At 43.9% G+C, this 144,179-nt stretch overlaps 1 protein-coding gene across 1 annotated transcript; it reads left to right on the top strand.

Annotated features, from left to right (window-relative positions):
- The first annotated feature begins 30,396 nt into the window (after window positions 1-30,396).
- LOC137677143 (E3 ubiquitin-protein ligase UHRF2-like) lies at window positions 30,397-113,388 on the top strand. The gene is made up of 15 exons (XM_068424349.1): window positions 30,397-30,441; window positions 33,273-33,532; window positions 58,167-58,385; window positions 68,426-68,535; window positions 75,977-76,163; window positions 79,282-79,405; window positions 79,759-79,866; window positions 83,936-84,040; window positions 99,400-99,506; window positions 102,061-102,223; window positions 107,029-107,166; window positions 107,991-108,114; window positions 108,499-108,659; window positions 110,917-111,015; window positions 112,328-113,388. The coding sequence occupies exons 1-15, from the start codon at window positions 30,397-30,399 to the stop codon at window positions 112,472-112,474; spliced, it is 2,097 nt and encodes a 698-aa protein (XP_068280450.1). The 3' UTR covers window positions 112,475-113,388.
- The last annotated feature ends 30,791 nt before the right edge of the window (window positions 113,389-144,179 follow it).

Below are 144,179 nucleotides of genomic sequence, written 5' to 3'. Positions count from 1 at the left end.
CAGAAAGCCAATTGTATCCTGGGCTGTATCAGAAGCAGCGTGCCCAGCAGGTCGAGGGAGGGGATTCTGCCCCTCTACTCCACTCTCGTGAGACCCCACCTGGAGTACTGCGTCCAGCTCTGGGGTCCCCAGCACAAGAAAGACATGGACCTGTTAGAGCAGGTCCAGAGGAGGGCCACGAAAATGATCAGATGGATGGAACACCTCTCCTATGAGGAAAGGCTGAGAGAGTTGGGGTTGTTCAGCCTGGAGAAGAGAAGGCTCCGAGGAGACCTTATTGCATCCTTCCAATACTTAAAGGGGGCTTCTAAGAAAGATGAAGAGAGACTTTTCACCAGGGCCTGTAGTGACAGGACAGGGGGCAGCGGTTTGAAACTGAAGGAGGGTAGATTTGGATTGGACATAAGGAAGAACTGCTTTACGATGAGGGTGGTGAGATACTGGAACAGGTTGCCCAGAGAAGTTGTGGATGCCCCATCATTGGAAGTGTTCAAGGTCAGGTTGGATAGGGCTTTGAGCAACCTGATCTAGTGAAAGATGTCCCTGCCCACGGCAGTGGGGGGGTTGGACTAGATGATCTTTAAAGGTCCCTTCCAACCCAAACCATTCTATGATTCTCTGTTGTTATTAGAATCTGGTTTTTTTCAAGAAATCCCAGCAGCAAGGAGAATGGGAGAACTAGGGGGAATCAATCGTGAATGCCAAATAGAAAACAATAGGACAAGAATCTATTTTTGACTGCACAATAGATCTAGAGATAAATGCTTTTTGATAGAGCAGCCTACATGTGAGTTGGAACATCTGTCATAAGTAGCATTGCTTGAGGATATAGCAGGTCTCCTGGAACTGTGAACACATTAAGAGAGAACATCTTAACCACTACAATTCATGTAAAGATGATAATTTCCCTCGTATAGTCAGCCCCTGAATTCCCTTTTATTTAATTTTCAGTTTGGTGAGAGTTGAGATAACTGTACTTCAGGAAATGGATCTGGTACAAATGTGTTTTAAAGCTTAACATTGCATATAGTGTTCCAGATATGGTTCATATTTATGTTTAAAGCTCCTAGAATTCTAAAATGTTCCCTTCAGCTACTGTACCCCAAGCCTTGATTCATCCAGTTTTGCCTTCGAATCATAGAATCATTTAGGTTGGAAAGGACCCTTAAGATCATCGAGTCCAACCGTTAACCTAACACTACTGATACCAGACGGTTTAGTAAAAGTAAGCCTCAAAGTAGGCCCTAAAAGGCCTACTCTGTGTAACCTTCAGACAGAATGAACTTTTCTTTCAGCAATTTTCCTTTCAGCTAAAATAACGGTACGTTCTGAAGCTAACGGCATGTTTTGAAGACAGGGTCTGCTTCTAGGACTGATAACACTTAGAGTTATAGTCATCACTGATTCTTGCTTGCGCTTAGTCTTAGAGAATCCAAGGTCTCTGTTAAGTTCCTCACTAATTGCAAAGAAGGGCCAGAGATAAGCAAGACTGTGAACAACATCTTTGTAGTGCCTTAAATGACTTGATTCACAGCTCTGGCGCCAGGAGTAGAGACAAATCCTGTAAGAATCAGAACAGGATCTTCTCCTTGGAGCCACCTGCATGTGTCAACAGAAAGGCCTCGACCACGCTTGCGCAGAAGCGGGGTCATACAGCGGACAGCATAACTATGGGGGGATTACGACCACTAGAGACCCCCAGAGCCCACCCAAGACCCCTTCCCCAATTTAGTACGCATGCGCAAAGACAATTACATAATGTATTAGCATGTGCATAAGGTTTCTTGGAATAGGTGGGCTTTACTCGGAATTGTATGAATATTCATTTTCCTATACTGTATATAACGAGTGTGCTTTTGTCCCTGGGTGTGCATGCTAGGAGGAGAGATCCCCCATGCACCCAGCGCTGCAATAAACCAATGTCGGCTTTCTAAACTATCATTTGGGTTAGAGAGTTTTCTTGGTTACTATTTTCCGGTAACACTGCCAAGTCCACCACTAAACCATGTCCCTAAGCACCACGTCCACACGTCTTTTAAGTACCTCCAGGGATGGTGACTCCATCACTTCCCTGGGCAGCCTGTTCTAATGCTTGACAACCCTTTTGGTGAAGACGTTTTTCCTAATATCCAATCTAAACCTCCCCTGGCACAACTTGAGCCCGTTTCCTCTCGTTACTTGGGAGAAGAGACTGACACCCACCTCGCTACAACCTCCTTTCAGGTAGTTGTAGAGAGCGATAAGGTCTCCCCTGAGCCTCCTTTTGTCCAGACTAAACAACCCCAGTTCCCTCAGCCGTTCCTCATAAGACTTGTTCTCCAGACCCTTCACCAGCTTCATTGCCCTTCTTTGGACTCGCTCCAGCACCTCAATGTCTTTCTTGTAGTGAGGGGCCCAAAACTGTATTCAAGGTGTGGCCTCATCGGTGCCAAGTACAGGGGGGACGATCACTTCCCTAGTCCTGCTGGCCACACTATTTCTGATACAAGCCGGGATGCCGTTGGCCTTCTTGGCCACCTGGGCACACTGCTGGCTCATATTCATCTGGCTGCCGACCAACACCCCCAGGCCCAGGTCCTTTTCCACCGGGCAGCTTTCCAGCCACTCTTCCCCAAGCCTGTCATGTTGCATGGGATTGTTGTGACCCAAGTGCAGGACCCAGCACTTAGCCTTGTTGAATCTCATACAGTTGGCTTCGGCCAATCCATCCAGCCTGTCCAGATCCCTCTGCAGAGCCTTCCTACCCTCAAGCAGATCAACACTCCCGCCCAACTTGGTGGCGTCTGCGGACTTACTGAGGGTGCACTCGATCCCCTCGTCCAGATCATTGATAAAGATATTAAAGAGAACTGGCCCCAATACTGAGCCCTGGGGAACACCACTTGTGACCGGCCGCCAACTGGATTTAACTCCATTCACCGCAACTCTTTGGGCCCGGCCATCCAGCCAGTTTTTTACCCAGCGAACAGTACGCCCGTCCAAGCCATGAGCAGCCAGTTTCTCCAGGAGAATGCTGCGGGAAACGGTGTCAAAGGCTTTACTAAAGTCCAGGTAAACAACATCCGCAGCCTTTCCCTCATCCACTAAGCGGGTCACCTTGTCATAGAAGGAGAACAGGTCAGTCGAGCAGGACCTGCCTTTCATAAACCCATCTTGACTGGGCCTGATCGCCTGGTTGTCCTGTATGTGCCATGTGATGGCACTCAAGATGATCTGCTCCATAACCTTCCCCGGCACCAAGGTCAGGTGCCCTTCAGTGTTGAAAGCATAAGCAAAAACTGTTTAGCCATTTAGCTTGTGGACACTTGTCATGGGCCAATATAGCCTACCTTTTGACATTTCCTAAAGCTGTGTGTGTTAGGGGTTGCTGAATCTGGTAGTCCAATGGAGGCGAGGCTGCCGCAGCTCCATACCCCCAGGTCCAACCAGTAGTGAGACTGAGCCTGTATTCCCAGTAGGCCTCACACATATACAACATACATACATGCACACATGGCTGGTCACACAGATCAACACAGGCAGAAATGCTCAGCATTCACACAAACCCAACCAACACCAATGGCCTCGTCCTGTTCCCCTCTCTGACTGATCAGGATGAAGGTCTGTTAGTAGGAAATATATACATATATGCCATGTGGATCCCTCCGGTAGCTGGGCTTAGACACTCAGTCTATGCAGTAGCTGGCCCCTGGATCCCTGGTCTCCCCAGTTGCTGGTACCTGGACATATGAGCCCCCGAGGCCCGTAGCCCTACTCCAGCTGCTAGTACAGACCTCCCTTAACACACACCAACACAGATATATGTGTTGTGGATCCCTCCAATAACTGGGCATAGACACTCAGTCTATCCAGTAGCTGCATCCTCGCTCTCCCCAGTTGCCTCACGCACAGACACCTGTATAAAGGGGTCTCTTAGTCAACCCCTAGACCCTACGGTCCCTCCAGTAGCCAACTCCTCCGGTTGTCTCATCCCCAGGGGCACACATGCATACCTGGCTCCCAAGCCACTTAACCCACTCGACAGCTAGTTAGGTGGTCACGCACCAACATGCGTGCCCTCACTCACTCCAGTTGCTGCCACCCCAGACACATGGGCCCTATGACCCATGGTCTGACTCTAGTTGCTAGCATTTAGGCCTCCATGCACACATGTACACACAGAATAGAGAGTTCCCTCATCCAGGAAAAGAGTTAAAACGGTTTTTAATGAGAAGACAGGACAGACTGTGCTGATCAGGTGCAGGGTATGGCCAGACAAGCATACTGACCGACCATCTGTTTACCTGTGACCAGCCCCTTTTATCCCTCTGTTTTCCCCTGCTTGTTTTTCCCCAAACCACCTAGATCCCTCCCTTCCCCTGGCTTTTCTTCCTCCCCTAAGCATCTCATAATAAGTCTTGTGTGATCCCAAAATGCTCTTCCCCTGCATCCCATAATGTGTCCCATATTCCCTAGGCAGTACCCCCCCACCCCCAGTCTGGGAGGTGATCCAGAGAGCCTCTCCCATTGACTCATCTTAGAATCATAGAGTCATTTTGGTTGGAAAAGACCCTTAAGATCATCAAGTCCAGCCGTCACCATCTCGACACCGTCTTGATGGGTGTCACTCCTGGACAATGACAATGGGGCCGAGGCTCTCCTGAGACAGCCCTGGGAGAAGCCGGGGCAGGGTGTCCCTTACTCTGACTGTGTTATTGGGGTTCCCCTGCCTGCCGTTGTGCCTCTGTGCTCCCTCCTGTGTGTGTGGAGATGAGCCTTTGATGGGCTGATGGCTCTCCTGCGATAGGCCTGGGCAGATTATTCTTCAGGTTCCCCCACCTGCCATTGTTCCTCTGGAGACGAGCTTTTTTTATCACATAACCTAACAGGATGCTCTTTTCTTCCAAGAATGACTGTTACATTCATAAAAGCTGGTTTAAAGTTTCCACTTAACTTTCTGAGTTGTAAAAGCCATTTGGAGGTATGTCCAAATACATAGCCTAGGTGACTAGACCTGTGGTGTTCAAACTGATGTTGGGATCATGCTCTGTTTATATACTATAGGTGGATACTGACAACTTTTTGATTTGGTTTTCTGGTGATATTCTTTACTGCAGCTCTGTTACTCTAGGACTCCTCTGAAGCACCCTTGAAAGGAACAGAAATATAGCTCTTGGCCAGGTAAATGCATTGGCCAAGTGCTATACTTCTGCACAAGACAGTTACTTGATGCAACTTTTGACTGGAGGAAAGCCTTCATTGAGCATGTTCAACAGGGAACTCTCCTGCTGTGTGCTCAAGGAATCAAAAATCCTGAACTCCTTAACTTCTGGAAAAGGTTAGATGGAAGTGGCAATCCCAGCAACCTTCTTGCACGGCAGGAAGGGCAAGTTCTGTACATAAATCATGAGACTGAGTATAGTAGAAATTCTAAAAGCTCCACTGAACTTCACTTATGTGGGCACCCAATGGGGAGTTCTAGGTTCATTTAATTTATTCAAAATAACGTTCTTTATGATGGGTTTAGTGTGGATAACTTATATAATGGACTCTTAACCAAAGTTTTCTTATTCAACTTGAAGCTATCTATCCTTATGTCTTTTCTGTTCAAGAACTCTGTTTTAGGGAGCATGTAAGGCCTGGGCAGATTAAGATTTGCCATCACTTATTCTTCTCAAGTTTAAAAAACAAACAAAAACCCCTCTACTACACTCTCTGTGTAGTTTCATCTTAATTGTTAGATGCAGGTATTATAGTAGAGTGTGAGAGAGCGTGTGTGTGCGTGTGGCGGTGGGGTTCAGAAGAAGATCAAAGGAGCTTCTCTGGGCTCCTGTTCCAGCATTTGAACACCCTCATGGTTAAAGCAAGCAAGCAAGCAAACAAACAAACAAACTCCTAATATCTAATCAGAATTTCCCATGTTCCAACATGTGTCCACTGCCTCCCATCCTACCACTGTGCACCTCTGAGAAGAGTCTGGCTCCGTTTTCTCTGTATCGTCTGGTCAGGTAGTTGCAGACAGAAATAACTTCTCCTGGCACCTTCTCTTCTGAAGGCTGAACGAACCCAGCTCTCAGCCTCTTGTTGCATATCATGTGCTCCAGCCCCCTGACCATCTTGGTGGCCCTCTGCTGGGCTTGCCCTTGATAATTTGAAACATTATGAGCTATTTTACTGTCACATTACCTCTGCTTTCCTTTGAAACGTTTAGAGGAGCTATACCCTTATTTTCACTGCAACAGAAGCTTATTATCAGTCTTCATAAGAAACAAGCCATTAACAATACCTAAACTTAGAGCAGTAGCAGTACGCGGTTCAGGATAATATTCAGTTACCATGGAAGTTTGCTTAAGTGAGTCATGAAAAAAAATGCTTCCAAGATTTCAGCCCAAACCACTGCTGCAAACTCATTGGTAAGAATACAGAACAAATTATCACCAAATAAATTAACCAGCATACATTCAGAAGAGAAAGAAAAATATTATGTGAAAGTATACAGCATAGATATTTACAGGAAAGAGACCCAATAGACTCCATCTTATTTCTTAGGAAAGAGAACCTTGAAATGAAGTTTATGGTCATGGCAAAAGGCGAGTGCCCTCCTTGCCCACCTCGCCTCCCCAGGTGCCTCTGAGAAATAGATATGAGGCCCTGGTGGAATACAGCCAGTCCAATGGGGATGTGGTGGACAGGCAACCTGTATCAGAGGTCTCACCACAGTCAGAAGAACCTGTCAGGTGTATAGCTACCTCCTCCACAAGGAAGAAGAGTTTTAGTTGTTGGAGACACTCCTAAAGGGAACTGAGGGCCCAATATGCAGAGCTGACCCCCATCACAGGGAGGTCTGCAGTCTGCCTGGAGCCCGAATCAGGGATATCACCAGGAAACTCCCCAACCTGGTGCGGTCGACAGACTACTACCCGCTGCCGATCTTCCAGACAGGTGGGGAGGAAGCTGCATCCCGTAGTCTGAGGGGGATGAAGAAAGACTTCAGGGCCTTAGGACGGTTGGTGAAAGAGTCTGGGGCGCAAGTGGTTTTCTCCTCCCTCCTCCCATTTTCGGGTGATGACATGGGATGGAATAGTAGGATTCTCTCCATAAATGCCTGGCTACGAGACTGGTGCTACAGACAGGGCTTTGGCTTCTTTGATAATGGCTGGTTCTATAAGACACCAGGCGTGACAGTAATACATGGGAAAGGCTTATGTCGTAGGGGCAAAAGGGTCCTGGGACAGGAATTAGCAGGGCTCATTCGGAGAGCTTTAAACTAGATTCGAAGGGGGATGGGGCTGTAGCTGGGCTTGCACCACTGGGGCAACGCTCTAGTGTTGAGGTAGACCAGGAGGCCTCCCATCCCCCTGGGGTGAAATCGGTGTGCTCAGCTCGCTCCCTGAAATGCCTGTACACCAATGCACGCAGCACGGGGAATAAGCAGGAGGAGTTAGAAATCCTTGTTCGGTCGGGGGGCTATGATCTAGTGGCAATTACAGAGACCTGGTGGACAACTCGCATGACTGGAATGTGGTCATGGATGCTTATGTCCTGTTCAGGAAAGACAGGCCACTAAGGAGAGGTGGTGGAGTTGCTCTTTATGTGAGTGAGCAGCTAGAATGTATTGAGTTCTGTCCAGGGCGGATCAGGAGCGAGTTGAGAGTTTGTGGGTGCGAATTAAGGGGCAGGCTGGCAGGGGTGATACTGTTGTGGGTGTCTATTACAGGCCACCGGATCAGGATGAGGAGGGTGATGAGGCCTTCTACAGGCAGCTGAGAGCAGTCTCACAATTACAGGCCCTGGTTGTCGTGGGGGATTTCGACTACCCTGATATTTGCTGGGAGGCCCTGGTTGTCGTGGGGGATTTCGACTACCCTGATATTTGCTGGGAGGCCCTGGTTGTCGTGGGGGACTTCAACTACCCTGATATTTGCTGGAAGGCCTACTCAGCCAGCCATCCTCAGTCCAGGAGGTTCCTCCAGTGCACTGATGATAACTTTCTGATGCAAATGGTGGATGAGCCAACTAGGAGAGGAGCGCTGCTGGATCTTGTTCTCACTAACAAGGAGGGTCTGGTTGAAGCGGTGAAGGTTGAGGGCAGCCTTGGTTGTAGTGACCATGAGATGGTGGAGTTCAGGATCTCATGTGGCAGGAACAGAATAGCTAGCAGAATCACAACCCTGGACTTCGTAGGGCCAACTTTGCCTTTTCAAGCAATTGCTAGGGGAAATCCCATGGGACAGGGTACGAGAAGGTAAGGGGGCCCAAGATAGTTGGTTAGCATTCAAGGACTGCTTCTTCCGAGCTCAAGACCAGAGCATCCCAACAGGTAGGAAGTCAAGGAAGGGTACAGGAGACCTGCATGGTTAAACAGGGAACTGCTGGGCAAACTCAAGGGGAGAAGAGGGTGTACAGATCATGGAAGGAGGGGCTGGCCACTTGGGAGGAATATAAGTCTGTTGTCAGAGGATGTAGGGAGGCAACTAGGAAAGCTAAGGCCTCCTTGGAATTAAACCTTGCAAGAGAGGTCAAAGGACAACAGAAAGGGCTTCTTCAAATACATTGCAGGTAAAACCAACACTAGAAGCAATGTAGGCCCTGATGAATGAGGTGGGGGCCCTGGAGACAGAGGATAAAAAGAAGGCGGAGTTACTGAATGCCTTCTTTGCCTCTGTCTATACTGCTGGAGGCTGTCCTGAGGAGCCCCGGACACCCTGAGGCCCCAGAGGAAGTCAGGATAGAGGAGGAATCTGTCTTGGTTGATGAGGGCTGGGTCAGGGACCGATTAAGCATCTGGACGTCCATAAATCCATGGGGCCCTGATGGGATGCACCCGCGGTGCTGAGGGAGCTGGCGGAAGTCATTGCTAGGGCCCACTCTCCAATCATCTTTGCTAAGTCGTGGGGAACGGGAGAGGTGCCTGAGGACTGGAGGAAAGCGAATGTCACTCCAGTCTTCAAAAAGGGCAAGAAGGAGGACCCGGGTAACTACAGACCGGTCAGCCTCACCTCCATCCCCGGAAAGGTAATGGAACAACTTGTTCTTGATGCTGTCTCTAGGCACATCAAGGATAGGGGGATCATTAGGGGCAGTCAACATGGCTTCACCAAGGGGAAGTCATGCTTAACCAACTTGATAGCCTTTTATGAGGACATAACCCGGTGGATAGATGACGGTAAAGCTGTGGATGTGGTCTATCTCGATTTCAGTAAAGCGTTTGACACAGTCTCCCACAGCATCCTCGCAGCCAAACTGAGGAAGTGTGGTCTGGATGATCGGGTAGTGAGGTGGACTGTGAACTGGCTGAAGGAAAGAAGCCAGAGAGTGGTGGTCAATGGGACAGAGTCCAGTTGGAGGCCTGTGTCTAGTGGAGTCCCTCAAGGGTCAGTACTGGGACAGTACTATTCAGTATATTCATTAATGACTTGGAGGAGGGAATAGAGTGCACTGTCAGCAAGTTCGCTGATGACACCAAACTGGGAGGGAGTGGGCTGACACAGCGGAAGGCTGCGCTGCCATTCGGAGAGACCTGGACAGGCTGGAGAGTTGGGCGGGGAGAAATTTAATGAAATATAACAAGGGCAAGTGTAGAGTCCTGCATCCGGGCAAGAACAACCCATGTATGAGTACAAGTTGGGGACAGACCTGGTGGAGAGCAGCGTAGGGGAAAGGCACCTGGGGGTCCTAGTGGACAGCAGGATGACCATGAGCCAGCAGTGTGCCCTTGTGGCCAAGAAGGCCAATGGCATCCTGGGCTGTATTAGAAGGGGTGTGGTTAGCAGGTCGAGAGAGGTTCTCCTCCCCCTCTACTCTGCCCTGGTGAGGCCGCATCTGGAATATTGTGTCCAGTTCTGGGCCCCTCAGTTCAAGAAGGACAGGGAACTGCTAGAGAGAGTCCAGCGCAGAGCCACGAAGATGATTAAGGGGGTGGAACATCTCCCTTATGAGGAGAGGCTGAGGGAACTTGGTCTCTTTAGCTTGGAGAAGAGGAGACTGAGGGGTGACCTCATTGATGTTTATAAATATGTAAAGGGCGAGTGTCACGAGGATGGAGCCAGGCTCTTCTCAGTGACATCCCTTGACAGGACAAGGGGCAACGGGTGCAAGCTGGAACACAGGAGGTTCCACTTAAATTTGAGGAAAAACTTCTTTACGGTGAGGGTGACTGAACACTGGAACAGGCTGCCCAGAGAGGTTGTGGAGTCTCCTTCTCTGGAGACATTCCAAACCCGCCTGGACGCGTTCCTGTGTGACATGATCTAGGTAATCCTGCTCCGGCAGGGGATTGGACTAGATGATCTTTCGAGGTCCCTTCCAATCCCTAACATTCTGTGATTCTGTGATTCTGTGAGGTGAGAAGGGCCTGAGGGGCAAGAGGAAAGACAATAAATACTGAAGTAGCTCATATTACTAACATGCAGAGAGCCATACAATAAAGAAATTAAAGAAACATCAATAAACTCTAAAAGATGTCAGCATAGAAAACAAAACTAAGGCAGGCAAGCAACATATAAGGTCATATATTGTAAAGGTGATGCCAGACTGCCATCTAATCTGAGGAAGGCCTTCCTTGCACAAAAGAAAAAAATAAGGTGCAAGCAAGAATAAAAAAAATATATAGCCCATCTCTACCACACAACGGAGTACAGTGCAGACACCCCAAGTTAGTGCTGGAAATAGAACAATATAGTTGTATTAGTGCAATGTAGTTTCCAGTAGAGTTAAGTAGCTCTGGCAGCGATGCTAATTAGCCAATGAACAATGCTACTGTAGTCCAGCTATACTTCTCCCAGAACCTTAGCTAATTTCAGATACCATGTCTTTATAATTATTCTTTGGCGCCCACATATATATGAGTGGGAACTAGTCCATTTGGAAAGTGCTACAGAGCAAAATACTTTGGAAGACTACTAAATATAGATATCAGTCTCAAACTTCAGCTAACGCTTGTTTATTTCTTCTTTTTAGAAATACTTTGAAGTACTTATTATCTTCCCAAGTTGCTTGATTACTACTGTCTGGGCTGGACAGGAATGAAAATATTCAAATCATGCAAGAAAAGGCAAATATTTTAACGTCCTTAGTTTTTGCTAAGGAAAAAATAGTTGATAAAAATATTTGCGCTAATATGCCTTAATTCACAGACACAGCAAGTGACAAGCAAAATTTCAAAGCATCTAAGAGCTTAATCCTTCATTGTCTAGACTAGGAGTCCAATGTATGCAATATTTTCCATGCAAGTTATTGGACTGATGTATAACCACCTAATGGAGGCACAGAAGGTACCGCCATTTCATTCAGCAATCATGATGATACGTATACCATCATGACTATCAGAAAAATTTCTTCATTGCCATACTACATATGTCAAAGCTGCTGATATTGTGTATTTTGTCAAGCAGTAAACTTGCTGTCAAAGCACACCTCAGAGTGTATCCCTGGAGGACCAATTCAGTAACAAAGACCAAAAGAGCCAGATAACTAGCTCCCTAATAGATAGACTAAAACAACAGCAAAATTGGTCAGACTAAACTTATCTGCTACAGGGGAGCACCTATTTAAGCACTAAGCAAGTTTGCAGAGCACAGCTAAAAGACTTGGCAGCTGGCACAGCAGGGGGCACAAAGGAGGCCCAGAAACTGCTCCAGAGAGAGTATAGGGACTGCTTAAAGCTGTGTGACAATGGCAGTGATGTGCCACAGAGCTCAGCCCCCCCAGCACTGGGTGGAGCAAGGACCCCCGGTATGGCAGAGAGCTTGACTCAGACACAGAGCCCTGGAGGGAGGATGCAGCTGCCCGGGTCTGGGGCTGCAGGGAGTGCCTGGGGCCTCTCCCTGGGATTGGGGGTGATGGTGGCATCACCTGTGAGAGGCATGCTCTGGTCGAGGCACTGAGTCAGCAGGTGAAGGAGCTATGGGAGGAGGGGAGCAGGCTGTGTAGCATCAAGGAGGATGAGCAGGAGATGGACAGGGTCTTCACAGAGACTCTATAGAGGCGAAAGCCTGAGCCACATGATGCAAGGAAGGAGGGAGGGCTAGCGGTTATGCCTGAATGAGAGCAGGATGGATGCGCCCAAGTGTATGCTGGGGGGGGGGGAGCTGGAAGCTTGTGACTTCTGGCAGCAGGAGAAAGGCTCCTTCTCTACCTGAAGATCTGAATTTACAGAACCAGTAGAGTACCTTGGTAGCCAAAGAGGAGAAACCAGCTCTGAGGGAGGCTTCAGAGCCAGCTGGGCCCGAACTGTTGTGGTAGGTTGACCTTGGCTGGCTGCCAGATGCCCACCCAGCCGCTCCCTCACTCCCCCTCTTCAACAGGACAGGGGGAGAAAATAAGATGAAAAAGCTTGTGGGTCGAGATAAAGACAGGGAGATCACTTACCAATTACCATCACGGGCAAAACAGACTCGACTTGGGGAAAAATTAAATTTAATTTTCTTGCCAATTAAAATAGTCTTTCTCCCACCCCACCCAGGCTCAACTTCACTCCTTCATTCCTGACTCCTCTACACCCACCTCCCCCCACCCCACCCCACCCCACCCCCTCCCCCGAGCGGTGCAGGGATATGGGGATTTGGGGGTTGCGGTCAGTTAATAACACTTTGTCTCTGCCACTCCTTCCTCCTCATGCTTTCCCCCTGCTCCAGCGTGGCTCCTCTCCACGGGCTGCAGGGAAATACCTGCTCCACTGTGGTCTCTTCCATGGGCTGCAGTGGAATATCTGCACCGGCACCTGGAGCACCTCCTCCCCCTCCTTCTCTGCCCTTGGTGTTCACAGGAATGTTTCCTCACTCCTCTCTCTGCCATGTGGCATTCTGCCCTTTCTTAAATATGCTTTCATAGAGGCGCCACCAGCTTCGCTGATTGGCTCAGCTCTGGCCTGCGGTGGGTCTGTTGCTGAGCCAGCTGGAACCGTCTGTGTCTGGCACAGGGCAGCCCCTGGTCTCTTCTCACAGAAGCCACCCCTGCAGTCCCACCCTTGGCTACCAAAACCTTGCCACGGTACACCCAATAGAACTGTGCATTAGCACCAAGAGGGAACATTGGGTGACTGCAGTTGGAGTCTCCCTTCTGCAGGGGACCCAGCTGCTGACCAGATGTAGGATCATAGAATAATTCAGGTTGTAAGGGACCTCAGAAGGGCCCTAGTCCAACATCCTGCTCAAAGCAGGGTCAACACTGAATTCAGACCAGGTTGCTCAGGGCTTTATCCAGTCAGGTCTTGAAAACATCCAAAGACAGAGATTGCACAACCCCTCTGGGCAACCTGCTCTACTGCTTGATTGACTTCATTGTGAAAAAGTTTTCTCCTTATATTCAGTCAGAGCCTCTCTTGTTTCAGCTTATGCCCATTGCCTCTCATTCTCCCATCATGCACCACTGCGAAGAGCCTGGTTCTGTCTTCTTGTAGGAAAGGATCTGTCATGGGAGGTTTGTCGCTTGCTGGAGGCCCAGATATAGGATACTACAGAGAGGCTGCCAAGGCTCATCCAGTCCTTTGACCTATTACCCCTTACTGCTCATTTGTGTGGATGCTGGTAACACTGCAAAAAAGAGACCTAGAGCAAATCACGAGTGACAACAGAGGTCTGGGAACAAGGGTGAAGCACATGGGAGCCCGTGTGTTCTTCTCAGTACTGCAGGTGAAGGGAAAAGGCTCCGGTAGGAGCAGATGCATCCTATAGGTTAACACCTGGCTGCACAGCTAGTGTCCATGGGATCCTAACTGATTGATGACTGCTGAGAAGGAACAAGAACCACCTGACAAAGTGGGGCATCTTTGCCAACTTGGGGAGGAGGACTTTGAACTAGGTCTGACAGGTCATGATGACCAAAGCCTGAAGAGAAATAAAGGAACAGGGGCATGGAGAAAGTACCCAGGGGACAGGTAGGCACTCACTTTCCCTGCGAAAGCAGCACAAGCGGGAGCCCATCTCAAGTGCCTGCACATAAATGCATGCAGCATGGAGCAGGGGGACACATGACAAAACCAAGATAAATAAATATTCTGGGCATGGTTACAGGGCTCTGTTCTCATTGGGATGACAGAGATGTGGGGGACAGGTCACATAAATGAAGTGCAGCCATGGATGGATGAAGCTCTTCAGAAAGGACAGGCTGGACAAGAGGCAGGGAAGGGTTGTGCTCTGTGCAAAGGAGTAGCTCAAACACACACAGCTTTGCCCTGGAGCAGGGGAGGAGCCAGTCAAGAGAATGTGGGTACAAATCAGACCAACACAGGTGATGCCTGGGTGTACTGGTTTTGGCTGGGATAGAGTTAAATTTCTTCATAGTAGCCTGTATGGGGCTGTGTTTTGGATTTGTGATGAAAACAGTGTTGATAACACAGGGATGTTCTAGTTATTGCTGAGCAGTGCTTACACATCATCAAGGCCTTTTCTGCCTCTCACACCACCCCACCAGCAAGGAGGCTGGGGGTGCACGAGAAGCTGGGAGGAGACACAGCTGGGACAGCTGACCCCAACTGACCAAAGGGATATTCCATGCCATATGACGTCACGCTCAGCAATAAAAGCTGGGGGGAGAAGGAGGAAGGAGGGGACATTCGGAGTTATGGGGTATATCTTCCCAAGTAACTGCTATGCGTGATGGAGCCCTGCTTTCCTGGAGATGGCTGAACATCTGCCTGTCGATGGGAAGTAGCGAGTGAATTCCTTATTTTGCTTTGCTTGCGTGCGCGGCTTTTGCTTTACCTATTAAACTGTCTTTATCTCAACCCACGAGTTTTCTCACTTTTATCCTTCCGATTCTCCCCCCATCCCACTGGGTGGGGAGTGAGCGAGCAGCTGTGTAGTGCTTAGTTGCCGGCCGGGGTTAAACCACGACACTGGGGAGATGTCTGCTATAGACCATCTGATCAAGAGGAAGTAGAGGAAGCCTTCTTTACACAACTGGAAAAAGCCCACACGATCACAGGCCCTGGTACTCGTGAGGGACTTTGACCACACCAATATCTGATGGAAAGACAACATGAAAGGACAAAAAATGATCCAGGAATTTTTTGGAGTGTGCTGAATACAAGCTCTTGATGGAGATAACAAGCCAACTAGGGGAAGATGTTGGACCTGTCACCCACAAACAAAGAACAGGTTGGGGACATAAAGGTCAATGGCACCCTTGGCAGCAGCCATGATGAGGATGAAGTTGAAGATCCTGAAAGAAGTGAGCAAGACACATAGCAAAATTACAACCCTGGACTTCAGGAGAGCAGATTTTGGCTTGTTAAAGGACCTGCTTGGCAGGATACTATGAGAGACTGTCCTAAAGGGCAAAGGGCTCAGGAGGGCTGGTTGATCCTCAAAAAGACAACCTCAAAGCACAAGAATAATCCACTCAGACATGCAGGAAGTCGAGCAAGCGTGGCAGAAGGCCAGCATAGATGAACAGGGGATTCCTGACTGAGCTCAAAGACAAAAAGGAAGTACATAGAAGGTGGGAGCAGGGAATGGCTACCCAGGAGGAACATGGAGATGCATGCAAGGATTTAGTTAGGAAAGCCAAAGCTTGGCTGGAGTTGGAACTAGCAAGAAATGTAAAGGACAACAAGAAGGGCTTCTACAAGTACACCATCAGCAAAAGAAAGGCTAAGGAAAACACGTGCCCACTGCTCACCGGAGCATGGAATCTAATAGCTAAGGATATCAAAAAGACTAAGGAACTCAGTGCCTTCCTTGCCTCAGTTTTTTACAGGTAAGGTTGGCCCTCAGGTCTCCCAGATCCCTGAGCCTAGTGGCAGACTCTGGGGCAGGGAAGTATTACTCACAGTAGAGGAAGACTGAGTTAGGGAGCACTTCAGCCAACTGGACATACACAAGTCCATGGAACCGGATGAGATGACCCTGAGGGTTCCCGATGACTGGAAAAAGGCAAACATCGCACCCATCTTCAAGAAGGAGAATCCAAGGAGATAAAGACTGGTCAAACTCACCTCAGAATCTGGGAAGGCTGGGGAGCAAATCCTCCTGGAAGCCATGTCCAGGCACACAAAGGAACTGGGCTTGCTCCAGTATGCCCATGTCTTTCTTGTACTGGGGAGACCAAAAGTGGACACTACTCCAGATAAGGTCTCACAAGTGCCAAGACAAGAGAGGGAATGGATCACTTCCCTGGAGCTGCTGGCTGCACTGTTACTAATACAGCTCAGGATGCTGTTGGCCTCCTTTGCTGCAAGGGCACACTGTTGGCTCATGTTCAACTTCTTGTCCACCAGGACCCCCAGGTCCTTTTCTGCAGAGCTGCTTCCTAGGCAGTCAGCCTCCAGCCTGTACTGTTGCATGGGGTTATTCCAGCCCAGGTGCAGGACTTGGCGTGTGTTTTTGTTGAACTTCATGAGGTCCCTGTCAGCCCATTTCTCCAGCCTGTCCAGGTCCCTCTGAAAGTCAGCCCTGCCCTCCAGCACAATGACTGCTCCCCGCAATTTGGTGTCATCTGCAAACTTGCCAAGAGTGCACTTTGTCCCCTCATCCAGGTTGTTAATGAAGACATTAAACAGTGTTGGTTCCAGTACTGATCCCTGAGGGACCCCAGTAGTTACTGGGCCCCAGCTGGACTTTGCACCACTGATCACAACTCTTTGAGCCCAGCAGTCCTGCCAATTTTCCACCCGCCTTATCGCCCACTTATCCAGCCCATATCATACCAATTTGGTGATAAGGAGACTGTGAGAGAGTGTGTCAAAAGCCTTTCTTCAGTCAAGGTACACAACATCCACTCCCCTCCCCTTGTCAACAGAACCAGTCACCACATCACAGAAAGCAATGGGGTTGGTAAGGCATGACTTGCCCTTGGTAAAGCCATTTTGGCTGCTCCCAATCACCTTCTTGTCCTTCATGTGTTTAGAAATGGCTTCTAAGAGGATTTGCTCCACAACCTTTCCAGGGCCTGTGGTGAGGCTGGCTGGCCTGTAGTTCCTTGGATCCTCCTTCCCGCCCTTCTTGAAGATGGGTGTGACGTCTGCCTTTTTACAGTCATGAGGAACCTCCTTCAATTGCCATGACCTTTCAAAGATGATAGAGAGCAGCCTCACAGTGACATTGGCCAGCTCCTTCAGCACCCTCAGATGCATGCCACCTGATCCCATGGGCTTGTGCATGTCCAAGTGGGTTAAGTGATCCCTAACTCTTTCTTCCTCTACTGTGGCTACTGCTTCTCTCCCCTAGACTCTGCTAGGATGCTCAGGGACCTGTGAGGCCTGAGGGCAGACCTTACCAGTGAAAAATGAGGCAAAAAAGGCATCGAGCACCTCAGCCTTTTCCCTCAGCCCCATTGAACAATGGGCTCATGCTCTCCTTAGTCTTCATTTTGCTACTGATGTACTTAGAGAAACCTTTCTTGTTGCCCTTCACCTCCCTTGCTAGGTTCAACTCCAGTTGAGCTTTGGCTTTCCTGACTGCATTTTTACTTGTGCACGCAGTGTCTTTATATCCTTCCCAAGTAGCATGCCCCTGCTTCTACCTCCTGTGTACTTCCTTTTTGTGTCTGAGCACGGTCAGGAGCTCCCTGTTCATCCATGCTGGCCGCCTGCTACACTTGCTCGACTTTCTGCACATTGCAAATGGACCGTTCTTGTGCTCTGAGGAGTTTGCCCTTGAAGATCAACCTTCTCTCCTGGGCGCCCTTGCCCTCCAGGGCAATTTCCCATGTGATCCTGCCAAGCTGGCCTCTGAATAGGCCAAAATCTGCTCTTCTGAAGTCCAGGGCTGTAATTCTGCTGTTTGTCTTGATCACGCCTCTCAGGATCTTAAACTCCACAGTCTCATGGTCGCTGCAGCCAAGGCTGCCCTCGACCTTCACACCATCAACTGGTTCTTCCTTGTTTGTGAGTAGCAGGTCCAACAGTGCATTTTCCCTAGTTGGTTCACTGATCACCCGCATCAAGAAATAGTCTTCTATATGCTCCAGAAGTCTCCTGGATTGCTTGCGCCCTGCTGTATCGTCCTTCCAGCAGATACTGGGGTGGTTAAAGTCCCGCATGAGTACCAGGGCCTGTGACTGTGAAGCTTTCTCCAGCTGCCTAAAGAAGGCTTCATCTACCTCTTCTTCTTGATCAGGAGGTCTGTAGCATACACCTCGTACAGCATCACCTGTGCCGATCTGTCTTCTAATCCTTACCTACAAGCTTTCAACTGCTTTGTCACCTGTCCTAAGGTAAAGCTCCATACACTCAAGCCGCTCCTTTGTGTAGAGCTCAACCCCTCCTCCTTGCCTGCCCACCCTATCTTTCCTGAAGAGCCTGTATCCCTCCATTGGAGCGCTCCAATCAGGAGAGCTATCCCACCACGTCTCCATAATCCCAATGAGGTCATAGCTCTGCAACTGTGTACAGACTTCTAATTCCTCCTGCTTGTTCCCCATGCTACACGCACTTCTGTTCAGGCATTTGAGATGGGCCCCAAGTTGTGCTGCTTTTACAGGACAAGTGTGAGAGCCTCCCTTGTCATGCTGTCCCCCAGATACATTTGCTGTGCCCCTTGTGACTTCACTTCTCTTCAGGTTATGGTAACCCTCCCCTGGCATACCTACTTTAAAGCCTGCCTCACTCAGTTAGCAAGCCTGTTTGCAAAAACACTCTTGTCCCACTTTGCCAGATGTATCCCATCCTTGCTCAGTAGCCCTTGCTCCTCAAAGAGGGTCCCATGGCCATAGGAGCCAAAGCCCTGCCTGTGACACCAGCCACACAGCCAAGTCTTGACCCACTGGATGAGTCCACTTCTACCTGAGCCTCTCCTCCTCACTGGCAGTATTGAGAATACCACCTGGGTCCCCATGCCCTTCACCCTCACCCCCCCGAGTTCTGTAGTCACTTGTGAACTACTCCAGGTTACCCCTGGCAGTAACATTGGTGCCCACATGGAAGTGCAGGAAGGGGTAATAGTCTGAGGGCCAGACAAGCCTTGGCAGTCCCTTTGCAACATCCCAGATCCTGGCCCCTGGCGAGCAAAAAGCCTCCCGAGATATCAGTTTGGGTCAGCAGATAGGTGCCTCTGTCCCCCATGGGAGGGGGTCTCCAATGACTGTCACTTTCCTTTTTCCCTTTGTGCAGACACAAGGTTTGGGCTCAACTGGCTCTGATGCATACTCTGAAGGGTCTTGTTTGTCCTCACCAGTGCTCAGGGCACTACACCCAGGGCAGTTGCAGGTCTGCAGGTGGAGCAGGAGCCTTCCTTCCATTTGCCAGAAGTCACAAGCTTCCAGCCTCCTCCATCTTGACAGCCCCCCTCAGCTACCTGTTTGACCATGGTCTCTAGCTGTCCCTCCTTCCTTGCTGTGTGTGGCTCAGGCTGCTGTCTCTGCAGAGTTTCTGCAAAGACCCTGTCAATCTCCTCATTGTCCTCCCTGATGGTTTGCAGCCTGCTCACCTCTTCCTGCATCTCCTTCACCTGGTGACTCAGCACCTCGACCAGAGCACATCTCTCACAGGAGATGCCACCACTGCCCCCAGTCCCACAGAGAGGCCCCAGGCATTCTCTGCAGCCCGAGACCTGGGAAGTGTCATCCTCCCACCCCGCCCCAACTCTGTTTGGGTCAAGGCCTCCAGCGTGCCAAGGGCATTATCACCAGTCAGTGCTGGGGAGTGTGCCCTGCTTCATGTTGAGACCATCACTGCACAATCTCCAAGCAGCCCCACACAGTCCTCAGCATAAGTGCCTGTCCCCTCTGCACCACAGCTGTGTTAATAACTGCTGCGACAACTACCATGTCACTATCTGCTGCTCTCTGTGAGCCAGATCCTCCCTAATCAGGAGTCAGCCCTTCTGCGTGCAAACTGAGAGCAGCCCCTGCAGCGTCCCAGGTGCCCTGCACCACGAACTGCCCCTGCTAGTGGCCGCACCTCTGTTTGCAGCGCTCTGGGCTGCTGCACTCCCTAAGGAGCAACTAAATAACAAAATCATTGCATGCTTTGTAGAGGCTAGGAATTTCTATGCATTTGGAAGATGTGCACCCTCAGTAAATTCGCGGACGACACCAAGTTGGGTGGGAGCGTTGATCTGCCTGATGGTAGGAAGGCTCTGCAGAGGGATCTGGACAGGTTAGATAGATGGGCTGAAACCAATGGCATGAAGTTCAACAAGGCCAAGTGCCGGGTCCTACGCTTTGGCCACAACAACCCCATACAGCGCTACAGGCTGGGGGAAGAGTGGTTGGAAAGCGGCCCGGTGGAAAAGGACCTGGGGGTATTGGTGGCCAGCCGGCTGAACATGAGCCAGCAGTGTGCCCAGGTGGCCAAGAAGGCCAACGGCATCCTGGCGTGTATCAGGAATAGCGTGGCCAGCAGGACTAGGGAAGCAATTGTCCCCCTGTACTCAGCACTGGTGAGGCCACACCTCGAGTACTGTGTCCAGTTCCGGGCCCCGCACTTCAAGAAAGACATTGAGGTGCTGGAGCGAGTCCAGAGGAGGGCAACGAAGCTGGTGAAGGGTCTGGAGGGTCTGAGCTATGAGGAGCGGCTGGGGGAACTGGGATTGTTTAGCCTGGAGAAGAGGAGGCTGAGGGGAGACCTTATCGCTCTCTACAACTACCTGAAGGGAGGTTGTAGTGAGGTGGGGGTTGGCCTCTTCTCCCAGGCAAGTAGCGATAGGACTAGAGGGCATAGCCTCAAGCTGCACCAGGGGAGGTTCAGGTTAGACATTAGGAAGCATTTCTTCTCAGAAAGGGTCATTAGACATTGGAATGGGCTGCCCAGGGAGGTGGTGGAGTCACCATCTCTGGAGGTGTTTAAGAAAAGACTGGATGTGGCACTCAGTGCCATGGTCTAGTTGGCACAGCGGTGTTAGGTCAAAGGTTGGACTTGATGATCCCAGAGGTCTCTTCCAACCTAGTTGATTCTGTGTGTGATTCTGTGTGAAGATGTCATCTTTCTCTTGTACTTGTAGATGCTCAGTATACTGAAAGAGTGATGACAGATGCACCAGGTGTAGCTGTTTATTGGTGGTGCATCAATCAAAAGACGTTAATGAGGCCCTAAGTTTTAGAAGCATGCTAATCAGGAAGAAAAAAATGGGAGTGAAATTTACTAAGGTAACTTGACTGTTTTCTAAATTACTGGAGTTAGAAGAGCTAGCGAAATGAAAAGATCTGTTATTCTTGCTCTAAGGCAAGTTACTCTTGCTTTAGTACATATTCTAATATCCCTTTAGAGAGTCATTATTGACTTATATGAAATACAGCTTGACTAATTATTTGCCTGTCAACTTCATAAATGTAGATTCTGAACTGACGACAAATGTTCTTAAATATATTATTTAAGATTATTTACCAAATGTATATCTTTTAGTTTAATATATTGCCTGGGCACCCTCATTTTGTGGGGGTCGTCTTTGAGCAAAGTTTTTCTCAACCTGCTATATAAACTGTTGTTGGATTGAATGTCCTATCAAGCTGATTGGGGGACTTGCTGTTCACCCATTCCCCAAAGCTTCGTTTCAGAGACAAATTGCAGTACTTATTTTGATGAAAATTGCCATTTTTTTAGGTTGAATACTTAATTTGTCTGAGGGATTATTTGTGACTCATTTCAGTAATGCTTTCATGATTTCTGGTGATGTAGGAGCTGACTACTGGAAAGAAGAACCTTTTTTATGAGTAATACTGTGTTCAGTAAGGATTTAAAGTGTCTATTGTATTAATTTCCTTTGAATGTGCACAGATTGTCCTTGTTTGTTCATATACAGACCTGGGGCTATATCCTGAATTTTCTATATCTGACATTCCTTTAGTACAACTTGGAAAGTTGGAACAGACCAGAAGGTGTTATCTTAATTGCAGAGGGAAGGGTATGCTGAAGAAAGTGGTGCCATGTTGTGGGTATAGCTGCTTCCTTGCAGTAGCTGGCTATGAGAATGTAGCCTTACTGGTTATGAGCCCCTTGTAATGTTAACTTTAGTATAGTGCGTGTACTTCAAGAAACCACACCTTCTTGTAGCTTTTCTCTCCTTCTATAACAAAGTAGAGCACCTCAAGTACTGATTGTCTTCCAACTTATGTTATTCTTTTAAACCTTAATGAAGCAATAATGCTGGGTGGGGATATACAAATAAGTTACTGTTAAGTAGGGTAGTGTAAGAACTTGAGCGTGTCAGTTATTTTTTGGTAATTCTCATTCTTTTGTCCCCAAAGATGGGCACTGTTGCAGATTAATTGACTTGCTCTAAGTTTGCACATTTGGTGATATTCTAGGAACTTGGTTTTTTGCTCATACCAGAAACAGATATTTTTGCCCTATCATTACTGCTGAATACCGCACAGTGCTTTATACCTTTTAAATCGTTAGAGAAGCATGCTTGCAGCAGTCTCCTCTCTGGTGTTCTAGTTGCAGACTTAAATGTGGCATTACTAGCCATAGAATAGTCCATAGCCATAGAATACTCCTGTAAAGAAGACTGATTTCAAAAAAAAAAATTACTTGGGCAGAGAATAGAACACTAATTCATTGTAAAATAATATTTTAAAATAACTCTGTGACAATTGGCTTAAGAATCTGCTAATCACTGAGTTACTGTTATTTAAAGGTGGATGTGCCACGTGAAGGAATGGATGATTTTGTGTATGGTGGTGGGTGCATGGGTTTCCCCAGCCTTCTGCATTACCCACCAAGTACACCCAGGTCCTTGAGCGAAGACAATCCCACAAATGGGTTTGCCTTTTCCCAAGCGGGGAGCAACCCACGCTGCCTTTCCCGGCCACTTCCCTATGTGCACTACGGGGACCTTATCTCCTCCCACAGTATGTAGGGGCTGTGTTTGGGCAGGACCAGGACAGTTATCAGATCCTCTGGTGTTAGCCACCCAAGTGGCTTCTGCTAATTTTACGTCCCAGTGCTTCTATTCCCCAGCACCCAATGCTCTCAGCATAGTCTTTAACAGTCCGTTATATCGTTCAGTCTTTCCGGAGGTTTGTGGGTGATAGGGGATATGATGCACTCAATCAATGCCATGTTTCTTGGCCCAGGAGTCTATGAGGCTGTTTTGGAAATGAGTCCCATTGTCTGACTCGATTCTGGGGTGTCCTGTTGCCACGGAACTGGCCTTTCAAGGCCCAGGACGGTGTTTCGAGCGGTGGCATGGTTTACAGGGTATGTTTCTAGCCACCCAGTAGTTGCTTCCACGCAGCGCTTGCCTTGGCAAGTTTGTGGCAGTATAGTCAATCTACCAGGCCTCACCATATCGATATTCCAGCCACCACCCACTATTCCAGGGACACTTTACTTGCGTGGCTCGCTTCATTGTGGCGCATGTTTTGCATTCATGGATGACCTGTGTGATGGCCTCAATAGTCAGGTCCACCCCTCGATCACGAGCCCATCTGTACATTGCATCTCTCCCTAGATGTCCTGATGTTTCATGGGCCCTCCAAGCTATGAATAGCTCACCCTTACTTCCCCAGTCCAGGTCCACCTGAGATACTCCCATTCTGGCAGCCTGGTTTACCTTCTTGTTGTTTTGATGTTCTTCAGTGACGCGGTTCTTGGGCATGTGAGCATCTACGTAATGTGCCTTTACATCAAGTTTTTCTACCCAGGCAGCAATGTCTTGCCACAATGCAGCAGCCCAGATGGGTTTACCCCTGCACTGCCAGTTGGTCTGTTTCCATTGCTGTAGCCACCCCCACAGGGCGTGTGCCACCATCCATGAGTCTGTATAGAGATAGAGTACTGGTCACTTTTCTCATTCAGCAATCTCTAGGGCCAGCTGCATGGCTTTCACTTCTGCAAACTGACTCAACTCGCCTTCTCCTTCGACGGCTTCAACGACTTGTTGTGTCGTTGCTTTCCACTTCCGATGGTTTCCTACAACACGACAGGATCTGTCGGTAAACAGAGCACATTGCCTTTCACCTTCTGATAACTCATTGTACGGTGGTGCCTCTTGGGCACGAATCACCTCCTCAGGCGATGCTCCAAAATCTCTGCCTTCTGGCCAGTCCGTGATCTCTTCCAGGATTCCTGGGCAGTTGGGGTTCCCCATTCGAGCCCGTTGCACGATCAACGCTACCCACTTGCTCCATGTAGCATCGGTTACGTGATGTGTAGAGGGGACGTTTCCTTTGAACATCCAATGCAGCACAGGCAGTCGCGGTGCCAAGAGGAGCTGTGCTTCTGTACCAACAGCTTCCGAAGTGGATGGAATCTTATTGATCACATCCCTTGGGTCTGTGACAACGCCTGTCTTGCCATTTTTATTCCCCAAAACTGGATGCCTTGTGCAGGTCCTTTGACCTTGCGTTGTCTCATGGTAAAAACAGCTTCCAGAAGAATCTGGATTATTCTTTTCCCTTTCTCAAACACTTCCTTCGCTGTGTTGCCCCACGCAATGATGTCATCAATGTATTGCAGGTGCTCAGGGGCTTCACCCTGTTCCGGCATAGTCTGGATCAGTCCGTGACAAATGGTAGGGCTATGCTTCCACCCCTTGGGCAGTCGATTTCAGGTGTACTGGACACCTCTCCATGTGAAAGCAAACCGTGGCCTGCGCTCTGCTGCCAAAGGGATCGAGAAAAACGCATTGACGATATCAGTTGTGGCATACCACTTGGCTGCCTTTGACTCCAGTTCACATTAGAGCTCTAGCATGTCCTGTATGGCAGCACTCAGAGGTGGCATGACTTCGTTCAGGCCACAATAGTCCATTGTTAACCTCCACCCTCCGTCAGACTTTTGCACTGGCCATATGGGACTACTAAAGGGTGAGCGAGTCTTTCTGATCACCCCTTTGCTCTCCAGTTGACAAATCAACTCATGGATGGGAACCAGGGAGTCTCAGTCGGTGTGATATTGCTGCCGGTGCACCGTCACGGTAGCAATCGGCATCTACTGTTCTTTGACGCACAGCAACCCCACAACAGAGGGATCCTCTGAACGGCTGGGCAAGGTAGACAGCTGTTTAGTCTTCTCTGTATCCACAGCAGCTACATGAAGGGCCCTCTGGTACCCTTTTGTGTCCTTGAAGTACCCTCTCCTGAGGTAGTCTATGCCAAGGATGCACGGAGCCTCCGGGCCGGTAACAATGGGGTACTTTTGCCACTTGTCCCCTGTTAGGCTCACCTCAGCCTCCAATACAGACAACAATTGGGATCCCCCTGTCAGTCCAGAAATCCAGATGGGTTCTGCCCCCTTGTACCCTGATAGCATTAGGGTACACTGTGCACTAGTGTCCACCCAGAGCCTTATATTCCTGTGGGTCTGATGTGCCAGACCATCGAATCCATACAGTCCAGTACACTCAGTCATCCCTTTCCTCTGCCTGGCTGAAGGCAGGGACCCTCTATTCCTCGTTGGAGTATTCTCTATCTGACCCCCGTGGTGTCAGACCAGAAGTCCTTTCGCCAAAACCAAGAGGAGAGGCGTTCTCAGTCCTTCTTCTGCATCTGGGGGATTGCTGGTTGCCAGTTGCCTTCTACCATCTCAACAGCACCTGGAACAAAAGCCTTCTTGGATGGCCTCTTCTTAGCAGCTGTCTTCCCCCGCAAGTCACATATGTGGGCTTCTAGCTTTGAGGTGGGCTCACCATCCCACTTCCTCATGTCCTCCTCCTGGTCATGCAGGATGATCCAGAGGGTACCATGCAGCATGCGCCTGGGGCTCCCTTTCCCTCTGGCAGGGAGAGGCTGGCTCCATGGGACACCCCTGACAGCTGAGATGCTGGCCCGTGGGGATGAGGAGGATGAGAGATTCTCTTCAAAACGCTGGAGCTGGTGGGACAGTCTCTCCACAGTTGGTATATTGAAGTCTGGCCAGTCCATCATTGCCGGGGTGTTGGAGTACAACACCGGTGCATTCCGGACAAACCTCCTCCACATGGCCCGTGTACACTGGATGTCATCCAGATCTTTGGAGACCTGGTTGCTGTCCAGGCCACTGTAGACAACTTCCACCACCGTTAATTCTCTCAGATACTAGATGCCTTCCTCAGTAATGGTCCACTTCCCTCGGTAATTTACAAGATCGTCCTTGAGGGGATATCTCACCTTCACACTCAACAGGAGTCACCTCCAGAGGCTGAGAATTGTCGCCTCTCTTCCAATTTCTTTGTCAATTCGCTAGTCCCTAGCTAGGGATACCAGCTGCTGGGCTTCCTTACCCTCTAATTCCTGACTGTTGGCCCCAGTATCCCTGCATCAGAGCAATCAGGCAGCAATCCGCTCGCCTGGCTGAAGGCCGTAATCTTTCCGCAGATCTCAAAGTTCACTCGGGGTTAGAGACCATGTGGTTTCTGCCTCTTGGGTGAAGTCTGTCACTTCCTCCTCCTGTTTCTTTGTCGAAGAACCAGCTTCCTGATCAGACCCTTCCTCCTCCTCCTCCTCCCTTACTAATCAATGGTATGGACCTGTCAACCTCCACATCCAGTGTTTCTTTTTGACTACTGGGGCGATTACTGTAGTTGGGGTTTGGGTCCCTGTCTCAACCATTGTGTCCTCAGATGTAGAGGCCCTCCTTCCCGTGCTCCTCTGATGGTGCTGAACAGAGGCTCAATAGGCACAGGCCATGTCCCAATACAGTGCTAGGAGCTGCTGGGTCTCATTGGGGTAGGCAAGGCACCCTTCTGTCAAGTGGTGCACCAATCCAACGGGATTACATGCCTGTCCAGGCGTAAAATCCCGGACTATCAGAGGTGATAACCACCTTAGGCATCTGCCCAAATCCTCCCACACACCCTGCCACTCAGGGATCGACCACCAGGGCATGCCGACCGCCATTGCAGGGGGGGGTTGGACTAGATGGCCTTTAAAGGTCCCTTCCAATCCAAACCATTCTATGTTTCTCTGTGGCCTCACCAACAAGTTGTTTCCTCTCATGCCAGGATGAAACCAGGTTCCACATACTTGACAAAAAGCCAATGATGTTTGTTAGATAACAGAATCAAACAGCTTACATAAGGATGTACAAGAACCTCGGAAGCCCGTGCAACAGAGCCAGCTGCATCAATCCCAGAGGAGAAGAGGGAGATGTAATCCCTCATTCTCCCCACGAGGTAGCCCACCCAGCACAGGAATGACACCAATTACCATGGCCATATGCCAGCCCAAGTACATGGCCATTGCTTTTATCGAAATGTTCCCAGGCACAGCAAAATAGAGAAATAAGCAGCACAGCAAACAGCAAGAGTCAAAAGCAGCCACTAACAAGCCCTAAACTCTATTATACAGTAAAGCAAGCAAGCTCTGTGACCAGCACAGAAGCCTGACAATTAACAACTACAACAGCTATAGCACACTCAGATCAAAACTGTCGTTATCTCGTGCTCCATGTTGGGTGCCAAAAGGGACTGTGGTGGGTTGACCCACCCACCCAGCCTCTTGCTCACTCCCCTCCTGTGGGATGGGGAGAGAAATAGAAGTAAGGCGAGAAGATTTCTAGATCGAGATAATGACAGTTAGATAGGGAAAGCAAAAGCCACATGCACAAGCAAAGCAAAAAGAGGAATTTATTCACGACTTCCCATCGGCAGGCAGATGTCCTGCCACTTCCTGGAAAACAGGGCCTCAGCACGCATAACGGTTGCTTGGGAAGAAAAGTGCCATAGCCACAAACCTGTGGAGAGCCCATGCAGGAGCAGGTTTTCCTGCCAGGAACTGTGGCCCATGGAGAGGACCTACGCTGGAGCAGGGGAAAAGCATGAGGAGGAAGGAGCGGCAGAGACAAAGAACTGACCGCAACCCTATATTCCCCATCCCCTCCTTGTGCTGCTTGGGGTGGGAGGAGGTAGAATAGTTGGGAATGAAAAGAATGATGTTGAGCCTGGGAAGAAGGGGGAGTAGGGGGAAGGTGTTTTAGGTTTTCTCTTTGTTTCTCACCGTCCTACTCTATTTTAATTGGCAATAAAATAAATTATTTTTCCCCAAATCGAGTCTTTTTTGGCCGTGACGGTAATTGGTAAGTGATGTCCCTGTCCTTATCTCGACCCATGAGCTTTTCTATCTTATTTTCTCCCCCCATCTTGTTGAGGAGGGGGAGTGAGAGAGTCTGGCAGCCAGCCAAGGTGAACCCACCACCAAATGTAATCTCTCTTGCTCATTACTTTCAGATCTTGGCTTAGATGGATAAGGAACTGGCTGGATGGCTGCATCCAAAGAGTTATAGTCAACGGCTCAATGTCCAGAAGGAGAACAGTAACCTTGAGTACTGTGTCCAGTTCTGGGCCCCGCACTTCAAGAAAGATGTTGAGGTGTTGGAGCGAGTCCAGAGGAGGGCGACCAAGCTGGTGAAGGGTCTGGAGGGCCTGACCTACGAGGAACGGCTGAGGGAGCTGGGGTTGTTTAGCCTGGAGAAGAGAAGGCTCAGAGGTGACCTTATTGCAGTCTACAACTACCTGAAGGGAGGTTGTAGTGAAGTGGGAGTCGGCCTCTTCTCCCGGGCAAGTAGCGATAGGACAAGAGGACACAGCCTCAAGCTTCGCCGGGGAGGTTCAGGCTGGACATTAGGAAGAATTTCTTTTCAGAAAGGGTTATTAGACATTGGAATGGGCTGCCCAGGGAGGTGGTGGAGTCACCATCTCTGGATGTGTTTAAGACAAGACTGGACATGGCACTTAGTGCCATGGTCTAGTTGACAGGGTGGTGCCAGGGCAACGGTTGGACTCGATGATCCCTGAGATCTCTTCCAACCTGGTTGATTCTGTGATTCTGAGTGGTGTTCCTCAAGGTTCTGTAGTGGGACCAATACTATTTAATATCTTCATCTGTGACATAGACAGTGGGATTGAGTGCACCCTCAGCAAGTTTGCAGACGACACCAAGCTGAGTGATGCAGTTGATTCGCTAGAGGGAAGGGATGCCATCCAGAGGGACCTTGACAGGCTTGAGAAATTACCCATATCGGATAATCTGATTTTTGTAGGAGTACCTTGGGGGCAGTGTCAAAGCAGAACTTCTTAACTGGGCTCTGTCCAAGTTGACTCCTATAGAATCACTGAAGTGTCTCTGCACTGGGATATCCAGTGTTGCAGCTTTCAGGAGGGTTCATATACTCAGACACAATGCCAGCAACATTTTGTGTATTCTCAAATAAGTTTACCCCTGAACCAGAAATGGCTTCCTGTAGAAAGATAAAGCCAACTGGAAATTTGAAGCCACGGGGAGGTTTTCTAGTTTTACCCTATTTATTTATTTGCAAACTTGCTGTGTTGTCCGTTAGAACAAAATGGAGAAGTGATCATAAAAGTACGGACCCTTGAGGGACGCCACTCGTTACTGGTTTCCACTTGGACATTGAGCCGTTGACTATAACCCTTTGGATGTGGCCATCCAGCCAGTTCCTTATCCATCTAACAGTCCATCCGTCAAACCCATCTCTCTCCAAGTTAGTGACAAGGATGTTGTGGGGGACCGTGTCAAAGGCCTTACAGAAGTCCAGGTAGATGACATCCGTAGCTCTTCCCTTGTCCACCGATGCAGCCACTCCATCGTAGAAGGCCACCAGATTAGTCTGGCACAATTTGCCCTTGGTGAAGCCATGTTGGCTGTCTCTAATCACCTCCCTGCCTTCCATATGTTTCAACCTGTCTTCCAGGAGGATCTGCTCCATGATCTTACTGGGCACACAGGTGCATCTGACTGGTCAGGAGTTCCCAGGGTCCTCCTTTTTATCCTTTTTACAAATGGGCGCGATGTTTCCCTTTTCTCCAGTCACTCAGGGCTTCGCCTGGCTGGCACGACTTTTCAAATATAATGGGAAGTGGCTTGGCAACTACATCAGCCAATTCCCTCAGGGCCCTGGGATGAATCTCGTTGCGTCCCATGGACTTGTGTATGTTCAGGTTCCTCAGGTGGTCTCGAACCTGATCTTCTCCTATGATGGGTGGGACTTCATTCCCCCAGTGCCTGCCTTGAGATTCAGGGACTCGAGAGATGTGGGAAGAGAGATTATCACTGAAAACTGAGGCAAAAAGAATTGTTGAGTACCTCTGCCTTCTCCATGTCACTTGTCACCAGATCCCCTGTCCTATTTATCAAGGGGGTACGATTTCTTTTGTCTTCCTTTTCTGGCCAACATACCTGTAGAAGCCCTTCTTGTTATTCTTCACATCCCTTGGAGAGACCTTGATTAAGAAATTGTCCTCGATGCACTCCAAGAGTCTCCTGGACTGCTTACAGCTTGCTGTGCTGCTCTTACAGCAGATGTCAGGGTGATTGAAGTCCTGCAGCAGGATCAGAGCCTGCGAGCACGATGCTTCCCGTAGTTGAAGTAGGAACGCTTCGTCAACAGGCTCCCCTTGATCGGGTGGCCTGTAGTAAACACCAGCCACGAGGTTTCCTTTGTTGGCTTGGCCCCTAATTTTTACCCATAAGCTCTGAACCTGTTCATCGCTGTTTTTCAAAGACAGCTCTGTGCAGTCAGTCCATTCTTTTACATAGAGGGCAACTGCCCCGCTCCTCCTTCCTTGCTTGTCCCTTCTGAACAGCTTAGAGCCGTCGATGGCAGCGCTCCAGTCGTGCGATTCGTCCCACCGCGTTTCAGTGGTAATGATCAGATGATAGCTTTCTAGCTGCACAGCTTTCTAGCTGCACAGCGGCTTCCAGCTCCTCCTGCTTGTTACCCATGCTGCGTGCATTGGTACAGAGGCACTTCAGCTGGGCTATGTACCTTGTCACCTTTTTAGAGGGACAAGCCCTAATTCCTTTGAGGCATTTCACAGGTGTTTTCCTCTTGGTTCCTAATGCATCAGCAGCCTCTGGCTCTTCTCTGTTACTCAAAACCACATCCCCTTCTCCTGCTGAGTCTAGTTTAAAGCTCTCCGTATCAATGGCTGCCTTTAAGCTTAAAGTGTCCATGTTGATTTACCAATTCAAATTATATTCGTAACAGAGTTACAGATTAAAAAGGCTTTGTTGTTATACCACTGATTAACATCCTTCTTCTGAATGCCTTAGTTTTTCTTTGAACCCCTCTGCTATTGTCTACATCTTTAGTTCATCGGGTATAAATAGGATGGTATATAAAATAACTGTGATGTAGTCCCTCAAGGGTTTGTACTCGTAATTATTTGCCTTTACTCTCTACAAGGCTGGGAAGTCTATTGTCCAAGAAGTGTGAGCATCACAGTGTAGAAAGATGCATTTGGGAGGAACGATCACAGGAGACTGACTTCTTTCTAATGTTTTTTGGCTTGAATAACATGGTTTCTTTGTCATCTTTGTAGCTAGTCTCAAGAAGTAGCTGCAGATGAGAGAACCTCAATAATGTCTGTGTCTCAACTGCATTTTCAGGAGGAGGAAGTTGCAAATCACTTTAAGCTAGAACTAATTGAAATGCCTAAGGTTACATAGGGATGTTTTCCTGAGGTTTCCTTACAGAAATACCCGCTCCTTATGTTTAAAATAGGTCAACAGACTGACTTAAAACAATGCGGAGCTTTCATTTGTTTATTATATGTTTATCTTTTATAAAGGTATACTTTTAATATTGTGGGAATTGAGAATAAAAATTTAAATTGGATGCTGGGATTTTACATGGGGGAAAAAAAAGGAAAAGGTTGAATTTTTTGATAGGGTTTTTTTTTTTTTTTCAAAGCAGCATGTGAAAAGTAAGAAAAAATAGGCTCAATATGATACATACTTTATGCATTGTATTCTTACCTTTCACCCTCTGTCTCTCGGTAAATTTGTTAGTTTAGGAACTGCCTTCGTTTGTACTTCAAATTGTCTAATGATTGCTTCAGTTTAAATACTGATAATTAATATCATTCATGTTGTTTTGTTTATAGATGCTGGTCTCTGGGTGTAGTAAGAATGAATATCCATCTCTATCATTGTCTTGCTGCTTGATTAAGGCTATAAATTAAACCATACACATCTGAGGCAAATTAAACTGCCCTCATTTTAAAAAACTGTAAACGCATAATATAGCCCCTGAAGCAATTCAGCCTTATAAATTTATCCCAGAAAAATGAGTTTTATAATTGTTCTATCTATGTATCAGTACAGAGCCTGCTTATTAAACATTTTGGAAATGCACAATTCTCTTGTATGCATGATGGTGTGGTAAAACAAGTTTGTTCATGCCCTGAGGTTGGCTGCTATGTTAATGTGTTATCTTTTGGGCTCAATTTTTCTGGTTTTGTTTGTTTGGGTTTGATTTTTTTAAAGAGACATTTAGATGGTCTTTAGAAGGTAAATTTCCTTCTTCATGTAAAAAAATTAGAAGAAAAGGATGTTTTGCAAATAAAGTGAAACTAAAAATACATCTGTGAAACATTCCTGTTAAAATATTATTTCCAAAATGAGCGTGAAAAGTAGTTCCCCCAATTTGATTTTACAGTAATTGAACCTATTCTGAGCATTTTTAGAATTTACTTAAAATTTTTCATCTTAGAGCCCTCTTCCATATGCCTTACCTTCTTTCACTTGGTATGGCTCCATAGCAGTTCTATTGCGATAATGTTTTCTTATACTTGGTGTGCTGTGTACAAAGGTGTTCCTTAAGTGGGGTTTTTTTGATAGTATTTTAATCCAGTTAATATTTCAAAGAAAATAACTGTTTACACACTACAGTTTTTAAAAGTAAGCCTGTGTAACTGAAGCAATGTATACCTCCATGGTTTAACTCAAATCACAGGAAAAACCTTGTATTGTTGAAGTAATACGTATTTAATTAGTTGAAGGCTTGAGAAAATGTGTTAGGATAACGAATGAATGAAATATGCTCTACAATAGAGTAGTTTCATAACTTACTATCATCACTACTGTGAGCGCAGAAAGGAGAAGAGTCATGAGAGACTTCTGTTTCTTACAGCTGAAAGATTTATGGAAGCATCAGTCTCGATTGGTTATGATAGCAGCCTTGTTAGACTTAGAGAGCCCATCTCCCTCCCCCCTCCTTTCTCAAACATTGAAGGATTCAGCAGCAGTGCAGGTCGAAAAGAATCAGAGTTAAGTAATAATTCCAATTTGGAAGTCCAGGGAAATCTTAAAATCTGGTTGTGGGCTAATATTTTAAGTATACGTGCTTATTTTAGTCATAAGGAACAATTCCATGAAACAAGAAAAAGCTCAGTGGAAAGAGAGATTAAGCTAATTTGTAGGTTAAAAAAAATAAATCAGCCTCAACTTTTAAAAATATTTTTTTATCAAATTGTGTTCGTAACAGATCTTATTAAGAGTAGAGGAATAAAATACTTAAGGCGCAACATTTGAATGACTGAACATTGCTCTAACTTACCCAAGCCCAAACCAGTTGAAATCAGCAGTGTAGAATGTTTTTCACTGACAGTTAAGTAGTTTAGTCAGTTTTCCTTTCTGTTCTTAACCAGGATTATAGAAAATAAATATTCATTATCAAATTTTCCTTTTAGATAAATGAATTGGTGGATGCCCGTGATGTCAGCATTGGAGCCTGGTTTGAAGCTCACATAGAAAATGTTACTCGAGCAACAAAAGGACATAAGAACGGTAAAGCTCAAGTAAAGAGTGGCAATTCTTACAAAAGGACTAATGGAAACTTAAGTCAAGATCATTCTAGAGAGAATGCAACTTATTTGGACAGTACACCATCCACATCTTACTCAGACTGCGTGGACACTGAAGAAGCTATTTATCATATCAAGTATGATGAGTAAGTGCTTCTGATATTATTTTGAGGACATCATATGTTATGATTGGGTGTGTATAAACAAATAATTTTGTTGAAGAAACTTGGACTTAAAGAGAGCAAGTTCAATATTGCAACCAAGGAAAGAAATATTAAAAAGCCATAATGTCTTTCAGTCAGATATAATGAATATCCTGAGAGTAATTAGGGTTTTTTTTTCTTTTATTCACAAGTTCCTGTGAAGTATTAACTTTATCTTGACTTTATGAAACTCGGAATCCCTATCTCTAACGAAAGTAAACTATGCATTGGATTTTTCTGTACTTGTTTTTCTATGTAAAATATAAGTTAATATTTTCTTTAAAAACTACTCTGTTCATATTCAGTTCCTTCCATTGAAGTCTAAACAAGTGTTTTGTGGGAGCAAATTCTGGTGCTTGAATTGTTTAAATTTTGTTTCAAAAGTAATATTTATGCATGAGATGACAGGTCTGCATTTCACGTAGAGGTTTCTTGTAAAGAATCTGGTGACTGGGAACATAAAACCAGTTCTGAGCTGGAGTGAGGGTACAAAGGGATTTTTTATTTTTTAAATCTGTGGTACAAGCAAATTTCAGAACCTACGACAGACATGCTAGAGTAGAGGCTTTGTGCTGTAAACTCAGTGGGATTTGCAGGGATTTCTCATCACCAGCTTTTGCACTGATGCATTCACATAAATTGGATCCTAGTTTTTTAATGATGCCTTAATTTGCTGAAGCAGCTAACTAAGCTTCTAAACCAATGGCATCAATGAAATTTTTTATTACAGAGAACAACAAAAATATTGCACTTTGGCATGTGAGATTAAAGGTAAAGGAACATACATTTACTTTACGCAGAAGCACATTCAGTGTTATCTTGTTGAGGATAAATTCAATTCAAGTTTTCAAAATATTTTTTTAAGTATCGATTTTGAGTTTTGTTGGTTTTAATAATTACTATTTAAACTGGTTTTGCTAGGGAAAAAAACAAGAATGTTGAAGACTTAAGCTGAACATCTTAGCTGCTCTTGGCAATACTAGCTACAACTTTTCTTTATATACTTACCTTGGAGGATAATATAGCTTTTGTCTGAACATGGAGTTCAAATGCAACCATCTTTTTTTTTTTATCTGCAGATATGTTTGTCCACACACACAAAAAATAGATAGCTACAGTGTTGAAAGCAAAAATTTAGTTAAAAAATTATTGAAATACTTAAACTCAGAACTTTCTCACAACTTTAGTCACCCAGTATCGTTACAGTTGGACTAGATGATCATTGCAGGTCCCTTTCAACTGAACTATTCTAAAACAAACAAACAAAAAAAAAACCCACAACTGTCTCTAAAATGGTAGATATGCATCATGGTACACTTTCAAAGACCTGGTTCTAAGATTGGTTAGTTGTGTAGCATCACAGAAGTATTTAATTGAGCAAAGGGCAAAAATTTGAGAGAGTGTGTTTGTAATTATTGGAGTTAAATTATGTTCCGCTTTTGTAGATAGTGTCATTTTATGTGAGTTAGAGATTTGAGGGAGAAGCCACCTGTGAAGTAGAAAGTATAGTTGTCCTGGTTTGGCCTAAAACAGAACCAATTTTCCTTTCAGTGATTTTGACTTTCAGCTACGTCCCTTCTAAGTAACTGCACTTTCTGAAGCTAACCGCATGTTTTGCGGACAGCGTCTGCTTCCAGGGCTGATAACGCTCGAAGTTTGTAGTTATCGCTGAGGCACCGGTAGGGATGTTATGCAGAAAGGCTCTTGCTGGACTTATTCTTAGAGAAACCAAGGTCACTGCTAAATTCCTCACTGCTTACGAGTGAAGAGCTGCAGGGGGGTCGCACCTGCAGGGAGGAGCGGACAGGGCAGGTGACCCAAAATTGACCAACGAAGGTGTTCCATCCCATACACGCCATTCTCGGTATAAAGCGGGGGGATCACGAGGGTCTCGCTCTCTTCTTCCATGGCCAGTGTTCGAGGAGGACTCTGTCCGTTGGTCTCCTGCCTGCGATCCCAATCCGTGCGTTCCTGAATCCAGTTCCTGTCCATTGCTGAGACCAGCCTGGGCCTTCCCGGAGCCTGCCCTGCAGTGCCACTGATGACGTGATTGTCATCGGGGGAGCTCGATCTTAGTTTTGTATATATTTGTATATATTTAATTTTTTTCCATTATTATTATTATACTCTTTTCCATTGTTATAGCTTATTAAAACTGTTTTAACTTTCCAACCTGTAAGTCTCTCTCCCTTTTCTCTTTTCCTTCCCATTCTGGGGGTGGGGGGGAGGGTTAATAGAGAACATCTGCCACCGGTTTAATAGCCAGCCCAGCTTTAAACCATGAGAAGTTGTTTTAAAACTTTCTAGCAAGCAAGATGTATGCATTTATCAGCTAATAGAGACTTCGGTAAAATTTAACGGCCGACATATGACAAAACACAAGGCATCGTTTGTGACACTTTGTATTTACCTTTCAACATCCCACTTCTTTGTTCTTTGGTAGTTAACATGCACATTCACATGGTGGGTGGTTGTGCATGCGCTCATAACACTGGCTTCAGACATTAGTCTTTTTGGTATCTGTAGAGGACACGTATCAAACACAAGGGGAGAAGAATACATGGATAAATAGGGTAGTGTGTACTGTGCGTCCTTCAGTTCTCAGTTCCGGATGTTCTTATCCTATTTGCCATCTCTTTGTGCTTGTTCTTTGAGGTTCATATTCTACTATTAGCTCCTGTTTCTTCTGTGCATCGTTGCTGTTCCTGGATGCTTAGGTTTGGGCTAGGCTGTGTGACACCAATCCGCCTTGACAGCCTTTTCTTACCAAGCCTTTTCTTACTGTGTTCTTCAATGAAGTAGCTCATTTCTTCTTCCTTCTATCTCCTACAGCAGATGATTTCACCCTGGCCGAAGGGCTTTCTTTAAGCTCCTTGCCCAGAACAGGAGTATTCCTGCCAGAGATGGAAGCAGTTGCTTTTTCTGCTTTGGGAAACTGCATGTCTCTGACAAGCAACCTGCAGATGGAGACCATAAGCCTGGTGCCCTATCACTGTTTAAAGCTGGGCCGGCTATTAAACCGGTGGCAGATGCTCTCTGTTAACCCTCCCCCCGCCCCCAGAAAGGAAAGGGAAAAGGGAGAGAGACTTACGGATTGGAAAGTGAAAACAGTTTTAATAAACCTATAATAATGAAAAAGAGTATAATAATAATAATAGAATAATCAAATATATACAAATATATACAAAACCAAGATCGAGCTCCCCCGATGTCGGTCATGTCACCACCAGCACTGCAGGGCAGGCTCCGGGAAGGCCCAGGCTGGGCCTAGCGACGGTCGAGAGCTGGATTCAGGAATGCACGGATCGGGATCGGGAGCAGCAGGAAAACAGACAGAGTCCTCTTCAGACACCGGCCATAGCAGAAGGCGAGAATGGGAAAAGAAGCCGGCCCGAGAAGAAGGGCGAGACCCTCGTGATCCCCCCGCTTTATACCGAGAATGACGTGTATGGGATGGAATACCTTTGTTGGTCAATTTTGGGTCACCTGCCCTGTCTGCTCCTCCCTGCAGGTGCGACCCCCCCTGTGGCTCTTCACTCGTAAGCAGGGAGGAATTTAGCAGTGACCTTGGTTTCTCTAAGAATAAGTCCAGCAAGAGCCTTTCTGCACAACATCCCTACCGGTGCCTCAGTGATAACTACAAACTTTGAGCGTTATCAGTCCTGGAAGCAGACGCTGTCTGCAAAACATGCAGTTAGCTTCAGAAAGTGCAGTTACTTAGAGGAGACTTAGCTGAAAGTAAAAATCGCTGAAAGTAAAAATCACTGAAAGGAAAATTGGTTCTGTTTTAGGCCAAACCAGGACATGCCCATAAAGCCATCAAAATGTCTTTCTTACATTATAGAGAAGACTATGGGGTTTGCCTCTGACACAGATTGACAGCTGCTCAGATCCTCACTGAGATCATCTCGGTATCTAGACTGGTTCTCCTTCACTGCTTGTTTTATTATCCAGTCTAGAAAAACTGTCCACCAAGAAGGCTACAGCTGAAGGACAAGTCTGTTGTAATGTTTTGAGATGGGGTTGGGAACATGGAGTAGACCTACGCTTTGTTTCTGAGACTTCGTGTTACGGCAAAGATCGTTTGATACCCAGCTGTTGCGGCAGGTCCAGTCTGACAATGCATACATGCTAAAAGAGTGGGGGGGGGGGGGGGGGAAATCAAACATTCATTTTTCTTTCTGTTTACATCTGGAACTGACTACTCAGTGATGTTTATTCAGGACATACTGGAAAGCTATTCACCCTTGATCTCAACATGAAGCCTTCCACTGTCATAGATCTAGTTCTTTGGGCCAAGCTTCCTAGCACAGGTCTATTTCTCCTAGCTGTCTTCAAACCCCAAAGATCCCACAGGTCTCCACTTAAATGGAAGTCTAGAGCTGTTTGTTTCTCTTTTTTTTTTTTGTATAGTGGGTTGACCCTGGCCAGCAGCCGCTCGCTTACTCCCCTCTCCCGCAGGACGGGGAGAAAGTAGAAGGAAGGCGAGAAAACTTGTGCATCGAGATACAGTTTAAAAGGTGAAGCAAAAGCTGCATGCACAAGCCAAGCAAAAAGAGGAATTCATTCACTAATTCCCATCATCAGGCAGATATCCAGCCACTTCTTGGAAAGCAGGGCCTCAGCACACATAATGGTTGCTTGGGAAGACAAATGTCGTAATCACAAACGTGTCCCCCCCGCCTTCCCCCTCTTTCCCTGAGCTTTTATTGCTGAGCACAATGTCACATGGCATGGAATATCCCTTTGGTCAGTTTGGGTCAGCTGTCCTAGCAGTGTCTCCTCCCAAATGCTTGCGCACACCCAGCCTACTCGCTGCGGGGGCAGAGTGAGAAACAGAAGACCTTGATGCTGCGCAATTACTGCTCAGCAACAGCCAAAACACTAGTGTGTTATCAACACTGTTTTGGTCACAAATCCAAAGCACAGTACTATGTGGGTCTGCTATGAAGAAAGTTAACTCCATCCCAGCCAGACCCAGTACAGGGGGGTTAAGTCCATCTCAGGACTAACCCCTCACAGTTTATTCCTTTAGCACAATACATTGCTTTCTGTTCACCTCCCATTTAGTTACAACACCTGTGCATCTCTATCACATCCTTGAGACTTACAGCAGTGGTTTATATATTGCTCTGCTAATATTTCCTCTACATCCAGTTTCAACTGGATGGGAGCAATCCTTCTTAGTTTCCCCCTGCTAGTTACTAGTACCATGAGATCAGCTGCTGGATCAACCAAACCCATTCATCAAGGAAGCTTTAGAACTCATTATGAAGGTTAGAAAAAAAAAATTTAAGTAGTTACATAATGAGTGAAACTTAATGAAGAAGACTACTCTATAACTAGCTTCACTGATGATCCCAACTGTGCCCTAAACTATCACCCATCCATGTGGACAAGTTCAGCTATAAGATCTTGTTATTCCACTTTTTAAATTAAGACACGCCATACTAACTAATGGCTGAAATACAGATACTCTAATTAGTTTGACCTCTGACAGACTACTTCAAGAATCACAACTCACTACAGGCTCATTTTCTCTGCTTCTCAGGTAAACTCTTTTCCACAAATAGCCAGAGCAGAGACCTGGTGCACTCACAGAAGTAGAAGCACACTAAGCAGGATTTAATTAGTATCAGCTTGTTTTAAACTCAAACATAAGCACAATGATATAGCATAACTGGTAAACATAGAAGCATTTTTGTGCCTAGGAAGAGCAGCATTGCATTGGTAGTAACAGACCACATGCCTTATGTTAACTGTGCAAGATCACACAGTTAGGCTTGTTATCAACTCGGTATGAGAACTAGCTGTGTGAACCAGAGCTCAGCATTAGGTGTCTACTACCATGAAAGTAGTCCCTGCCCCTGCTGTGCCCCGCCCCCCCCACCCACCAGCACTGTGCAGTATGTAGTCCAGGGACAGAGGCCAAAGGATAAGAACTGTCTGTCTAGAAACTCAAACATCCCACAGAAGTACAAGATCTGAAATTGGGGGTGGGGTGGCAGGGGAGGAGACAAAGTCACCTACTTCTATTCCAGCTTCCCTTGTCAGGGCTCTGGAGCCAGATAGCCTTATGACTAAGACCACTAAGGATTAACTACATGCTATCAACTTCATGATACTGCATACTCACCACTGACTTATATGTATGATATGATTGTTAAGAACTGCCTGCTTTGAATATGTAGCAATAAGTAAAAAGTTAGACATTACCACAAAATGTGTTGTTAATGTATATCAACCTAGTCAAATTTTGTTTTAAACTGACTTATCAGTCTTCTAAAGACTCCCATTAGTGATCTGTGATGAGATCCTTAACAATACACATAAACACAAGGTATGCTGACTCAGACATAACACGGCGGCAGCGACTTGAGGCTTCCCCCTGACCCTGGACCCGGACCCGGAGGTTCCCGGCAATGAATCAGGAGAGGAGGAAGGGATTGGAAGGGACCTCGAAAGATCATCTAGTCCAATCCCCCTGCCGGAGCAGGATTACCTAGATCATATCACACAGGAACGCGTCCAGGCGGGTTTGGAATGTCTCCAGAGAAGGAGACTCCACAACCTCTCTGGGCAGCCTGTTCCAGTGTTCGGTCACCCTCACCGTAAAGAAGTTTTTCCTCATATTTATGTGGAACCTCCTGTGTTCCAGCTTGCACCCATTGCCCCTTGTCCTGTCAAGGGATGTCACTGAGAAGAGCCTGGCTCCATCCTCTTGACACTTGCCCTTTACATATTTATAAACATTAATGAGGTCACCCCTCAGTCTCCTCTTCTCTAAGCTAAAGAGACCCAGCTCCCTCAGCCTCTCCTCATAAGGGAGATGTTCCACTCCCTTAATCATCTTCGTGGCTCTGCGCTGGACTCTCTCTAGCAGTTCCCTGTCCTTCTTGAACTGAGGGGCCCAGAACTGGACACAATACTCCAGATGCGGCCTCACCAGGGCAGAGTAGAGGGGGAGGAGAACCTCTCTCGACCTGCTGACCACACCCCTTCTTATACACCCCAGGATGCCATTGGCCTTCTTGGCCACAAGGGCACACTGCTGGCTCATGGTCATCCTGTTGTCCACTAGGACCCCCAGGTCCCTTTCCCCTACGCTGGTCTCCAACAGCTCTGTCCCCAACTTGTACTGGTACATGGGGTTGTTCTTGCCCAGATGCAGGACTCTACACTTGCCCTTGTTATATTTCATTAAATTTCTCCCCGCCCAACTCTCCAGCCTGTCCAGGTCTCTCTGAATGGCTGCACAGCCTTCCGGCATCTCAGCCACTCCTCCCAGTTTTGTGTCATCAGCGAACTTGCTGACAGCGCACTCTAATCCCTCATCCAAGTCATTAATGAATATATTGAATAGAACTGGTCCCAGAACCGACCCTTGCGGAACTCCGCTAGACACAGACCTCCAACTGGACTCTGTCCCGCTGACCACTACTCTCTGGCTTCTTTCCTTCAGCCAGTTCACAATCCGCCTCACTACCCGATCATCCAGACCACACTTCCCCAGTTTAGCTGCGAGGATGCTGTGGGAGACCGTGTCAAACGCTTTACTGAAATCGAGATAGACCACATCCACAGCTTTACCGTCATCTATCCACCGGGTAACATCCTCATAAAAGGCTATCAAGTTGGTTGAGCAAGACTTCCCATTGGTGAAGCCATGCTGAGTGCCCCTAATGATCCCCCTATCCTTGATGTGCCTAGAGACAGCACCAAGGACAAGTTGCTCCATCACCTTTCCAGGGATGGAGGTGAGGCTGACCGGTCTATAGTTACCCGGGTCCTCCTTCTTGCCCTTTTTGAAGACTGGAGTGACATTCGCTTTCCTCCAGTCCTCAGGCACCTCTCCCGTTGCCCACGACTTAGCAAAGATGATGGAGAGTGGCCTAGCAATGACTTCCGCCAGCTCCCTCAGCACCCGCGGGTGCATCCCATCAGGGCCCATGGATTTATGGACGTCCAGGTTGCTTAATTGGTCCCTGACCCAGCCCTCATCAACCAAGACAGATTCCTCCTCTATCCTGACTTCTTCTGAGGCCGCAGGGGTCCAGGGCTCCTCAGGACAGCCTCCGGCAGTATAGACAGAGGCAAAGAAGGCATTCAGTAACTCCGCCTTCTTTTTATCCTCTGTCTCCAGGACCCCCAACCTCATTCATCAGTGGGCCTACATTGCTTCTAGTGTTGGTTTTACCTGCAATGTATTTGAAGAAGCCCTTTCTGTTGTCCTTGACCTCTCTTGCAAGGTTTAATTCCAAGGAGGCCTTAGCTTTCCTAGTTGCCTCCCTACATCCTCTGACAACAGACTTATATTCCTCCCAAGTGGCCAGCCCCTCCTTCCATGATCTGTACACCCTCTTCTTCCCCTTGAGTTTGCCCAGCAGTTCCCTGTTTAACCATGCAGGTCTCCTGCTACCCTTCCTTGACTTCCTACCTGATGGGATGCTCTGATCTTGAGCTCGGATGTCACTGAGAAGAGCCTGGCTCCATCCTCTTGACACTTGGCCTTTACATATTTATAAACATTAATGAGGTCACCCCTCAGTCTCCTCCTCTCTAAGCTAAAGAGACCCAGCTCCCTCAGCCTCTCCTCATAAGGGAGATGTTTCACCCCCTTAATCGTCTTCGTGGCTCTGCGCTGGACTCTCTCTAGCAGTTCCCTGTCCTTCTTGAACTGAGGGGCCCAGAACTGGACACAATATTCCAGATGCGGCCTCACCAGGGCAGAGTAGAGGGGGAGGAGAACCTCTCTTGACCTGCTAACCACACCCCTTCTAATACAGCCCAGGATGCCATTGGCCTTCTTGGCCACAAGGGCACACTGCTGGCTCATGGTCATCCTGCTGTCCACTAGGACCCCCAGGTCCCTTTCCCCTATGCTGCTCTCCAACAGGTCTGCCCCCAACTTGTACTCATACATGGGGTTGTTCTTGCCCAGATGCAGGACTCTACACTTGCCCTTGTTATATTTCATTAAATTACTCCCCACCCAACTCTCCAGCCTGTCCAGGTCTCTCTGAATGGCTGCGCAGCCTTCCGGTGCGTCAGCCACTCCTCCCAGTTTTGTGTCATCAGCGAACTTGCTGACAGTGCACTCTATTCCCTCATCCAAGTCATTAATGAATATACTGAATAGTACTGGTCCCAGTACCGACCCTTGAGGGACTCCGCTAGACACAGGCCTCCAACTAGACTCTGTCCCATTTACCACCACTCTCTGGCTTCTTTCCTTCAGCCAGTTCACAATCCACCTCACTACCCGATCATCCAGACCACACTTCCTCAGTTTGGCTGCGAGGATGCTGTGGGAGACTGTGTCAAATGCTTTACTGAAATCGAGATAGACCACATCCACAGCTTTACCATCATCTATCCACCGGGTTATGTCCTCATAAAAGGCTATCAAGTTGGTTGAGCATGACTTCCCCTTGGTGAAGCCATGTTGACTGCCCCTAATGATCCCCCTATCCTTGATGTGCCTAGAGACAGCACCAAGGACAAGGAATGCAGCACTCCAGGTGGGGTCTCAAGAGAGTGGAGCAGAGGGGCAGAATCACCTCCCTCGACCTGATGGCTACGCTTCTTTTTATGCAGCCCAGGATGCAGTTGGCCTTCTGGGCTGCAAGTGCACATTGCCGGCTCATGTAGAGCTTCTCGTCAACCATCACCTCCAAGTCACTTCTAAGATTCCTGGGCGATTAGGGTTTCCTATTCAAGCCCTCTGTGTAATTAATGCAATCCATTTACTCCATGTAGCATCAGTTGCATGATGGGTAGTAGGAACCTTACCCTTGCACATCCAGCCCAGTACTGGTAATTGGGGCACCAGGAGGAGATGTGATTCAGTACCAATTACCTCCGAAGCAGCTCTAGCTCCTTCATATGCTGCCAGTATCTCTTTTTCAGTTGGAGTATAGTTGGCCTCGGAGCCCTTGTATCCTCAACTCCAAAATCCTAGGGGTCGACCTCGAGTCCCCCCTGGTGCTTTCTGCCAGAGGCTCCAGGTAGAACCATTGTCCCTGGCTGCGGTGTAGAGCACATTTTTAATATCTTGTCCTGCCTGGACTGGTCCAAGGGCTACTGCATGCACAATCTCTTGTTTAATCTTCTCAAAGGCCTGTCGTTCAGGGCCCCACTGAAAATCATTCTTCTTTCTGGTCACTTGATAAAGAGGGCGTACAATCTGGCTGTAATCTGGAACATGCATTCTCCAGAAACCCACAGCACCTAAGAAGGCTTGTGTTTCCTTTTTGTTAGTTGGTGGGGACATAGCTGTTATTTTGTTGATCACCTCTATCGGGATCTGGCGACGCCCATCTTGCCATTTAATCCCTAAAATCTGGATCTCCCGGGCAGGCCCCTTGACCTTGCCTCTTTTTATGGCCAAACCAGCTTTCAGAAGAATTGGGATGATTTTCTCCCCTTTGTGAAAAACTTCTGCTGCTGTATCACCCCATACAATGATGTCATCAATATATTGCAAATGTTCTGGAGCTCCATCCTCTTCCAGTGCAGTCTGGATCAGTCCATGGCAAATGGTGGGGCTGTGTTTCCACCCCTGGGGCAGTCGGTTCCAGGTGTACTAGATACCTCTCCAGGTAAAAGCAAACTGTGGCCTGCACTTTGATGCCAAGGGAATAGAGAAAAATGCGTTAGCAATGTCTATGGTGGCGTACCACTGGGCTGCCTTGGACTCCAGTCTGTACTGAAGTTCTAGCATGTCTGGCACAGCAGCCCTCAGCGGTGGCGTAACTTCATTTAGGCCACGATAGTCCACAGTTAATCTCCATTCTCCATTAGACTTTTGCACTGGCCATATAGGACTATTAAAGGGTGAGCAAGTCTTGCCAATCACTCCTTGATTTTCTAATTGTCTAATCAGTTTATGAATGGGGGTCAGGGAGTCTTGATTGGTGCGATATTGTCGTCGGTGCACCGTGGTAGTAGCAATTGGCACCTGTAGTTCTTCAACCTTCAGCAGCCCCACAACAGAAGGATCCTCTGAGAGGCCAGGCAAGGTAGACAGCTGTTTGATGTCCTCAGTCTCTACAGCTGCTATGCCAAAGGCCCATTGATACCCTTTTGGGTCCTTAAAATACCCTCTCTTGAGGTAGTCTATGCCAAGGATGCACGGAGCATCTGGGCCAGTCACAATGGGGTGCTTTTTCCATTCATTTTTAGTTAGGCTCACTTCGGCCTCCAATACAGATAACACTTGAGATCCTCCTGTTACTCCAGAAATACTGATAGATTCTGCCCCTTTATGATCCGACGGCATTAGGGTGCACTGTGCACCAGTGTCTACCAGGGCTCGATACCTTTGTGGTTTTAATGTCCCAGACCATCAAATCCACACAGTCCAATAAACTCGGTTGTCCCTCTCCTCCACCTGTCTGGAAGCAGGGCCCCCCTAATTGAAGAATGGATTCGTGCTGCTCACGGGGATTGGATCTTCATTCCCCTATTCACATTTGGGAAAAAGGGATCTGAGGCCCATTTACCGTGTCTGGAGTCCTGCTCATTGGTAACTGGAACAGCCATCCTCCTAGGAAAACTCTCTGTAGTTTTTCTTCTACCTTGCAACTCATGTACTCGTGCCTGTAGGGTACTGGTAGGTTGTCCATGCCATCTGCTCATGTCCTCCCCATAATCACGCAGGGCAAACCACAGGATACCTCGTGACGTGTTCCGTTTCCTTTGAGCCGGTCCTGTAGGAGGGCGTTTTCTCCTAAAGGCTGCAACGCGCACCTGTGTAGATAGAGAGTCAAGTTTATTCTCGTTCCTGGACAGTTTCTCCGACAGTATGTCTGACAATTTGTCCGACATCTTGTCCAACAGTTTTTGAAATAAGTTCTTCTTTTTCTCAGTCAGTTTTTCCACAGCCGAGATGCGGGCCTGCAGTGGGGAAGAAATAGTATCTTCATACTGTTGCATACAGTTAGCCATTTTACCCACACTAGGTCGTGCCGTAGCATCTTCTCCCCACACTAATATTGACAATGTATGGGTATGTGTCGGTGGAGCACTCTGCACAACCTTCTGGAACATGGATCGGTTGCATTCCACTTCATCAGGATTTACAGGATCTACAATTTCCCGTGGGTGTCTATAAATGATCTCTTGCACAGCCAGTTCTCTAAGGTAGTTAATACCTTTTTCTATAGTGGTCCATTTGCTTAGGTGGCTCAGAACATCATCTTTATAGGGATACCTGCTCTTTACAGCTGACAAGAGTCGCCTCCAGAGACTGATAGCGTTTGACCTTCTTGCAAGCACCTTATCAATACCACCGTCTCTGGACAGGGATCCCAACTGTCTGGCTTCTCTACCATCCAAGTCCATGGTATCCGCCCCATTATCCCAGCATCGGAGCAACCAGGTAATAATTGGCTCACTGTCATAACGGCTGAAGTCTTTCCTTATATTTCACAGGTCCTTCAGGGATAAGGAGTGGTAGGTTATCTCTACGTCCGAGTCCTCCTCCTGTGATAGTTCTGCTTTAGAAGGACCTTTCTTCTGTGATGGGTCTGCTTTAAGAAGAAAACCAAGAAGGTCCTCATCTGTGTCAGGTGCTGGCTCTGCCTGGGAAGGACCCTCACCCATGTCAGGTGATGGCTCTGCCTGAGAGGGCTCTGCATCATCATCATCCTTCTCTTCACGAGCTGATTTCTTTTGGTATTTCTTCCTGATTACAGGGGTGATTGATACTGGCATGGATTGGTCCTCTGGTCCATCTGCAGTGTTTCCCAATGGGCTTGAAGTAGGCATAGAGCACTTGCATCTGTACTGAGCACCAGTAGCAGATGGGGGCAGAATCACTGTGGCAGACACTGGAGTTGGTGTAGCTGCGGTGCTCATCGTCAAGGTTAAAGTAACTACAGTGCCCGTTGTCAGAGTTGGAGTGACTGCAGGATCTGTTGTTGGAGTTTGCGTGGCTACAGTGCCCGTTGTCATGGGTAGGGTGGATACAGTGGCTGTCCCCAGGGCTGCAGTAGCAGCGATGCAGGTTGCAGAGGCTGGCGTAGCTGAGGTGCCCGTTGTTGGAATTGGAGTATTGGCAGTACCTGTTGCCAAGGCTGATGTAACTACTATGCCCATCATCAGAGTTTGAGTAGATGCAGTTGCTCTCTTGGGGGGGGGGTGCAGTGGCTACGGTGCAGACAACCACACAGCTTGGTGTTGTTGGCATATTTGCTGAGGGTGCACTCAATCCCACTGTCCATGTCACTGACAAAGATGTTAAACAGCGCCGGTCCCAATACCGACCCCTGAGGAACGCCACTCGTCACTGGTGTCCACTTGGACATCGAGCTGTTGACCGTAACTCTTTGAGTGTGACCATCCAGCCCATTCCTTATGCACCGAGTGGTCCATCCGTCAAGTCCATGTCTCTCCAATTTAGAGACAAGGATGTTGTGCGGGACAGTGTCAAATGCTTTGGACAAGTCCAGGTAGATGACATCAGTTGCTCTTCCCCTATCCACTAGTGCTGTAACCCTGTCGTAGAAAAACACCAAATTTGTCAGGCACTATTTGCCCTTAGTGAAGCCATGTTGGCTGTCACCAATCACCTCCTTGATTTCCGTGTGCCTCAGTATAGTTTCCAGGAGGATCTGCTTCATGATCTTGCCAGGCGCAGAGGTGAGACTGACTGGCCTGTAGTTCCCCGGGTCTTCCTTTTTTCCCCTTTCTGAAAATGGGGGTTATGTTTCCCCTTTTCCAGTCAGTGGGGACTTCACCAGACTTCCACAACTTCTCAAAAATGATGGATAGCGGCTTAGCAACTTCATCTGCCAGTTCCCTCAGGACCTGTGGATGCACCTCATCAGGTCCCATGGACTTGTGCACCTTCAGGTTCCTTAGACGGTCTCGAACCTGATCTTCTCCTACAGTGGGCGGTTCTTCATCCTTCCAGTCCCTGCCTCTGCCTTCTGCGACTTGGGTGGTGTGGCTAGAGCACTTGCTGGTGAAGACTGAGGCAAAAAAGTCATTGAGTACCTCAGCCTTCTCCATATCCCGGGTAACCAGGTCTCCCGTCGCCTTCCAGAGAGGGCCCACCTTTTCCCTAGACTTCCTTTTATCACTGACGTACCTATAGAAGCTTTTCTTGTTGTCCTCCAGGGCTTTATCCCAAGGGACTCTATGAACAGGTCCCTGAAGAGGCCAAAGTCTGCTCTCCTGAAGCCCAGGGTGGTGAGCTGGCTATGTGCCCTCCTTGCTGCCCTATGGATCTTGAACTCCACCATTTCATGGTCACTGCAGCCAAGGCTGCCCTTGAGCTTCACATTCCCCACCAACCCCTTCTTGTTGGTGAGAACAAGGTCCAGCATTGCATCTCTCCTCGTCAGCTCCTCTATCACTTGGAGAAGGAAGTGATCATCCACGCATTCCAGGAACCACCTGGATTGCTTGTGCCCTGCTGTGTTGTCCCTCCAACAGATATCAGGGTGGTTGAAGTCCCCCATGATGACCAGGGCTTGTGAATGTGAGGCCACTCCTATTTGTCTGTAGAGGGCCTCATTTGCTTGGTCTTCCTGGTCAGGTGGCCTGTAGCAGATGCCCACTATAATGTCTCCTGTCCCTGCCCTCCCTTTAGTCCTGACCCATAAGCTCTCGGTCATCTCCTCCTCCTCCATCCCCAGGCAGAGCTCCATGCACTCGAACTGGTTATTGACATAGAGTGCAACACCCCCTCCTCGTCTCCCCTGCCTGTCCTTCCTAAAGAGCCTGTATCCTTCCATTCCCACACTCCGGTCATAGGAGCCATCCCACCACGTCTCCGTGATGCCAATAAGGTCATAGCCTTGCAGACATGCGCACATCTCTAGCTCCTCTTGTTTATTCCCCATGCTCCATGCATTTGCATAGAGGCATTTAAGTTGGGCCCACGATGAAGCTGACTTACTGCCTGAAATTCCTTTGCGCTGGTCTTCTGGTGCTCTCGTGCTGACCTGCCATCCTTCTCCTGCCTCTGGGCACCTATTGCTGGCCCTGGCGTCAAACTGGCAGGATTGGGAGGGACTGAGGTTCCCCTTCTCTGGCAACTTTTAAAGCCGTCTGCACCAGCTTGGCAAGCCTATGACCCTAGATGCTCTTCCCCTTCTCTGACAGATGGACCCCATTGTCTGCCAGAAGACCAGGTTTCTCAAAGTGAGTCCCATGGTCTAAGTAGTCAAATCCCTGGCTGTGGCACCAGTCCTGTAACCATTTGTTGATTTCCCCGATTCGACTGGCCCTTTCAAACCCCTTCCCTTTGACTGGGAGGATTGACAAAAAAACTACCTGGGCTCCAGAGTCCTTTATTGCTGCTCCCAGGGCTCTCTAGTCCTTCTTGATAGTCCTCAGGTTGCTCCTGGCTGTATCACTGGTGCCCACATGAAACAACATCAGCGGGTAATAATCAGTGGGCTGTATGAGGCTCGGTAGTCTCTCAGTGACATCCCTGATGCGAGCCCCCGGTAAGCAGCACACCTCTCTAGGGAGTGGATCGGGATGGCAAATGGGCACCTCTGTGCCTCTCAGTAGAGAGTCACCTACCACTATCACCCATCGCTGGTTTTTGGTTGCGTTGGTTAAGGCACATATTGGTGTTCCTTAGCCTATTGAAAGGACTCCTTAGACCAGGCTTAAGGTGAGTAGTAACAACTGTAAAAGCCTCTGCACCTGGTAGTCTTTTAATAACGAGACTTCTTGCATGTCGGGAAGAAATTGTGAGACCTAGAGGGGGAAGATATATTCATTTGACACACTTTTTGCCCTCGTATCTATAAAGTTAGAGCACTCTATTACTAAAAGTTTTAGAATAAATAGAGAGATAGAGAAGTCATGTAAACAGTGTGTTTTTTGCAGTACATAAGAACATCCTTGGTTTTTATCCTTGATTCAGCTTTTAGATAACAGAGGTATTGATTTAGACTAAAACCAGATGAATGTCTTGATTATTCAAGTAGACTGGCTTTTTAATTTCATGAGGTGAATGGTTAAAAGGTTACATGTGGTTTTTTTTCTAAAGAAAATATTACAGTTATACTTTCCTCAAACCATGTCACTTTGAATTTTTCCTTTTTTGTAAATTAGGAAATTTTTCTTAAATTGATAATTCTATCTGAGACCAGATGCATGTCTGTGCTGGAAGAGAGGAAGGTAAAAAATGACTGTAACTTCTCATATAATGACTTCAGGACTAACTTGGCATCCAGAGAAAAGCATGGAGTAATAAGGATGAATATTGTTCCTTTACAGTTCTCCTGTGGTCTGGAAGTTCAGAAGTCAAGCACAAATGAGTGAAGAGAAGGGCTCCCAAGCGTGCTTTGTTTTTGTTAAGTTTCTCAATACACTCTTTGAAGACGTGTAGTTCAGAGCTGATGAAAGAGTTGTAAAAAAAAAAAATTTCACTTTCAAAAGCCTGATTATTTGGCAGTTGTGTCACCGAAATCGGGAATAAAACTCCTTAACACTAATGTAGCATTAAGAAGCAGGCACACCTTTATTGCAGCGCTGGGCGGCACGGGGGTAACCCTCCAAAGCCGTGCGCACCCCCCTCGATAATTCATCTTGTATTTATGTAGTAAAATGTTACATATTCATCATGATTCCAAGGATGCCTATACATATTCATAATTTTCCCCGAAAAGGCGGTCTTTATTATAATGAGTTCCAAGAAATCATTTCCATAGCCTCCGCCTTTAACTCCTCCTGGTTGCGCACGCGCAGTTTCTTCTGGTGGTCGTGGGCCGGGGTCTCAGGGATGAAGGCTGTATGTCTTCCTCGCTGTGCACTTTTCACCTCTCCTCCTTGGCAGGTGTAGTAGTCCCTTGGCTCTTGGTCAAACCTCCGTACCAGTTCTCGCTGGGTTTTGCACAACCGTAATGTTCTGTACTATTCTAAGGATATGCTTAGGTAGTTAATGTAGCTTAGGTTGATAAGATAAAGAATTTAAAGAATTTCTCAATCCCCACAGCAGTTTACAGGCAAATCAAATAGCAAGTAAAAGAGAAGGAAAAAAAAATAGAATACAGCATCCCTTCCCCATTATACCTAACCTACTAAACCTAAACTAAATTCCATTTAATTTCGAATATTTTAACAATTGGATGTTCCATTCTAGAATTTGCATGATTTCTAGGATTTTTTTTTCTGTGGCCATCTGAAAAATAATTCATTTCCAAAGAAATTCTGTCCTCACAATAGACTTGGAAGCAGCATCCATTAGAGAGGTATGTAAAAGGCCTCTTGAAGCATCAAGCATCTTGTGAAAACATAAAGTCAAATCTTCTTTACAGCATTCTACACATGGAACAAGAAAACTGGATTATGAGAGGGAAAGTTTCACCCACTTTTAAGCTATCTGTTCCTCCAAAGGAACATTGCTCAACTTAAGTCTCTGAGCAGGCAGTAACGGAAGAAACTCTTTGATAGCTTCCTTCTTTTTTCTTTTCTGGAGAGTAGCTATTTTCTCTTCTGTCTATAAAATGGGATATTTTGGGTGCCTAGTTTTGATACATGATCTTATTTTATTTGTGCTACCCAACAATCTACTTTCTTTAGATTCTTTTAATTGGATGCATCTCAGAACAGAGATGGAATAGCTGTTAAGGATAAAAATGCTAGAAGTGCATCAGTAATAAATTGTAAAATATTCTTTTCAGAGTTCTTACTGGGATAAGAAAGATGGCACAGAAATGAATCTGGGACAACACAACTCTTAGTGTTGAGTAACTCTTATGTACCAGAAATGCTATAAATCTCATTTGTTTAAATCATTTGCTTGATAATGACATCAGAATCTTCTCAATGTATATTGGTTATCTTTCTAGCCACAAATATATACAGTTTACAGTTAGTTTTCAGTAGATTTTTCTACTGTGTGCATAAACTATATTTCTACTTTGTTTTTATCTATCATCTTTAGTATTCTGAAGTTTAAGTCCTGTTTCAAGTTTGGAGTTCAAGTAAACTGGTTCTCCCTCCACTATATGCTACTTTTTCTTTTTCCATTATTTTCTTCAAATAATTCTGCAAAAAGTTTTATTGCAAGATAGGGGCTAAGTCCAATCAGTATATTAAATTCATCTGTTTTAGTTTTTGGAAGTCTGTTGGACTATAATGCTATGTCATTATCCAGGCTCTGCAATAAAAAAGGAATTATCTTACAGTTGCTCTATGCATCATTTTTATTACCTGTAGATTAATCTATTTTATTGCTTCTATGCATATTTTAATTTACAGTAATTATTTTGATTATCACAGAGCTGTAAAATAGTTCTTTTGAAGGGAAACTGCAAGACAAAAGGTAAACACAAAAAAAAAACAAGTAAAAAAAAGTTTTACAAACCATGAAAAGTTACATCCCATGAGACTGTCATTTGAATAGCAGCTCTATCACAAATACCTCTCTTATGATGTTATTATTCATATCCTACAGTTTGATAAATTAGAAAGGAGCAGGAAATGGTTAGGAAAACCACTTTTTTTGCTTTAGCTTTGTTATTAAGGATAGATGTGTTTATTATTGGGCCATTGGTTTAAAGAAAGATACAGACACATTTAAACTATTGTGGTTCCTGGTGTGGTGTGGTTCCCATCCCCCCAAATAAACTTGAATAATATTTCAACAAATTCAAGCCAAATTCTGTGTAGCTGTCCAGTAGAAGGAAAACAATACTAGAGACAGAGTATTAGTTCTCAGTTTTTTCTCTAACTCATCTATGCAGCAACAAACCAGAGTGTAAGATTTAATAGAAGATATCTAAAGCCAAAATTCATTTAGTTAAAAGAGAATGTTTCAATTCATGTCAGTGGACCTTGAATCAACTGTTGAAGAGTAGACATATGACTTTGTCAGAGCCCTCACATTTAAGCTGCTATCAGCAGCAGAAATTTCTTTATGCAACAATGAAGTAAGCTACAATGTATATTTTTTTGAAGACCTTTAAATTATCTTGTTCACTACAGATAGGCATGTTGGAAAGTGACTGAGTCATACTTTCCTTAATAACATTAGAGTTTTGCCATTGACCTAACAAACTATGCTATTATTTGTTATAGGACTTTAATACTATAGAGCATGTGTGTGCTTCTTAAAATTCACAGAAATAAATAAATGATGGGGAATTAATTTAAGATTTATCATTCGTATTAATATTTCTTAAAAAGAAACAGTGTTTTTAACAGCAGTTGTCTCCAGGTAGTAGGTGCTTTCTTTTAATCTTTTAAACTTGTGCTGTGACCTGATTAAAATGTCTAGAATCAATGGGGGAAGGGGATACCAACAAGAGAGCTGAAGGTAAGCCAAGGGTTGGCATGACATCACCTGAAGGTGGCAATGCTAGTGGGAACATTTACGCTGCTCCTGGGAGCACGGAGAGCTCAGGAGCACATCTGAAATGCTTGTACACCAACAAATACAGTATGAGAAACAGGATGAACTGGAAGTGTTGGTCAGTTCCCAGAACTGTGATATCATTGGTATTAGCGAGACTTGGTGGAATGAGTCCCACGACTGGAGTGCTGGGATGGAGGGCTACAGGCTGTTCAGGAGGGATAGGCAGGGCAGGCGAGGCAGAGGTGTCGCACTGTATGTAAGGGAGAGGTTTGACCGTACAGCCCTTACAGTTAGTGATGATGTGGTTGAGAGACTCTGGGTGAGGATTAGGGGGATGGAAAACAAAGCAGATGTTGTAGTGGGTGTCTACTGCCCAGCCAGGACGATAGCACCGATGAGTTTATAGGCAATTAGGAGAAATCTCTGGATCGGTAGCTCTTGTCCTTATGGGAGATTCCAACTTCGCAGACATCAACTGGGAATACCATACTACTGTGACAAGCAAGTCTGGGAAATTCCTGAAGTTTGTGGGAGATAACTTCTTGTCACAAGTACTCAGTGACCGACTAGGAAAGATGCCCTCCTAGGCTTGTTGTTTGTGAATAGAGAAGGACTCGTGGGAGATGTGATGGTAGGTGGTTGTCTTGGCCACAGTGATCATGACATAGTTGAGTTTAAAATTTTCAGTGTAATGAGAAAAAAGGACAGCAGAGTTGCTACCCTGGATTTCAAGAGAGCAAACTTTAAGCTATTCAGGCAGCTATCACAGAATCACAGAATCAATCAGGTTGGAAGAGATCTCTGGGATCATCGAGTCCAACCATTGCCCTGGCACCACCCTGTCAACTAGACCATGGCCCTAAGTGCCATGTCCAGTCTTTTCTTAAACACATCCAGAGATGGTGACTCCACCACCTCCCTGGGCAGCCCATTCCAATGTCTAATAACCCTTTCTGAAAAGAAATTCTTCCTAATGTCCAACCTGAACCTCCCCTGGCGAAGCTTGAGGCTGTGTCCTCTTGTCCTATCTGCCCGGGAGAAGAGGCCGACTCCCACTTCACTACAACCTCCCTTCAGGTAGTTGTAGACTGCAATAAGGTCACCTCTGAGCCTCCTCTTCTCCAGGCTAAACAACCCCAGCTCCCTCAGCCGTTCCTCACAGGTCAGACCCTCCAGACCCTTCACCAGCTTGGTCGCCCTCCTCTGGACTCGCTCCAACACCTCAACATCTTTCTTGAAGTGCGGGGCCCAGAACTGGACACAGGATTCAAGGTGCGGCCTCACCAGTGCCGAGTACAGAGGGACGATCACTTCCCTAGACCGGCTGGCTACACTATTCCTAACAGAGGTCAGGATGCCATTGGCCTTCTTGGCCACCTGGGCACACTGCTGGCTCATGCTTAGCCGGCTGTCGATCAGCACCCCCAGGTCTCTTTCTAACCACTCTTCCCCCAGCCTGTAGCGCTGCATGGCTCGGCCATCCAGCCAGTTTTTAACCCATTGAAGAGTCCACCCATCCAAGCCTTGGGTAGCCAGTTTGTCTAGGAGGATGCTGTGGGAGACAGTGTCGAATGCCTTACTGAAGTCTAGATAGACCACATCCATAGCCCTGCCCTCATCTACTAAGCAGGTCACTTGGTCATAGAAGGAGACCAGGTTGGTCAAGCAGGACCTGCCTTTCATGAATCCATGTTGGCTGGCCCCGATGCCCCGATTGTCCTGCATGTGCCGTGTAATGGCACTCAGGATGATCTGTTCCATCACCTTGCCTGGCACCGAGGTCAGGCTGACAGGCCTATAGTTCCCTGGATCATCCTTCCGGCCCTTTTTGTAGATGGGGTCTACAAGAAGGACTATTTAGCAGTGTCCCCTGCGAATCTGCTTTTGAGGGCTTAGGAGTCCACAAGTGCTGGTCAGTCTTTAAGAACCACCTTTTAAAAGCACAGGAGCAGGCAATCCCCTTGTGTCGAAAGTCAAGCAAGCAGGGCAGAAGACCATCTTGGCCGAACAGGGAAATCCTCTTGGAACTCAAGAGGAAAAAGAAATTGTACGATCCCTGGAAGCAAGGTCCGGCTTTGCAGGAAGATTACACAGCTGTGGTTCATATATGCAGGGAGAAGACAAGGAAGGCCAAAGCTGAACTAGAGCTGAAACTGGCCAGTGTTGTGTCAGACAGCAAGAAAGGCTTTTTTAAGTACATTACTAGCAAGAGGAGGTCTAAAGAAAACATTGGACTCATACTTGATGAAGATGGTCATCTGACTAATAGGGATGCAGATAAAGCGGAGGCATTCAATGCTTTTTTTTTCCTCAGTCTTTAATAATACTGATAGACCTTGGGCTGCCTGGTCCTCTAAGTTGGAGGACCACGACTGCGGGAACAGTGACTTTCCATTTGTGGACACTGAAATTTTAAGGGACCAGTTGTATCAGCGGAATGTTCACAAGTCCATGGGGCCTGATGGGATTCATCCCAGAGTACTGAAGGAGCTAGCGGATGTTACAGCAGGACCCCTCTCGATCATCTACCAAAGGCCTTGGGAGTCTGGGGAGGTCCCTGCTGACTGGAAGCTAGCCAATGTTATTCCACTTTACAAGAAGGGGGTGAGGGAAGGCCCAGGAAACTGCAGACCTGTTAGTCTAACCTCAGTTCCTGGAAAAATTATGGAGAAGATCATACTGGCTACTATTGAAAGGCTTTTAAAGAATAATGCAGTCATCAGGCACAGTCAACATGGGGTCACAAAGGGAAAGTCCTGTTTAATTAATTTGATATCTTTCTATGATAAGGTCACCTGTCTAGTGGATGAAGGGAAGGTGGTGGATGTAGTCTTTCTGGATTTTATTAAGGCTTTTGATACTGCCCCTCACAGCATCCTTCTGGACAAGTTGTCCAACTGTGGGTTGAGCAGGTTCACGGTGCGCTGTGTGAAGAACTGCCTGAAGGGCAGGGCTCAAAGGGTTATAGTGAATGGGGCTGCATCTGGATGGCGACCAGTCACCAGTGGTGTTCCTCAGGGCTCAGTCCTAGGGCCAGTTCTGTTCCATATATTTATCAATGATCTGGATGCAGGAGTTGAATGCACCATTAGCAAGTTTGCTGATGATACTAAACTGGGAGGTGCTGTTGACTCTCTCGAGGGACAAGAGGCCTTGCAGAGGGATCCAGATAGATTGGAGCATTGGGCTATGATTAACGGCATGAAATTTAACAAGTCCAAATGCCCAATTCTGCACTTAGGAGGGAGTAATGCCAGGCACAAGTATAAACTGGGAGAGGAGTGGCTGGAGAGCAGCCCTGCAGAAAGGCATCTGGGGGTGCTGGTTGGCAGCAGGCTCAGTGCGAGCCAGCAGTGTGCCCTGGCAGCCAAGAGGGTGAACCACATCCTGGGGTGCATCAAACACATTATAACCGGCCGGTCAAAAGAGGTGATTATCCTGCTGTATTCAGCGTTGGTGCAGCCTCACCTTGAGTACTGTGTGCAGTTCTGGGCCCCACGATTTAAGAAGGATGTGAAGGTCCTTGAATGCGTCCAGAGGAGGGCAACAAAGCTGGTGAAAGTGCTGGAAGGCATGTCCTATGAGGAGTGGCAAAGGACACTGGCTTTATCTAGTTTGGAGAAAAGGAGGCTGAGGGGCGACCTCATTGCTCTCTGCAGCTTCCTGAGGAGGGGAAGTGGAGAGGGAGGAGCTGATCTCTTCTGCCTGGTATCCAGTGACAAGACGCGTGGGAATGGGTCAAAGCTGTGCCAGAGGAGGTTCAGACTTGACGTTAGGAAGCATTTCTTTACCGAGAGGGTGGCCAAACACTGGAACAGGCTTCCTAGAGAGGTGGTCGATGCCCCATGCCTGTCAGTGTTTAAGAGGCATTTGGACAATGCCCTTGATACCATGCTTTAACTTTTGGTCAGCCCTGAATTGGTCAGGCAGTTGGACTAGATGTGATTGTTGTAGGTCCTTTCCAACTGAACTCAACTCTTCTCTTCTCTTCTCTTCTCTTCTCTTCTCTTCTCTTCTCTTCTCTTCTCTTCTCTTCATTAACCTGTTTTAGTTTAAGAGGTTATATTTCTATCTTTTTATAACAGTTCAACTTCCTTTTCCTGCGTTTGTTTTCAGTGTCCACATTGCACAATATTTCCAGCACATAGGGAGGCTATGCAACCTCTACAGTCACTGCAAAATGGCTTTACTCAGAAAATGTATGACTATGTTATTAAACAGAATTGGTACCTCCAAAACCTTGAGCACCTCTTTTTTATTTGTTTTGTGCTCTTTAATTGTAGTACAATCCCCTTCAAATAGCCCTACTTGAATTATTCTAAATGAATGTCTCTCAACTTGAAAAGGGAATAGTGCTCACTAGAAATTATTCATAATATAGCTGGGATGGTCGTGGGGGATAATCAGGTTTCTAGTTAAAAAAAAATGTCAGACACCCAAAATCCCATAAATGTCTTTTAGTGCACTGTCTTTTTTCTTTCTGCCTATTCTTTATTTCTTATAATTTTGCAACCCTTACTGTATCTCATTAAGAGAATTCCTGAAGTAATGCTTCTCTGATTTAACATAATAGGGTTTTAAACACTTGAAACTATTAGGTGCCATTTCTATTAGAAAGTCTTATAAATAGTCTTGATTTTGGTTATGGGTTTCTGCAGCTAGCCATTTTTTTAAACATTGTTTGGTAAATGGAATGTGGACTCATGCAATCTTCATCACAAGATTTTTTTTTTATACATTCTGTGTTTGTAGGGGTGATTTTTTTTTTAAATGAGCTAACATTGTCTTACCTATGTTGTTATTGAAATTAGTAGAAATGTAACAAATGTATGAAAGCCAAGTTAAACTAGAATTGGTCAGTTTTGAAGATTTACGTTTTAATCTTTTTTTGCTTTTTCACTGTTGGCTTGAGTCCTTTGACTTTACTGAGAATAAATTCAATCTGTGCCTATGTGGAAACTTGAACTTGAACTTATAAAAAAGAAATCATCAAATGCTCATGGATTTTTTTTTTCCCTTTGAATTGCTGGATGCTTTTTCTGCTGTGAGATTAGTCAAGTCAGTAGTCTGCATTTAGACTAATATAAAATTTAGAAAAAACATACTAGATCATATTTTTAAACAGAGTTAAGCATTAACACTCCCAAAAGTTATTTTGAAAATTGTGCTTCTGAAAAACGTTGTCTTTAACTTACTTCTTACTACTTTGGGAGTACTAATTGTCGCTTCTGTTCGGTTTTGCCTTTCAAGGTATCCAGAGAATGGTATAGTAGAAATGGACACCAAAAATCTTCGACCACGAGCAAGAACCATTCTGAAGTGGACTGAACTAAAAGTGGGTGATGTGGTGATGGTTAACTACAATGTTGAGGCTCCAGAAGAAAGAGGATTCTGGTTTGATGCAGAAATTACCTCTCTGAGAGAAATTTCAAGGACTAACAAAGAGGTTCATGCTAAAATTCTGCTGGGGTAAGATTTCTTTGGCTAATATGGAAAGTCTATTTACATTCTTAAACAAGCAAACAATACCTAAAGCTTTTAGTTTTTGTTTGCTACTCATCATTAGGTTAACATTAACATACTGTATTTCTGCAGCTGAGCAAGGTTTGGAGTTTGTGTGTGCAGGAAATTCCTTTAGAACCTTTGATATGTGCCTTAATTCCCCTAGCAGAGTCTGTCATTTTCAATAGACCACGATGAACATGTAGAGATGATACTCGCCTGATCAGACTGTCCTCTTTTATTGTTGAGTCCTGGAAGCACTATCTGGACTTATTAACCAATCATCACATCCCACGTCTGCTTCCTGCTCTATGCCGGTTCCATCCTTGGTGTGCATGGGACCCAGAAATACCGTATAAGGAAATACTAGCCCCCCATTTCCACCCTTGCTTACGCAACTCAGTGGGGGAAAGGGTGATCATCTTATCATGGCGGCATAAGGCCAAGACCGATGTCAATGCCTCCCACCTCCCCAAGGGTGTCAGGTGCGGAGGGAAGTTTGGTCGTGGAGTGATGAAGGGTTAGAATCAAGGCAGTCAATAAGGTGGTGCATCAAGAAATCATCAGAATAATGCGAGCCAGAAGCCAAGTACGAATATATAATATGATGATTAGAACAAGTAAGAAACCGCTCAAAATAAGTATAAAAAAATAGAGGAATGAAGTGGGACATCCCTATAGCTGTGGCAAACCATCCTAGAAGGGATTCCTAAAAACTATATTTGACTATTTTTTGAACACATTCCAGGATTTGTTTGATCTCTCTAGTATCATGGTGGACAGCTATTAAAGTTTGTTGTACTTGCTCCTTTGCCTGTTTCAATAGTCAATGTAAGTCTTCATGTGGGAAAACATATTCAGTCAGAGATAAGTGTGATGTGGTGGTAGAGGGTATAGTTAGTTGACAGTACTTGATAAGTGATAATTGGGGCAGTATAGTTAAAATCACATCCAGATAGGGTTGTAAAATAACAGGTACATAGATTAACTAACATAAAGTATGGTTATATGTAGAGTCAATATATACAGAAGGACATGAAGATCTTAAAGATACACAGCTGTTCCAAACATAGACGAGTATCATCTCAGTTCACTGGGGTATATTGAGAAATGACAGACTCTGCTAGGGGAATTAAGGCACATATCAAAGGTTCTAAAGGAATTTCCTTCACACACGAACTCCAGACCTGGCTCAGGGATGCAAGCTTCAATGTTTACCGATTGCCATCCTTTCATTCCTTGCCAGGCCCATTGTCGATGATCCACAGGATAGATCACAGATCTGGCAATATTAAAATAGAGGATTCCATGAGCCAAATTTTCCTATTTGTCCTGAAAACTTATGGAACCAAGAGTCATGGGGAATTGGGTTTTCTTCTTCGGAGTAGCAGGATGTCAAAGGAGGCAATCTGTAAGAAAAGAACAAAATGCATCCTGTCTAGGCTACAAGCCAAGCATCAGGTAGTTATTTGAGTTAATCTTTTCAGAATTCCTTCATACAAATCTGGTCCTAGTACCCCTGTAATTAGAGCTGTGGTGATGGTGTTAGTAGGGGGAATACATTCTCACACTGTAGACAGCTTGTGAAGGTAGTGAAAGGAGGGGCTTCTGTAGTAGGTGAGACTTGGGGATCATTGGTAGCTGCAGAACAGGGAAAGGAGAGAGGGGTGAGTACAAAATGGCTGGGACCTCAAGGTCAGACTCTGTCGATGATAGCGGAGATACCAAAAACCCAACGCTGAATGATAATGGATTGTGCACATCCTTCAGGAAAGGAACATTGCAAAGGACATAGTGAAGAATAGGATATAAAAACTTAAGTGTAAGGGGCCGATCCCCAAGGAGTTTGTAAATATCAGAAAGGGCGAGGAAAGTGGCGAGAAGAGAAGAGAAGAGAAGAGAAGAGAAGAGAAGAGAAGAGAAGAGTTGAGTTCAGTTGGAAAGGACCTACAACAATCACATCTAGTCCAACTGCCTGACCAATTCAGGGCTGACCAAAAGTTAAAGCATGGTATCAAGGGCATTGTCCAAATGCCTCTTAAACACTGACAGGCATGGGGCATCGACCACCTCTCTAGGAAGCCTGTTCCAGTGTTTGGCCACCCTCTCGGTAAAGAAATGCTTCCTAACGTCAAGTCTGAACCTCCTCTGGCACAGCTTTGACCCATTCCCACGCGTCTTGTCACTGGATACCAGGCAGAAGAGATCAGCTCCTCCCTCTCCACTTCCCCTCCTCAGGAAGCTGCAGAGAGCAATGAGGTCGCCCCTCAGCCTCCTTTTCTCCAAACTAGATAAAGCCAGTGTCCTTTGCCACTCCTCATAGGACATGCCTTCCAGCACTTTCACCAGCTTTGTTGCCCTCCTCTGGACGCATTCAAGGACCTTCACATCCTTCTTAAATCGTGGGGCCCAGAACTGCACACAGTACTCAAGGTGAGGCTGCACCAACGCTGAATACAGCAGGATAATCACCTCTTTTGACCGGCCGGTTATAATGTGTTTGATGCACCCCAGGATGTGGTTCACCCTCTTGGCTGCCAGGGCACACTGCTGGCTCGCACTGAGCCTGCTGCCAACCAGCACCCCCAGATGCCTTTCTGCAGGGCTGCTCTCCAGCCACTCCTCTCCCAGTTTATACTTGTGCCTGGCATTACTCCCTCCTAAGTGCAGAATTGGGCATTTGGACTTGTTAAATTTCATGCCGTTAATCATAGCCCAATGCTCCAATCTATCTGGATCCCTCTGCAAGGCCTCTTGTCCCTCGAGAGAGTCAACAGCACCTCCCAGTTTAGTATCATCAGCAAACTTGCTAATGGTGCATTCAACTCCTGCATCCAGATCATTGATAAATATATGGAACAGAACTGGCACTAAAAAAAAGGCATGTTCCTATTCCCAATATGAGGCTTGCACACCTTGCCTCCTCTTGCTACCTAAATGAGGATTGCCTTTTCAGGAACGCCCAGGGCCAAATAGTCTTTCCATGCTTCAAGGTGCTTTGGGTCAGGGCCCTTTTGCACAGGCTTAGGGTTTTTTTTAACTACCTGGACACAAGGGGATTTGGTGGTAACTATATTGCATCTTCAGGGAGGGGGGAAGATAACAGAACAGGCTTTAGCAGAAACTACCTCTTATAATACCTGGGTGCTGCATCTGTAAAGCAAGCACCTGTTGAAAATAAATGGGCTCTGAGTGGGTCAGGACCCTTTTTGACTAGTGGATGCCACTGGGCCTCAGTGGGATGTCCCCATGGGTCTTCCTTTACCATAGGGGCTACATCTAAAGTGCAATTGATAACCAACCTATCTATGTGGAGTAGGAAAAAGATAAACCCTTGACACTGTGTAAGCACTGCTCAGCAGTAGCCAAAACACTGGTGTGTTATCAATGCTGGTTTAGTCACAGATCCAAAGCACAGCACCATGTGGGTTGCTTTGAAGAAAATTAACTCCATCCCAGCCAGACCCTGTACACCTGTTTAATTTTAGGAACTTGGGTATAGTTCTTCAGAAATTCAGTAGTTTTTTGCAGAAATACACATGACAACTTTAAATAGACTGTGACATTGCTTATTTTCCCCATCTTAAATAATGCAGTCTTTACAGTGTCCAGTGAAGTACTGTGTCCAGTTCTGGGCCCCCCAGTTCAAGAAAGACAAGGAACTACTGGAGAGAGTCCAACGGAGGGCTACAAAGATGATCAGAGGACTGGAGCATCTCTCTTATGAGGAGAGGCTGAGGAGAAGAGAAGACTGAGGGGGGGGGATCTTATCAATACTTACAAATACCTTAGGTGCGGGTGTCAAGAGGATGGGGCCAGACTCTTCTCAGTGGTGCCCAGTGACAGGACAAGGGGCAATGGGCACAAGCTGAAACATGGGAAGTTCCATCTGAATATGAGGAGGAACTTCTTTACTTTGAGGGTGCCAGAGCACTGGAACAGGCTGCCCAGGGAGGGTGGGAGTCTCCTTCTCTGGAGACATTCAAAACCCACCTGGACACAACTCTCTGCAACGTGCTCTAGGGAAACCTGCTTTGGCAGGGGGTTGGACTAGATGATCTCCAGAGGTCCCTTCCAACCCTAACCATTCTGTGATTCTGTGAAGAATTCACTGCTAGCTTTCTCCTCTCTTGCTAGCTTTCTTTTTCCCTTTGACAGAGTTCTTTTCTTACCATATCATATTCACAAAGGAACTGAAGGCAGTTGGATTCAGTCTGTTGTCTCCAACTCTGTAGGGGATGCAGACATGGGGATGCATGTGTTACCAAGAGTGAAACTGATGTTACAGTGTAACTTGAAGTGAACATTTCTTTTTAGCTAAGAAAAAGTTTGCTTTAGTTGTGGCACCTCCTAAATTTCACCACAACAAACAGTATCATAATTCTAAAAATATTTTCCTTAAAATGATTTTAACCATTCAGATTTTAGAATGCTTTTTATTGTAACAATGGAGGAATGTTGAATTTTTATGAACATTTCTAATGTAGGACATGATTGATTGGGAGAGAATGGCAGAATATTTTTATGATGAACCGCAATTTAATATTTTGCCTACATACCAGAAATAGTTGCATTTTTTTTAAATGTGAAAGATATTTAGTTGGTAGCTTTTGCAAGCATATGCAAATGTGTTTTGAGTATTGCTTTTAAATTTAGGTTAACAGGAGTGATTTAGATGAAATATTTCACTGTATTATGGCTTCCTGTGATTCAAAATGTAGAGAAGGCATATGAATTCATTTTGGAGACAATTGTCATTTAAGAAAAAACACCCTCAAATCTAAAACAAGATGTTGAATAGGAAGTTTGAATTATTAACCACAAACTTAGCAAGGGAGAAGTAGTTTTTAAAAGAAAAAAACAGAAATCTCAAGATCATAGGATAATTCAGGTTGGAAGGAGCCTCAAGACATCTCTAGTCCAACTTCCTTCTCAAAGCAGGGTCAGCTATGATGTCAGATCAGGTTGCTCAGGGCTTTATTCAGTCTGGTCTTGAAAACCTCCAAGAATGGAGACTGTACAACCTATCTGGATGCCTGCTCCACTGCTTGATTTTTCCATGATATTTATTGTAATGCATTTAATATGTGTATGACATTTGGTGAACTGCAGAAATGGACTTCATGACTTTTGCAAAACAAAACTGTCCAGAGGTTGATTTATATGAACTTCAGGTATGAACCTCTGATTATTGATAATGTTTTTAAAACTGCTCTTTGGGGTGGTATTTTTGTGGCAAAGGTTCTTTTGTTCCCTCCCTCGCCATTAAAATGGGTTAACCAAAATATGCTTTATATTGGCAAAAACAGTTAGATATTTCAGGTGATGTCTACATTATCTAATAAAAACTCTTTATTTCAGTTAGAAATTGTATGGGTCAATTTTTAATTTTTTTTTTTAAACCTAAGTAACCTGATAGTTATGTTTAAATTTTGAAGCTGGTAAGTAGATATGAGTCCCCATAGTATTCTTATTTCACTACCCTCTGGAAGAAATTTGAAAAAGCCACAATAGAGAAATACCATATTCCAGGATGGTGAATTTATTTGGCCAAATGAAGTCCATTTTCTAAGTAGAATCTTATTTATTTCAATGAGTATTCTGCCTGACTAAGTGTTCAGGCTTCATTGATGTGTTAATAGCTTATACATGTGGCAAATCACCTATGACAGTATGCAGAAAGCAAAATTTTCTGAGCCCTGATGTTTCTTATGATTCATCCAGGTATAATTCTGAGTCACCTGAGTTACCCCAGTCATTCATCTCAATTAATGGTAAAAGTACAAGATGATAAACTTCCTGGAATTGATAAACTTGTGTAAAGAATATGCTTCAACAGGAATTACTTGATTTCAGGTATTTGGGTTTGTAAAATCAATCCTTTAGTGTTAGTGTTAGTTGTTAATTCTTTTCAGTAAAAACTGTAATTTATCATGAGAGACTTATTTTTAGGTGATTAATTATTTGTTAACTAATTAAGAAAAAAAACTTGGCAGGCACTAAAGGGGGCCAGAACACCTGCAGTTGCTCTATTCGCTGACTCTTTCTCTTCAATATTATGTTTAAGAGGGCTTGAATATTTGATTCAAAATAATACAACTTTTTATTGATCTTTATTGCTTTTGACAAAGGTGTCATTGAGTTGCTGGCACAACGACAGGAAATAACAGGGGCATGTATGTTTACACTGTATATAGTGATGGTGTAGAGTCAATAAAAATTGTGATGAGGAAAATATATTTTTTTACTGTATTTTTGACATGCATATCTGTTATGTGGTATTTCTTTACTCATTTCTCAGTCAAACCCTAGTGGAAAAGTCATGAAAAATTTGTCATCATTACTTCATTTTTCGGGAAACCAAGAGAAATTAGAGAACATTATCAAAGAGAAGAGAGAAGCTGAACAAAGGCATTGAACAAAAAAATCATTGCAACAGCAGATCTAACCATATATTAATAATTCTCATTTGTTCTGTATCTGCACTGCAGTTAAAGGTTGTCATTGTAGTGTTTCTAAAGCCTATCCAAACCAGACTTAATGAAGCTTAAATAAAAATATCAGTAAAGCTGTGATGCTATAAGCACAGATCAAGTCTGCCCAAGACTGTAGGACTCTCATGACTCTGATCATACTTCATTATTTTCAGTTAGGAGCAGTCATTCCTGTTTCTCTGATAGCCCAGAGAACTTGCCAACTCAGTTTACAGTATCTCTGAAATTCATCTATTCTTCCTTTCTTTGGGAAGTATTTCTTTCACAGTGAAAGCAATTATTAGTAATTAGGGTATTATTATTATTTTTCTCTCTGAACTTTCATAGAATCATAGAATCACAGAATGGTTTGGGTTGGAAGGGACCTTAAAGGTCATCAAGTTCCAACCCCCCTGCCACAGGCAGGGACACCTTGCCACTAAACCAGGTTGCTCAAAGCCCCATCCAACCTGGTCTTAAACACTGCCAGGGAGGGGGCAGCCACAGCTTCTCTGGGCAACCTGGGCCAGTGTCTCACCACCCTCACAGGAAAGAATTTCTTCCTAATATCTAATCTAAATCTACCCTCTTTCAGGTTAAAACCTTTCCCCCTCATCCTGTCACTACTTGCCCTTGTAAAAAGTCCCTTCCCGCTTTCCTGTAGGCCCCCTTCAGGTACTGGAAGGCTGCTATGAGGTCTCCCTGGAGCCTTCTCTTCTCCAGGCTGAAGAGCCCCAACTCTCTCAGCCTCTCTTCATAGGAGAGGTGCTCCAGCCCTCTGATCATCTTCGTGGCCCTCCTCTGGACTCACTCCAACAGCTCCATGTCCTTCTTATGTTGGGGACCCCAGAGCTGGACGCAGTACTCCAGGTGGGGTCTCACGAGAGCGGAGCAGAGGGGCAGAATCCCCTCCCTCGACCTGCTGGCCACGCTGCTTTTGATGCAGCCCAGGATACGGTTGGCTTTCAGGGCTGCAAGCGCACATTGCTGGCTCATGGTGAGCTTCTTGTCAAGTATCACCCCCCAAGTCCTTCTCCTCAGGGCTGCTCTCAATCCGTTCTCCACCCAGCCTGTATTTGTGCTTGGGATTGCCCCGACCTTCAAAGGAAGTATATATGTGCCTGTTGGTGGAGGGTCACTGTGAGACAAACCTCTCATAATTTATCCAGACTTTGGTAGCTGGCTGACAATGAGAGTCACAATACCAAAAAAGTTCAAATGTTGCTTTGTCTTTTTTGGTTGCTAGACTTCAAGGTTGATGAACTCTCACTTTTTCTTCACTCAGTTAATATATTAAGGCATTTGAAGGTTTGAATTTAGCAAGGGCCTCTCTCAATACCATGAGTTGTATTATTTAAATCTTTGGATTAATTCAAGGCTAACAGTAAAATCAGTTCACTACAGATTCATTGTACATCTTTCTCCAAGCAAATATATTATGAATTTGAGAAATTCATTAGAGTAGCAATAATGGAAAGTAGTAGTAAGGATCTTGAAAAATGTCATAGTTTTATACTTTAATCATCTGTTGGTTCTACAGATTGCGTTGGGCTTTCTGCTCTTAATCAGTGCTTTTTCCAAGTATTTTTGCATTTTGTATATTGCTGTTTTTTTATTGCGTTTTTACATTTAACCTGATGGATTTTTGAGCCCTTCTATCTTCCTCATTTAGACACAACTTCTGCTTTTTGTAGGATGCTTTCTTGCTTCTTGTAATTTCCATTTCCCTGCTGTTTAGCCTTGCTTGGTTTCCTTTTACTCGCTCTTGGTATTTTGATAGGTGGTGTACATTTGCTCTCAGTGTCCAGTATGTTGTCTAAGTAGTCTTCACACTGCCTGTACAGATTTTACTCTTAATTATTTTTGAGGAAGCTTTTGTATTTCTATTTAATTTTCCTTTTTGAAATTGAACATAACTTGGCTTTTCTTGCTTTTGCAAAGATACTGAATTTAAGTACATCATTACAGAGCAACGGAATAATGCAATGAACCAGGTCTTACACAGTGGACCAAGTCATTCAGGACCAAGTCAAGAGTTCTTCAGCTTTTGTGGATTCCTGGCTAACTGCTCCAAGGAATCATCATCGGCAGTGTCTAAAAATTTAATCTTGACATCGAGTCTAGTACCTGATCTAGTACTGTTATGTTTCCTTTCTTTTTAGTATGTCTGATGGCCTTCAACATCTCATAGTTGCTATTATCATGTTGTTTGGGTGCACAATAATGCAGTCCTAATGCTGTTTTTTTCTATTTAGATCTGGATTTTCAGTTTCTACAGATTCTCTTAATGGTGTTTATATATATTCATGTGGTATAATTCTATATCCAATATATCTTTTTTTCGTCTAACACCTTTGGTACTTGCTGCTTGAGCTTTGAAGACACGTTTTTTTGTTGGGATGCAGAATGTTACTTCTGGTTCATTTCTCAAAATAGCTCTCATAACATAGTGGCATGTGGTCTAACAATTTGCTGAAACATTCTTGACCAGCTCTATTAAAGTTCACTTGTCAAAAAAACCCTGTCTACAGACTTCTTGCATACACATGTAGTTTATTTCCCTATAGGTAACAAAGCTTCTTAGAGGGAATCCTTAATTGATGTGATTTAGAGCCACTCATCATTGTGATTATCCCTTGTCCCACGGTCCTAGTTGAGATGCAGTAGTTAAATTCAGCATCTAAGTAATCATAAACAGCAAGGTTGGAAAGGACTGAATGAGTTCCTCTTAGACCATTCTTTAAGATAAACTATACTATACCTGCTGTTATTTCTGAAAGGCATTTGCCTAACCTGTTACAAAAGACATCCTTTTTTTGTCCCCTCTTTCTTCTTTCCCTTCTCTCCTCCAGCCAAAAATTCCATTTTACTAGCTACTAGGGAAAGTCTCATTTGTAGCTGCAATGCCTGATTTATGCTGAAATTGTCAATACAGTTTCTTTCTCAACAAAATTTTACGTTACTAGTTTAATACAGTATGCTTCAGAATTTAAATAGATGCTTACTAATAGCCAACAATTTACTGAATTTGTGTCTATTTTGACTTTTCCATATAGATCTACCTAAAGTTTAAAGTATATTTATATTTCTATAGTTTGCATTATACACACACAAACACGTGTGCGCACATGCACAAACATATGCATGTATACATATATACTTTCAATTCAATATACTTTCAATTCAGTGTTTCCTGTTATTTAGAAGGAAAATGAGGCATAACTGTCTGTTGGTTTAAGATAAAATCGCTGTTGTGGTGTGTATTATATTAGAAGTATTCTTAGAAGAATCAAGCTGGACAATGAAACATTGTGTTGGGATGTTCTTCATCTGTGCCACTAACTAGACTGTACACTGTGTTTTGATTTTGCTACATGTTAGAGCACTGTATTGAATTTTGTTTGTGAAGACAATAAAAACTTTTATCATTGATAAAATAGATGCCAGTTAACTATATTACTTTGCTTAGGGTTTGCCAATTATAGAGACTGAGAAACAGAGTTCAATGTACTTTATTATATTTTTATTTTTCAGAGGCCCAGAAGATGCAATAAATGACTGCAGAATCCTTTTTATAGAGGAAATGTACAAGATTGAAAAGCCAGGAGCTTATCCACTGACATTTGGAGATGGAGATTTCAAAAGTATGCTTTTTTATTGTACGATTAAGACTGTTTGTTAGTTAAATATTTGAATGGCATTTAAAAAATTAAGGGATCAGAGCACAGAATTAATTTAATTAAGGTTTCTTTTGTGTATAATAAAAGAATTGTTATTACACAGATTTTTGGTTTGAAAAGTTTTTACTCTAATGTAACTTTATTACATGGCATATTGAGAATAACTTTTTGATGTAACACATTAGTGTTATGAATGTAATCTCATAAGCAGGTAAATGGCTGATATTTTAGATGATCTGTATGGAGTGAGTTCATAGTCTGAGAAAAGTTCCTAGGCAGGTATCTGAATCACAAAACTTACTGTCATATTTGACGTCTCATTTGAGTTCTTAACAGATGCAAAAGACTAAAAGAGTCAATACTGTTATCTTTAACCCTGGCATTATCTAAGAATGAAAAATCATCAGCTGTGTAGAGCAAGAAAGTGTCAAGCTTGCTAGAATTATGAAAAAACAGATATATTTCATTTTAGATTATTATTTGACCACTTATATCCTTCTGAACACTAAATACACCATGTCTCCTTCTGGCCCCCCCGCCAAGGGCAGTTCTCTAAAAAGCGATTTAACATTGTATCCTAAGTTTAAAAATATGTGAAAGTTAAAGAACAGGAGTTATAAGACAGTGTTTATAATGGGAACACTGAGAGGTTGATCTGTGGCATTATTGATAGATATTACTGAATTTTAAAAGAAGCAAATTTATTGCAGTTTAGTTTTCATTTATAATCTAAGGCTAATATTTGTGTCATTGTATGTATGTGTCTTTGTATGTAGGTGTCATTGTATGTAGGTGTCATTAATGCACAAGACTATTTGCAGTGTACTATTAAAGAAATGATGTCATATTAAAAATCAGTTTTTTAAAAAAGCAAATTCCATTTGCAAATATATTCATAAAAGTAGAAATGTAATTTTCAATAAATGAAGGCATTTTAATCAAATTTTTTTCATTGTTTATTATTTATTTTTCTCAGATTAGTCAATGGAAACTAACCATTCATTCCATTTATATTCTCTTAGTCACTTTAAGGATGATTCTCAAGATTTTAAAATAATATTTTTTCATAAACTGACAGTTTGAGAAATTTTTAAATTTAGAGATAGTGTAAAACCAAGTTATATCTACTTTGCATTTATGTACCTAATTTTTATATATATATATATATATATAGTGAGCATATTTCTAGTTTATAAAACTGATTTTGGAGGGTATGTAAATTTGTCACGCTTTATTTAATTATATACACCCCTACAGTGCAGTGGAATTAAGTTTAAAGTTCTGTTTTATGTAAATGATTACTTTATCACTAACTTTAGGACATGGATTAGGCTTCAGGCATTATTTATTTTACATTCTATATTTTCCTGCACTGGCTCCCTGTTTTATTGTATAAGAATCAAGTTTTCAGTTCCTATTCGTTTTCAGTTACTACTGTCATGTCTTATTTCTTTAATTGTCTCCTTATTTGTAACCTGTTCTCAAACCTCTCACATAATTGCTATCTTTGTATAAATCTGCACCTATATGGTTTTTATGCAATTCTTGATCCCCTTTTCATTTCTTTCGAGATTATTTTTTACAAACCATCATACTTAAGTGTACACAACAATATTAACTTACATTTTAACCTCAAAGATTTAATTGTTAATTTACTGCTGACTATGTAACTTTATTCCTTTATCTTCATCGACTGTTTTTCCCTCAAAGTCCAACTTCCTCACCACACTGTTTACTTCATTTTCTCCTGCTGTTATTCTGATCTTTTTTTTTGTAAGCTGTCCTGAATTTGTTCTGTGAAGCACAATGCACTAGTTTTCTTATTGCTTATGCCTCAACTGATTTCTTTATTGCTCCTCTGTATTTGCCTCCCTAGTCCTATTCTAAATTTAAAAATTAGCCATCTAAATATATACAGCTCACTTAGTGTATTTGTATGCTAAGAAAAACAGTAGACTGGTATTTTAATAACAGTAGCTAGAATTCAAAGAGAATGAATTGGCCTGAAATGCTCCATGAGTTTCTTGAGCAGGGTCAGAGAATGTGCTGAAATTAAGAGCTCTAGAACATATTTTAGATGTTTTTATACAAAACAGAACTGGTCATCAACATGTTACTTTAACTTCCATCAGAATCTAAATTTGTACTACAAACATTAGATAAGTTTTTTCCTACAAAAGAAGGGAATATGAAAGAACCTATGCAACTAAATTTTACAGTGGTGGTAGGGGTGAACAGGCTCATCTCTATCCAAACAATAGTGCAAATAAAATCAATGCAATTTGAGTTATTAAACCAGTTTAAAATAGAAATGGGAAAAGGATGTTTTCTGGCCCAGTCCTTCCCCTTCCTCTCACTGAGTTTGCTTTGAGGTTCCTCTGTTAGGGGATATGAGGAAACTCTTGCAAATTGATTGTTATCAATCAGTAATAAAAATGTCTATATATTTCATTTTTCTCATCTATCTCAAACTTTTTATTTTATCCTTTTACCTTTGTCCTAAAGTAATAGTAGTAACAGGAGCCAAATATTATCTGGTAGGCCTCAAGATATATCACTTCTTTTAAAAGTAAGAAAAGGCTGTTCTTAATTTATAGCATTTCTGACAGTCTAGAGCTACTTGTGAGCGTCAGAAAACAGTTCTGTTTATCCAAGTGAATGATATAATTAAATATTGCAGTAGTTCCAGAGAACCAGAATATCAAGTTGTAAACTTCATAGGATAGTTGAAGAAAATGCAGAATCACAGAATCAACCAGGTTGGAAGAGACCTCAGGGGTCATCGAGTCCAACCGTTGCCCTGACACCACCCTGTCAACTAGACCATGGCACTAAGTGCCATGTCCAGTCTTTTCTTAAACACATCCAGAGATGGTGACTCCACCACCTCCCTGGGCAGCCCATTCCAATGTCTAATAACCCTTTCTGAAAAGAAATTCTTCCTAATGTCCAACCTGAACCTCCCCTGGCAAAGCTTGAGGCTGTGTCCTCTTGTCCTATCGCTAGTTGCCCAGGAGAAGAGGCCGACTCCCACTTCACTACAACCTCCCTTCAGGTAGTTGTAGACTGCAATAAGGTCACCTCTGAGCCTCCTCTTCTCCAGGCTAAACAACCCCAGCTCCCTCAGCCGTTCCTCGTAGGTCAGACCCTCCAGACCCTTCACCAGCTTGGTCGCCCTCCTCTGGACTCTCTCCAACACCTCAACATCTTTCTTGAAGTGCGGGGCCCAGAACTGGACACAGGATTCAAGGTGCGGCCTCACCAGTGCCGAGTACAGAGGGACGATCACTTCCCTAGACCGGCTGGCTACACTATTCCTAATAGAGGCCAGGATGCCATTGGCCTTCTTGGCCACCTGGGCACACTGCTGGCTCATGTTTAGCCGGCTGTCGATCAGCACCCCCAGGTCTCTTTCCGCCGGGCCGCTTTCTAACCACTCTTCCCCCAGCCTGTAGCGCTGCATGGGGTTGTTGTGGCCGAAGTGTAAGACCCGGCACTTGTTCTTGTTGAACCTCATGCCGTTGGTCTCGGCCCATCTATCTAACCTGTCCAGATCCCTCTGTAGGGCCTTCCTACCCTCCAGCAGATCGACACTCCCACCCAGCTTGGTGTCATCTGCAAATTTGCTGAGGGTGCACTCAATCCCTACATCTAGATCATCTCTAAAGATATTGAACAGCACCGGCCCCAGAACTGAGCCCTGGGGAACACCGCTAGTGACCAGCCGCCAGTTGGACTTTGCCCCATTCACCACCACTCTCTGGGCTTGGCCATCCAGCCAGTTTTTAACCCATCGAAGAGTCTACCCATCCAAGCCCCGGGCAGCCCGTTTGTCTAGGAGGATGCTGTGGGAGACAGTGTCGAATGCCTTACTGAAGTCTAGATAGACTCCATCCACAGCCCTGCCCTCATCTACTAAGCGGGTCACTTGGTCATAGAAGGAGACCAGGTTGGTCGAGCAGGACCTGCCTTTCATGAATCCATGGTGGCTGGCCCCGATGCCCCGATTGTCCTGCATGTGCCATGTAATGGCACTCAGGATGATCTGTGCCATCACCTTGCCTGGCACCGAGGTCAGGCTGACAGGCCTATAGTTCCCTGGATCGTCCTTCCGACCCTTCTTGTAGATGGGCGTTACATTTGCTAATTTCCAGTCAGCTGGAACTTCTCCAGTTAACCAGGACTGCCAGTAGATAATCGAGAGTGGTTTGGCAAGTTCATTTGCCAGTTCCTTCATTACTCTGGGGTGAATCCCATCCGGGCCCATAGCCTTGTGGGTGTCCAACTGGCACAGCAGGTCACTAACCGTCTCCTCCTGGATTACGGGAGGTTCACACAGCCCCCCGTCCCTAACTTCAGGCTCTGGGGGCCGAGTCTCCTGAGGACAACCGGTCTTGACATTAAAGACCAAGGCAAAGAAGGCACTGAGCACCTCTGCCTTTTCCTCATCCCCTGACACTACACTACCCTCCTCATTCAGCAATTGGTGGAGGCTCTCCTTGACCCTCCTTTTGCTGTTGATGTATTTGTAGAAGCTTTTTTTGTTATCTTTGACTGTAACAGCCACATCAAGCTCTAATTGAGCTTTGGCCCTTCTAATCTTCTCCCTACACGACCTGGCCACGTCCCTATAGACCTCCCAAGTTACCCGACCCTTCTTCCAGAGCAAGTAGGCTCTCTTTTTTTCCTTAAGTTCTAGCCTAAATTCTCTGTTTAACCAGGCTGGTCTTTTTCCCTGACGGCTTGTCTTCCTACAGACTGGGACAGCCTGCTCCTGAATATTTAGCAATTCCCTTTTGAAGCATGTCCAGCCTTCCTGGACTCCTTTGCCCTTCAGGACCGATTGCCAAGGGACTCAGTCCACCAGCCTCTTAAACAGGCTAAAGTCAGCCCGCCGGAAATCTAAGGCAGAAGTTCTACTCTTGCCCCTCCTTACTTCCCGCACTATCGAAAACTCTAACATTTCGTGGTCGCTACTCCCAAGACGGTCACCGACCCTCACATCTCCCACTAGTCCCTCTTTGTTCACAAACAACAGGTCAAGCAGGGCCCCTCCTCTAGTGGGCTCATTTACCACTTGCATGAGGAAGTTGTCCTCCACACATTCGAGGAATCTCCTAGATTGCTTCCTCTCTGCCATGTTGTATTTCCAGCAGACATCCGGCAAGTTGAAGTCGCCCACGAGTACAAGGGCCGGTACTCCCCCCAATGCGATATGGGGAAAAGAGAAGCTAATTTAAACTTTGACTCATACTACTCATTTGTCCATTATTATCAAAGGTGTCTTGGTTCTCTAGCTCAGCAGATGCCAAAGTGGGGTGCATGCACCCCAGGGGGTGTGCAAGACAATCCATTGGGGTGCAGGAAGAAAATAATTTTTGTCCTGTTAAAAAATAAAATAAAATAAAATTTAAAATACTGTTTATTTCATCTTTATCTCATCCTTTTATAATTTCTTTTTTTTGTGTATGTTTTATAATGTACATAATATATTAGTAGAGTAGTACATGTATATAATTTATAAATAAATATACATATATTGAGGGTGCATGCTCAAAAGTTTTTTACTGATGGGGTGCGCAAACAAAAAAATTTGGAGACCACTGCTCTAGCTTCCTGCTTCCAACTCAAACTCTCAAACAATCATTCCAGTTCCTCCTTGTCCTCTGATTGAAGGCCCATTTCTTCACTGAAGTAAGAAAAATGTTCCTTCAGCCGTCTGGAAGGGCTCTGGTCATCACATTACTTTGTTGTTGTTATTATTATATCCTGTATCACATCATCACAGTTTAGTTTGTCAGATTCACTTCCACAGTCTGTCTTGATGGTTTTCACACAGAAATACTCACTCCAAAAGTGTTTTCCTTTAATGCTATAGTTCTTTGAGCTGTGGTCAAATGCTCTTAAGTCTTCTCTTCCTTCTAAACTTATACTTGTTTCAGACACTTTCTGTAATAGTTAATTCTGCTACATGTATTCAATTTACCTGCTCTCTCCTTTACATCTAATATAAGTCTATTAAATGTTCTCCTTTATCTGTAAAGGCTTACCTTACTGAGGAACCAGTACCTATGCTGTTAATATATGAAGGATACATTGGTCCAAATTCCCAAATGAGCAGAAAGAGAAGGGTAACATTAATTCCATTTCTGTAAAAGAAACTGTATGAAGATTGGTAATCTGGGATAATCTGTCGTCCTTTATTAATAATTCTTATATCCACCTGGATATTAATTTTTTAGAGGGATGGAGTTTTTCTGAGTTGTAATTTGCTCTTTATAGTCTTAAGCTACCCATTTAGAATTCATTTAAGAAAACTGCTGAAGAATGCACCAAGATCTGATCTGTCGGAAGAATGTCCAGGTGGACTAGTGGTGGTGAGGAATCAGAGAAGCTGCTGATTAGTCACTTTCATTGTTGCTTGTACATGTGGCAGAAGAAATTCCATTAGTCCAGGGAGTCAAATCCCTCATTATAAAAGCACCATTTTCAAATAGGGACAGTGCTCATATGTGTAAAGAATTGAGTCCTATTGATGTAGTAACGCATAAAAGCAGTAATCTGGTCATTTTACAACACTAATGTAAGCTGATTCAAGTGCTTAAGTTTCAGTAAACCAACATAATTAAATGTATTTTTTCATTTGGCTGTTTGAATTAAGAGGGAAAATGATTTATTACTAAGAATAAAGATGAAACTTGCCTATTTTTTCATATTTAAATAAAAATTATCTTGAATTGATGAATCTAGAATAAAACTGTATTATTCTTTATTTATCAACCCTGTGCATTTTTTTTTAATTGCAACACTATAAAGAACTGTAATTTCACAGTTCTGTTCAAGTCCTTCTACAGACAGTCCTGCCAAGGCAACTTGCAGAACAATATCTTCTCATGACCTAGTCCATCAAAATGAGTCTATTCATTCACATTAATAAGTGCTAAGTCTTCATAAAATTAGTCAGTTATTATAATGGACTCAGTGCAGTCAAGCTGCCAGTGAATTATGTTGCCACCATTTCAGTGTGTAGAGCTATTTTCTTTCTTTTTTACATCCCCCACACCCTCATCCCCCGATGGCCAGGGTAGCAGAGCAACAGGCTAGGTTGCAACCTAACCTGGAAAATAACAATGACCCTTTCATAAATGTTAGGCTGAAGAACACAAATTCTAATATTGACAGTAGCTGCTTAGTCATTTAGTAATACATAAGTGTTATATAGGTATAAACTGTTCCTGTTGGCTTGACCTTTTTAAACCCAGACTTCATTGTAATAGCAAAGCTACTACATCCATGGCATGTTCATGTGGGCACACACATATATATATTCTTCTGCCATTATGTTGTATTTATAAATCTGAAATCAGTTTTCTAAGACCTATGGCTTTTTATCTTTTTTTTATAGGAAAGAGTGGCCCTGAATGCAAGCACTGCAGGGCTGACCCAGATAAGGAATGTCGCTTTTGCTCCTGTTACTTGTGTGGTGGAAAACAGGATGCTCACATGCAACTCCTTTGTGATGAATGTAATATGGCTTATCATATATACTGCCTGAACCCTCCCTTAAGCAAGATACCAGAAGATGAGGATTGGTAAATATACAAGGATGATTTACTTATGTATATTCCCATTCTACACAAGGTACTTCTTTGTTATTTGCAACTAGAGGAATTACTGAAGAGCTTTTATATTTCTGGTATGTTTTTCATCCTTGCACTGTATGTAAACATATTTACATTTCATGTTAAGATTCTATTTATAAATATAATTCATAAACTATTGGTATTGAGCATTATTGATCATTATAGAATTTCAGAAATTAGTTTGTTCAGTTTATGACCTCTGTGACATTAACTGATGTTATTAGACTTAATTAGCACCACCTACAGTGGTGCTTTCCCAACCTTTTGTTTGTTTTATTTGGGCTTCATTGTTGCTTCTCCTTTAATCCTTTTCTTTCCCCTCAATCTCAGGCCTTGTTGCTGCCTCCTTGCCCTTCCCTTATCCTATAGCTGCCTCATACATTTTTTTCTGCTGAGAAAATCACTAACTTGCTCCTCCCCATTTCCAGTAACTCTAGCAGCACCAGCAAGAAAGCCAAACTAGTGGGCCTTGGTGGACTCTGCTAACTCCATTCTGAGCTGACTCTGCATGGAGCCAGCATCAGCTCATTGAAGCTTATCATCTTGAGCTCCATGCCACATCTCACCTGTATCAGTTATGTGCAGCTCATACCATTTGTACTTATAACCTGATTGTAAAATATATTAAATGTTAGTCTTTTATAAGTGACTTATAAATAGAACTTTAGAATTAAGTTTTCCATTATGAATACATCAATAGATGTCTATGGACATGTTTTAAAGAAAAACTTTGAACTGCACTTTGTGATAGATTTTAGTGGAACTATACACTTCAAATAAAATATTTTAAGTACTTTAGAAGTTTTAACATTCTATGGAAGTAAATAACAGCATACTATATTACATCAGCTGCCTCATATTGAGTAAGTTTGTTTATAGCTCAGTGACTAACACTCTACCTTTTTTCCTGGGCTAATATATTTCAGTTTTCTCAGACTCCAGTTATATTTATACCTATGTGCAACTTCAATTATGACATTTGGTGAGGGTTTTTTCATTGTGTATATGTGCACACTGAGATGCTTCTGCTAATTTAAAAGGTAATAGACATTTCCTTTTGAATATCCTGAACTGAAAAGAATTTTACTCATATTTGCTCTGTTTGGAGAAACTGCTGAATTTGAACACCATCTAGAAAATATTTTTAATACATATTGCAAATATGTATGAGTTGTTGGGAGTAAATATAGCAATTATTGTCTGTGTGCTTCCCATTTCTTGTATATGCAAAATGATTGTGTACACATCTATATATAATCTTTATGCAGCAGTCTTTATTGGGCAGCATGTGAATCCTAGCTATCCCCAGGTTTTCTACTTTTGTGCACAGAAGACTTATCTGCCCCAACATCCATTCACTTCCTACTAATTGCTTATGGAAGTGAGCTGAAGATCTTAGTGCTTCCAAATCATGTGTTGGAAAGTGTTCCCTGCTGTAGCACTTCAGAGTTGGTCACAGTCCTTAAACAGCATTCTTTTGTGACTGTCCTTGACTTTTGGGTATAACAACTGAGAAGTTTTTTGACTACAGTCATCCAGAATATTAAAGGGAATATTATTTAGGATCTGTCCTCTGACAGTGCATCCATTCTTCTTCAGGTCCCCTTACTCCTAAAAGACTCTATACCAGTACTCCAGCAGCAAAAAGTAATTTTATGTTCCAATATTAATCACAATAAGGTTACAAAAAAGAAAATATACATCCTCCAAGTTTAATTTCTTTAAAAAGAACAACCCTCAAAACGTGTTTGAACAGGAAAGAACATAGCCTGAATGTAAATGTCCAGGTGGAGTTTGCTTAGTGGAAAATTATGGAAAATTTCTTCTTTACCTTTAAATTGAACAGGTATGATTTGGAAATTATTATTTTAGTTTATATTTTTCAATTTTTAGAAATTTAGAATACTTTTACATTATTTCTTGGTTTTGGTGTAATAAGCTGCTCTAAGAGTACCAAGACCCGAAGTGTTAAACTGAATTGTGAATTGTGACTGTGTTCTGCAATAAGTATCTGTATGAATTCTAGGTTGCAAATAAAAACATGATTTGAGGTAGCTCCCATCTTCTTAGAGGATTTAGAGCGTGTACACAGGCAATTCTTATGAAATATCTGTACGCAGTGACTTGTTGCCCTATGGTAACTAGTTCTTCTGTTCATACTCAAGGATAAAAAGTATATAGTAAAAGTAAGGTGGTAGTAGTAGTAGTAATCTAAATATATTGTTGTTGTTATTATAGATCACACTTCCACTAGTGACTTTTGGACCAAACTCAGCCCATGGAAGCCAGAAGCAATGGCAGTTGCCTTTGCCTTGGCACTCCTGGAGTGGGAAAAAAGTGCTGTTAGAAGCAATAAAAGGAGCTGTGTGCTCCCTTCCTCCCTTTGCCTTAGCCACTGTTTCCTACGATCTCCTATCCTTTTTCTACTGTAATGGTTTTATGGTGGCTGGAATGAGTCCCAATGCCATATGAGGCAAAGAAATATATAGAAATGGAGTTTAATACTCTTGCCATTTGTTGAGTCACATTCCTGATGCCTTAGGCATGGTGGGGTAGGATAAGTATGCATGTGTACATGTATGCATGTTCTGTGGTACCGTAGGGCTGTTCCACATCCAGATGTCTGAAGTGAGATTTGGTGCAGTAAAAGCAGATGATGAGTGGGCAGGATGTGGAAATTAACCATGAGCATTAGTCAGCAGTATACTCTAGTCTCATTTCTCCTCTCCCCTATGTGATCTGAACAAGCAAGGAAAGGAAGAGAAAATGAGGAGGGAATACAGGAAGCATGGGGAAATCTCATACATCGCATGAGAAAAGAAGAGTAAAATGTTTCGCATCAACCACCCTACTTTTAAAAAAAAAAGTCTTGTTTTAGAAGTGGACAGTATTTGTTCTTGTTGAGTTTATTTTTTCAACCCGAGTCCTCAACTTTTAAAAACTGTCATATATTTGCTAGCTTCAAAATATTTAGTCAGGATGAACAAATTTGACATTATTTTGCTTAGAATAAATGTATTGCCTTTATTACTAAGTAATAAAGAATTTACTGAAACTTTTATTTTAGGTATTGTCCTTCATGCAAAAATGATTCTAATGAAGTTGTAAAGGCTGGAGAAAAACCCAAACAGAGTAAAAAGAAAGCAAAGATGCCATCTGCCAGTACTGAAAGCCAGAGAGACTGGGGCAAGGTAGAGTGTATTTTAATTTAAAAATAGCTCACCATTCATGTATGTCTTACATCTTTAACTATATTTATATATGCATTACACAAAATTCAGTACAGGATTGAACAGACAGTGAAGCAATGTTGAATCCTGTACACTGTCTACTGAAAGTCAAAACATATGAAGAATTATTAAGATGACTAGAGGTAAAAAAAGAAAATTAGTTAATTAATTAATTAATTAATTGCTGTTGACAATTTTTTTATTAATATATTTTGAAGTGCTTACTGTAATGGTTGGATATCTTGGTATCTGCATCAGCTTTTATAAATTATTTTAAATATGATAAAATTCATTCTCTCTGACGTGATTTTTAGGGCATGGCTTGTGTTGGTCGCACCAAGGAATGCACTATTGTCCCTTCTAATCACTATGGTCCTATACCTGGTATCCCTGTTGGGACAACCTGGAAATTCAGAGTTCAGGTATGCTTTTAGATTTATAATTGAAATAAATCTGAATAATAGGTACAGTTTGGGCACAAAAATGATTTTTGGATTGGTAATTGTCTTGTTCACTAGGAATAAATATAGAGAGTGTATATTAATTCTAATATTCAAAGTACTGCCGACTATAGTGGGATTTGAAGTATACTGATTTGAAAATAGAACTTAATTGCAATTGTAAAAATAGTGCTTACTATTTTTAAAAGGGAACCTGCTATAATTAAGATGGACTTATATCTCACATGTTAAACTCCCAACTGAAATGATAAGAGGAAGTTGAATATTTTCTGAAGTCTACTGCTATGGAACATGAACCAATCCATCCCACTTATGGATATAGATTATAGAATTCAGAAAATATTTGACTGTATCCAGTGGTGTCTCTAACGCTTATTAGCTGGTCAGGATCCCCACTGAGGGCTATTGTGCAGGTGCAATATACTTCCTGTTTCAGTGCATACTTCTCTTCCAATGTGTTGTGGTGCCAGGCTTGGTGCTAGTGTGCATGCTATCCATACTTAGCACAGGAAAGAAATAAGATTTTACTGAGGATTCTAAAGTTCTGGTGGGGGTGGAACCCACTGTCCCCAAGGTAAGAGCCACCTCTGATTGTATCACTATAAATTGATTACCGGTTCCTTTTGGGTCATACACAACTGGCATCAGTACCTTCCTTTAGGCTGATGAATGTTTTAAACTAATAAAAGCCAGTATTGACTACGGAAAGAAGTAGTCCACCCAGCCATGTCCACTTCTTGCACTGTCCCTTCTGTTTTCTGTCACAAATGTTTCTCAGGCCATATGATAAACTATATTGGAAAGTAATCTGGCAGAAAAAGAGTCCTTTGTGGGGAAGGTAATTTTTCACAATCCATTTCACTTTGTGGTTATACAAATACTGTGTCAACACAAAGGGGGCAGGAATGAGAAGTGTGGAGAAGAACAACAAATTATTTCAGGAGTGTTCCCACCATAGCCAGAGGAATAGCCAGAGACTTTTTCTTCCCCTTGGGGAGAAGGGACATGGAAAGAACCAAAAGCTTCTTCTAATGGGTGTCTGAATAATTTTGGGTTTGGTATGACATGCAAGTCTTCAGGCTAATATGGTCAACAGCAGAGGTTTTACCCCTTAGCAACAGTTTTCAGTTTCTCCCCTTAATAGAATTCACAGTGAAACAGTTGACTACTAAACAAGTTCCTTGAATCTTGTCTGACTTTGGTGCTAATGTGAGCACTACCATCAATACATATATTAGAGAATAGCAAAGCAAATTAATTTTCTAATGCAAAACTGCAGAGTTAATGTCAATTATTCACTGATTTTACACACAACTACTCGTTTGGGAAAATTAATGTCTGTTCTTATGTTTTTGTGATATTTTGATTTATCCCTACCATATTTGAAGAACTTTTCTGTGAAGCAAACTAAAATAAATACTTCAAAACATATTTATATTCTGAAAAAGTACTTCTGTAATCATTAATCTTTAAATTAGTTTCCAGGTAATTTATGTTCTCTTAGATAGGGGAAGTTTTAAAAATCGTTCTGCAAACTCAAGATCTCTGAATCAAATTTTATTGTTACTGGATCAGCCAGTATCAGCAGGAATAAAAGTTAGGATTTCATAGAAACATAGAATAGAATCATAAAATAGTTTGGGTTGGAAGGGACCTTTAAAGGTTGTCTAGTCCAAACCCCCCTGCAATGAGCAGGGGCATCTTCAACTAGATCAGGTTGCTCAGAGCTCCGTACAACCTGACCTTGAATGTTTCCAGGGATGGGGCATCTACAACCTCTCTGGGCAACCTGTGCTGGTGTCTCACCACTCTCATTCTAAAAAATTTCTTCCATATATCTAGTCTGAATCTACCCTCTTTTAGTTTAAGACCGTTAGCCCTTGTCCTATCGCTACAGGCCCTGCTGAAAAGTTTGTCCCCATCTTTCTTATAGGCCCCCTTTAAGTACTGAAAAGCTGCTATAAGGTCTCCCCGGAGCCTTCTCTTCTCCAGGGTGAACAGCCCCAACTCTCTCAGCCTTTCCTCATAGGAGAGGTGCTCCAGCCCTCTGAGCATTTTTGTGGCCCTCCTCTGGACCCTTTAAGGATCCTCTGTATCTCTTTAAGGATTCCATTGGTGACATACAAGCTCAAATAGATCCCAGAACTTTCAAGTGCTCATTGCAAACAGGAATATAAGTAGAGAGGTTTGTTTTTCTCACAAAATTAAGCAGATAAGACTTATAAGTAGGGCACAGATATTAGAGGAAGAGTTATCATTTGTACATAATTATTTAATAATGGCTATGTATTAACTACATACTTTTAAAAAAAGATCAACATTTTTCCACTTAAGAAGTTACACTTTTATTTCTGATTTGACTGTTCTTTTGTATGAAAATGGGTTCTTAGCAGATTTATGAGAATTTAGAAGGAAAATGCTGTAAATGCTGTCTCATGGTTTTCTTCCTTTTTCATGCAACAAGCTGCTTAAGAATATTTAGATGTGATGTGTTTCCTAGAAGGAAATTGACTTAGAACTGTTTCTGGATACAGCATCCAAAGGGCAGAAATCTAAATTTTAAGCCAAATTCTGGATACCTCATCAAAATGAAAGAAGTGAGAGAGGAATGAATGAAATGACATTTAATGGAATGGGAGAGAACAGAGTGGTAGTGAGGCCTGTGCTGTTCAACATGTTCATAAATGGTCTGGAAAAGTTGACAAATAGCTGACAGTTAAGTGACAATGCTAAGTTGTCATGGATAGTAAAGATGAGGGGAAAAATCATAACTTTTCATATCTGATAAAGGGCTTTTGTCTAATTATTATCATTTAGGAAAGAGAACTTGTAATAGATAATTTTTTAAATATGTCATCTTTGTGCTCAGTAGTGGTCAGAAATGTAAATCAAGTGTTAGGAATTATTAAGAAAGGAAGAGGAAAAACAATATAATTATGAAGAACAAGGATCATTAAAGGTATGGAATGGCTTCTGTACAAAAACTGTATGAAAGATGGTATGCTACAGAAGTCTTAAAATTTAAGAAGGTGAATAGGGAACAACTGTATGTTCTTTTATGATGCAAAAGGAGGGGCATCAAATGAAATGATCAGGTGCTAGATTAAGAATTAATGGAAGCAGTACTAATTCATGCAATATGCAGCAATACTGTGAACTCATGTGGGATATTGTGAAAGCTAAGTGTGTGCAAGAGTTCAGAACTCAAGTAGACAAATTAATAACCATTGGTTGACTTTTCTTCCATGAAATGCAAGGATTATGCCTTTGGCTCAGGAAATCTAAGCCACATATATCTGGAAACAGAAAATTTACACGTAAATATCATTGTGCACTTTCATAGTCAATTTTCACACTGACCAGCTATCTGTTTTTATTTGTTGTCAGAGACAGGATATTTGTCTAGCTGGAACTCTGGTTTGATGCACTTTGATGACTGTTATATTCTTATGACAATAGCAAAGCAATGAAAAAAAGTTGGGGGGAGGGAAGTACAGGAGTTGGGCAGAACTGGAAAAAGAGAAAATGTTCAGAGATGAAGGAAGGCTGTAAATGTGATTGCATTTTCCTGAGTTGGTTAACTTTTAACAATACTTGACATAATTTTCACAAAAAAAAAAATTTTGACTCACTATGATCTTTCCTGCATAATTATTTACACAAATTTAAAATACCACTGAATTAGAAAGATAATCTGTATCTTCTTTGAGTTGATCTAAGCAACCATGAATCTGATCTTAAATGTTGCTTATGGCAAGAATTGTGAAGGTTTTTCCTAAGGAGCAAAGTGTACCTATTCATCTTTCTGTCAGCACTGTTCTATATTGTCCTTTCTTTTCATTGGATGTCCTTTCTTTTGTGCTTTTTTTCCCTTAAAAAAGATTCTAAAAAATTCATAAAATTATTTCCTTTAATGGCAAGTCTTTTACACAAACATGCTTATTGAAAAAATTTTAAGCAGAAAAAATATTGCAGAAGGCCAATTGTTTCAAAAAGTTATTTTAAAATTTGTTATTTTTTAATAATCAAGGTGAGTGAAGCAGGTGTTCACAGACCTCATGTTGGTGGAATTCATGGACGCAGTAATGATGGAGCTTATTCACTTGTACTAGCTGGAGGATTTGAAGACGAAGTGGTATGTCATTTAGTCAAATCACTAATATGTTATTTTAAAGTTTATAAAGATGAAAAGTGGTGTCTGTCCCTGATCCTAAAATTAGTACTTATGAAAATATGAGTATGCAAAAATTACTACTACCCAATATCTAATTTGCTATGTGTTACTATTTTTAGAATAAATTTTTAAATAATTTTTTCTTAAAGAATATTCTTAGTCTCATATTAATTACATCTGAATTTTAGAATGTTTATGGAAGTCAAGTTTCAATGTGCTTATATAGTCTGAATTTATTCTAATTTAAAATCTTATATTTTGCAAGTCACAGAATACCAGAATCATTCAGGTTGGAAGGGATCTTCTGAGAAGGTCTAGTCCAACATCCCTGCTCAAGCAAAGTCACCTAGAGCAGGACTGTGTTCAGTCAGCATTTGAATATATCTAGTATAGAGACTCCACAGTCTCTCTGGGCAACCTGTTCCAGTTTTCAACCACCCTCACAGTAAAAAGTGTTTCCTTATCACAGAATCACAGAATCAACCAGGTTGGAAGAGACCTCAGGGATCGAGTCCAACCGTTGCCCTGACACCACCCTGTCAACTAGATCATGGCACTAAGTGCCATGTCCAGTCTTTTCTTAAACACATCCAGAGATGGTGACTCCACCACCTCCCTGGGCAGCCCATTCCAATGTCTAATAACCCTTTCTGAAAAGAAATTCTTCCTAATGTCCAACCTGAACCTCCCCTTATGTTCAGATGGTACCTCCTGTGTTTCACTTTGTGCCCATTGCTTCTTGTCCTGTCACTGGGCACCACTGAAAAGAGCCCAGCTTTCTCCTTTTTGCACCTTCCCTTCAGATATTTGTACACATTGATGAGATCCCCTCCCTGAGCCTTCTCTTCTCCAGGCTAAACAGTCCCAGCTCTCAGCCTTTCCTCATAGGAGAGATTCTCCAAGTCAATCATCTTTGTGGCCCTTTGCTGGACTCTCTCCAGTATGTCCATGTCTCTCTTGTACTGGGGAGCCTGGAACTGGACACAGGACTCCAGGTGTGGCCTCACCAGTGCTGAGCAGAGGGGAAGGATCACCTCCCTCCATCTGCTAGCAACACTGTGCAGCCCAGGATATCGTTAGCCTTTCTTGCCACAAGGGCACATCGCTGGCTTATGTTCAACTTGTCCACCAGGACTCCAAGGGCCTTTCCTGCCAAACTGCTTTCCAGCTGGTGGGCCTCCAGCGTGTACTAGTGCCTGGAGTTATTTTGCTCCAGGTGCAAGACTTGACACTTCCTTTTGTTGAACTGCACGAGGTTCCTCTCAGCCCCTTTCTCAAGTCTATTGAGATCCCTCTGAATGGCAGCGCAACCCTCCGATATATCGAGTGATGTACAAGTGATATACTTCAAGTTCTGTTCTGGTCATTGCTTTTACTTTTGTCAAGTTAAACAGATAGATACCTCCTCTTTTGGAGTCATTATACCTCTAAACTTAAATACATCACATTTTAATTTTAGCGAGGTCAGGACAAAAAAAAATCATAGAACCATAGAATCATAGAATTCAGTTTACAGTATCTCTGAAATTCATCTATTCTTCCTTTCTTTGGGAAGTATTTCTTTCACAGTGAAAGCAATTATTAGCAATTAGGGGATTATTATTATTTTTCTCTCTGAACTTTCATAGAATCATAGAATCACAGAATGGTTTGGGTTGGAAGGGACCTTAAAGGTCATCAAGTTCCAACCCCCCTGCCACAGGCAGGGACACCTTGCCACTAAACCAGGTTGCTCAAAGCCCCATCCAACCTGGCCTTAAACACTGCCAGGGAGGGGGCAGCCACAGCTTCTCTGGGCAACCTGGGCCAGTGTCTCACCACCCTCACAGGAAAGAATTTCTTCCTAATATCTAATCTAAATCTACCCTCTTTCAGGTTAAAACCTTTCCCCCTCATCCTGTCACTACTTGCCCTTGTAAAAAGTCCCTTCCCGCTTTCCTGTAGGCCCCCTTCAGGTACTGGAAGGCTGCTATGAGGTCTCCCTGGAGCCTTCTCTTCTCCAGGCTGAAGAGCCCCAACTCTCTCAGCCTCTCTTCATAGGAGAGGTGCTCCAGCCCTCTGATCATCTTCGTGGCCCTCCTCTGGACTCGATCCAACAGCTCCATGTCCTTCTTATGTTGGGGACCCCAGAGCTGGACGCAGTACTCCAGGTGGGGTCTCATGAGAGCAGAGCAGAGGGGCAGAATCCCCTCCCTCGACCTGCTGGCCACGCTGCTTTTGATGCAGCCCAGGATGCGGTTGGCTTTCAGGCCTGCAAGCGCACATTGCTGGCTCATGGTGAGCTTCTCGTCACCCATCACCCCCAAGTCCTTCTCCTCAGGGCTGCTCTCAATCCGTTCTCCACCCAGCCTGTATTTGTGCTTAGGATTGCCCCGACCCACACGCAGGGCCTTCCACTTGGCCTTGTTGATCTTCATGTGGTTCGCACGGGCCCACCTCTCAAGCCTGTCAAGGTCCCTCTGGATGGCATCCCTTCCCTCCAGCGTGTCGACCGCACCATACAGCTTGGTGTTGTCGGCAAACTTGCTGATGGCGCACTTAATCCCACTGTCCAGATGTTAATACCGACCCCTGAGGAACGTCACTCATCACTGGTCTCCACTCAGACATTGAGCCGTTGACCGCAACTCTTTGAGTGCGACCATTCAGACAATTCCTTATCCACCGAGTGGTCCATCCATCAAGTCCATGTCTCTCCAATTTGGAGACAAGGATGTCATGTGGGACAATGTCAAATGCTTTGCACAAGTCCAGGTAGATGACATCAGTCACTCTTCCCCTATCCACCAGCACTGTAACCCCGTTGCAGAAGGCCACCAAATTTGTCAGGCATGATTTGCCCTTAGTGAAGCCATGTTGGCTGTCACCAATCACCTCCTTGATTTCCGTGTGCCTCAGTATAGTTTCCAGGAGGATCTGCTCCATGATCTTGCCAGGCGCAGAGGTGGGACTGACTGGCCTGTAGTTCCCCGGGTCTTCCTTTTTTCCCCTTTCTGAAAATGGGGGTTATGTTTCCCCTTTTCCAGTCAGTGGGGACTTCACCAGACTGCCACGACTGCTCAAAAATGATGGATAGTGGCTTAGCAACTTCATCTGCCAGTTCCCTCAGGACCTGTGGATGCACTTCATCAGGTCCCATGGAGGTGTGCACCTTCATGGTTCCTTAGATGGTCTCGAACCTGATCTTCTCCTACAGTGGGCGGTTCTTCATCCTCCCAGTCCCTGCCTCTGCCTTCTGTCACTTGGGCGTTGCGGCTAGAAGCACTTGCCGGTGAAGACTGAGGCAAAAAAGTCATTGAGTACCTCAGCCTTCTCCATATCCCAGGTAACCAGGTCTCCCGTTTCCTTCCGGAGAGGGCCCACATTTTCCCTAGCCTTCCTTTTATCACTGATATACCTATAGAAGCATTTCTTGTTGCCCTTGACGTCCCTGGCCAGATTTAATTCTGTCAGGGCTTTAGCTTTCCGAACGTGCTGCCTGTGAAGTGGACATACAAGACAGACATAATGGAGCAAGTCCAGTGGAGGGTCACCAAGCTGATCAGGAGGTTGGAACACATGACATATATGGAGAGAACTGGGTTTGTTCAGCTGTAAGAAGAGAAGGCTTGGGGAGATCTTACTGCTGTCTTCAGCTACATAATGGGAGCACATAGAGAAAACAGAGCCAGACTCTCAGAGGTGCACAGTGAAAGGATGAGAGGCAATGGAGACAAGCTGGAACATGGGATATTCCAGTTAGGTATAAGGAAAAAAATCCTCATACAGATAATCAAACACTGGAACAGGGGCCCAAAGAAGTTATGGGATCTCCATCCCTGGAGATATCCAAACCTTGACTGGACAAAGCCCTGAGCAACCTGGTCTAACTGGATCTTGAGAGGTCCCTTCCAACCCAAATCATTTGATAACTCTATAAAATAAATACTTTTTGGAGGACATTTTACCGTATATTTATAATCTCTTTCAAACTTTTTATACTCACTGCCAACATGCTACCTCTTTAATGTTCTCTTTCTGGCTCTGAATGAACAGTTTACCATTGGGATAAGAGTAGTTTCAAAAATATGCTGCAAGAAATAGAATTCACTGTTTGACTTTCAGGTTTTGTCTTTTTTATGATTCACATTTGGAAACTCGTGATCCTGCAAACATAGACTTGTGAGGGACTTTGCTCACCTGAGAGATTGGAACGCTTGGTAATAAAAAGGTGCCTCAATACAGCATTGGGCCTCAAAATTGAAAAGGAATAAGGTTGCACTTTGCGAAATGAACATTAGGCCAAATAAAGTTTAACTTCATATGTAAAATATTCTTACATACATCAAAATTTTTATATGTTAATAACTCTCTTGTGAATGTTTAACCTAGGATTTTAGTGACAAGGACTTAAATTACTTCCATTATCTGATTTAAAATGCATTAACTATAGTGCTTAGATTTAGTGTTGGTTTTGTTAAAACTGCAAATCTTCTGGTGGTCCTGTTGTTGATACTTAATAACTATAACTATTAGCTGAGAAATAGCAAGAATTATTTTGTGACTTTGAAAGATTTTTTTTTTGGAATGGATTAACATTTGTAACCCAGGTATTAGTTACTTTGAGCTACTGTGAAAGATATGATCACAAACTGCATGGTTAAATATTTATTCATCAAATGAAGTGACTGAAGATATTTTACTTTTTCCTCAAGTTGCAAAATTGATATCCTAGTTGTTGTCACTGTTTTTGAGTTGGGGTCAAAAACTATGTTTACTTTCTTTGTGTATAAATTTTGAGATACATACTTCTGCTGGATTGAGGTAGTGTTATTAAGATGTTAATTTTTCATTCAGCGTTGTTCAGACTAACAAAGTTTGTTTCTTCACTAAGTGGCTTTTGCCTATAGAATCATATGGTGCCTCTTAACGTTGAGGTTTAGAATGTCTTGGAGAATAGTATCTGCTGTGATCACTCACATACTCTTGTAGAAGATTCTGAGGGTATATAAATATATATATTTTTATAGGGTAGTTCTAGTGACTCAAATGAGACTCCAAGCTAATATACTTGTTGCTTAGATTCTTTCTTTAATCTAGGTCAACTAAATCTAGTGTCTAGAATGTGGCATTAATAAACTGCTTTATGAAACAGCGCACTGTCCATTTTGGATAGTCTGTGTATCCACATGTGTGAGCCGACACAGGCAGGACACAGGAACAACCACAAAGCCACGGATAAAATGCAAAGAGCAAATTTATTCCCGTTACCTCGCAAACCGGGGGATCTCTGAAGCAGCACCCGGGGCAAAGGCATGCAAGCGGGGACGCAGACACCGCGGAGCTTGGTTCCTGCTAGAGAGAGAGCGAGAGATTCCGGGCCTGCTGCCTTCGCCTGTATATTAGGGGTTTCTTGCAGGCGGTAGTTTTCCACTGCGCTTTGATCTTTCTCACAGCAGGGCCGGAATCTCAAGCATGTTCGATAAGGTGCCTCTGAGTCTATCACAGGCCTCTGTTATCCTAATGCAGATGTTCTACTTGTCAGGCACACAAGGCTAAACAACCATTAGTAGTATGATATATGTGTTTTTCGACACCCCGGGTGCAAGTCACTTGAGCATGTTTACAATCCTCCTTGCCAATCTTCCGTTATATTCCCACACCACATCAATCTTGTGTTTGGGTAATCAGTTCCAAGGTGTCAGTATGGCTGTGTTCTACTTCCTTGAAATCTTATGATGATGATCCAGAACCTCTGAACTATTGCTTAGTGTTTATTCCTTCATGAAAATGATAGATCAGTTCTACCAGTGCCAAAGATGCATTGCCAAGACTGATTAGTTGCTCATTGAAATCATTTTAGAAACAAATGAAGTGGCAACAAGAGCTTCAGATTTGAGTCAACACTTGTTATATACAAAGGTCTGGGAAAACTGCTAGTCAAAATGGTATGTATGAACTGTATGCTAGCTAGATACCTACATCATCTGGATCCTATGTGAGAAGTGTTACTGATGTACTAGGTACAAAGGAAATTCTGTATCACATATAAATGTCTTGAAATATGCCTTGCTGACTCTGTTGCTAAGGACGCAGGTCCTTTGAGATGTTCTAATTTCTATTTATATTGCTGAGGATCCAATATCAGAAACTCATTACAGTCATTACACTGAGAATCTGTGTAGTGTGAGTCATCTGAACTCATTATGGAGCTGAAAACCTGACACTTGCTATCCATATTTATAGATGCTGCCATGGTTCCAACATATCTTAATTGCCATGCTGAGTTGGCACCTATTAGTTTGGAAATAGTGTTCCAATGTGAGACATTTTGAGTGATCTCTCTACTATGGGAATAGCTAGCAAGCATCTTCCCATTCATTCAGATTTGTTATCTGTTTCCTCTTCCCACCTATGATATTAAGGGCATATTTGACTTTATTTTGTTATATTTGACTTTATTTTGTTATATGGTATTTTTAGAATTCATACTTTCTTGTTACTGGTATTTCAGATTCTTAGGCAGATGATCATTTTCTGTTCTGCAACAGCCTCCTCTCCACCTTCCTTTACATATTGTTCCATATTGTTGCTACCTTTCAGTTTATACAAAATGCTAATACAAAAAAAATTATCTTTCTTGTATCATTTTGTGAAATCTCTCCCTGTCTCCTGATCTTCAAACCCCTCATTGTCTCCTTGTCTGTACTTGCATTGTGTTGAAGATTACTTTCACAGCCTGAAAAAAACCCTATTTTATTCTTTCAAACAAGAGTCCTACATTTAAACCTTACCATGGATTTAATAGCTTCTTTTTTTAAAAAGGGATTTTATTCTGTTCTTGTGATACTAAAGAAAATATTAACCTTTATTCATATAATAATTTATATATTGACAGATACAGGGTTTTGTGATACTAAAGAAAAATCTTAAACTTTAATTATATAATATTTTATATATTGACAGATACAGGTTTTTGTGTATATATGAGACTAAACAAGTCATAGAATCATAGAGTCGTAGAATCACAGAATGGTTGAGGTTGGAAGGGACCTCTGCAGGTCATCTGGTCCAACCCCCCTGCTCAAGCAGGGCCACCTAGAGCCAGTTGCCCAGGATCATGTCCAGATGGCTTTTAAATATCTCCAAGGATGGAGACTCCACAACCTCCCTGGGCAACCTGTTCCAGTGCTCAGTCACCCTCACAGTAAAGAAGTTTTTCCGTATGTTCAGAGGAAACCTCCTGTGTTTCAGTTTGTGCCCATTGCCTCTTGTCCTGTCACTGGACATCGCTGAAAAGAGCCTGATTTCGTCGTCTTTGCACCCTCCCTTCAGGTATTTAGACACATTGATAAGATCCTGCCTGAGCCTTCTCTTCTCTAGGCTAAACAGTCCCAGCTCTCTCAGCCTTTCCTCATAGGAAAGACACTCCCGTCCCTTCATAATAGAGAGAATAGCATAGATAATCTTATGTCTATTTAGATGCTGGGAACCCCGAGCAGTGTAGCATCCAACAGACCTCTGATCCACGCATAGCACACCATACAGACACTGTCCATAGCAGAGATTATCCCATTTTGGTCATTCAAGCTATTATAGGATTTTCTTATGAGGAAACACCTCCATGATTTTTACTGTTAAAACAGAAACTATGTTCTCATGAGAACTTCTTGCTGCACTGTTAGATAAAGGCAATGTCACAAAGGTGGCATAATCTCCAGTACCAAGTGGGAGCTGCCTGCGGGCTCTTCTGTTACAATGAGCTGGCTGAGTTTATCCTGCGGCCAAGGGATTTGTGCAACACAACACAGGCCTGAAGGCCATGCTGTACATGCAGCATAGCACAGCACAGGCCTGGACCTATTCAGGTTAACTGTTATGTGGATCACTAACTCCTAGATGTACAGTGGACTTCCAGTCAGGTTCACTACACCTTCTTTGCCCCAAGGGCACACTGCTGGCTCATGTTCAACTTAGTGTCCACCAGGACCCCCAGGTCCTTTTCTGAAAAGCTGCTTTCCAGATGGGCGGCCCCCAGCATATACTGGTACATGAGGTTGTTCCTCCCTAGGGGCAGGACTTGGCACTTCCCTTTGTTGTCCTCTCAGCCCATTTCTCCAGTTTTCGGGGTCCATCTGGAAGGCAGCACAACCCTTTGGCATATCAGCCACTCCTCCCAGTTCATTATCCAGATCATTAATGAAGATGTTAAAGATGTTGAAATCTGAGCATACTACAGAAGATAAATATTAAATGGAAAAAAATAGATTTGGCACCATCTTCAGATAGCCTAAATTCACATGAGTTGTAGTAGCTAATATCCTTGTGAACTGCTGCATGACTTCAGAGTTGAGCCTAGCCAATAGGAACACTATGCTTGAGGACATTGGTGGAATTTAAAGTCTTATTCTTTGATTCTTCATTACTTGTTTGCTAGATTCAAAACCAGGTATACAACAGAGGAACCAACATTGCAAAAGAGAAATGTGATTTAATGTAATCTTCTTTTGTGTCTGTCGGTCTCTGAGGCTGAGTAGCTTGTTGAGGCACTCCTTTGAAAAAATGTACCCACAGCTCTATCATCTCCAAGGTTAGTGCTTCTACTGAGATAATAGAAAATTTATGCAGAGCAGAAGCTCATTTGATCTAAAACATGATGTAAATTACAAACAGAACAGTTAAGAAATAATTTTATGGAAACAATGTAAGGAAAGAAGGAGAAAGACACAAAACATTAAGAGAAGAGAGAATACCAAAAAGTCTTGTTAGTTGCTGACAGAAAGTTTTGGTGCAAGGAAGAAAAAATCAAGCTTTGGAAAGAAGAAGAGAAATAGGATTAAATAACCTATTTTAAGGTAGGAAAAATTGGGGAAAAGGTAGGAGGAAGGAAGGAAGGAAGGAAGGAAGGAAGGAAGGAAGGAAGGAAGGAAATTCCCTTTGCTGATTGTCACCTTTTTCAATCTTTTCTTTGCCTGTCCAGAATTTATCCGTATCTTGAGCTCTGCCCTTAGATCCTGTTGAAATTTAAGAAGCCTTCAACCCTCACCTGTCACACACAGGCTGTCAGCTGAACATTGCAAAAGCTGATAGAAAGATCCTGAACTGTCTGTAGGTAACTTAAAGTTATTGAGGAATCATGGTTTAATGCATCACTACCCATCAGCAGATCCTTAGTAGGTGGCTGTGTGTATATTCCTGGCATATTCCAATTTAAAATTAAAATGCATTATCGCCTGTGGGAGTAGGTTCTGTACATATTTCTTTCTTCTCTCTTACTCTGCCAGCATCACTCCTGTGTGCCAGAAGCTGTATTTATGCCCATACTTGCCTTACTCTAATGACACTCTGGCCCCATTTCTTGCCAGTCTAGACTTCCTTTCTCTGTGCTAGCAATTCCATATTCTTCCACTTTCTCTCTCCCTATTCTATTTCGCTTCCCTATTCTAGCATACCCTATTGTCACAGTTTAAAGCTGGGCCGGCTATTAAACCGGTGGCAGATGCTCTCTATTAACCCTCCCCCCCACCCCAGAAGGGAAAGGGAAAAGGGAGAGAGGCTTATCAGTTGGAAAGTTAAAACAGTTTTAAAGAACTATAATAATGAAAAAGAGTATAATAATAGTAATAGAATAATTAAATATATACAAATATATACAAAACCAAGATCACGTCACCACTGGCACTGCAGGGCAGGCTCCAGGAAGGCCCAGGCTGGGCCCAGCAACGGACGGGAACTGGATTCAGGGATGCACGGATCGGGATCGGGGGCAGCAGGAAAACAGTCGGAGTCCTCCTTGGACACCGGCCATACCAGAAGGGAGAAGAAGGGCTGAGAGGAAGGAGCAGCCCTCGTGATCCCCCCGCTTTATACCGAGAATGACATGTAGGGGATGGAACACCTCGTTGGTCAATTTTGGGTCACCTGCCCTGTCTGCTCCTCCCTGCAGGTGCGACCCCCCTTCAGCTCTTCACTCGTAAGCAGTGAGGAATTCAGCAGTGACCTTGGTTTCTCTAAGAATAAGTCCAGCAAGAGCCTTTCTGCATAACATCCCTACCGGTGCCTCAGCGATAACTACAAACTTCAAGCGTTATCAGTCCTGGAAGCAGACGCTGTCTGCAAAACATGCAGTTAGTTTCAGAAAGTGCAGTTACTTAGAGGAGACTTAGCTGAAAGTAAAAATCACTGAAAGGAAAATTGGCCTGGTTTAGGCCAAACCAGGACACCTATTTCACCTTATATCAGAGGTTCAATGTCCTTTCCATTGCCCCTCTTTCTCCAAATCAGCACCCCTGTTCTTCTTTAATATGATGAGGGCTCTGTTTAAGTTTCTCATCAGTCCTTTTATCTTCCTATTCCAGCAACTGTGTTGTCTTTCCCCCCAATTATTTTTTGTCTGATGTTTTGGCATGTGAAGTTCTTTTGAGAAGATGAGCAGAAATGAGATAAGGGGTACTGTTATACTGAAAAGTACTAAGAGATGCCATCCTCTGGTTATTTGATCTGTAACAATTATAGAACATAGAATCATTTAGGTTGGAAAGGACCCTTAAGATCATCAAGTCCAACCGTTAACTTAACACTACCAAGTGCACCACTAAACCATGTCCCTAAGTGCCACGTCTACATGTCTTTGGAATACCTCCAGGGATGGTGACTCAACCACTTCCCTGGGTGGCCTGTTCCAATGCTTGACAACCCTTTTGCGGTTGAGGCTATTTCCTCTTGTCCTATTACTCGTTACTTGGGAAAAGAGACTGACACCTAGCTACAACCTCCTTTCAGGTAGTGGTAGAGAGCGATAAGGTCTCCCCTCAGCCTCCTTTTCTCTAGACTAAGCAACCTCAGGTCCCTCAGCCGCTCCTCATAAGACTTGTGCTCTAGACCCTTCACCAGCTTCGTTGCCCTTCTCTGGACTCGCTCCAGCACCTCAATGGCTTTCTTGTAGTGAGGGGCCCAAAACTGAACACAGTATTCGAGGTGCGGCCTCACCAGCGCCGAGTACAGGGGGACAATCACTTCCCTAGTCCTGCTCCCCTGGCAAAGCTTGAGGCTGTGTCCTCTTGTCCTATCACTAGTTGCCCGGGAGAAGAGGCCGACTCCCACTGCGCTACAACCTCCCTTCAGGTAGTTGTAGACTGCAATAAGGTCACCTCTGAGCCTCCTCTTCTCCAGGCTAAACAACCCCAGCTCCCTCAGCCGTTCCTCACAGGTCAGACCCTCCAGACCCTTCACCAGCTTGGTCGCCCTCCTCTGGACTCGCTCCAACACCTCAACATCTTTCTTGAAGTGCAGGGCCCAGAACTGGACACAGGATTCAAGGTGCGGCCTCACCAGTGCCGAGTACAGAGGGACGATCACTTCCCTAGACCGGCTGGCTACACTATTCCTAATAGAGGCCAGGATGCCATTGGCCTTCTTGGCCACCTGGGCACACTGCTGGCTCATGTTTAGCCGGCTGTCGATCAGCACCCCCAGGTCTCTTTCTGACGGGCCGCAACCCTTGTGTCTTTGCTGCCGCATGGATCTCCATCCCCTACCCCCATTGAGATGCCTATGGTGCAAGTGCTTAAAGCTGTAATTCTGCTAAGAAGATTGCATTCCATTTGTTCCTCACTTTCCTTCTTCTGGATTTCTGGTTTTCCCCATATCTATAGCATTTTGCCCATTCACGTGTAGAACACTGAAGTATAGGGTATAGGACAAGTAAGTATGTATGCCCAGGCCTTACATCTATGTTATCTCTTTTTTTAAGCCCAATGGCTAAAATATAACTTTGACTAAAGAATATCTTCCAGAATCATCTAATTTTGCCTTCAAGGCCTCAAAGTTTGAGAATTCCCTGTTTCCCATGGACCTTCGTTATAGTGGTTAATTATAAATATAGTTAAATATGTGCCTTTCATTTGAATTTGTTTGTTTGACTTAAGCCTCTATCCATTTCTTCTTGATTTATGTTTGTCTGTTAGATAAAAATATTTTTGTATTCAGTATTCATGAAGGTACCTTCATGAAGGTACTTGTACATAATCTTTTTTGCTAAACTAAACAGACTATACCCTTTCTCTCTTGTGAGTTTCTCCAGTCTTGTTCATTTCTTTTCTTTTTTTCACTCCAGGTTTTTTAACATCCTTTTAAATATGCTATTCCAATACTTGTTTCAACAATGCTGTAAAAGAGGTAAAAACACCTCACAGTTTCTGATAACTATCATTTCCTGAAATATTCTATTTTCAGTATTTTTTCCAACCCAAATTATTTACCTTCTAGTGTTTTCTTTTTGTTGTATCTAAATAAAAAGGAAAGAGAAATACTCTTGTATCTCTTTCACTGAATTTACTAAGAATTTTCTACACAGTACGAAGTAAATAGCATTTCTGTAATTACTTTATGGCCCTGTACAACCAACATTTCTCTGTCATGACACTTCTCTTGTTCTGTTATTGCCAGTCATAAAATATCTGTATTAATCTTTCAGTGGGTTGGTATTGGTTCCATGCTGATGTCAAACATTTAATAGTGGTTAGAAATTGACAGAATTTTCTTACTGCATACCAGTATGTTTAGGTTTTTTGCTCTGAAGCTTCATATGAAAATTAATGATTTGCTAAGTATTTATTTTATATCAGTGCTTCATGCTTTGTAAAAGATTTGCATTTTGAAAGAGAGACATTATTATAAATATATTTGTGTCTTTTCTAAAACACTTGAATTTGTTATGAGTATTGTGAATTTGTGACAGGTTAAAGAAAAAATAATAGTGGCTTCACTTAAGTACTATGTATATTTTCATTATTTTTAAAGTTTGTTTTAAAGGAACATTTAATCAACCTTCATTCAATTTCACATAATTCTTCATTAGTAAATACAGACTACTACAGAATTATGTCAGTTCATAAAATTTGCATCTGAATGAGCCTTCTAAGCTTTTAGCAGTTCAGAACAACTGAAATTAAGGTGTGGATGACCTCTGTAAATGCAAAAAAACACCAAACCAAAACAAAACCTTAGACACCTCCTTTTTCTTTGGATTTTTTCCCTGAATTTTTTTACTTCATAGTAAATGAGTATAGTGTTATTGAAGTAAAGTACTTGTCTTGTACTTAAGTACAAAGTGATTTGCCATATTGGTGCTCAGTCCCATGAACAAGCAAAAGTAAGGCCTCCGAGTGATGTATTACATATTTTCCAAATGGGCTTCTCTTGTAAGCTGTGAAGTTATAGAATGAGTAAACAGTATCTAGAATGCATTCCTTCTATCAGAAATATTTGTGTGACTAAAAGTAATGCTTGAGGAGTTCAAAGAATTTTTTAAGGCAGGTGTATTTTTTATAAACACTTTCTGATGAATATGTTGCGTCTGAACCAGTAGATTTTTTTGCTGTCATGGTGTCTCCATTTAGCCCGTATCTGGGGCTAAACAATAGCCAGCTGTTCTATCACCCAGTGACCCCTCCCCAGCCGAGAAAGAGAATTGAGAAAAGAAGACCCGTGGGTTGAAATGGAAACAGATTTACAGAATCAGTCAGGTTGGAAGAGACCTTTGGAATCATCGAGTCCAACCATTGCCCTGACACCACCATGTCAACTAGGCCATGGCACTAAGTGCCATGTCCAGTCTTTTCTTAAACACATCCAGAGATGGTGACTCCACCACCTCCCTGGGCAGCCCCTTCCAATGTCTAATGACCCTTTCTGAGAAGAAATTCTTCCTAATGTCCAACCTGAACCTCCCCTGGCAAAGCTTGAGGCTGTGTCCTCTTGTCCTATCGCTAGTTGCCTGGGAGAAGAGGCCGACTCCCACTTCACTACAACCTCCCTTCAGGTAGTTGTAGACTGCAATAAGGTCACCTCTGAGCCTCCTCTTCTCCAGGCTAAACAACCCCAGCTCCCTCAGCCGTTCCTCGTAGGTCAGACCCTCCAGACCCTTCACCAGCTTGGTCGCCCTCCTCTGGACTCGCTCCAACACCTCAACATCTTTCTTGAAGTGCGGGGCCCAGAACTGGACACAGTACTCAAGGTACGGCCTCACCAGTGCCGAGTACAGAGGGACGATCACTTCCCTAGACCGGCTGGCTACACTATTCCTAATAGAGGCCAGGATGCCATTGGCCTTCTTGGCCACCTGGGCATACTGCTGGCTCATATTTAGCCGGCTGTCGATCAGCACCCCCAGGTCTCTTTCTGCCGGGCCGCTTTCCAACCACTCTTTCCCCCAAGCCTGTAGTGCTGCATGGGGTTGTTGTGGCCCAAGTGTAAGACCCGGCACTTGTTCTTGTTGAACCTCATGCTGTTGGTCTCGGCCCATCTATCTAACCTGTCCAGATCCCTCTGGAGGGCCTTCCTACCCTCCAGCAGATCGACACTCCCACCCAGCTTGGTGTCATCTGCAAATTTGCTGAGGGTGCACTCAATCCCTACGTCTAGATCATCTCTAAAGATATTGAACAGCACCGGCCCCAGAACTGAGCCCTGGGGAACACCGCTAGTGACCGGCCGCCAGTTGGACTTTGCCCCATTCACCATCACTCCCTGGACTCGGCCATCCAGCCAGTTTTTAACCCATCGAAGAGTCCACCCATCCAAGCCCCGGGCAGCCAGTTTGTCTAGGAGGATGCTGTGGGAGACAGTGTTGAATGCCTTACTGAAGTCTAGATAGACTACATCCACAGCCCTGCTGTATAATAAAATGATAAAAAAAAAGAACTAATATTAATACTAATGCTAGCATAAAGTACACAAAGTTATACTCAGCCCATATAGTGGTCGCGAGCTGTGCACTCCCAGCTGTGAATGGTAGATGTCAAAGACTGCGAGCACCACAGCTCCAGCGAAAGCACGACGGTCGCAACAAATGGGATAGTAGGCCTTGAGAGCAGAATGACAGGCAAGACCCTCCAGGGATGTTGACCATGAGCATGACATTCATTGTATGGAATACTTCTGTTGGCCAGCCTGGGTCAGCTGCCTTGGTTTTCACTCCTAGCTTTAGCACCTGGCTAACTCGAAACTGCTAAAAGCCTTAAGCACCATGGAAACCCGCATACCATGGCTGGCCATGAACTAAAAGAAAGTGTCTTATCAACTTTGTTCCCACCGTATCGGGTGCTGCAGTCTTCTCAAAAATGCAGCTTTCTGAACAGAAAATTGATTCTGTGATTGTGTCCCAGCAAAACCAAGACACATGGTTACTCTGAAAGGAAAGTGATGTTAAAAGTGAGCACGTTTTTCTTTGCCTCAGGCAATTGTTCTTGTTTGAGTAAAAAGAACCAATGAAGGAGCAGGTTTTCAGTTCAGATGCTTTAATAGGGAATACTAAAATGAAGGATAATCTTCTTACACAGGACCGAGGAGATGAATTCACTTATACTGGGAGTGGAGGTAGAGATCTTTCTGGAAATAAAAGAATTGGAGAACATTCATTTGATCAAACATTAACACACATGAACAGGTAAGTTTTGAAGACTAAATTTAAAAAATATTCCAGACCAAAGAGTTGAGTTTTATTCCTTTAATTTAAAAATTATATTTTGCAAAATTTGTTCCCTCTTATACATCTGCTACTGTAAACAGTGGTGCCTCCTGCTGTTTACAAGCATTTTGTCAAACATGGCGTTATGTTGATTTAAAGAATTATTTGTAACTGATGAAAATATATTGCTGTATTAGAGGTTCAGCTGGTAGCTATGTATCTAGTTGAAATTGTCCAACACTTCTTATGAGAAGACTTGGTTTTCAGTTGATTACAAGTTTGCCAAACTTAAACCTCTTAAGCTGAAATTTTCTGTGCTGGGTGTTTGCCTCAGATTGTTCTTATAAAATTTCGTTTTACATGGTTTAACAATTCATGAAAGTTAGGTATGAAGAAAATATGTTCATTTGCCCATACTAAAAGAAATCTTACATTTTTTTTTATAGCCTTTAGTGCCTTCATACTTTGTATGAAGAACAAAGAATTAGTATTGCTTTGCCTTTAGGTTGTGTGTTTTGATGTCCCTGATAAAAGTTAGCCTATTTTTTGCCAAATTGTAGGCAAAAAACAATTGACTGAAGAGAAAAAAAGGTTTGAAAAAATAAGTTAGACATTTGCTTAAAGTATATTTATGTTCTGCAAATAGTCTGCCTAAACTCTAGGAATTCTCAATACCTTTGCATTTCTAAATGTATACCACCTGCATGAAGCGACTAACCATGCAGTGGCTATGGGGCACTAAGGTTGACTGGGACTTCCGCTACCAGATCTGACATTGGATATGCTGTGCTTCTGTCAAGCACCAAAATTGAGTGGGGAGACATTCTTTCAGGCTCTGTGCTGGTACTGCAATTAGAAAGAAGAAAAGCCTAACTGGGTTACTGACAGAGGAGGAGGAGGTAGATGTAACAGAAACAAGAGCGTGGAAAGAGAGACAAAAAATAGATTTGGGCAGTAGGTTTATAATGGCTTTTAATCATTAAAGCAAACTTTTTATTGGAACCTGGAATAAAACCTAGGCTCCTTAGTCTTGCCGTTCCTCTGCTCTCAGCAAATGATTGTGAAAGCCATTGGCAAAGTGTGTGTCTGGCTGCTTTGTGGTAGTTGAGATGCATGGAGTATAACATGGTGCTACCAGTTATCCATTTTGACTGGCTGGTGATAGTCTTTGCTTTGGGTCTAATGTTCTTAACCCTTGTGATGGTTGAAGGAGGACAGTATGGTTGCATGTAATAGAATCAGAATTGTTTTTTTGTTTGTCCAGAATGTTTTCTTATTTTGTCTGTACAAAAGAAATACTTTGAAAACCTGCATTACTTCACCTTTCCTTACTTTTCTGTATATTGCAGGCTATAGATTTTGCCATATTTTTCTGAGCGCCATTGTTTCTTTTGTGGTCCATGGTTGGGTTTGAACCTGATTCCAGAGACTTTTGTTCATCCACACTCAAATCAGTCAGGGAGGGATTCATACTATCTTACTCCAAGTGTCTAGAATAGGACACCTATATAAATAGTGGATAAAAGTGAGTGCTTCAGGAGAGACTCATAGCAAGCTGGAGCCTACTTCTGGTCATCAATTGTATGGAGATCCAAATAGCTAAATTTAGACAGTATAAATACTGTTGCTTAATGTTCCTCTACATTATTATAATGTTCCTCTAAGAAATGCCAGCTCTCTCCATGAGATTTATTCCCGTGTGTTCCTTTTGGAAGGATAAAGGTTTATCCATATTTTCACTTCCTGCCAAAAACAATACTTTTCCCCCCCATGCGTATAAATTTTTATTCTCATCCATTCTTAAAGCTAACATGCGATGTGGGAGATGCTGTAACTAAACAAGGAAGAACATTTTTGTGGTGTTTACTGATATTGTTTCTTTTCTGAATCTTTGATGATCCATCTATAGTCTTCTAGATCAAAATACATAGAAAAGAAGAACATTACGGTTTACTTGTCTTTGACTTAGTTCATGGCATTTACTTGTCTCTGACTTAGTTCATACCCATAAACTTAGGTAGTTAATGGACTAAGAGTAATATTTGTTACAGATATATTTTTGGATAGTCACTGTACTTTTTTCCATATGTTACTTTTCATAATATTTATCAATTCATGCACACTTTAAAAGCCTAAAAATATGCAGTAATGTGGAATAGTCAGAGAGATAATTTGCCATTGTTACAACTTTTTAAAATCCTTCCATGTTACTTGAGAAATAATTATTTTTAAAAATGAAAAAAATATTAAGCCTGAAGGGATTGCTTTCTTTTATTTAACTATATTATCTGAGTTTTTATTGTGAACATTTAGAACTAAATATATTGTATTCCTATTCCTATTCTCACACATGGCAGAGTTGATCTCAGTGCTTCCATTGGTATTGCAGTCTACTGAAGAATTCACTGCAAATTCTTCTTCTACTTAGTAAACATAATTGGATAAGGCAAACATTTGATCTTGTCACACTGATTCTCAATAGTATGTTGTATGAAGCAATCTATTTTATGAAGATATTTAATGTAATTTTCAGGGCATTGGCCCTTAACTGTGATGCCCCATTGGACGATAAAAATGGAGCAGAGTCTAAGAATTGGAGAGCTGGTAAGCCAGTCCGAGTAGTGCGCAGTTCAAAAGGACGACGGATCAGCAAATATGCCCCAGAGGAAGGCAACAGATATGATGGCATTTACAAGGTATTATGATTTTTACTGTATATATAGCATTACATTTTTCTGAAGACGTTTTTTTAAGTGTCTTTTGTGTGTTACATAGCAAACTCTTCATTATTGCTTTTGAAGGAATAATTCTTTTGTTACCATGAGGATGGTTTAGCCTACCTTATTCTGTACTGAAATGAAATGGAAGTATTCCATTCCAATGGTGGTATTGACAGATTGTGTGGCAGTTCACACGGATGTACGTGCAGGAAGGGCTGTGCACTCTGCCAGTTATCAGACTGCTGCCTGCTCTGCTCACCCGCAGGCTTAGGCTGCAGCCTCGATGGTCACCCCAGCTAGCTGTTGGCTGGGCAAGCCTATCCAGCAGCTTGAGGTCTCCAGGGAATTAGAAGGGCTTATTAGGCAGTGCTTTGGGATTGTCAGAAGCATAGTGGTAGAGACCTGGCAAGGGCTGCACTTTGCAGCAGCTGGGAAACACTACCTAGCCAGGCTAGCCTGGGACGAGTGGAGGCAGCCACCCAGACAGAGCTTCCTATCAGGGAAGCTGCTGTCCAGGTGGAGGGCTGCAAAGACTGTACCCTTCACTCCTGGGTGGAGGAGGGTACAAGCTCCACCTGTGCAAGGTGCGCTCTGGCAGAGTCACTCAGGCAGCGGGTGGAGGAGCTGCAAGAGGAAGTCAGCAGGTTATGCTGTATTAGGGAGGGGGAACAAGAAATAGAGTATATTCGAGACTTTGCAAGAAGAAATACTAAGGCTGCCAATGACCTCCAAGGACTACCAGACAAAAAGCTTCAACAGCAAACAAAGTCCTTGGAGAAGGAGGCGCCATGGTCTCTGGTGACTCATGGCAACAGGATATCACTCCCCCACCCGTTTCCTTGTATGTACCAAACAGCAACAGATACGAAGTCTTGGCAGCAGACAAAACCAACGAGCAAGATTCACAGAGAGAAACTGCTCCAGCAGCACGTACTAAAAGCTGCAAAAGGAAGCAGCGAGTGCTAGTAGTGGGTGACTCTGCTGAGAGGCATCGAGGCACACCCATCTGCCAGCCTGATATACAGTCAAGGGAACTTTGTTGCTTGCCAGGATCCAGGATGTGAGGAATGCTCCCCAACTGTCTCCAAAGGAAAGAACCCTAAGTAAGTCCAGCCACCTCAAGTGCTCACCAATGCGATTACCAATGCAAGTCCAACCACCTCAAGTGCGTGTATACCAATGCAAGTAGTCTGGGCAACAAACAGGAGGAACTGGAGCTCCATGACCAGTCTGAGAGTTATGATGTCATAGGAATCACAGAAACTTGGTGGAAAAACTCACACGACTAGAAGACCACAATGGATGGCTACAAGATCTTTTGAAAAGATAGGAAGGGGGGGGAGAGGAGGTGGAGATGCACTTTATGTAAAAAAGAAATTTGAATGTATGGAGGTGAGCTATGGAGACCACAAAAGTTCTATCAAAAGCCTTTGGATCAAGATTAGAGGTATCGTCACCAAGGGGGATCTTATGTTAGGTATCTGTTACCCATCTCCCAAGCAGGGTGACGAGGCCAATGAAACCTTACTTCAGCCGCTCAAGGAAGTCTCAGGCCAACAGAACTTGGTCCTCATGGTTGACTTCAGTTACCCAGACATTTGTTGAGAAAACAACATGGCGGTGCACAAGTCATCCATCAGGTTCCTGGAATGCATTGAGGACTGCTTCCTGCTACAGATGCTGGACATGCCCACTAGGAATGGTGCATTGCTAGATTTACTGCTCACAGGCTGAGAAGACTTACTTGACAACATAACTACCAATGGTAGCCTTGGATACAGCAATCACAACATTGTGGAGTTTAAGACCCTGACGAGCATGCTGAAGACCAGTAGTAGGACAAAGTCCCTGGATTGTCAAAGCCCCAACTTCAATACATTCAGAGCCTAGCTGCGAGGGATTCCATGGGAAGCATCCATAGAGGGCAAAGGAGCTTGTGAGTGCTGGGAGTTATTCAAGAACAGCCTCCTGGAAGCACAGGAACAATCCATCCCCTACAAAGGGAAAGGAAGAAGGCAGAACAAGAGACCACCCTGGCTTAACAAAGAGCTTTTGGGTGTGCCTAAAGGCAAAGAAGCAGCATACCAGCTATGGAAAGGCAGCCAAATAGCCATCGAGGACTACAAGAACCTTGCTAGGGCATGCAGAGATGCAGCCAGGAAGGCTAAGGCTCAGGTAGAACTGAAATTGGCCAGAGATGTCAAGAACAACAAGAAAGGGTTCTTCAGGTGTGTGAGCAGTAAGCAGAAGCACAGGGAAGACAGAGGCCCATTACTAAACAGGGCGGGGAAACTAGTCACTAATAATGCTGACAAGGCAGATGTTCTCAATACCTTCTTTGCCTCTGTCTTTACTGGTGTAGCTGGACCCCAGATCACAAGATCAAGTAGTTACTACAATGCATGTGTCGACCCACCAGTAGTGGAGGAAGGGCTGGTCTGCGGCATCTTGCAAGGGCCCAACCCACATAAATCTATGGGAAACGGCTGACATTGTTGCAAGGCCACTGTCTATAATCTTTGAAAAGTCGTGGAGATCAGAGGATACCCCTGATGACTGGAAGAGGGCAAATGTCATACCCATCTACAAGAAGGGCCCAAAAGAGGACCCAGGAAACTACAGGCCTATTAGTCTTGCTTCAATCCCTGGGAAAGTAATGGAACAAGCCCTCCTAGAAACTATCACAAACCTAATGAAGCAGGTGATTGGGAAAAGCCAACATGGATTTATCAAAGGCAAATCTTGCCAGACTAACCTGATCACCTTCTACAACAAAATAACATTTTCTGTCGAAATGGGGAGAGCAGTGGATGTTGTTTACCTGGACTTCAGCAGTGTTCGACACAGTTTCCCACAGCCTTCTCCTGGACAAACTGTCAAGATACAGATTGGATGGGTGGTCTGCAAGGTGGGTAGGAAATTAGCTAACAGGCCTCCCTCGGAGGGTGGGGATCAACAGTTTTTACTCAGGCTGGAAGCCTGTCACAAGTGGGGTTCCCCAGGGATCAATACTGGGCCCCACGCTGTTCAACATTGTGGTGGGTTGACCTTGGCTGGCTGCCAGGTGCCCACCAAGCTGCTCTCTCACTTCCCTCCTCAGCGGGACAGGGGGAGAAAATAAGATGAAAAACTTGTGGGTTGAGATAAAGGCAGTTCAATAAAGGAAAGAAAAGCCCATGCACGGAAGCAAAGGAAAACAAAAAAATGTATTCTCTACTTCCCATCAGCAGGCAGTGTCCAGCCACTTCCTGGGAAGTAGGGCCTCAGTAAGCATAGCGGATACTTAGGAAGAGAAATGCCTTAATAACAAATGCCCCTGCTCCTTCTCCTTTCTCTTAGCTTTTATTGTTGAGCGTGATGTCACATGGTATGGAATATCCCTTTGGTCAGCTTGGGTCAGCTGTCCTGGCTCTGTCCCCTCCCAACCTCTTGCCCACCCCCAGCCTACTGGCCTTTGGGGTCAGGGTGTGGGGAGTGGCTGGAGAGACAGCCTTGATGCTGCGGGAGCACTGCTCAGCAGTAGCCAAAACACTGGTGTGTTAGCAACACCCTTCTAGCTACAAATACAAAGCACAGCACTATGAGGTCTGCTATGGGGAAAGTTAACGCCATCCCAGCCAGACCCAATACAAACATCTTCATAAATGATCTGGATGATGGGATTGAAAGCACCCTTACCAACTTTGCTAATGACAGTAAACTGGGTGAGGTGAACACATCAGAAGGGAGAGCCATGTTACAGAGAGACCTGGGCAGGCTGAAAGAGTGGGCTAGCAAGAACAGTATGAAGTTTAACAAAGACAAATGCAAAATCCTGTACCTGGGTCAGAATAACAAAAGACCCCACTACAGGCTAGGATCTGTGTGACTAGGGAGCAGCCTTTCTGAAAGGGACCTGGGGGTCCTGGTGGACAATCTGAACATGAGTCAGCAATGTGTCGCTGCAGCAACAAAGGCAAATCGGATCCTGGGCTGCAGCCGCAGGGGCATTGCTAGCAGAGATAGAGACTTGATCATACCACTTGGCGCTTGTCAGTTCGTACTCTCTTCACAAGGAGCCACATGGAAAAGACAAGGTGCAACAGGTAGAAGTTGCACTGGGAGAGGTTTCATCTTGATATAAGAAAGAAATTTTTTACAGTGAGAATAATCATTCACTGGAACAACCTCCCCAGTGATGTGGCAGAGTCCCCATCACTGGAGATTTTCAAGACGGAATTGAACAGGGTGCTAGATAATCTCATCTAGACTCCCTTTCCCACAATAGGTTGGACCACATGATCTTTTGAGGTCCCTTCCAACCTGGGCTGTTCTATGATTCTATTATTCTATTCAGAGCAGTGATAGTAGAACACAATCTATAATAGGAGGTATTAAGTTGAATACATAAGCTATTTTTGTGTGTGCTCACTGTCATATTCATCCCTGGAAATCAATTGATTTCTTCACTCCTTCCAGCTCCCTTTCTGGCTTTTCATACACTTAATGTCTTCTCAGTATCTGGAATAAAGATGTGCATCTTTTAAAACAGTATTGTATTTATCAAAATACAAACATTTCCCAACTGAGAGAAGAGATACTTTAAAATAGTAACATATCATTCAAATTTCCTCTCTTTGCCTTGAGCCAATAAAGTATGACTACCTGCATGTGTTTGGCTTGTGGTAAAATAATGACTACCTAGCAGAATATCTGTTGAACTTTTGGGTAGAATTTCTTAAATTAGATTTGAGAATCTACTGTGACAGCAAAAATATAAACCTGTTGTTATTTATCCTTAGGTGGTAAAATATTGGCCAGAAATTGGGAAATGTGGGTTCTTAGTTTGGCGCTATCTTCTGAGGAGAGATGATATTGAACCCGCACCTTGGACTACAGAAGGGATGGAACGGTCAAAGAAACTGGGTCTGAGTGTACAGGTCAGAATCAGTGTTCACAAAGTTGCTCTGATATTCTGTTCAAGTAAATGGAGTCTTAAATTTTAAAACTAGTAATGTGAATTAAATTTAAGCCCCATTTTTCATATACTTCAATGAGGCAGGGTCTAATATAAAAAATATTTTAGATAATCTGTAATTTGAAAAACTATGATATTGGCAAAGCATAAAGAATTGTGGATGAAGCTTTCTGCCTTAACAGGAAATTACTCTGTATATATGGATCAGAAAATTATGACTCTAAATACAGTTTTGTGATCCTTACGCTGGATAAGATTTATAAAAGTAACTCTTGTAATAGTTGAGTCTTTTCTTAGAATTTTAAAAAAATATATGTTTTATGTATTTTTCTCTAATTGTAACCTATGATTGAGGAACTATTATAGATAACATATTTCAGGCAGGGACTTTGGCACTGAAATTTGTGACAGATGGGAAGAATCAAAGTAGTATATTTTTTTCCTCAGCAAACCAATCATTTCCTTTGGATGGGTTGTTTTGCTACATGACATCATCTTCAACTTTAGCTTTCTGATTTGTGTAGTTGGAGTTGTAGATATGGATATAAGGTGCCTTTTAATAAAATCTTTTCTAGATCAGATCCTTTGACTTAACTACAGTTTTCTAAAAATATATTCATTTTAAAGTTTTCCTGTTTATATAGGGTTTTAAAAATATTTTTATATTATTTCAATATGTAGTCATAGGGGTTTACATTCTTTTAGAAAATAGACTTGTCAGTATTTGGGAATTCTCAGATGGCAGTGCATTTTGTTTTAAATCTGTTTTTTGGGTTTTTTTTTTAGTATCCAGAAGGTTATTTGGAAGCCATGGCTAGTAAAGAGAAAAAGGATAAGGTTAAGAAGCAAACTGTAAAACAGGAGCCAACCAGCCAGAGTAACAGAAACCAGAAAAGGACAATTGATGATGGTATTTCTTTTTACTACTTAGTGTTAGAGCTCTGTCAAGTTATATATAAGCCAATAGTATGAAAACTACAACGAAGTTGGAAGTCATTTGGAATCCAAATGTAAAGTGTTAAGTGCTCAGTAATAAAATGGAAAGCTGGGGATCTTATGGTGCTGTTCCATACTTGTAAGGTTTCTTTTTCTTAAACTTCACAGAAAAAAATGAACAATCTTCTATATAGTTATGATCTATAGTTCAAAATAAAGCTGGGCAATTTGAATTGGAGATTTACTGCATCATTACATAGATGTGATTCATGTTTTAGCTTTCTAGAAATAATTTTGTCTTCCCTTTTTAATAGTTCAGACTACCACTGTTACTATATCTTGTCATCATTTTAAACAGGTATAGAGGAGACTAAAAATACATCCAAAGCCATGAGAATGGGAGATGGAGGGAAAGGAGAGACTTTCCAGCTGACCCAGCAACAGCAGTGGCTGATTAAAGACGACTGTATGAACCAGAAATTGTGGGATGAAGTACTTGCTTCTCTTAAGGAAGGACCAGTATGCTTGCAGCTTGCTTAAATTATTCATTTTTAACCTTTCTTTATACAGAGTTAGGAGAAATGAGGCTTTGTTAAAACCTAATTCACTTGCTTAAAATTGCTGAATACATACTATCTGTTTAGAAACAGTTGATGGGGCATGTAATTTCATTCACTTAAGGAGACAGAAGAACTACCGTCATATGAGACTTAGATACCAAATAAGAATATTTTTAACTCAAGTTTAGCAGATTATTCCACTCACTATAGAGAGAATCTTAAGTAAAAAAGAGGAAATACTTCCATCCCCCAGCTGTCAAGAAAATAGCAAGGATAGTTCAAGTTTGAAGACACCTGTGGATTTTTTTTTTATTAGTCTCTGATGGAATATCCTTCAAAATATTATGTCTTTCAACATTAATTAGCTTTATTGATGTTCCAATTCATAGTTATTTTAGCTGTTTTGCAGAAGAAAAAGAAATCAAGATATCAGAATGGTAAAGGTCACTATCAAGTCAGTGAAAGAACAAAATATTAGATGGAGAATGGATGCCTAAAAATGAATGTACAAAATCGCTTTATTTGGGAATTGCCAAGGGCTATTTACTTTGCTGCTTTGACAGAAAAAACATCTGGTAACTCCTTGTTCTTCCACTTACAGTACTACTATTGCTATAATGCTACTGCACTTGTATAGGAGCTCATACTGTAAAGTTATAAGAAATTGTTTATCTGTGGGTTGTCCAATGTTTGTAAATAATTGGACTTTCAACTCTTAGTTATGTGACAAAATACAGTAGATATGTGTTTCTAATGCAACAGCAAACAGTATCTTAAGAGAAATCCAGTTACTGGAAAGTTATTTTCCTATAGATTCCTGCCCATAATTTTGATTGCCCTCGGTGATAGTCATATAGAAATTTCAATAGAAATCACGCAACTACCATTAGATAGCTGCAATGAAAATATAAATCGTAATGCTTGAAACAACCTTTTAACTTTAATTATAAGTTTTGGGTTGTGATGAATCTGATATTATTGAAATTATTGATAAGAACTGTATTTTGAGTAATTTTAGATCTGTTTTTTACACTCCTATACCTGAGTGGGTATGCTTGAGACTACTGAAATACCAGAGAATAAGGTCTCTGTAAGCATGCTTTACGTATAAAATCTATGGCACAAAATTTATCCCACATTCTTCAGAGTTGCTCTGAGAAGGCTGAAAAACAGGAAGGTTCTTTTACCTATTGCAGAGTATTTCAGAGTGAGGACTCAAGAAACCAATTAAACACCTCCAGCAGGTGCAGAGGTGAATTTCTTAGTGAAAGAGTTATACAGTACTTTGCTTTCCCTTTGCAGAGCAGCAGCAATCACTCATCCATCATGGATGGCAAAATTCTAGCAATGATCACTAAATACAGATATTAGCTCCCAAATTCTCTGACTTGTGCTAAAAATCAGGCTTGATGGGCCCTCTGTTTTGTTTTTAATGTTAATAATGTACAACCAAATAACCTTCAAAACCTTAGTTCTCTGACTTCCAGAAAAGCAGGGAAATTAATTGTTCATGGACTTGCTTTCTAAATGCTTTGTTAGCCACGCTACTTCTCATGGATGTGAAGGATATAAGATGAGCCTTCCAAAATTTTTAATGTAATAAACATAATTTATTAAATGTATACTTTGCACTGAACACAATAGAGGTTCACTTCTGAGGAAATAAGAATGAATAAGAAGTTGTGAACAATAATAATATAGGGAATGAGCAGAAGATAGGTAGAGGTAATAGCAGAGGGTGTGGGAATGTCTTTATGTAAATGTCAATGAACACAGGAGTAATGGTGGTAGGCTTTGGAAGGAAACATGTAACTTTGACTGAGACCTGAAGATCACACTAGAAAAGTTTCAGTGTAAGCAATCTTTGCAATGTCAAGCTGTCCTATCACACTGAATATTGGATTTAACAACTCCTAGCAGTTGTGTAACATTATTAGACCATGCTAACTGTGACTTTGGGAAGAGTAATGAGGATGTTAAAAAAGTATCTATCTATCTCATGAATTTATCTCTGCATTTACCAAATGCTATGAAGGCCAAATTTTTTACTCAGTTTAGGTCTGTGAATTTATAATTTAAATATAGGTAATAACTACAGTAGTTAGGCAAATTAGTTTTAAAAAAACTTTAATAATTTTAAATAAAAATGCCTTTTTTTGCTTGCATATTTGTGAATGTGCCTCTAATAGTTCTACTTTTCTTTTGCCCTATACTAGAATTTCCTGAAGAAATTGGAACAATCTTTTATGTGTGTCTGCTGTCAGGAGCTGGTTTACCAGCCAGTGACAACAGAGTGCCTCCACAACGTCTGTAAAGTAAGAATAATCCCTGTATTGCTCTGGGCTGTGTTCTTGGCCCTGAGACATCAATCACCAAAACCAACATATATTTTAGGAAGTCAATAATTATTGCTTAGCAGTCTGAGCAAGAAACGTAACACGCTTGCTTCCAGTTGTGTGGCTGCCATATAATCAATTTTAATTTCATGTAAAAATTAGTGGAAATGTATTCAGTATAATTTCTTATAGACATGATGTATTAAGTTTATCATTCCATTGTAATTAGTGGAGCTATACTAGGGATTGGTTTGTTCCAAGAGCTAGATGTTGGTACAATAAGATTAAGTTAATTTTATGTAGTTAAGAAATAGAATAGAGCAAGACTGCTCCTTCAAAGAGCTGCTTGTTACATAGAGGTAAAGTATTATGAGGGGGTTAATATATAGAGTGGTGGAAAAAACATGGAGAATGTTTAATGGCAACAACTTCAAAGCATAGAATCTGAAGCTATCAATGACTAACTATAAAAGTAACATTCAATTACTGGTTTTAAGGTATAGATTGACAGATAGTGTTGTTGTTTGGGCAAAGATGGGCCCTCATAAAGTTTTCATATTTAACTTATATGCTTGGACTGTCTGCAGTCTGGGAAAAACAAAAAAAAAAAGGCAACATTAATAATCATCTTTTAGATACTGTAGTCTGAAACCTATTTTATTCTACAAATAAGCACCCACCAGCCACTCACTCAATCCTCCCCACAGCGAGAAAAACTCGTGGGTCAAGATAAAGACAGTTTAATAAGTTAAGAGAAAAAAAGAAAATAAAAAAAAAGTGATGCAAAGGCATTTGCTCACCACCTCCCACAAGTAGACCGATGCCCAGCCAGTCTCTGAGCAATGGCTATTTTGGAAAGACCACCCCTCAGTTTTTATTGCTGAGCATGACATTATATGACATGGAATATCCCTTTGGTCAGTTTGGGTCAGCTGTCCCGGCTGTATCCCCTCCCAGCCTCTTGCCCATCCCCAGCCTACTCACTGGAGAGGCAGAATGAGAAACAGAGAAAGTCTTGACATTGTGCAAGCATTGTTTAGTCACAGATCTAAAACACAGCACCATATAGGCTGCTATGAAGAAAATTATCTCCATCCCAGTCAGACCCAGTACATCATTTCAGTTGTAAAGGCAGAAATATGGTAAGAGAACTTAGTAAGAACTTGCTGTTTCTGGAAATGTGGGAAACTGCATCTTTGGTTCCTAGTAATTGCTTAATTTTTGCTAGCTAAATTTTCAATGTAAAGCAAAAGCTGTAACACTTTTACTTCTTTGTCTTTGTATGCCCTAGAGCTGTTTACAGCGCTCTTTCCGAGCTGAAGTCTTTACCTGTCCTGCGTGCCGCTATGACCTTGGAAAGAGCTACACCATGGTTCCTAACAAGATATTGCAGACACTACTTGACCAGTTCTTCCCTGGTTACAGTAAAGGACGATGATGTGTTCAAATCCTTTCACACTTCTCCCATTGACTTTATAGACAGTAAAGGAGAATAAACATCTAAAAGTCAACAGTGAACCAGCCAGCTTGATGGAACTGAATCTATTGTCACATTTTGAAGCAGCTAATACTCTTCCTCCTCATCACCATCTTTCTTCATGTAGTGAGAACTCTCAATCTCTGCTGTATTTAACATCAAAGGTAGTTTTGGTGAGCTGACAAATTTTTAAAGGGAGGGGAAAAAAAAACAAACCAGAAGCTTTAGGTCTAAGTGGTGAGTCCTAGCTGGTGCTCAAGTTATGATTTGTTTTTTTGTAACTACCTCAGGTAGAGGAAAACAGATTGTGGGGAGGAAAAATAGTTCATAGTTTTAGCTACCCACTGCTTTTTTAATTTTACTTGTGTCTAGTCTGTGTGGTTTGATTCAACAAAAAAAGCCAAAAGCCCAAACACCCAAAACAAAACAACAAAAAACAAACAGCACTTAAGTCAGCTGGATTAAAGAACAGCAAAATCTGTGGTGTGCATAGTCCTTTTTTGTCTTTCTTCCATTATGGTGTATTTTTTTTGCAAGAACAGGCTGACTTTTAGTCTATTTTTGTGAGCTTCACTGTGCTTTTTCTTGTATCTTATGCAAGCTGACTACTAAGGACTAATGAACAATATGAATGCATTGTTGCTACAGTAGTGTAAAGTGATCTGTGGTTTTTTTTGCACTTAGCGGATATTCAAGACAGTAGTTGTGTACAAAAAAATTCATATTAAAAAGCCACTTTTGTATTAGTTTAAAATGTATGCTTTTAGTAGGTCTTGTATAAGTGGCAATAAATCTATACAGCGTTGAAGACAGTGCTAGCTTGAAAAGGGTTTAAATTGCTTCATATGGTGACCTGAAATTTTATATACAATATATTCCCCCCAAATATACATTATTAAATATTTTATGATTCAGAAATGTTGATAATTTTGTGGGGTTTGTATTATCCAAACTTGTCAAATTATGACGTTTAAGATACTTTTTTCAGACTACAGAATATTTCCTTTAGGCAGGTTTCTTATTCTTCAAACTTGAGTCTTCATATACCTTAATTCATTCATCAAGAAAATAGAAGAATGTTTGCTCAAATGAATTTCTAAGCCACTATGCTGCTGCCCTCTCCCAACCATGCCTTAAGAAAAAAAATCTAACCTGATTCAGGGTCTTACATATCAGATATATATTTCTCCTGTAGCAGTGCTTGTGCTACAGGTGCAGCTATTCAGGCCTCTGCTTGAGACAAGCACAAATAGCCCTAGCTCTATATATCTGAGCATGAGTCCTGGGACCTGCTGCAGGAGAGAGCCTTTCCTTCCCGTTAGCATTTTATGTTGTAGGATCCCATCACAGTGATCAGTAAAAGGGTTGTCTAAGTAGTCATGGGGTGGTACCAACAGTGTATAGTCTACAAAGGAGATATGCCATGATGCTGGAGGGAAATAACAACTAGGTATTATTTTTTTGTGTCAGTTCTCATTTCAGACCTTTGAAATACTATTTATTATTTACTGTTAAATATTGTTTGAGGCTGCATTATATCAGTAAGGTATTATCTTTGATTTGTTAATAGTTTTATGTAAAGTGATAAGCTCCTTTTGAGTGCTTGTCTACATGTACATTCATATTGGAGAAGTACGTGCGCATTTATGATAACTTTCTCTGATTCAAAACCTTGCCTTCACCTCTATAATGAATCAGACAAATGTAATTGCTCTTTTTTCTTTTTTTTGTTCAGTTAGTTTTAGATAAACAATTTAGTTACGCTGTACTAATGCATAATGCTTTAATGTTGGTAGCATCTTGAATCACATACTATTGAAAACATGCATTGTTGAACAACTCAGAAGTTAAAGCTTCAGCTTTTGATCTTTTTCTATACTTACTGGGAAATGAGGTTTCAGGCACTATGCAACAACTGTATTAATATTAAGCATATAGTTTGAGAACTGCAGATGGTTTCCTAAGTCCATAGATTTCCCAAATTATAACCCAATGCTTTTTATGATGAAAATTATACCTTTATGACCAGTGCATGCATCAGTGTAATATGCACCTACCAAAAGTCTACAGTATTTTATAGCTTTTGATGGCCTTTGAATTGGTAAAAAGCTACCAAACTGAATTGGTGAGGTAAGATACTATAAATGCACCATTTTATTAGAGAAGTCTTATCAAAACTGCTTTGGAAAAGGCAGCTTTTAATCTATATTCCCAAGTCTTAAACTGAGGGTGGTAACATTCATCAAAACACATGAATATCTAGAAAATATAAATCTGAACTATTCACCTTCTCTGTTAAATGAATCACAGAATCACAGAATCAACAAGGTTGGAAGAGACCTCTGGGATCATCGAGTCCAACCGTTACCCTGACACCACCATGTCAACTAGACCATGGCACTAAGTGCCATGTCCAGTCTTTTCTTAAACACATCCAGAGATGGTGACTCCACCACCTCCCTGGGCAGCCCATTCCAATGTCTAATGACCCTTGCTGAGAAGAAATTCTTCCTAATGTCCAACCTGAACCTCCCCTGGCGAAGCTTGAGGCTGTGTCCTCTTGTCCTATCGCTAGTTGCCCAGGAGAAGAGGCCAACTCCCACTTCACTACAACCTCCCTTCAGGTAGTTGTAGACTGCAATAAGGTCACCTCTGAGCCTCCTCTTCTCCAGGCTAAACAACCCCAGCTCCCTCAGCCGTTCCTCGTAGGTCAGGCCCTCCACACCCTTCACCAGCTTGGTCGCCCTCCTCTGGACTCGCTCCAACACCTCAACATCTTTCTTGAAGTGCGGGGCCCAGAACTGGACACAGGATTCAAGGTGCGGCCTCACCAGTGCCGAGTACAGAGGGACGATCACTTCCCTAGACCGGCTGGCTACACTATTCCTAATAGAGGCCAGGATGCCATTGGCCTTGGCCACCTGGGCACACTGCTGGCTCATGTTTAGCCGGCTGTCGATCAGCACCCCCAGGTCTCTTTCCACCGGGCCGCTTTCTAACCACTCTTTCCCCAGCCTGTAGTGCTGCATGGGGTTGTTGTGGCCCAAGTGTAAGACCCGGCACTTGTTCTTGTTGAACCTCATGCCGTTGGTCTCGGTCCATCTATCTAACCTGTCCAGATCCCTCTGTAGGGCCTTCCTACCCTCCAGCAGATCGACACTCCCACCCAGCTTGGTGTCATCTGCAAATTTGCTGAGGGTGCACTCAATCCCTACATCTAGATCATCTCTAAAGGTATTGAACAGCACCGGCCCCAGAACTGAGCCCTGGGGAACACCGCTAGTGACCGGCCGCCAGTTGGACTTTGTCCCATTCACCATCACTCCCTGGGCTCGGCCATCCAGCCAGTTTTTAACCCATCGAAGAGTCCACCCATCCAAGCCCCGGGCAGCCCGTTTGTCTAGGAGGATGCTGTGGGAGACAGTGTCGAATGCCTTACTGAAGTCTAGATAGACTCCATCCACAGCCCTGCCCTCATCTACTAAGCGGGTCACTTGGTCATAGAAGGAGACCAGGTTGGTCAAGCAGGACCCGCCTTTCATGAATCCATGTTGGCTGGCCCCGATGCCCCGATTGTCCTGCATGTGCCATGTAATGGCACTCAGGATGATCTGTTCCATCACCTTGCCTGGCACCGAGGTCAGGCTGACAGGCCTATAGTTCCCTGGATCATCCTTCTGGCCCTTCTTGTAGATGGGCGTTACATTTGCTAATTTCCAGTCAGCTGGAACTTCTCCAGTTAACCAGGAGAATGTTTAACTGTTAAATGTTTAGCAAGAAACTGTTCCAATATTAACTTTTATTTTTCTTATTCAGAAGTTAGTGACTCTTGATTACTAGAGAACCTGGCTTTTTCCCTAGTTTATATTAATTCAGTGACTTTAGTTTTAATCTACCATTTGTCACAAAGTTTAAGGCCAACTGTAGGAAGTTCCTAAATTTTTTTTATGGTTTTGGCTTAACTATTTTTTCAGACCATTTTAATGACTTAAGCACAATTGTTTGTAATGAACAGATTGACAAGATTTTTGCATAGATAGTGGCAACTGAAAACACGTCCACTGCTTTCACCTATATTAAAAGTCCAGTTTGTAGTAGTATTTCACAATTTTGTAAACCCTTAGTGCTATACTAATGTCTATTAAATGTCTTTTTCAATATTATTGAAGAAGTCTAAAATTTTCTAATGCTGAATCTCTCTCTATATACAACAATGGCTTGTCTGTTTCCTGTTACTTTAATATGACGGTGCAACTTCTGTCAAATTAAATTCCCATTGGAAGTCACTAAGTAGGCAATGAAGAATCGCAACTCCAAAACCTTTACCATAAAGGACACAAAAGTAGAATAGTTAAAATAGCTCTATTAATATAAGCCTCATTTTTGTCACTTCAAAGAAAGCCCCCAGGCATTCATGTGCCTGTATACCATAAATTTCTAGTGGTTACTGTTTGGATGATGTAAAATTGTGCAGTCATTTCTCCACCCTAAATATTGCTACAGTACATACTTCCTGATCTGCAGCGCTACTGCTTTATGTAGTGACAAACTAACTCAGCTACAAAGGAACTCACTTGATTGAACTCAAGTATCTGCACAGACATGCCAGAAAAGCTTTTGTGTTCCTTTCAAATACACTACACTGGTGTCTTCATCATAAAGTTATCATATGTAAAGTCTATCCCACCAACTATATGGACAGTCTCAGAAGCCAAATTTTTATATAAGCTGATTGATGGGAACAGATGGGAAGATGTTCCTGTTCAAGGTTTTGGTCCTGGCCACTTTACTTCTATATGGCATTATGTGGAGCAATAGGACTCTGATCTCAAGTACTCATTCAGTATTCCTGGAGTGTTGGGGTCCACGCGAGGAACGAACTACAGCACAACAATATGATGCTCTAATAGTCCCCTTTATTTTGGTTAACACACCCTTTTATAACCTACATACACTCTTATATAACAGTTACACCTTAAGCTATTGGCTACAAGTATTGTACACACTCTGGCTGCGTGCCACTTCTACTGTTCTAATTGGATACTTACTATAAACCTAAGCAAGCCACATCCTTATGCTTTCTTGCTGACTCATGCTCTTACATAACACTTTCTTTCTTAATATAAATGGCAATGGTTCTTGATAACATTCCCTGCAAACCTTTTATAGTACAGAATACCAAGACAAAAATGAATAGCAATACTTGCGCCAAGCCTTTCACTAGGCTGGCTATCCACCTTCCAATTCCCAGACCACCCAACCAGTCATCCAAAAACCCATGATGTTCCCGCATTTTCTGTTCTGGATTCAGATTCTGGAGTCACGGCCAGATGATACGTGCAAGGCGGTGATCACACCTCCTCAAGGCCTCTGGTGCTAGAGTTGTCTGGTCCTGTAGCGTCGGCTGGTTCATCTAGCCACGGCTTCACCCATTTGGCCGGAACCCATTGGCAGTTATTTCCTGTGGAGACACAAGCATACCCTCTGCCCCAAGTTATTAATTGCTTTGGCCCTTCCCAAGTGCCTGATTCTGGGATGAATACCCTTACTGGTACGTTTGTATTACTGAGGTCTTTTTGATTTCCCTGCCCGTGAGCTATGGCAGGTGGTGTTCGCGAGTTCTGCTTAGGGTTTAGCCAATTTAATACAATCAATGTTTTATGTAGCGCATCCTGTGGTCCCATCTCCCCCTGTTTTCGAATAATTTCTAAATGCTCTTTTAATGTGCGATGCGCACGTTCCACAATTGCCTGCCCTGTAGAATTATATGGAATACCGCGTACATGTGTAATACCCCATTTCTGCATAAACTCTGCAAGTGATTCAGAGCGATAGGCAGGGCCATTATCAGTCTTAATTTGTTCCGGCTGGCCCATTACTGCAATAGCTTGCAACAAATGTTTTTTAACAGCCTTGGCCATCATGGAGGTCAGGGCTGTAGCCCACATGTGACCGGAGCAGGTGTCAATCGATACATGGATATATTTGAGTCGGTCAAAGGCAGCATATTCGGTGATGTCTGTTTGCCAAATCTGTCTGGGTTGGAGTCCCCTGGGATTTGCTCCCGCAATCTGTAACACAGGTATTCTAGCACAATCAGGGCAAGAAGCTATAATCGCCCTTGCATCAGTCTTTGTCAATTGGAATTGCGATCGCAATGCTGCCGCAGATTGGTGAAAAAACTGGTGAGATTGTCGAGCCTCTGTTAATTTTGCCTGTGGGGATCTGTCCACCGGAAACGTGGATACCAACTGATCGGCTCGGGAGTTTCCTTCCACCAAACCTCCGGGTAAACTGGTATGGCTTCTAATGTGGGTGACAAATACTGGGTGTAGACGGTGTTGCATTTCATGCCATAGGTCGAAAAAGGCTTTGAACAACAGTTCATTGGCGATATGGCGAAGCAACGATCGGTGTATGCGTTTCACAACCCCTACCACGTATAGGGAATCCACTACCAAATTTAAGGGTGCTTCGCACCACTTTTGTAAGGCCAGGAGTACAGCTTGTAATTCTAGAACCTGAGCAGATCCTTCTGCTACGATGACATGTTTTCTCCATTCTCCCTGTTCTTGCCAGACAAATCCGGCTTTTCCGGTGTAGCTGCTTGCATCGGTAAACACCGTGATTGCTCGCAACGGCTCACTGACGACAATAGGCCGTTCTTCCAGCGATATGTGAGTTTTAAAGATGGGGTGTGACAGATAGTGATTGTCAATCTGCATCGTCGTGTTCAATAGGGCTAAGAATCACAGAATCACAGAATCACAGAATCAACCAGGTTGGAAGAGACCTCAGGGATCATCGAGTCCAACCGCTGCCCCTACACCACCCTGTCAACTAGACATAAGTGTTTCTCGTTGTAAGGACATAAGTGTTTCTCGTTGACATACATCTGGTAGGTAGTCGAGGCTGATTGGAATAACAAGCTTGTCAGGTGTTCGTCCAGCCACAGCTAATAGCCGTGCAGTCCCTTTAAGAATGACTTGAGCGATAGCTTCCCATCTTGTAGTGATAGTCTTTTTACCATGAGAGGGCAAAAACACCCATTCCAGCACTTGAAGTGGATTTGACTGAGATGGGTCCCATTGTCCTAATATGCCTGACACTTCAAGGTCCATATTATAAATGTACAAGTCCACGGGTAATTCAGGCACTACTCATGAAGCACAAGACAAGGCAATCTTTTGAGTTATTACTTGCAGTGCAGATCGAGCTTCTTCTGTGAGCTCGCGGGATTCTTGAGGTGTGGAACCCTTCTGAAGCATTTCGAAGAGAGGTTGAAGGTCTGCATTGGTGATGCCACAGACAGTCCTTATCCACTGAATGTCTCCCACTAATTTCTGTACATCGCTCAGGGTCTTTACATTTGCTCGAATCTCCAATTTCTGAGGTCGAACAGTGGATTCGGTAAGCGATATCCCTAGATATTTCCAAGGTGTTGACAGCTGCACCTTTTCCGGGGCTATGACCAGGCCCCACTTTTCCAGATCCGACTTCAATTCTTCTACCACTTCGCTGGCGATGGTTCCCTTTTGACAAAGTAGCAAGTCATCCATATAATGGTAAATCAGCATTCCCTCATGCGTCTTTCGAAATTTCTGTAGAGCCAGATCCATGTACCACTGACAAATTGTTGGAGAATTCTTCATACCTTGTGGCAATACTACCCAATGATACCTCTTCACTGGTGCTGCACGATTTATGGAGGGAACTGTAAATGCAAGTTTTTCACAGTCGTCCGGATGCAAAGGTATCGTGAAGAAACAGTCTTTGAGGTCGATCACGACGATATCCCATCCTTGTGGTAACATAGTAGGTGTAGGGAGCCCTGGCTGTAACGGGCCCATGTCTTGCATGACAGCATTAACAGCCCTTAAATCTTGCAGTAATCTCCATTTCCCTGACTTTTTAGGTATTGTAAATATAGGTGTGTTCCATGGACTTGTTGAGGGTACTAGGTGACCTGCATCAAGTTGTTCTTGCACCAACTCCTGTAAGTGTGCGAGCTTTTCTTCGGGTAGCGGCCATTGGTCCACCCAGACGGGTGATATTGTTAACCAAGCGAGCTTCAGTGTAGGTCGGGTGTTGCTTGCCGCAATGGCCGCTTCTAAAAAGGCGTTTGGAGAACGCATCCCCATTGTGAAAGCACATCTCGCCCCAGAATCCAAATAGTGGTATGTAACACATACGGTCGAACTCGAGCTGTTATTTTCTCCTGACAGTCCTCAATTGGTACAAAACGAGTGCTTACTTGTGTGGGTGAAGCGCCTCTGATTCCGACCACAGTGGTATTAACTGATTCAAGAGGCCATGCTCCTGGCCAGACCACACGAGGAACTATGGTAACATCAGCTCCAGAGTCCAACAACATCTGCTTCTCGGTTAACGTTATGTTTCTGGGTCCTCTGATATTAACTGTTCGACAGGGTTTGTCAGCAGTTATTTCATGCACAAATGTGACTGTGGGGGCTCCAGTGGAACCAAAACCTTGATTCCCTCTGGCGTTGTCAACGGCTCTAGGAACGCTGGATTGGAACGGAACTATTTGAGCGATTCTAGTTCCTTGTTTCAACGTCACAGGTGGGTTTAATACTCGCAACATGATTCCAATTTGTCCAGTATAGTCCGCGTTGATGACGCCTGGTAGTACCAGAAGACCTTGTTTGGTAGCTGATGATCTTCCTAACAACAATCCACTGAGTCCATAGCCTAAAGGTCCACTAACGGTTGAGGGAATTACGTGTACGGCGCCATCTGTAATTGTTACATCTGATCCCACAGCCAAATCGACGCCTGCGCTTCCTCTGGTGGAAGCTGAGAGCTCTGAGAGACAGCCTGAATGGTTAGGCTGCTGGACGGTATTGTGGTGTCATCGCGCCCCATTCCCTGGCGCTGTTTCTCCAGTTTCCCTGCAACGGGGTTCCATCTTTTCTAAATCTTGATCGGCAGTCCTTCGCCTGGTGCCCAATTTTATTGCAGCGATCGCACACACCTGCAAGCCCAGCGGATCCTCTGGGGTTGTTCCCTTTGTTTAGGGTATTTTTCTTGGGGCAATTCCGCTTCATGTGTCCCTGTTCTCCACACTGGTAGCATCTTGTCCCAGATGGGCCTCGGTTTTCTTTCCCTGTTTTCCATGGTGGCTTGAAAACTGCGGCTAAGGCGTCAGCATGGACTTGAGCAAAAATCCGCGTCTTTTCCACCTCCTCTTGCACTATTGGAACTCTGCTACAAGCCTCAACCATCTCTGCCAATGTGGCCGTCTTTCCCAAAGTGGCAAGAATCTGCTGACATTGTGGGTTTGCATTCATGACTGCTAAATCCTTCCCGACTGCGGCCTTAGCTTCAGGAGTTAAATTCGGCGATGCATCAATGGCGTCTTTTAAGCGATCAACAAATTGCATATAAGGTTCACCCGCCTTCTGTTTGACCGTCGTGTAAGGGGGCTTAGGTGTCCCTATATTTGGCAACTCCTTTAATGCAGCCAATGCTAAGGCCTGTGATTGTTGTAACACGTGCGGATGTAAAGCAGCTTGTGTCGCACCATCAGCGTACTGACCTTTCCCTAATAGTGCGTCAAGCGATGCCATTCTCAAGGGGTCCCCTTCCTCTCGGTGTACGTTATCAATAGCGGCTATCTCCAGTTTTTGCTGCCACTTTTCCAAAAATAGCAGGTATGCAGTGGGTGGCAACATCAGTTCACCAAGAGCATGTATGTGACTTGTGTTAATGTTTGGTTTTTAAAGAATGATGTTAGCAACTGCATCACATGCTTATTGTCCATTCCGTACTGCATCACTGCTTCTTGTAACTGCTTCACAGTTTTCCAATCAAACGGTGCCCATTGACGACGATTTCCTTGTGTGAAAACCGGCATTGCGGTGATGCTATGCGGTAACATTACTCCTTCGATGGTAGCCTCTCGAATGACGCCCTGCCATCGTTGCCCTGGATCATAACCGGGTAATGCTGCAGGCCGTGTATTGTGTTCGTCACCAGGATCATCGGAATCTGAAGAAGCTGGCATTGGCGTAGATGGAGCTCGAGCTCCCCCTGCTGGTCTTCGAGTGCTATGCTCTTGTCGAGGAGGGTTAGTCAGTCGGCGCATGCGCGAACGAGAAGACGATGTTCCGCCCAGGGGAGGCGACGTCCCGCCCAGGGGAGGTGACGGCCCGTCCAGGCCACTCCCAAATCTGCCGCGTAGGTACGCGTCAGCTGCTGCCTCCTCCCAGTCTCCATCTTCCACGCACCACTTCGTCCACTTCCGGATTCTTTCCTCTTTGTGCTTTAGCTCTGCCGGAGTAAGTTCCGGTTCTGCTGGCGGAGCTTTCTGCTTCTCGATAGCCTGTCCGAGAGCCTCTAACCCGCCAGATATCTCCTGCGAGGCTTTATTGTAAGCTAGTTGCCGCGATGTTTTACTAGCTCCTCCATCTAGCTTCTCCATTTCTTTTAATAGTTCCTGCATTTGCTGTTCTTGTCGCTGCAGTAACTCTCGCAAAGGCGCGTTACTGTCCGCTTCGGGAGCGGCGTCTGACTCATTTGTTTCTACTTCCATGGGGAGGGGTACAGTTTCAGGATTCACCGGTGGCTGTTTGCCCCCGGCAGCCTCCGGAGGGGGTACCGAGACCCCAGATGTCGCCTCCGGCCCCATTTCATGAGGCATTAATGGGGCTGACGGGACTGTTGATTCTCCACCCCAAAACTCTACCTCAAGCGCAGGGTAAACAGCTGGCACCGAGCCTGCGGGGGGGGGGGGAGGGGGGGGGAAGTATCGGCGAGTCCTCGTAGGGAGGGGCTGCCTCTACAGGGTCCGCCGGTAACTGCTCTTTTTCTTCTGGTTTTGTTAGTGCTTTTTTGAGAGCGGATTGCACTTTCGCCTCAGAGGACATAGCCTCCAGCATATCCCTCACTTTCTTCCAAGATGTAGCTAGCTTTCTAGCCTCTTTATTTCCCACCGTGATTGATTTCCAAAGTTCTTGCCCTAGATCGTCCCAGCAAGCTGCAGAAAACAACTGATCGGTGGTTTTTAGGAAGCCTCTTCGCTGGCCCCATTCCAGCAAAGTTTCTACTTCTTTTCTTTTTATCTCAGTCTCAGTTTGTGCGGCTATCTGCAGAATACATTTCACCGCCGCCTTTTCCAGTGCAGATACTGCACCACCCATCCTGCCGTTAATCACGTAGGCCTACGATTCCCGTCTCTCTCGAACGGCCCGGCTCACCTCCGCCGGTACGGCAGTCATCCTCGCGTCTTTCGTCTGGTCCCCCTTCTTCTCCGATGCGAAGATCACGTCGGGGTCACCACAATGTTGGGGTCCACGCGAGGAACGAACTACAGCACACCAATATGATGCTCTAATAGTCCCCTTTATTTTGGTTAACACACCCTTTTATAACCTACATACACTCTTATGTAACGGTTACACACTAAGCTATTGGCTACAAGTATTGTACACACTCTGGCTGCGTGCCACTTCTACTGTTCTAATTGGATACTTACTATAAACCTAAGCAAGCCACATCCTTATGCTTTCTTACTGACTCATGCTCTTACATAACAGTGTACTCGTATGTTCTCTCTATAGTTTTCCCACGGTCCAGGCCCCTACACTGGAGGGCCAGAGCTTAAGTTTTGAAGCCATTTTAAAGCAAGCTATAGTCTATGTAATGAAGCAAAGCAAGTTAAGCATGCTGTCTAAACCAGAGTCATTATTCAAACCAAGAGGTCTGAAAAAATGCATGGAAAAAATATTGTACTTTTGTTAGATGACATTTAACTCGGAATAAGAAGTTAAATTTCAATATTTGTAGAAAAGCTGTTTCATACTTTACCCGGATTAGAAGGAGAGGTTTTATATGGAACTATAAGGAAAAAATTATGTGACACTGAAAAGGGTAGGTTTAATGCTCAGTAAAAATTGAACATCATAGCTTGTGGGGGGAAAAAAAACAATCTTTAACATTACATTCTGCCAGTATTTTACGTTGTGTAGGACCTATTGCTCCTATGGCAGCTCTGACAAATCAGAACTGAAGTATCAAACAAAACAGGCATCAAGATTTTATACTTCTGTTAGCTAAAGTTTAAAAGTTAGAGTTCCAAAGATGACGTGCTTAATTCTGGCTGACTTCTTATTGGAATACCAAGATTGGCATATAAAACAGGTAAGAAATATTAACGCTAGCAATGCTAGTGGTAATACATGTACTAAAGAATCCATCTGTCTTTAGAAAAGTAAACAATTACTGCTGTGGTCGATATTCATTACTATTGCCTTATGATGCATCCTGTTCTGTGTGGGGGGCTGAGGGAGGTGAGAGAGAGGGTGAAGGGTTCACCTAGATCTCAATAAAAAAGGCCTGACAACAAATGGCTTAATAAAATAGCTGTTTTAATATAGATAGTGAGCAAATCTTACATGCCTTCAGACGCTGGGAACCACAGTTCATGCAGCATCAGCTCAACCCTGGATGGATTTTCCCATGGCACGCTGGGCAGATCCCATCCATGGAGAGGTTCCTCCTTTTTGGTCATTGTCCTGGTTTGGCCCTTTAAACCGTGACAGTCATTCAAGCTATTATAGGCTTTTCTTACAAGAAAGCAACTCTATTAATAATTTCTGCCGTCAAACAGGAAGGGTGTTCGCATAAGAGCTTCTTGCTGCACTTTTAGATAAAGGCAAGGCCACGCAGGTGGCGTAATCACTGGCACCAAGTGGGAGCTGCCTGCGGGCTCTTCTGTTACAATGAGCTGGCTGAGTTTATCCTTCGGCCAAAGGATTTGTGCAGCCCAACACATGCCTGAAGGCCATGCTGTGCTGTGCAGTGCAGCACAGCACAGGCCTGGGCCTACTCAGGTTAACTGTTATATGGATCACCAACTCTTTGATGTACAGTGGTGTCCTGGTCAGAATCACTACATTCCACCCGTTGAGCCACATACAGTTTACCTTTCCCAAAAATATTATAAATTACAGATTATATTAGTAACATACAGGCTTCTCAAGCCCTAAGTACAAGGCCGAATAGAGAAGACATGGCTTGTTCAAGATAACTAACTCCTTGAATACGTCTTCTGCAAGGGTCCCAATGCACATATCACTTTGAAAACTATGTTAATATTTAAAGTTTTAGCACAAAGAAGATAAAAGCACGGTTTTGGGACAACCTTAACATCAATTACTATGGAAAATGAGTATTGAACCAAATAATTTTTCTTCCACCTAATATACTGATTGTATTTACATTAACTAAGCAGGGATTCTGTTAATAAATACAGAGATTACCAGAAAAATATACAGTATATAAATCACCTAAGCTTGTCTAGGGGGGAAAAAGCCATCCTGGTAGACTGAATCAGTCAGGTGAATCCAGACAGTTGGACATAATATTATGAAGATGGTCTCTTCTGTTCAGAAAAGGGAGATCATAGACTTCTACCAATGGGTAAGTACAAACCAGATGTTGATCTCCATATTTGTCATCAATGCATGCCATTGCAAGCCAAAACTTGCTTTCAGATTTCACAAATGGCTAAGCACAAAAATAAGTTGACTAATTATTTTAGCTCTTATATCACTCTCCGATCAAGCAAATCTGTGTAACCAGTATAACAGACATGCAAAGAATTAAAAAGCCATATAGCCATTTCTTCAGTGTTTGTCAGTCATGCATCTTAAATCTATTAAGAATCTTTGAAAGTTAACAAGTGTGTGGAATAAGGATGATGCAATCAAAACACTTAATTTAGTTTTAACCAAAAAAAAAATTGTAAACACGTCCTCCAGCAAAGGCTTATAAAGATACAGTTGTTACGGTTTAAAAAGCATGGTCCTCATTAACTGACTAAAAGATGGGAATCAAGGAAAAGGAGAAAATGGTAACCAAGTTCTGCAACTCTTTCAAACAGAGAACAGCAATAAAATAAATGCAATTCAGTGTCAAGTGAGAAAAATAGCATAATGTATAACATTCTACATTATCTATTAAAAGACCTTGGGAGCTATTTTGAATAGTTATCTGAAGATGTCTGACACTTTCAGTCTGTTTGGCTACGCTTATATTTATCTCGCATCACTGTCCTTAGCCCTATCCAGCTCTTGCATCTCGTCAGACCCTCATCTGAGTTCTTTGGAGCAGAACTTATGTATGTAACATGGGGACTTGAATCATTTTTGGAGATTCTGGTACAATATGGTAAACTTGAATGGGAATTCTAACTCACTTTCCAACAAGAATGTCAGTTTTAATCTCTAGTATTGAAATGTTGAAATTAAGATAACTAAATATGAAGAGAAGGATTTGAGTTCTGACATGAGAAATAAAGCTTAACATGTTTGCTGTAGATTTCACTTTCAGAATAAATACATAAAATAAAAATTATTATAAATTTAATATTCTTGTTAGCATATTACAGCAACAGATGAGGAAACCGCAGAGCAGAGGGCAAATTTACCTCTTCACAATCACTAAAAGTCCATCATTTACTTACTAGTAGGAAGGCTGCTACTTCTGGAGTGTTGCAATGAAGGGATACAGGCTCTTCAGGGAGGACAGGCTGGAAAGACAAGGAGGGGGACTTGCACTTTATTTGAGAGAGCAGCTGGAGTTCATGGAGCTCTGCCTGGGAACGAATGAGGAGCCAACTGAGAGTTTATGGGTTAGGATTAAATAAAGGATAGGTAAGGGTGGCATAATAGTGTGTCTGCTACAGACCACCTGACCAGGAAGAATAAACAGATGAGGCTCTCTACAGACAGACAGAAGCAGTCTCACATTTTTAAGTTTTCTGATGACACAAAACTAGGAGGAGTGGCTGATACCTCAGAAGGTGGTGCTGCCATCCAGAGGGACTGCAACAGGCTGAAGAAATGGGTCGACAGGAACTTCATGAAGTTCAAAAAGGAGAAGTGCAAAGTCCTGAACCTGGGAAAGAACAACCCCAAGCACCAGTATATGCTGGGGGTCACCCAGATGGAAAGCAGCTTGGCATTAAAGGCCCTGGGGGTCCTGGTGTACACCAAGTTGAACATGAGCCAGCAATGCACCCTTACTGCAAGGAAGGCCAATGGTATCCTGGGCTGCATTATGAGCCTTGCCAGCAGGTCGAGGAAGGTGATCTTTCCCCTCTACTCAGCCCTGGTGAGGCCACACCTGGAGTCCTGTGTCCAGTTCTGGGCTCCCCAGTACAAGAGAGACATGGACATACTGGAGAGAGTCCAGCAAAGGGCCACAAAGATGATTAAGGGACTGGAGCACCTCTCCTATGAGGAAAGGCTGAGAGAGCTGGGACTGTTTAGCCTAGAGAAGAGAAGGCTCAGGGGGGATCTTATCAATGTATATAAATACCTGAAGGGAGGGTGCAGAAAAGATAGAGCCAGGCTCTTCTCAGTGGTGCCCAGTGACAGGACAAGAGGCAACGGGCACAAACGGAAACACAGGAGGTTCCCTCTGAACATAAGGAAACGCTTTTTTACTGTGAGGGTGACCGAGCACTGGAACAGGTTGCCCAGTGGGGTGGTAGAGTCTCCATCCTTGGAGATATTGAAAAGCCATTTGGACATGGTCCTGGGCAACTGACTCTAGGTGGCCCTGCCTGAGCAGATGGGTTGGACCAGAAGACCTCCAGAGGTCCCTTCCAACATCAAATATTCTGTTATTCTGTGATTCTGTGTTTTTCTACAGTAAGGACGAGCCCGCTTAGAAGAGGCAATACAGTTCAGAGTATGTGGTGACAATTTGTCACGGTTTAAAGCTGGGCTGGCTATTAAACCGATGGCAGATGTTCTCTGTTAACCCTCTCCCCCACCTCCAGAAGGGGGAGGAAAAGAGAAAAGGGAGAGAGACTTACAGGTTGGTGTGGGATTGGACTGGGCCCTGACCTTGAAGGAATTTAGCAAGAAAACAGGATGTGAGAAAAACAAGATACGGAGTGATATTCCAGCTGCCAACTATGGACTCGTGGCCAGTGTGTGATGGCCAATCAGCGGTTGCGGTCGGGCATGTGAATAGCGAGTGCAACCAATCATAAAGCTAGCCAGCTAGAGGGGGGAAGGTATAAAAAATGGAGTAAAATAAACACAGGTGCTCTTTTGCTCTTGCTTTGCTGCCTGCTTGAAACTATCATTCTGTCTCCTGTTTTTATTTGACTGCCGTGACAAATATAACGACAAATGGTGCCCCATGTGAGGCACGACCGGGGTGTGTGAAGCACGACTGGGGCGTGTGAAGAACGACCGGAGCATTTAGAGGTGCTAATTGACCGCGGACGACGAGCGGTGACAGCAGTGCCCAACGTAGCTGAGACAGGCAGAGTGAGCCTGAGGTCCGGACCACTATAACAGATACCTGGAGAAGTGAGCCGTTGGGGACTAATTAACATGAGCGCTAAAATTTCAGCCGAGGAAAATTCCATACTAACAATACTGATAAGCATACTCGAAAGGAGGGGCATCAAATGTGAGGAGAATGCCGTGAGAACATTGCTGGCGTGGTGTAAAAAGAATAATTTGCCAGCTACAGCGCAGACTGCTTTCGAAGTTAGTAAATGGCAAAGCGCTGGAACGTCTCTCTTTGAGGCTGCCTCAAGGGGGGGCAAAATCGCCACTGCGTCGTTGACGACGTGGAGATTAGTTATAGACTCACTGGAGCAAATGAAGGCGGACAGAGAGGCAAAGGCGGCAGCTGAGGCGGCTACAGCTCCTTTCACAGTGACTTCACCCTCCGCGCCACCAGAGCCCCCCCCACCGCCCAGAGAACAGCAGCAGAACATTGATCCTTCTACCGTCCTGTTACCCGAATCTGAGACTGAGCCACCCTTAATAGACCTTTCTGAAGAGGTGGAAGCGGGACATAATTGCTGCAGAGCCCGAGGGTCGGGAAAGTCAGGCGGTAGCGTGGAGGAGTTATTCACGCTGCAGCCAGTCCAGGTTACTGTGTCTGGCCCGGACCCGGCCAGGTTCTGGAGAAAATTAAGAGAGCACGCACTTGCGGACGGTGATTTCGGGGCCGCGGCTGCTATGGGTGGCGGGGTATTGGCTTGCCCGGTATATCGCGGGGACGGGAGCGACCCACCCGAGTGGGAGCCGTTTAATTGGGATGTGATTAAGGAGTTAAGAGCTACATGTATGCAACATGGTCTGGGCTCGCCCTATGCTCAATCGTTATTGCGTAGTATTTTTACGGGAGACTTGACAGCCCACAACTGCCGCACGATTGCTCAAGTGATACTGACCCCTATGCAAATGTTGCTTTTTGAGGCAAACTGGAGGCGATTGGCTAACGAACAGGCATTGATGAATTTGGAATATCCACAAGATGATCCCCGTTTTGGGGCCGGGATACCGCAGTTGATGGGAGATCCTCCGATGAATTCTCCCCAATTGCAAGCTCGCTTGCACCCTTTAATCCTGCAACAGGGAAAAGAACTGGCCTTCCAGGCCCTGTTGCGGGTCCCGGATAACGGTGCTCCTCAACGATCTTGGACCACAATAAAACAAGGTCCAGGTGAGGGATACGTGTCATTTTTAGATAGGTTGAGAGATGCCTTAGACAAACAAATACAAAACGGGGCTGCTAAAGAAGCGTTGTTGTTACAGTTAGCAAAGGACAACGCAAACGAAGACTGCAGGAAAATTATTTCAGGGATGGCAAACCGTAACCCCACCTTAACCGAGCTAATGGATGCTTGCAGGAAAGTAGGAACCACCACGTTTCAGATGGAGCATTTAGCAAAAACATTTGCGGCAGCAGTTAAGGTAGTCCATCGTTGTTATACATGCGAGCAAGAAGGTCACTTTAAGAAAAACTGCCCTAAGAAGTCGAAGTTGAGTAGGGGAGGTAACTCTGTTTTGATGTGTCATCGCTGTGGGAAGCTGGGGCATTTTGTGAAGCAGTGCAGGTCTAAGTATAATGCTCAAGGTCAGCTGATAACAACCAGCTGCAGAGTGAAGGGAAACTGGAGAAAGAACATGGGGAGGAACCGTGTGCTGACACAAATGAATCTTCCCAGCCAGTTCCAGGCCTAAGCAGTCAACTCGCAGCCCGAACCGCAGGGAGTGCCGGACTGGATGTTACCACAGCAACCGCAATCACAATAGAGAATAGCAGAGTGCATAAGGTACCACTGAATGCCGTGGGACCCATTGGAAACAGGTTAAGTGCACTATTACTCGGACGTCCTAGTGTAACCTTGCAAGGTCTATTTGTTTTACCAGGAGTTATTGATGCAGACTATACATTTTGGTTATTGATCTGAAAGATTGTTTTTTTCACCATCCCTTTACATGAAACTGACAAATGCTCATTTGCTTGTTCAATACCTAGTAGGAACAACATGGCACCTTGTCAATGATATCAGTGGACGGTATTACCACAAGGCATGAAAAACAGTCCCACAATATGTCAATGGTATGCGGCAGAAAAAGGTACATCGTGTGGATTTAGAGACGCCAGTAAGTTTATATGTAGCCATTGCCAACTATCATCCCATGGGATTACTGGGCCAGTGGAATGAGCGCTGGCAGGATCCGCTACACGCTCTAGAGTGGCTCTTTTTATCCATTCAACCACGAAAAACAGTGAGCACTCAGATTGAGCTGATATCGAAAACAATCACGAAAGGATGCACACGATGCGTTCAACTCACGGGCCGAGACTCCAGTCGACTGATAATTCCCATTGAACGCGATTGTGTAAGCTGGTGTATGGCAAACAGTTTACCATTTCAATTGGCCCTGGAAGGATTTGAAGGGCAGGTATCTTATCATCTTCCCAGTCACAGATTATTACAAATTCATTCAGAGTTACCAGTGATTTAAAAGCCGCTGGCAGGGGATAGCCCAGTACAAGGCCCCACGGTCTTTACTGACGGCTCTGGAAAATCGGGAAAAGCAGTAGTTACCTGGTATGACGGAAGGCAATGGCAGGAATTGGTGCATTTAGTACAGGGATCACCTCAATTGGTTGAACTTAGTGCTGCCATTGTTGCTTTTAAAACATTTTCGCATTGTGCTGTAAACATTGTTACGGACTCTGCTTGTGTAGCAGATATTGCGCAGCGTGTTGATCGTGCGCTGCTCAAAGAGGTAAACTCAGAACAATTATTTTCGTTGCTAAAAATGCTATGGACTGTAGTGAACCGACATATGCATAGGTATTATATCTTGCATATTCGCAGCCACACAGGTCTGCCAGGATTCATATGTGAAGGGAACGCGCGTGCCGATGCCCTCGCAGCCCCCGCTTGGACCCCTCCAGTGCCAGACCTAGTTCACAAGCGTTTCTGTCTCACCAGTTTTTTCACCAAGGGACTCGGGCATTAGTCCGTCAATTCAAGATCTCTTTTGCAGACGCGAAATCTATCACTGCTGCTTGTCCGGAGTGCCAACGCCTAGGACCCGGACTGGTGTTTCCACATGGGGTTAACCCGCGCGGCTGCCAAGCCTTGGACCTGTGGCAAACGGACGTAACACATATTCCCTCTTTTGCTCGCCTACAATATGTTCACGTCTCTGTGGATACTTTTTCTAAGGTCGTGTGGGCATCAGCCCATGCCGGCGAGAAAGCAATCGACGCCATCTCACATCTTCGGCAAGCCTGGGATGATAAACACGGCCTTTTTGGTTGAAAAACAAAAAGGGGGAATTGTGGGATTGGACTGGGCTGCTGGCGGCCCTGACCTTGAAGGAATTTAGCAAGAAAACAGGATGTGAGAAAAACAAGATACGGAGTGATATTCCAGCTGCCAACTATGGACTCGTGGCCGGCGTGTGATGGCCAATCAGCGGTTGCGGTCGGGCGCATGAACAGCGAGTGCAACCAATCATAAAGCTAGCCAGCTAGAGGGGGGAAGATATAAAAAATGGAGTAAAATAAACACAGGCGCTCTTTTGCTCTTGCTCTTGCTTTGCTGCCTGCTTGAAACTATCATTCTGTCTCCTGTTTTTATTTGACCGCCGTGACAAATATAACGACAGGTTGGAAAGGTAAAACAGTTTTAATAAACTATAACAATGAAAAAGAGTGTAATAATAATAATAATAATAATGGAAATAATTAAATATATACAAATACATACAAAAATGAGATCAAGCTCCCCCGATGACAGTCACGTCACCACTGGCACTGCAGGACAGTCTCCAAGAAGGCCCAAACTGTGCTCAGTGATGAACAGGAACTGGACTCAGGAACGCACAGATTGGGATCGAGGGCAGGAGAAAAACGGACAGAGTCCTCTTTGGACATTGACCATAGAAGAAGAGAGTGAGACCCTCGTGATCCCCCAGCTTTATACTGAGAATGACATGTATGGGATGGAACACCTTCGTTGGTCAATTTTGGGTCACCTGCCCTGTCCGCTCCTCCTTGCAGGTGCGACCCCCCCTTCGGCTCTTCACTCGTAAGCAGTGAGGAATTTAGCAGTGACCTTGGTTTCTCTAAGACTAAGTACAGCAAGAGCCTTTCTGCATAACATCCCTACCGGTGCCTCAGCGATAACTACAAACTTTGAGCGTTATCAGTCCTGGAAGCAGACACTGTCTGCAAAACATGCAGTTAGTCTCAGAAAGTGCAGTTACTTAGAAGAGGTTTAGCTGAAAGGGAAAATCACTGAAAAGAAAATTGGTTCTGTTTTAGTCGTAACCAGGACGCAATTAAAGCAGAAAGATGTGTTTAAGACATGAAATGACTGGATTCAATTAAATGTGTCAATGTTGAATCCTCACTCCTTCAAGTCCACGTTACTACATGCATATAGCTGAGTTGAGTGTCAAGAGGTTCTCTCGAACATAGGGTATCTGAAAAAGAGACCAAATTAAACCAGGAAATGAGTCAACCTTTATGCATTTTTTAATTTGGTTAAAGATATTTTCCAAGACCTGAACATAATTCTTAACTTCAGTTGATTAATCAGGGTCCATCCTGTCTTCCTCTATTTTAGGAATTTCCTGCTGAATATTGATCATTGCATGACAGAATCTATCCAGCTCTGCCTTCTGTTCAGATTCTGTTGGTTCAATGATAAGTGTCCCTGTCATTGGCCAGGACATGGTTGGAGTATGAAAAACTGATAAAGAAAAAAATCCTTTCACTGATTACAGGTTATGAGTTAATGCAAGCATTAGCTAGCAGTTGACAACCTTATTTTTCCTAAAAGATGAAAAAACAAGTTCTTAGGCCTTTTCTGTAACCCTTTTCAGGACTGAACATGCAGGTAGGCAACATACTAGAGAGGGCAGATTGCTCAAAGAACCTTAGTTCCCCTACCTACCTAAAGGGGAGTATCTAATTGTGTTATTGACAGTAAAGAGTCACATACAGACTTTATGGAATGATCTTAAAAGCTGCACTTTTAGATTCTCTCTGGTTCTCAGTCCAAAGGATAGTACTTCCTTCCAAAGTGATTGGAATAGAGGTGAGGTGCTTTCCCTGGCTGTCAAGAAAGCATTTGGACAGACAGATGAAGAATCCTGGTATCACCATATCAGTACCCATTCTTGGTATGACGGCATCAGCACCACCACCACCCCCCCCCTTTGCCAATGATTGGTATTCCTAGAACCTATTTCAACTGAAGATAAGTATACTTTTGTGTGGTTTATGTTATCATTATTAAATCTGTTTAACTTTAACCCATGAGTCTCCCTCTTTTTCCCAGTTTCCTTCCTCGGTTGGGGAAGGGACATTGGGTGAGAGAACAACTGTTTATTGTTTAGCCCCGGGTGTGGGCTAAATGAAAACAGTTTATTTGGCACCTAATGTAAATAGATCACCTGGGAGAACTGTAGACTTTTTGCTTTAAGAGTCTCAGAGGGTTGAAGTTTTCACAGATTTGACTGGTTTTGTTACAAGCCTTCATTATGTTGGTGTTGGTAGCAGGGTCACTGGGTGGAATTCTCTGGGGTTTGGTTTTACAGTTGCTTTTGGGGTGTCTAATCAAATGTGTGGCTTTGCTGCTGTTTGTTACAGCTTTTGTGTGGTTTATCACTTCTGGGCATGGACTTAGAGGTATCACTCTGCTGTGGTGTTTGGCATTGGTTTATGGTATTATAAATTCTTTTGGAACTGTGCCCATTTCTGATTTCTATGGAATGGGTGACATGTACTCTTTTTTCTTTCCCTTGAGGTTGATCTCAATGGCTTTTGAGAATTTGAATACCTGTGGGATATTTCGACCACCATGCTCATATTGTCAGGCCTTTTGAATGTCTTTCAGTTCTTGCTCTTGCTTAAACATGGGTATAAGGGTGGATACAGCACAGCTGCTGCTACCACTGTAACAGGCACCACAGCAGCCCCAGCCCCTAGGACAGACACTGTAGCTGCCCCAGCACCCACAACTGGAATCACAGATACTCAGACCCTGCCAGTCCCTGCAGCAGACATCCCGGCTACCCTGGAGGCCATTCAGATCTCTGCACTGGGTACTGTGATTACCCAACTCCAGGAAGCACTTGCTGTGATGACCCAGACCTTGGCAGCAAGGGCTGCAGCTAATCAGTCCCCAGTGATGGGGGATGCAGCTAACCTAGGGACTCAACCAGTGCCAGTATCAGTCGCCCCTGTACAGAAGGCAAAAAGCACAAAAAGAGCAGCTCGTGATGGCCTACCAGGGGCATCACAGGAGGATGAGCCAGAGATAATCACTCGATCCCTATCCCTGAGTGAGCTGTGAGATATACATAAAGATTACAGCTGTCATGAAGGTGAGCAACTTGTTACTTGGCTGCTCTGCTGCTGGGATAATGGAGCTGATGGTTTTGAGTTAGATGGTAGAGAAGCCAAGCAGCTGGGACCAATGGCTAGAGAAGGGGGTATTGATAGGGGTCTTGCAAGTGGTGTGGAGCCCCTCACTCTCTGGCAGTGACTCCTGCGAAGCGTAAGGGACAGGTATCCCTTTAGGGATGATGTCATATACCACCCAGGCAAGTGGACAACCATTGAGAGAGGGGTTAAGAGTCTAAGGAAAATAGCTGTGCGGGAGCTGATTTTTGCTGACCTGGATGACCTGCAGACACCGCTAGACCCAGATGCACTCAAAGTTACCGTACCCATGTGGCGCAAGTGGGTACTTGGCGTGCCACCATCGTATGGCAACACAATAGCATTATTTAGCTGGGCAGATGCTGATGCACCAACAGTGGGTGACATAGATAATCGTATGCAGCAATATGCAGACAATCTCTTTTCCTCCCCACGGGCCAGTGTCTCAGCTGTGGAAAAACCATCTGACAAATCCACAGAACTGCTCGGTGAGGTGTTGGAAAAATTGTCCCAGATGGAGAACAGACCCTGCTCCCCACCTGGACCAAAGAATGTCTCGGATATCAGGAGTCAGCGTTCCCCTGCAAGACCTGCTCAGGAGAGACAGTACACATCACGGGATGCCCTGTGGTTTTTCCTGTGTGACCATGGAGAAGACATGAGAAAATGAGATTGAAAACCTACCTCGGCTTTACGGACACATGTACATGAGTTGCAAGGTGAACCGATTAGGAATGGGGCTTCTTCCAGGAGATTTGTTGCTCCAGTTTCCAATGGGAAGCTCTCCAGACAGTGTAGATGGGCTTCGGATCCCTATTTACCAGGTGTGAGTAATGGGGATCAAACCTACATGAGCTGCTTGAACCAAGATGTCAATAACAAACACTATGTTCAGGATTAGAGGGGCCCTGCCTCCAGCCAGGTGGAGGAGAGGGACAACCATGTTTTTTGGACTGTGTGGGTTCGATGGTCTGGCACATTAGAGATACAGCAGTATAAGGCTCCGGTGGACACTGGTGCACAATGCACCATAATACCATCAAACTCTAAAGGGACAGAATCCATTTGTATCTCTGGTGTGACAGGGGGCTCTCAAGAGCTGACTGTGTTGGAAGCTGAAGTGAGTCTGGGACTGAGTGGCAAATGGACCCTGTTTTGACTGGCCCAGATGCCCCATGCATTCTTGGTATAGATTACCGGAGGAGAGGGTATTTCAAGGACCTGAGGGGGTACTGGTGGGTGTTTGGTGTAGTGGCTGTGGAGACAGAAGAAATGAAAGAGCTGTCTACCCTGCCTGGTCTATCAGAGAACTCATCTATTGTGGAGCTGCTGAGGGTTGTGGAGCACAAGGTGCCCATTGCTACTACAACGGTCCACCGACGGCAATATTGTATTAACAGAGACTCACTGATCCCCATCCACGAGCTGATCTGTCAACTGGAGAACCAAGGAGTGATCAGCAAAACGCACTCACCCTTCAACAGTCCCATATGGCCAGTGTGAAAGTCCTATGGGGAACGGAGACTAACTGTGGACTGTCGTGGCCTGAATGAAGTCACACCACCACTGAGTGCTGACATACCGGACATGTTAGAACTCCATTATGAACTGGAGTCAAAGGCAGCCAAGTGGTACACCACGATTGATATCACAAATGCGTTTTTCTCCATTCCTTTGGCAGCAGAGTGTAGGCAACAGTTTGCTTTTACCTGGAGGGGCATCCAATGCATGTGGAATCGACTGCCCCAGGGGTGGAAACATAGCCCCACCATTTGCCATGGACTGGTCCAGACTGCACTGGAGAAGGGTGGAGCTCTGGAACACCTGCAGTACATTGACGGCATCATTGTATGGTGTGATACAGAAGGAGAAGTTTTTGAGAAAGGGGAGAAAGTCATTCAAATCCTTCTAGAAGCTGGTTTTGCAAATAAACGCAGTAAGGTCAAGGGACCTGCAAAAGAGATCCAGGTTTTAGGAATCAAGTGGCAAGATGGCCGCCAACAGATCCCAATGGACGTGATCAACAAAATAACAGCCACGTCTCCGCCAACTAACAAAAAGGAGACCCAAGCTTTCCTAGGCGTAGTAGGCTTCTGGAGGATGCACATTCCCTATTACAGTCAGACTGTGAGCCCTCTCTATGAAGTGACTCGGAAGAAGAATGACTTTAAATGAGGCCCTGAGCAACAACAGGCTTTTGAGCAAATTAAACAAGAGAGAGTCCATGCAGTGGCCCTTGGACCAGTCCTGATGGGACCAGATGTAAAGAACATGCTCTATACCGCAGCAGGGGAGAACGATCCTACCTGGAGCCTCTGGCAAAAGGCACTGGGGGAGACTCGAGGTCAACCCCTGGGGTTTTGGAGCCGGGGATGCAGAGGATCAGAGGACTGTTATACTCCAACAGAAAAAGAGATACTAGCAGCCTATGAAGGCGTTCGAGCTGCCTCAGAGGTAATTGGCACTGAGGTACAGCTGCTCAGAATCACAGAATCAATCAGGTTGGAAGAGACCTCTGGGATCATCGAGTCCAACCGTTGCCCTGACACCACCATGTCAACTAGACCATGGCACTAAGTGCCATGTCCAGTCTTGTCTTAAACACATCCAGAGATGGTGGCTCCACCACCTCCCTGGGCAGCCCCTTCCAATGTCTAATGACCCTTTCTGAGAAGAAATTCTTCCTAATGTCTAACCTGAACCTCCCCTGGTGAAGCTTGAGGCTGTGTCCTCTTGTCCTATCGCTAGTTGCCCGGGAGAAGAGGCCGACTCCCACTTCACTACAACCTCCCTTCAGGTAGTTGTAGACTGCAATAAGGTCACCTCTGAGCCTCCTCTTCTCCAAGCTAAACAACCCCAGCTCCCTCAGCCGTTCCTCATAGGTCAGACCCTCCAGACCCTTCACCAGCTTGGTCGCCCTCCTCTGGACTCTCTCCAACACCTCAACATCTTTCTTGAAGTGCGGGGCCCAGAACTGGACACAGGATTCAAGGTGCGGCCTCACCAGTGCCGAGTACAGAGGGACGATCACTTCCCTAGACCGGCTGGCTACACTATTCCTAATAGAGGCCAGGATGCCATTGGCCTTCTTGGCTACCTGGGCACACTGCTGGCTCATGTTTAGCCGGCTGTCGATCAGCACCCCCAGGTCTCTTTCCGCCGGGCCGCTTTCTAACCACTCTTCCCCCAGCCTGTAGCGCTGCATGGGGTTGTTGTGGCCGAAGTGTAAGACCCGGCACTTGTTCTTGTTGAACCTCACTAACCATCTCCTCCTGGATTACGGGGGGTTCACACAGCCCCCCGTCCCTAACTTCAGGCTCTGGGAGCTCAGTCTCCTGAGGACAACCGGTCTTGACATTAAAGACCGAGGCAAAGAAGGCATTGAGCACCTCTGCCTTTTCCTCATCCCCTGACACTACACTACCCTCCTCATTCAGCAAGTGGTGGAGGCTCTCCTTGACCCTTCTTTTGCTGTTAATGTATTTGTAGAAGCTTTTTTTGTTATCTTTGACTGTAGCAGCCAAATCAAGCTCTAATTGAGCTTTGGCCCTTCTAATCTTCTCCCTACACGACCTGGCCACGTCCCTATAGACCTCCCAAGTTACCCGACCCTTCTTCCAGAGCAAATAGGCTCTCTTTTTTTCCTTAAGTGTTAGCCTAAGTTCTCTGTTTAACCAGGCCGGTCTTTTTCCCCGATGGCTTGTCTTCCTACACACTGGGACAGCCTGCTCCTGAATATTTAGCAATTCCAGCCTTCCTGGACTCCTTTGCCCTTCAGGACCGACTCCCAAGGGACTCTGTCCACCAACCTCTTAAATAGGCTAAAGTCTGCCCGCCGGAAATCTAAGGCAGAAGTTCTGCTCTTGCCCCTCCTTACTTCCCCCAGTATCGAAAACTCTAACATTTCATGCTCACTATTCCCAAGACGGCCACCGACCCTCACATCTCCCACTAGTCCTTCTTTGTTCACAAAGAACAGGTCAAGCAGGGCCCCTCCTCTAGTGGGCTCATTTACCACTTGCATGAGGAAGTTGTCCTCCACACATTCTAGGAACTTCCTAGATTGCCATGTTGTATTTCCAGCAGACATCCGGCAAGTTGAAGTCACCCACGAGTACAAGGGCCGGCGCCCTTGTAGTCACTACTATTTTCCGCATCCCTCAACATACATACATATCCACATATACACACAGATACTCTCTCCAGTCCATGGGCCATCTCTCCAAGAAGTCCATTGAATCAATTCAGTCCAAATCCATGGGTTCCATTTCTCATCATAGTCTCTCAGGGTAGGAAAAAACATTGGTGTGGGATTCACACCATTGGCAGATTGGGCCCAGGCCTCAGTAGGGTGTCATGGACTGGTGAAGTTGGGCACAGCAGGATGATGTGTTGCATCTTGATCTTGCAGCTGGTGTACCTGGTGCAGCCTATGTTCCCAGTCTGGAGTGATTCTTACTGTAAAAAATGACAATTAGCATCATACAGTTCAAGTTATTGGCTATTTTCACCCAGAATCAAATCTCCTTGGGGTACACGTCTAACTTGCCCATCCTCCTGCATCATCCACCACATGCACCGCGGTCCTTGAGCAAAAGGAGTTCCACAAGTGGGTTTGCCTTTGCTCAAGGCAGGAGTAATCCAAACTGGTTGCCCCAACATATTTCTTGCATGAACCACTGGGACTTTATCCCCCTGTACAGTGCACAACAGCTTGGATTGGCATGGCATACTCCAAATGCATACCGAGAATCAGTATAAATATTTACAGTCTTTTCTTTGGATGGCTGGCAAGTCTTTGTTAATGCAATTAATTCTGCTGCCTGTGCACTCAGCTTCAGACTGAGTGGTGAAGCCTCCACTACTTCATTCACAGTAGTTCCTGAATAACCTGTAACCCGGTTTCCGTTCAGATAATATGAGGACCCGCCTACAAACAGTTCCAGATCGGGATCTAGAAACGGCACATCTGTTAAACCTTCTCGAGTCTTTTCAGCTTCACAGGTTGCTACTACACAATTGTGATGTGGAGTTTCTTCCCCAGGTAAAGGGAATAGAGTAGCAGGATTCAGTGTATTACACTGCTCAATCGTTATGTTTTCCGTTGTTAAGAGAATCAGCTCATAGTGATGTATTCGCTGTGGTGACATTGCCCGCGTAACGTGCTGTGACAGCAGCATTTTAACTTAATGCGGTACTTGTACCATCAGAGGGTGTCCAAGCACTAGATTTTTACTCCATTCAACTAGCAGTGCTGCGGAAGCTATTGCGCAAGCCAAGGATCCTTGAGCTACCAGATCTGGTTGAGCTGAATAATGTGCCATTGGACGTTGTCGTCCCCCAAGGCTTTGAGTTAACATCACCAAGGCTATTCCTTTCCCTTCATGTACAAATAAGATAAATGGCTTACCGTAGTCTGGCAATCCCAGAGCAGGTGCAGCTTGCTTCAAAAGCTCACATGTCTTTACCTTGTCCATTGTCCAGTGAATGGGTTCTCCAGCATCCTGAGCAGTAATTTGTATCAGTGGTTTTGCCATTTCCTCGAAAGCAGCTATCCAGGGTCAGCAGAATCCTACAGCTCCTAAAAAGGCTCACATTTGTTTTTAGTAACCAGTCGGGGAAGATTTTGAATGGCTTTAATATCATTCTCAGATAAATGCCACTCCTCTTGCTGGAGAATGTAACCCAGTGTCCTGGTTTGGCCTAAACCAGGCCGATTTTCCTTTCAGTGATTTTTACTTTCAGCTAAGTCTCCTCTAAGTAACTGCACTTTCTGAAACTAACTGCATGTTTTGCAGACAGTCTCTGCTTCCAGGACTGATAACGCTCGAAGTTTGTAGTTATCGCTGAGGCACCGGTAGGGATGTTGTGCAGTAAGGCTCTTGCTGTACTGATTCTTAGAGAAACCAAGGTCACTGCTGAATTCCTCACTGCTTATGAGTGAAGAGCCGAAGGGGGGTCGCAGCTGCAGGGGGGAGCAGACAGGGCAGGTGACCAAAAATTGACCAACGAAGGTGTTCCATCCCATACACGTCATTCTCGGTATAAAGCGGGGGGGGGATCACGAGGGTCTCGCTCTCTTTCTGCTATGGCCGGTGTCCAAGGAGGACTCCGTCTGTTTTCCTGCTGCTCCCGATCCCGATCCGTGCATTCCTGAGTCCAGCTCTCGACCGTCGCTAGGCCCAGGCTGGGCCTTCCCGGAGCCTGCCCTGCAGTGCCGGTGGTGACGTGGCTGACTTCAGGGGAGCTCGATCTTGGTTTTGTATATATATTTGTATATATTTGATTATTTCTATTATTCTTATTATACTCTTTTCCATTATTATAGTTTATTAAAACTGTTTTAACTTTCCAACCCAGAAGTCTCTCTCCCTTTTCCCTTTCCCTTTCCCTCTGGGGGGAGGGGGGGGGATAACAGAGAGCATCTGCCACAGGTTTAATAGCCGGCCCAGCTTTAAACCGTGACACCCAGATATTCTACACTTCTCATAAAAAAAATTGTAACTTATGTGGAAAAGCCCGATGGCCCTTCTCAGATAAGGCAAACAGTAAGGTACGAGTGTCAGCTATACAAGATTCCTTGGCTACTAATAAATCATCAACATATTGTATGAAAAAATTGATCAATTTTTTAAACACATCATCCTGCAAATCTTTTACTAAAATTTTAGAAAAATAGTGGAGGACCCAGAGAAGCCCTGAGGGAGCCTTGTCTATGTTAGCTGTATCTTCCCCAAGTAAATGCGAAAAGGTATTGAGAGTCCAGATGAATAGGTATACTGATTTAAGGTAGAAAAAGTTGCCCCTGTATGTATTAGGGGTAATGATGTTCATTAATTAAAAGGTTTAAGACCAGATTCTCATCAGAAGAAGGGGAAAATATTTCGTATTCAGAGGCTCCTGTAGTGACTGCACAATAGGTCCCTGCTAACTGTCAGTCCCGTGTGAAATCTAGCTTCCCCTGTTGCATAGAGCAGGGAAAGATTGCACCATAGGATTGAGAGGTCCTTTTAGGAGGTCCTTTTTTTTTTTTTTTTGTCATACTGGGCAATTCCATTTTCAATAGCCTTGTTGTCTACAATAATTACAAGAGTCTCCTGTTCCATTGCTTCTAAAATTTTCTCCTCTGCCCCTACCTCGGAAATCTCTGCGTTCTTGTCCCCTTAATCCAGAATTATTATTCAACGCTGCTGCCAATAGACTAGCTTTCTGTTCCTGTTCTTTTCTTTTTTTTTTCTTCAGCTGTCTTTCATCTCTTCCATTAAACACAAAAGCAGCAATGCTGACTATTATTTCATCCAATCCTTTGTCCTGCCATCCAGGCATATGTTTAGAAAAATATTTTTTACTATCTGGGGCTGACTGATCTACAAAGATACCATTAGAGTCTGATTCTCCTCCTTCTCAGGGTTGACCCCTCCAAACATTCTTACTTGTTTAACCAATTGTGTGTAATATTCAGAAGGATGTTCAGCATTTCCTTGCTGGCATTCTCAGATCTTAGCCCAATTTACAGTCTTCCTTCCTGCCAGTTCTAAGGATTCTAAAAATCCTCCTCTCACTCTTTGCAGCATATCTCTATTGGCTGGTAAATTGGGGGACTGACCTGGGTCACTGGCTGGCCATGGGTTCTGCTTTATGCTTTCCTGGCCAGTCTGTGATTTGTTTCCCAGATTTTAATTCTTTCATCAGGAGTAAAGAGTCTCAAATACTTGCTGCATGTCAGCCCATGTAGGGTTATAAATGCAGAAGATGCTGCATATAGTTTGCGTCACCTTCTCTGTATCATCCCACAGTCTAGGAATTTGTTATTGCCCCAAAACCAAATCAGCGGGTGCAAATGGCATGTGGACTGTTCCCACAGAAAGCTGACCAGGTTCCAGTCCTGGCCCTATAATTTTTGTTGGAGAGGTGCTTGCAAACCAGAAGCAGTAGCAATAGCTAGAGCAGAAACCAGAGTAAAAGCAGGGGGGAAAAAAAAAAAAAAAAAAAAAAAAGAGAAGTAGGATAGGCAGATGGAGCTGAATGCAGAATATCCCTGATTTTCCCATTCACACAGATTTTACTCAGTTTCCGACCCGAAGGAGAAACTTCTGTCTGATATCTATAAATTCTGGAATGTAAAGAGCTCTTATTTTCCCCATTTGTTCAGAGATCTTTACTTATTCTCTGCTCTGGAGGGGAAATTTTTTTTTTCGATACCTGTGATGCCAAAATTATGCCCCAAAAGGCTCTATGAAACTGCTCAGAGACAAAGTTTAGTCTTTAAGCAGCGAGGTATTTATTTTAGGCAACATTGGGGAACCCCCGGCTCGTGCCGGACAAAAGAGTTCCAAAGCAGTCCGTGGAAATCGGACTATTTATACAATTTGCATAAGAGATTACAACATCTTTTCATGCATATTCATATTATTGTGACATTTAATTATAATATTCATAGCAGGAGGAGTTAAGGCGGAGTTATAGGCGTGGTCTTCAATTTGGGGAGATTTTGAGGGGTCGTTCCGTTCTTCAGCTTCATGAACCCAGTGTCCTTTCATCATCATCTTCATAAACTCTTGAACTTTCCTTAATTTGGATGGTTTCCCTATGTACCTGGCAAGGATTCCTAGTGTCTTGGCAAGAATACTTGATTTCTTGGCTCATCCTTTTTCTTATCTCCCTTTTTATATATATGTTAGCATTTTTCAGCTCTCTCTGTTCCTACTTCATGTCATAGCGTCCCAGGCCATGTCATAGCGTCCTGTTCCTTAGTGAATTATTATCTCCGCTTGTTAATACTAAATTCTCTAAATTTTTGCTTAAAGCCTACATTTAAACTTTAACTCTCTGATTCCTGTATTGCTACACTGTATTCACTTTCCTGGCTTCACCTGATATACCAATAGTCCATTTGTGATGGGAACCA

Source organism: Nyctibius grandis (assembly GCF_013368605.1).
Source record: "Nyctibius grandis isolate bNycGra1 chromosome W unlocalized genomic scaffold, bNycGra1.pri SUPER_W_unloc_2, whole genome shotgun sequence".
NCBI classification, from domain to species: Eukaryota; Metazoa; Chordata; class Aves; order Nyctibiiformes; family Nyctibiidae; genus Nyctibius; species Nyctibius grandis.
Note: the sequence above shows the minus strand (reverse complement) of the source record. Positions and strands in the feature narration are given on the sequence as shown.

What these genes read in the sequence shown, in the direction of transcription:
- LOC137677143 (XM_068424349.1), top strand. Translation starts at nt 30,397, where the DNA reads ATGGCAGCGCTCCAGTCGTGCGATTCGTCCCACCGCGTTTCAGTG. An exon ending in TGGAGATGGAGATTTCAAAA is followed by an intron (nt 68,536 to 75,976) that starts GTATGCTTTTTT and finishes TTTTTTTTATAG; the next exon opens with GAAAGAGTGGCCCTGAATGC. An exon ending in GAAAAGGACAATTGATGATG is followed by an intron (nt 108,115 to 108,498) that starts GTATTTCTTTTT and finishes CATTTTAAACAG; the next exon opens with GTATAGAGGAGACTAAAAAT.